At 46.9% G+C, this 138,931-nt stretch overlaps 7 protein-coding genes across 27 annotated transcripts; 3 read left to right on the top strand and 4 right to left on the bottom strand.

Moving 5' to 3' along the window:
* The first annotated feature begins 1,074 nt into the window (after positions 1-1,074).
* Positions 1,075-7,760, top strand: VAMP1 (vesicle associated membrane protein 1). The gene is made up of 5 exons (XM_081059670.1): positions 1,075-1,225; positions 3,949-4,075; positions 4,259-4,417; positions 5,127-5,178; positions 5,584-7,760. Coding segments are annotated over exons 1-5 (357 nt in total). The 5' UTR covers positions 1,075-1,223; the 3' UTR covers positions 5,601-7,760.
* On the bottom strand, positions 7,747-15,069 carry TAPBPL (TAP binding protein like). 4 transcript variants are annotated; one of them, XM_081059640.1, is made up of 7 exons: positions 14,580-15,069; positions 13,587-13,802; positions 13,181-13,453; positions 11,064-11,402; positions 10,172-10,474; positions 8,965-9,051; positions 7,747-8,772 (listed from the first exon to the last, which is right to left on the bottom strand). In XM_081059640.1, the coding sequence occupies exons 1-7, from the start codon at positions 14,641-14,643 to the stop codon at positions 8,693-8,695; spliced, it is 1,362 nt and encodes a 453-aa protein (XP_080915766.1). In that variant the 5' UTR covers positions 14,644-15,069; the 3' UTR covers positions 7,747-8,692. The 4 variants fall into 4 exon arrangements, with proteins under 4 accessions (XP_080915766.1, XP_080915768.1, XP_080915767.1 ...); XM_081059642.1 differs by having other exon boundaries at positions 13,587-13,799; positions 14,670-14,845; XM_081059641.1 differs by having other exon boundaries at positions 13,587-13,799; positions 14,580-14,815.
* A 131-nt stretch (positions 15,070-15,200) lies between these two features.
* Positions 15,201-19,729, bottom strand: CD27 (CD27 molecule). Of its 2 annotated transcripts, XM_081059668.1 has the most exons (6): positions 19,467-19,729; positions 19,149-19,280; positions 16,572-16,751; positions 16,285-16,374; positions 15,922-16,038; positions 15,201-15,663 (listed from the first exon to the last, which is right to left on the bottom strand). In XM_081059668.1, exons 1-6 carry the CDS (start codon positions 19,600-19,602, stop codon positions 15,542-15,544), a joined length of 777 nt encoding a protein of 258 aa, XP_080915794.1. In that variant the 5' UTR covers positions 19,603-19,729; the 3' UTR covers positions 15,201-15,541. The 2 variants fall into 2 exon arrangements, with proteins under 2 accessions (XP_080915794.1, XP_080915793.1); XM_081059667.1 differs by lacking the exon at positions 15,922-16,038 and having other exon boundaries at positions 15,534-15,663.
* Positions 19,730-60,886: 41,157 nt separating this feature from the next.
* Positions 60,887-75,418, bottom strand: LTBR (lymphotoxin beta receptor). 10 transcript variants are annotated; one of them, XM_081059649.1, is made up of 14 exons: positions 74,782-75,418; positions 69,061-69,180; positions 68,110-68,848; positions 67,904-67,999; positions 66,882-67,014; positions 66,649-66,745; positions 66,267-66,392; positions 66,035-66,187; positions 65,557-65,653; positions 65,327-65,418; positions 63,379-63,486; positions 63,049-63,074; positions 62,240-62,468; positions 60,887-61,879 (listed from the first exon to the last, which is right to left on the bottom strand). In XM_081059649.1, the coding sequence occupies exons 5-14, from the start codon at positions 66,975-66,977 to the stop codon at positions 61,638-61,640; spliced, it is 1,266 nt and encodes a 421-aa protein (XP_080915775.1). In that variant the 5' UTR covers positions 66,978-67,014; positions 67,904-67,999; positions 68,110-68,848; positions 69,061-69,180; positions 74,782-75,418; the 3' UTR covers positions 60,887-61,637. The 10 variants fall into 10 exon arrangements, with proteins under 10 accessions (XP_080915775.1, XP_080915776.1, XP_080915777.1 ...); XM_081059650.1 differs by lacking the exon at positions 74,782-75,418 and adding an exon at positions 69,556-69,651 and having other exon boundaries at positions 68,110-68,335; positions 69,057-69,180; XM_081059651.1 differs by lacking the exons at positions 68,110-68,848; positions 74,782-75,418 and adding an exon at positions 69,556-69,646.
* SCNN1A (sodium channel epithelial 1 subunit alpha) lies at positions 74,009-98,793 on the top strand. 7 transcript variants are annotated; one of them, XM_081059639.1, is made up of 14 exons: positions 74,030-74,132; positions 75,336-75,400; positions 75,561-75,921; positions 85,604-85,871; positions 86,684-86,874; positions 90,409-90,512; positions 90,907-91,070; positions 91,493-91,591; positions 91,816-91,933; positions 94,635-94,713; positions 94,845-94,902; positions 95,009-95,064; positions 95,224-95,299; positions 95,661-98,793. In XM_081059639.1, exons 3-14 carry the CDS (start codon positions 75,566-75,568, stop codon positions 96,027-96,029), a joined length of 1,938 nt encoding a protein of 645 aa, XP_080915765.1. In that variant the 5' UTR covers positions 74,030-74,132; positions 75,336-75,400; positions 75,561-75,565; the 3' UTR covers positions 96,030-98,793. The 7 variants fall into 7 exon arrangements, with proteins under 7 accessions (XP_080915761.1, XP_080915765.1, XP_080915759.1 ...); XM_081059637.1 differs by lacking the exons at positions 74,030-74,132; positions 75,336-75,400 and adding exons at positions 74,160-74,256; positions 74,834-74,866; XM_081059634.1 differs by lacking the exons at positions 74,030-74,132; positions 75,336-75,400 and adding exons at positions 74,161-74,256; positions 74,834-75,120.
* A 1,823-nt stretch (positions 98,794-100,616) lies between these two features.
* Positions 100,617-112,376, top strand: TNFRSF1A (TNF receptor superfamily member 1A). Its single transcript, XM_081059644.1, has 10 exons — positions 100,617-100,879; positions 107,401-107,554; positions 107,794-107,922; positions 108,121-108,270; positions 108,510-108,588; positions 110,177-110,250; positions 110,376-110,489; positions 110,793-110,821; positions 111,011-111,263; positions 111,401-112,376. The coding sequence occupies exons 1-10, from the start codon at positions 100,841-100,843 to the stop codon at positions 111,706-111,708; spliced, it is 1,329 nt and encodes a 442-aa protein (XP_080915770.1). The 5' UTR covers positions 100,617-100,840; the 3' UTR covers positions 111,709-112,376.
* On the bottom strand, positions 112,181-128,444 carry PLEKHG6 (pleckstrin homology and RhoGEF domain containing G6). 2 transcript variants are annotated; one of them, XM_081059631.1, is made up of 17 exons: positions 128,271-128,444; positions 127,815-128,025; positions 126,893-127,098; positions 125,484-125,639; positions 124,806-124,970; positions 124,342-124,437; positions 124,026-124,076; positions 123,591-123,740; positions 122,554-122,664; positions 122,251-122,400; positions 121,904-122,041; positions 121,483-121,602; positions 121,123-121,255; positions 120,890-121,005; positions 114,354-114,505; positions 112,995-113,693; positions 112,567-112,789 (listed from the first exon to the last, which is right to left on the bottom strand). In XM_081059631.1, exons 3-17 carry the CDS (start codon positions 127,028-127,030, stop codon positions 112,780-112,782), a joined length of 2,385 nt encoding a protein of 794 aa, XP_080915757.1. In that variant the 5' UTR covers positions 127,031-127,098; positions 127,815-128,025; positions 128,271-128,444; the 3' UTR covers positions 112,567-112,779. The 2 variants fall into 2 exon arrangements, with proteins under 2 accessions (XP_080915758.1, XP_080915757.1); XM_081059632.1 differs by lacking the exons at positions 126,893-127,098; positions 127,815-128,025; positions 128,271-128,444 and adding an exon at positions 126,319-126,539 and having other exon boundaries at positions 112,181-112,789.
* Between the last annotated feature and the right edge of the window lie 10,487 nt (positions 128,445-138,931).

Here is a 138,931-nt window from a genome sequence, read left to right as displayed (position 1 = left end):
GCTCAGCTCCAAGTCCAGTTGCTGCCCTTTTCAGTCTTTAGTTGCAGGGGGCACAGCCCACCCTCCCATGCGGGAATTGAACTGGCAGCCTTGTTGAGAGTTTACGCTCTAACCAACTGAGCCATCAGGCCGACCCAGTAACGGTGAGTTTTAAAAGGGACGGCGTCCAGGCGAAGGATAATGCGTAGTCTAAAGTAGGACAGTGAGACAAGGGGAGGGAATTCTTGAAATACTAAGGAAAAATCCACTCAATTCGGTGAATTATTAGAGGAGGGGTAAAGGTGAACGGCAAGGAAGTCTAGGATGGATTCAAGGTTTCAGATTTGGGCAACTGAGCCGATGTAGTAAACGACCTGGGAGGGATAGGAGGAGCAGATTTGGCGGGAAGTTCAATTTTGGATAACATTGCGTGAGGAGCTTGTTGGCAATGTTGAAGGAAACGAATGAACGAAGACTTCGTATCTGCTTTGGTGGGACAGAATCCTGCGCCCGGTACTTGACCCGAGAGCCTGCGCATCTGCCTTGATGGATTCTGCTTCCTCGGAGCTGTTTGTCACAGGCCGGGTGGTGGCGTGGAGCGCCGATCTGGTCTGGGGGCCACGGCTAAGCCTAGACTGCCAAACCCCCGCCTCTCCTAGGACTTCAGAGTCTGGGCCACAGCGAGCCCCGAACCGCCCGCGGCTCTCGGCCGAAGGGGCGCGATTGGCTGGAGCTGCGGGAGCTGGGCCGTGGGCGGGCCCGGTCTTCAGAAACTGCTCAGCGATTGGCTAGGAGGCACCAAAAGAGGCCTCACTCAAACTGTTAAGAGTCGCCCCTCCAGGTTGCTGAGGAGTATTTTCACCTTGCCCTGACACTTAGTTAGACCATAAGCAAACTATAGTTACGTTGGTGAGTAAAGGATCCTCACAACCACACTATTCCAGAGTCGGGATGAGAGGAGAGCTGTGATTGGCCAATTTGCTTGGGCTTCGCTTCAGGACTGGCGCCTGTTCCGGGCGTGGATTGGGCCGCAGGGTTGTCAACCTTATCGGGTAGGCGTGGCCGGCACTAATAAAGACTGGTACTCGCGCGGCAGCTGCAGTAAGTTCCACCGCCGCTCTATCTGTGGTTGGTCAACTAGAGGCGGGACTGGGCAGTTCCGTCGACTTCAGCCGCAGCGTTTCCCTCACGGGTGTCTTCCCGCAGCCTCTGGAGAGAAGACGGACCCTCCCTCTGTCAGAGAAATGTGAGTTGACTCTAGTGTGGGGGGCTCGACACCTCCTTGCCAACTCTCACCCCCAGTGCTGGACTCTGCGGGACGGAAAATGGCGCATTGCAGCAGCTGCGGCGACGCGGGGAACCACCACCGCGCGCCGCCCCCAGACCTGGCCACCCTGGGGAGGAGGGAAGCACCCCACTCCTGCACCAGCCACAGCCAGCACCCCACGGGCGGAGCTGGGGCGCGGTGGTCCCACATTCATTGCACCTTCTCCTCTCGCCTGCGGTTCGCCTCATTCAGGTCTCGGTGTCGTGGAGCCTAGGAGAGGGAGAAGGTGGGGCATGGAGACAACGGGTAGGGGTCTCTTGTCGTCCGATTGAATCTGTACTTAGGGCTTCTGGAAAGACAGTCATGGATGCACCTGCCAGTAACTTGAGTTGCCCTGCAATCTCTGCATTTGTGTATGTCCCTCACTCCAGCTGTGAAATGTTACCCCCCCACCACCACCTTGGCGGTGAGCAAAACTCCAGAAACTTATCTGCCAGTTCTCTGGCGCCAGGTGAGCAGCTCAGAAAGATTCAGGAGGCAGTGCCATGTGGTTCCAAGCGGCCATTCATCTCGAGGCCACCCTTACAGGAGGTGTTTTCCCTTCATTGAGTCTTAGCCAGGTATTTGGAAGAGAAATAGAGCTGAGGATCCCCATCTTCCCCCAACACGTTCAATTTAGTCTCTGACCATCTTCAATCAACATCACCTCCATCCCAAGATCCCAAGGGAGAACTATGGCTAAACAAATGAAGTACCTCCCTGTCACGACCACAATATGTTTAACAAAGATTTTTATTTCTTATTATTGCCTGGAGTCCTGGCTTGGTCCTAGGTATATGTGTGTTGCTTCTCCAGTGACAAAAAGGGAAAAGATTTACTTATGTTACATAAAGGTTGTAACTATCCTGGATATTTTACTGCTGAGTGTTCCCAATTCTCAACCACTAGTATGTGGAATGGTTCCTTCAAATGCTTTATAACCCTTTAACTTTTTCGCTATTTGATTTCTGCAGTTTTAACTATGATGCTCCATGCATTTTGGCCAAGTCCTAGGATTCCATTTGTTTTTGGGGAGGAGGATCCTTCTCAGCTGACTGGTTCCAAGTAGCACCCATGTGGGATGAAGGGAAGGAGCTGGAGAAAGTGTGGTGACTAGCAGGGCATCATACGGTCTCTGACCTTAATCTTGTCATTGGTGCCACCATCCTGGACTGCTTCCAAGACCAAACAGTGGCTTCTACCTACTCACTGAATTTTCCATCCTTAGTCAGAGAACTAGACTGCTTAGCTCAGTAGTAACACAAGAGTCTGCTGGCTTCCATGGCTTTGTATCTTTCCTCCATTTGCCTCCTTGATGCCTTAGAGAGAAATGAGCAAGTGATTCCTTAAATTGGGATAAGTAGGTGTAGTCTGCTAGTATAGCTTCTCTGAGGTGTTATTCTCTATCTTTTTAGACTGAAAGAAATTCACTTAGGGAGGAGGAACTTCTGGGTATTAGTTCTATTTTGAGTAGTCAAAGCATTTCCCTTGTGGTGACTTTGATGGTTTAATTCCTAGATCATTTACTCTTGGACGGCTCCTCTGAGGTATGTCTTGTGAGGTTCTGCTTCTGTTTGAGGAGTTCATATTGTAATTTCTGTTCTCTATTAAATTTGAGAGATCTCCCTCCTGCTGACGGATTCTTCCTTGGAAGAGAAGTCTCATGCCTTAGGTTAGACTTTTGGAAATTCTTTAGGAGGTGAATTTAGCCTCCATGTGTTGGGACGTGGAAAGGAGTTTATTTTGAACACTCCACACTAGATTAACCCCTTCTAAAGCTAAGGGAAAGAGAACAATCACTGTGTGTAGTAGTGTAAACCAACATTTCTCTTTAGGACGTAAGGAACTAATGTAGTCTCCCGAGACTTGATGCCAAATCTAGAAAAGGAAGGGACAGAATGTCCATGATGCATGTACACAGAGGCCCATTTACCTTAGCTTGGCATTTGTTTATGCTCTTGGAACAGTTTCATAATTAACACAATTGCTTTAGGCCCCAGTTCTATCTAAGTGAAACCCTCATCTTCTCTGCCAAAACAAAGCAAGCAAACAGACCTGACTCACTCCAACTACAGAGGCTGTGCCTTTGGTGATTCTCCAAGTTTTCCTTACAGCAGCCCTGATAGACTAATCATTGCATGAAACATAACCAATAACTAGATCCCCTTAGCAGAGTTTGTCATCTTGCCCTTTCTTTTCTCATTTAGGCTTTTCAAAAAAGAGCTGTTTGGTTCATAGTCTTGTCCTGAGGGTTTAGTCCTTTTTACACATTTCTTCTAACCTGGATTGGAATTTTCCAGTTTGACTTCATGTGAAAGGTTTCTGATAGGGAAACACAATTTAGGCCAAGCCTGGCATATTTGTCCCTATAATCATTGTGCCAGGGGATGTTTAAGTTTGGGTCCGAGGGTGGCCCAAGCAAGATCTCTTGATGCCACTCTGGATGTCCCTGAGCTTCCTCTAAATGTTGTTACAAGATCTTTAATCTTTTACTGCTTGTCCCTGTGCTGCATATCCCTACTTGGTATTGCCAAGGAGCTAGAAGCCCTTCTAATTGCATATAGTAACACAATTGCCATGAATTTGGTGGTGTGGGGTGAGAATATACTTGATTCCTTTCTTGTCTTGGGTACTTTGTGTACTCTGTCTACTTCTCTCTGCAGGTCTGCTCCAGCTCAGCCACCTACCGAAGGGGCAGAAGGGACTGCCCCAGGTGGGGGTCCCCCTGGCCCTCCTCCTAATACAAGTAGTAACAGACGACTACAGCAAACCCAGGCACAAGTTGAGGAGGTAGGTGGAGAATTTTTCTCTGAGAGTTTCCAAATCATAGACGTTTAGAAACTTCTTTGTTACAGAGGTGTAGCTAAAGGCTCTGGGGCGCAAGGCATCCCTTAGAGTTAGTTACACTGGTCGCTGTTCTTTCCTCTGTCTCTAGTGGGGAGCTTATCAGCTTTGTTTCTGAACCCCCCTCAGGTGGTGGACATCATGCGTGTGAATGTAGACAAGGTCCTGAAGAGGGACGAGATACTGTCAGAGCTGGATGACCGAGCTGACGCCTTGCAGATGGGAGCATCACAATTTGAGAGCAGTGCTGCCAAGCTAAAGAGGAAGTATTGGTGGAAAAACTGCAAGGTGAATTTTCTTATCCTCTCTCCCTTTTTCTTCCTGGGCCACAACTCATAGAAGGCAAGAAAACTCTCATTCCTTCCACCGTCCCTTTAGTGGTGCAGGATCTCTGCCATGCAGAACTCTTTCTTGGGAGGAAATCTTGAAAGCCTCTTTGAGCTGTGTTACCCTGAATTGGCCACCAGGGTAGGCTATAATATTCAGAACCACTGACTGAAAGCCAGTGATAACCCTGATGCTTTGAAAATGGCCAGTCAAGCTGCTTTTCCTCAAAGGACCGCTGGAAATATTCTCACCTGGCCCTTCCTGAGATACATCCAACATTGACACAGTGACTGGGCTAGATATACATCTAAATACCTGCAGCTTTTAAGAATGAGCTGAACACTTCACAATGAGAAATGAACCAGTTGACTAACGATCCAAAGTCTGCACCTCCCTTGGAGTTCCATTCAAGGCCTTCAGGCAACAGGAACTAAGGGAAAAGGAGCAAGCTGCAGACGGTCTGATGTTTCTGAGACACTTCAGCTGTGGTCCAGGGATTTGTTGTCTGTTGAGGAGCATGAGGGTAGGATCCTCCCCAAGAGGCCTGCAGGTGTACTGGGTGATGTTTGGGTTCTTGCACCGTCCTAAGTTCTCTTCCCACATCTTTAGTCCTGACTTCTTTCCTCTTTCCCCAAGTCCAAGGGCCCATTTTTTGTCAATGTTTCCGTAGATGATGATCATGCTGGGAGCGATCTGTGCCATCATCGTGGTTGTTATTGTAAGTAAGTATCGCTGAGGTTGCTGGTGGGGTGAAGAGGTGGGAAGGTCCTGGAGTCTTCTCCCAGCCCTGCCTGCCTGCCTGCCTGCCTGCCTGGGGAGTGGGGCTTCTCTGACTGAGGTATGGAGATCGCTGTTGTGGGATCATCACCTGGTTCGGGAGGGAGAAAGGGCAAAGACAAGGGACTTCCTTGATTGGCAAGGCTTCCTCTGTAAGATATTGTGGGAAGATGGTCCCTTCTCTTCTAAGGGCTCTGCTGTTTGTCACTGGCTTGGGCAGAGGGAGGCATGGGGATGGGATACCTACAACTGAAGGACCTGAATGTCTAGTAACTTGATGTAATTTGTCCTCTTGTTTTCTCCTGTCTCTCTCTCTTTTCCCTCTGGGACTTCCTGGTTCCTGTGTCCAGTCTACTTTTTTACTTGAGAATGTGTCACCCCTTTCCTCTTCTCCGTTGCCATCCAAACTCCTGTTCCTCTCCCTCCTGTTCTCTCAACAAACTTCCCCATCTACCTTCCTCCATCCTAGCCCAGGCTTCTCCATTGCCCATTCCTCCTTTTCTGTTGCTTTGATTTGCACTATGACCCTCAACACTACAAATGCTGCTCCTGCCAGTCTTGAAGTAACTACCTAAAGAGCAACAGCTGGCACCCCTCCCTACCCCCTTCTTATGTACTCTCAAATTCCTCCAAAGCCAAGGAAGGGGATGGGACGTAGCTGGGGTAACATGCCCAGGAAAGTACCAGGACTCGGGGAGGAGAAGGGTATCAGTGCCCATGACATCACCAGGAAAAACTAGGCCACTGGCAGGAGGAAACCGTGAACACCTGGGAAAATGGTGGCTCACTCAGGGCTACCCTGGTCACGTGGAGCTCTTCTCTTGTGCCAGGCCTGAAGAGGATCCTGGGTGGCCCAAAGTCTGACTTGGTCCTGGTGCAATACCCTTTCAGGAAGTAAAAACTGTTTTTGCAGTTATTTCTCATCTGTTAGTCTAAGATTTTCTACATCTTCAGGGATCTTACAGCCTATTAATTTGTTCTCCAAAGATCTGGAGAGCACATATTAATTGAGAAAATGTCAGAACTCTCATGCCCATCCTAGAAGCAGTCCTACAAGCTCATCACTGCAAGGGGCTTTCTGTTGTCCACATTGTCTGCAGCATTCTGTACTGTTCATGAGAGCACCAAATAATTTTGTATAGCCCAAGTTTGGGACTCTCAGTCAGTTTTAATTGTTGGCCTGAAGAGAGAATGCCGGTTGGTTATAGAGAAACAGGGAGTCACGGGCCTAATTTGAAAATAAGAAGCTCAGTGGAAGCTACGCTTGCACTCTCACTAAGGAGGGTCTCGTTTCTCCCTTCATGTTGATCAAGGGGTCCTCGGACTTTCAGGGACTCCTTCCTCCACACCACCTCTGTGTACTTGCCAAAGACAGGGATGAGGCAAGAGGTTCTTCTGAGGACTGCACGGTTCTGAGTAGTACCCACCAACTCAGCCTTGGGGTGGGAGGCAGGACAGGCTGTAGACAGGTGTGCTTGTGTATTGCTGTGCTGTCATGGGGCCCTCTGGTTCTGAGCCACGTCTCTGTTCTTCCTGCAGTACACTCCCCTTCTGAATTACGTATACCCCTCTGAGTTCCACTTTGCCTCCTTTCCTTTTCTCCTCTTTGCATGGTTTGTGGGTATAGATAGTGGAAGCTGAGGATGGGAACTACTCAGCCTATCTTGGGAGCCACTGCTAGGCTTCAGGGTAGGACATTGAATGGGATAGGCCCAGGGGTTAGGGGAGGCTGGCAGGCAGGGAACAGAAAGGGGAACACCCATGACCCTTTATTCCCTTTGTCCTCCGGTTCACAAGTAGGAAGAGGCTGAGGCCACCAAGCTGGGCTGGGTCTAGATGCTCACTTTCCATGCAGCAGCACTTCATTGCGCAAAATCATCCTTCCTCTCCTTTTGCCCCTGTTTCCCACATTCCCTTCGTCCTGCCCCAGGGTGGGACTGAAGAGCTGGAAGAAAGCAGTCAGTGTACCCTCTCACCGATCCCTCTCGAAAGTTTCCACGCCCCTCTGGGCTCCTTGCCTAATGCAGGGAGTCACCGCTGGAGAAGAACCACCACTGTCCTCGATGTGTCCCAAGCCTGGATCAAATTGGCCCTCTTGGCCCACCCAGCCCTGTCACAGGAATTACTTCCTAGGTTTCTGTCTCTTTGAGGTTCACCAAACATAGCTGGCTTTTTTCTTTTGGGAATGTTAGCCCTTCTATTTTCTTTCTCACCCCACCTTAGACCCTCTTCTGTGTCTTTGCTGTCCCCCTTCCCTCCTACCACCCATGTGCATGAGCAAATATGCAACTAAACCCTGGGACTTTGCAGTCAAATGAAGCTGAGCTTCCCACATCCCTTTCTTTGGTTTGCTGTGAAAAGATGTGGGGTTTCCACTGTGTGTCTGTCATCACCTCTTTGTCTTTTTCCTAACCCCAATCTCATTCTTGTATAGAATAATAACAGCTGTACTTCACCAAAGGCATGTGACATATTTACCAATTTCTTGTATTCTGAACACAGGCAAAAAATACAAATTCCTACCACTACACTGACTTGGTTGTTACTTGGGTTAGACTATCTGGGGGGGCGGGGGGAGGAGGGGAGTGTTGTTTCTTTCTGGTAGTCTGATGTTGCTTTAGGCCAGAAGAGCTGGCTTATGTGTGCTGGATGGTCTTGAGATTAAAGATCTCTGTGTTAGCAGAGGAAGTGGTCTCCGTTTTCTGCATTCGTACCTGAGGCAGCCCAACTCTTCCAGGTGCGAGGAAGTGACAACAGGAAGTTGAGTGGGCATCTCACACTGACAAACAACTGTAGGTTTTCTTAGACATCTCCTATCTACCTCCTTCCCTTATGCTGAGTTCCACCTCGTTGATTAGGCAGATTTTAGAAATGAATAAAAGAAATTTCTCCCTTGCAGCTGAGGGAGTGAGAAGTTTGTAGGTATCCTGAAATACCCGGCGACGGTCTGAAGGAGCAGAACCTTAATTGCATCTCCAGGTTACACGGAGCAACTAAGATGGAACCTTAGGGCTGCCTTTGAGGGCCTCCGTTTCACACCTTGAACACTTTGCAGCTAGGCTTAGGGACACAGCTCAGCTGGGTCCAGAGTTAGAAAAAAACAGAAAAGTGGAAAAACTTTGCCTCTGAGGACACAAGGGGCTTTTATTTGGACAGAGTTCAATATGTGCGTTTGGTGGCCCACCCCCCCACCCCACTGCCCCTCACTTGCTCCTTTCTTAATTTCTTCCCATTTTCTTTTCCTGCCACCACGCCTCAGGTCTGTTAACCTCCACCCAAACATTCTGCCTTCCTGCTGCCCTCTCACCTCTTCACTGTTTTTGTGTTTAGCCCAGGGACACAATGAAGGTAGAGGCCTACACATGTTCAGAGCCAGAGCCAGTGCTCCCGTGATCTGTGATTTCTTCATGCCTTTCTGAGCTCCGGGCCTGGGCTTAGAGTCCTTCTGGGAGCACGTGACTACTCTTTCTTTTTACTCTGAGGCAGGATAGTGGCTGCCCAGAGGGCCTCGGAGTCTTGGCAGACTTTGGATGATGTAGCTAGGAGAGAACAAGAGGAACAAGGTTGGTTTCAGCTGGGGTAACCCCAAGAGCTGAGGGCTATGGTTGGGGGCTGGCTGGAACTCGTGATGCTTGGGCTTCACCCCTGGTCTGGGTGGAGAGGTGGTTAGAGGAGGCTGATCTACGAGTGAGATGGGTCAGGGGCAGAGCTGAGGGCAGCCAGGCTCTTACCTTGCCATCTCTGAAGCCCCAGGTACAACAGTGCAAGAAGGAAGAGACTGCTGGCAAAAAGGACTCCAAAGGCCATAGTTCTCTGCCCTGTAGGTGAGAGCAGTGTGGGCAGGAATCAGTGGGCAGGATCAGCTCTGAGCCCACACCAATAAGCGGGACAAAGGAGCATGTGTGAGTCCTGGATTGGGGAACTCATATCAAGTGTTCTCTCACCCAGGAACTGGGCACACCGTAGCATTCATGCTTGTTCAAGGTTGTTGGATGCTCGTGTATTCAGGTAGATTTCTCTACCTCGTCTCACATCGGACATTTTTTTTTTTACTGCTTTGCAAGAGAGATTTATGTTAGATTAGTTTTGACAAATTAGAATTTTGTAAATATGTGAGGAGTGATGGAAGCTGAGATAGAACCCCAGTTTGGGGGAAGCTTACTGCCCAGTGCTCCTGGATGTTTGTATTCTAGGTGCTGATTCCTTCCTCTTTAAAACCTTTCAACGACATTCTGTGGCTTGAAGGTCCATAGGGATCTGCCCACTAATAGCAGTGGAGGGTTTAAGGCTGTAGGGGAATCAGGCTGCCTGTTTTTCACATTTTCTCTTTTACCATTTACTAGGTAGGTGACCTTGGGCAAATTGCTTAACATTTGCCAGTTCAATCATCAGTATAGTGGGAGTCATGATAATACATGGGATCATACATCTAAGTGCTAGTACAGTGCTTGATTCATGTAAATGCTCAATGTAATGACCTCTCAAACTTTAGGCCACCTCCCCTTTTTCCCATACATCTTGGCTCTAGTTGTGCAGTTCCCCAAATCCTCTTTAGGCTGTTTCATATTTGGCTTTAACATGTGCCATTCTTTCTCTCTTGGTGTTCCCTTTCCCCCGAGCTAGCTAACTTGGTTCGCATGTCTCCCCCACCCTCACCCCCAGTCATCTTCCCTGACTGCCTAGTCAGTCCCACCAACTGGACTGAGTTCCTCAAGGGCAGCGTCAGGAATTATTCAGCCTTGATCTCTACCTCTCAGCACATTGCCTGGTGCCCTGGCACCTGGGGTATACCAAAGTCTTGGGATGTGTGGTGGCAGCTATGGAGGCTGCCACCTTGGGAAAGAAGAAGCTGGGAAGCAGAACAAGACAAAAGATGAGATGAAGGTAGGAGAGCTACAAGCCCAGGATGGAGGTGGGGAGAGGAGGGCACGCCAGTACCTGGTGGTGAAGCCCAGATGCTGGCCCTAAGGGGCTCATCCAGGGAAACGTGGGTGACCTGACAGGAATAAGTGGCTCCTGCAGAGCCAGGTTCCGCTGTCAGGGAGGAGGAGATGCTGTAGGTGCCTGCCAGGCTTTGCCGGAGGCTGGAGAAGGAGGCATCAGAGACAGGAACCGGGGCTCCCCCCAGCTCCTCTCGGGTCCACGTCACAGTCACATCCAGAGGGTAATAGCCAGCAACGTTGCAGATGAGCGTGGGTGGCAGAGCTTCATTTGCCAAGCTCAGTCGTACTTTAGGGGAAGCTGGAAGAAAGAATGAATAAGATTCCCGAGCCATCAACAGGAAGAGAAGCCTAAAGCATTTTCTTCTGCTGAGAGTGAGATAGGTTGTGGAGGCTGAAATTTCATCCTCAGTGGAGTGCCAAGGGATGGGTGAGGTCCACTCTGCATGCAGGCCAAAAAAGGGTACATCTTTCACAGGTAATTGAAAAACCATAGTAAAAGCAACTAAAGGTTGGCTTGCTTCTGATGTGAAGCCAGTGATTTTAAAGGGTATCAGTAATGCAGTCCTCCTGGTCAGGACCACTCCCACTGTCCCTCCTTGGTTTGCTGCTGCTCCTTTAGGATGTGGTCCAAAAGGACTGGGGAGATTGGAGACAGCTAACCAGAGCAACAGGATCCTGGGCTGGGTAGTTTTTCTATGGGCGTATCATGGAGTCTGACAGGGACAATCTGATACCATCTGTGCTTCTAGGATGGAGATGGCGTTTAGATTGTGGGAATGCTATCTGCCTCTCAGGAAATGCCCTTATGTTTGGATTCCATTCTGGAAAACACTTCCAATAGGCATATCCCTTCCCTTCTCTCCCAGATAACCAAGTCCTGCCCTCACCTTGGACGTGGAGTTGGATGATTTGTTGAGCTTGGTACAGAGAGGTGGTGATCTGGCAAATGTAGGCCCCTTCATCCTTCAGAGTGAGGCTGGACAGGGTGAGGGAGGCATTCCCCGCCATGAGTTGCTGCTCAGGCTCTAGGGTAACGCCCTCCTGCCTGACGTGTTCCTGCCCCGAGGTCCAGCTGGCCACCAGCTGGCCACTGCCCTTATACTGCAGCCGCCACACCACGCTGGTGAGGTCCAAGCCTGGTGCCATGGAGAAGCCGCAGTGCAGGGAGGCTGAGGACCCCAGCAGGACACTCAGGGATGGGGTCCGTGTTGTCACCTGGAACTCCACTGTGTTGAGAGAAAGAGGGGTGATGGCGGACTTCTTCCTCTTGAGGTTACCTGATCTCTGAGCTGTGGGCATGTTGTGAGCATACACTTCTGCCTCCTCTCCTGGACAGTAAGGCCAATTGAGCTCATTTCCCAACAGGTGGAACCACAAAGAAATGGGGCTCTGGAAAGGCAGTGCGGCATATGGGGTAATCTTAACTATTTTGGAGTCACCCCTGGACAATCTGATGAAAGGTATGGACTTCTCACCAGGACAATACACGTGCAAAAGTAGGGGTTATTGTTGACTTTCCAGTAAGAACCACTGGGATAGCAGAAAAAGGTTTGGAACCCTGGTTCTTTGGTATAACAGCTCTGTGACCTTGGATAAGTCACTTAGTATTGCCAAGCTCGTCTGCTGAAGGCAAGGCTGTTGTGAAGACTAAATAGGAGTAAGAGGGTAAAAAGCACACAGTGATAGTATTTGTGCCAGACATGCTGAACCTAAATCTATTGAGGAAAACAATCAGACAAACCCAAGTGATGGGATACGCGCCAAGACAACGGGCCTGGGCTCTTCAGACATGTCAGTGCTGTGAAACACTGTTCTGGAGTAAAGGAGGCTAAAGGCACAAGACAACCAAATGGAATGCATGATGCTGTTTGAATCCTGGACTTAACAAAACCAGAAAGCTATAAAGAACATTGTTGGGGCGAGTGGAGAATTTTGAATTTGGACTTTGACAGTATTATTGTATCAATTTTAAAATGTTAATACTTAAGTATGACTCTCAGCCGTGTAGCAAGCAGTTGGTGGGGGGAGATGGGAACGAAGTGCCCTGGCAAATATGTTCTTAAGTTATCGACATACTACACCCCCTTATTGTTTGCACCACAGTAGACCACTGCCCACCTTGGTTTGTTGAGGTGATGGTTTTGTGAGTATGAAGGAGGATTATCCTGGTCTTTGGTTATAAACTAACACGTGCTATACGTGGCAGCATTTGGGGTGAAGTGTTAAGATTCCTGCAACTTTCATTTAGTTCAAGGGGTTTATCCATTTATGGAAAGAATGTGGCAAATGGTATAACAATTGGTGGACCTAGGTGAATGATATACAGGTGTTCATTATATTATTTCACCTTTTGTAGGTTTAAAATATCCCCAAATAGAAAGGGAATATCGAGCTATGCTAGGACTATGAGACCTCTTTTCTAACGTAGCAGGATAAATTTAGGTTGAAGTACAGAAAGGTCAAGTGTTCTGGAGCTTTCTAAGGATAGGAGGGTAGCCCCCTAATCTTAATTGGACTTGGTTGTCTCTTTTTGGAAGCAAAATATTGGAATCGATGAACTCTGGAGAAACCTAGTATCATGTCATGGTCTCAATTTCCTGTGCCCTCTGGGATATGCTGGATTGGAAAGGGCAAGGACCAGGTTTTACTGATAATGAATTACTGATAATGAATAAATTCTGTATCCCTGCGCTTTGTGCTAATCATCTTGAAGCACCAGACCAGGCTGGCTTTTCACTGGGAGAAAATTGGTGCTCGGTTCAATAAGACTACCGAGAACAGCATACATGAATGGAGCATTACATGCCTTCTTTCCTCCAGCAACACAGTGAGGAGAAGATTATCCCCATTTTGGGTCTTTTGGAAGAAAGGACCAAGGCCTACTGGACACCCTGAGATCACTGATGTGGAGGGAGGTGGACTTGTTCCCTTTCTTCTCCTATCCCCCCATCTCTGACCACTTAAAAAACCAAAACTTTCTTTCTGCGCCTTTTCATTTTCTCACCTTCAGTCTGCACATTCCCCTGGAGGCCCGGGGGTACTTTCAGCGTGGGATGCAAGACAGCCCCATTGTCAGCATCCCTGAGAGTCTTCATCACCATGGAGATACTAGGTCCCCCTCCAGACACCTGCACGTTGGTGATGAACCACGCTGCTGTCTCAATAGTGGCCTCTTGTCTGGCCTGGAGATAATAACGGGAGATCTCACAGGTCACCTCCTTCCCACTGCAGTCAGCATGGAGCAAGGCCTCAGCATGGGGCACCTGTACCAGGTTCACTGTGGGAGAAAGATGGCACAGAGGTTCAGTTGGATTGAGAACATGGGAAGGAGATGTGGGTGGGGATACTGGGAACTGGGCTGTCCTAGTGGAGGGATCCCAGAAGGACTGGGCCACGGTGGACGCTCTTACCTGAGGCCTCAAAGGTAACAGGTGGGTTGTCTTTGGCCCTTGTGTCCAGTTGGAAATCGGTGAAGCCCTCCAGGGAGCCATCATCCAGCACTGGCACCTGCTTCAGCACCAGCAAGGCCTTCGCCATGTTCTCCTTGCTGACAAAACCTCCACGGTGCCCGCCTTCCTCCACCCAGAAGCAGTCCAAGAGCACGTCCACTGCCCGCCACTGCCCTGCTGCAGGGAAAAGGCTGGGCTGAAGCTTTCCCCTCCTGTCCAGAAAGTCATTTCTGTACTGCCCTGCCCCCAGCCCCCAAGTGTGGTCATCAAGGGGTAAAAGTTGTCTTCCAGGTCCTAGCTGTCACGGTCCCTCTCCTCCAGTCATCTCCCAAACCAGCTTTCTGGGAAGCACCTGCCATCCAGGTACGAACTTCTTGGTACCAATTATTTAAAGACCTGGATTTGTCTTGTTCATAGGGGTTTATGTTTTTTATTTCCAACCACCGAATAAAAAACTATCTCCTCAGTCAAAAGGAATTCTCAGCTAAAACAAATAAATAAGCAAAATTGCCATCGAGAGAGGAGATTGGATGTTTGTGCGGCTGTGGGTGTTGGCAGCCATCTTCTCAGCTTTGGAGCCCGCCCACAGGTCTGCTCTGCTTTCGGCCATTAAAGGTGTGCTTCCCTCCCCCACCCGCAGGTCGCCTCCCAAGTGATTTCTTAGCGGGGAACCCCTTCCTCTTCTGCAGGTGTCCCTTCTCCGGTAGGACAGCAGCCCCTACCACAGCCACTGCCGAGGCCCCTTTTCTTCATTTGGCCTTTTCCCCACTGTTCTCAGCCTCTCTCCCCAACACAACTGGTTCTCTACGTCGTCAGCCATAGAGCCTTTCTCCTGTTGGGCTTAGAAGGCGAGTGGAAGCCACCTGTCCCTTTTCCCCTTCTGGAATCTTGGGGAGGGCGGCTACCTGGTGCTTCCTTAGCCCAACCCTTCCCTGCAGCTTGCTCCCCACTCACCGGTGTCTGCTGCTCCCGAAAGAGCCAAGCAGAGCAGCAGGCACCACCCCTCCTCCGTGCCCATGGGGGCTGCTCTCAGGCCCTCCTCACCGGCTGCTCTCCACAGCCTCCCTGCTTGCAAGGTCCTGGCTACAGAAGAGGAGTCTCTCCAAACATTGCTTTTTCTCGTCCTCCACCTACTTCTCTTTCACTTTCACTTTGAGGAAGTGATACTGCAGCTGCCTTTGCTTCTGGGTGAAGCCGTTTGTTGCTGGTACCAGAGTCCTGTTCACTGTTCTTTCTTCACACCACACACCCCCACCGCCACAAAAATAATCCCCTGCTGATTTCAAGACCTAACTTCAGTGCAGGCATCCTTTTGCTCCCCACCAGCCCCCAAGAAATTGGAGATGTGGGGGAAAGGAGGTGGGAGGAGGAAGGGAGAGACTGAAGCCTGGAGCAGGTCCCCCCCATAGCTTGGGGACCTTTATTCATTTCCTCTTTCCCCCTTGCGGGCGGTTGGGGGGGCAACACAAGTCTGCATCCAGGAAAGCTCCTCCCTCCGATCCCTGATGGGAGAGCTGAGGTTGGGAGTGGCCTGCCTCATGAGTGGAATTTCAGAGAGAACAGGCGAGTGGCTGTGTTTGGCAGTCTGTCACTTTATTTTGCCGAGTTTCTAAATCAGTGATAGCACGCGCAGCTTTTGTATGTGTAAGTGTGCCTTACAACTGGAAACCCAGCCCTTCTGCAGCACAGGGGTGAAGCTGGCACATACTGCTTCCCACCGTCCACCTCATTCCCATGTGTCCTTGTCACTGCCAATCTCAAAAAGGCACTTTCTCAAGTCTATACAGGAAAGGGTCCTGATGAGAGCAAGGTGCTGAAATTGAGGGTTCCAGGTTTCATTGCCTCTATGTTGTCAGTGAGGTGGGATTGAGGCTAGGACCTCACTGCAGTGCTGACCCGCTCTGTGGAGTGCTGGCTCAGGAGCAGGAAGCAGGCTCTGGTTTTCGGTAATCCTCCTGGATGGGGATGGCATCGCCTTCCTCCTCCCTGGGGCAGCTGTAAGGAGAAGCCTCCGCAGGCACTCCTGGGCTTCCTTTGTCTGCAGAAAAAGTTAGATGAGTCTTGGCTGGTGGTGGTCTGGGGGGAGGGTGAAGAGAGAAGAGACAGCAAGGAAGGTACGCTTAGGGAGGACTTTCGGGAGGACCTCAGCTAAGAGGAGAGGAAGAGTAGGCAGTAACCAGGGTTGGTCAAGATGAAGCTAGGGAGGCTTCCATGAGGTTCCAGGCATGGGTGCCAGGGCTGAGAAGGTGGGGATGGGGCCGGGAACAGGTCTGGTGACCTGTATTTTGTCTCTTACTTAGTCCATGTTTTCTTTGTTGATGGAGGAACAGGGCTCCGACCATGATGAAAACAAACATTCCAGAGAGGACCACAAAGATGCGGATGCAATCGGAGCTGCACAGGGATCTCTGGGCTGTGACAGGCAGGGGCCGTGAGGGGTTTCTGGGGAGGGCCTAGCCCTTGACTCCCCTGATCCCGGCTTCCCATCACCGCTGCCTCTCTCCTTCCCCTCCTTCCTCCCCCATCCCCAGCGTTGGACCAAGTCCTTTCCTCATCCCTAGAGTTCCTCTTTTTATTCCTACTCGCAAGAGCTTTCTGGCTGTCTTTCCTCCTGGACTCTCCTGTGTGCATTCTCTCTGGGGGTGGGGAGAAAACTCACGTGGCCATTGGGTTGAAAGAGCTGGGGCAGGCAGCTTTATGAAGTCAGCCAGAGTCCGCATGTGCCGGGCTGTCCTGGCCTCTGGTAGCTCTGGAAACAGAGGGTGAGCAGCCACCCACAGGGAAAGGCTAAGCTGAAGGCCTCAGAGCCCCAAGAGGTGCTGTTTGAGATGGGAAGGCAGAGACAGGCTGACCAAACAACTTGTGGGGATGGGCATGGAAGTGGGGGTGTTGGTTAAGGGGGACCCTTACCCCAAGTGACTGGACAAAGCGTTGCCTGGGACTTACTTTCGGTGTAAGGGAAGTGGGTGGGTTGTGCATGTGTGCCCGGGCCCTGCGATGGACGCAGGGTCAGCAAGGGGTTTGGAGCAGGGTCACACTCGGTACACTCCTTGTCCCTGCACTGCCAGCCCTTGGGGCAGGCACACTTGGCATTGGCGGTGACCGTGCAGTTCCGAATGAGATGACCTGGGGACAGGAGGTCAGAGGAACATAAGACACTCAGGCGGCAGAGACATGCAGGTCCACTTGCTAACCTGTCTCCCAGCACCCCTCCCACCCCCTCCCATAAATCTGGCCCCTCCCTCACCATCACCCAGTGCCTCTGCCATCAGTATTGTTGTTAAGAGGAAAACTTGGACTTTTAGAAAATTCATGGTTCAGAAATGGACACTATGAAAGGTAGAAACAGCTTGCATGATTTTCTCTTGACTCACTGAGACTTTCATAATTATTGAACCATAATATTCCCTTCCTGTCACTCACCACTCCCCTCCCAAGAATAGCCACTCGCCTGACTTCCTAACACCATAAATTAGGGAATTGTGTGTGTACTCATTTGGGTCTGGCTGCTTTTACTCAATTCTTTGTGAGATTAATCCATATTGTTGAGTGTAATTGCAGATTATTCATTCTCATTGCTGTGTTCACGCTACCCTATTGTGTGACTATACCATGTTTATTTCTCTGTTCTACTTCTAATGTGCATTTGGGTAGTTTCCAGTATTTAGCCATTAGGAATTATGCTATCATGGTCTCTGATGTGTTTTTAACTTTACTAGAGAGTTACTTGATTACGGACATCCTTTGCTTTTAAAATAGAAATGTTATTCAAGTGTAGAGGTCGGGTGCTGGGTATCTGCCAGTCAGTTATACTGCGGGTGGAGGGCGTGAGGAGCGCTGGACTGGGTTGGTTCACAGGTGGTTGGCTTGAGAAGAGGAGGGTGATGGGGCCGGGGGACAGCAGCGTCTGGATGTGGGCCAGACTTGAGCATGAGCCTGGTGGGGCTTTAGGGCAGTGCACTCATGGAGATCCAGGGAGAGGAGCATGAAAGGAAGGTGGGAGGATGCCCGAGACTGCCTAACAACTCTACCAGTTTGCCTTAGCGTTTGCCGTTTGTCGGGCAAGGGAGAGGGACACAAATTCCTTTTTCTCATCCTTATGCGCCTCTGGCCTCTTCTTTCTGAATTCTGACTAGTCGTGCGATGAGGATTTGGATTCCTGTGGCTTGCCAGGAATGGTGAGGTCACTTGGATAAGGGTCCATAAAGGGAAGACCAGAGAGGGGAGGGGGACGGCGTGATGGAGAGGGAAAGAGGTAAGCAAAGGAGAAGACCGGGAGGGGCGATCACGTGGAAGGGAAGAGCTAGAGAAGGGACGGGGACTGGGTAAAAATGGATGAAGTGCCAGTGTTTTCAGTGATGAGCACCCAGAGACCCGAGAGTTCTCTTTACCATGTGTCATCTGTGCACAAAATTCCAGGCTGATTTCTGGCACATTCCCATCTTACAAATGGAAATACTGAGGTCCAAGAGGACGGAACTCATTCAGCCTCCCCCCAACCCCTCCCCCAGAGTAGCCAGGTGCTGCCCGAGTGCTTTGGGGAATCTATGGGCTGTGTCTCAGGGAAGGATCATGGATTGGGCTGGTCTGGAACATAGCAAAAGGAGTATGGATTGGCTCAGTACTGGGAAAAGGCCTTCTGGTGGCGCCCACAGAGTGAGTGGGGCAGGCGTAGACCTAAAAAATGTCCAACCCTGCTGGGGTTGATGCCAAGAAGAGGAAAACATCCATTAACAATCATTTTTAAGTTGAGTGGACTGAGGAATATTTTTTGTGTATTTCAAATGTTGCTGTTTGATTTGCAATGGCGAAACCGCTTATTCAGTTAATTTTTAAAGAAGAGAGCATTAAAAGGCCTAGGGAGACCAAACACATTTTACAGGCAAGTAGTGGATTAGCTTAGTGAAGTAGTCCACAAGTGTCCTGCTGGAGGACATTTGTTCATAGGGGCCACTTTAAAGTCTCTTACTCTATGTATGCTGACTGACACATGGTTTCTGAAATTCTAGCTAAAATGGAGAAATAATAAAAGAATTCATAACAGCTGCAGATGTTATAATTCTTAATTAAAAACAATGAAATTGCAAAATAAGAAAAACACAGCCACATGCATATTCATTTTCCTACATCGGCTTTTGTGCAAAGAAAGATTATTATCTACTGGCTGGTGGTGTTATGTCCTTAAAAGATGGATTCCAAGTTCCAAATAAATGTCCACTTCAAACCCAGCCAGTTCAGAAGTGGGGGGTTGCTGGGCTGTAATCTGGGATCCTGGAGCCCCTTGCCCCTTTTTATTGTCTTGATGCTGGCCATTCTGAGCAGTCCCTCAAATGTTGCTTCCCCCTTCCCTGAAACACCAGAGTTCTCCCCATCACATCAATATACCTGCTCCCAGGGTGCTCCATTCCCAGCGTTAGCTCCACTTGCTGTAGCCTTGAAGTAACTGCAGGTCCTACGCTCCCTGCTCTTTGTTCTCCACACCCAGCTCTGCCACCTGTTCCCCCAACTGCTCCCCCATCTCACCAGAGTTACAGTGCCGGCAGTTCTCACAGTGGGGCCGTTTGTTGGGGTCTGGTGAGAAGGAGATCCCTGGTGTACACGGGTCACACTGAGCAGCCTTGCTGTGCCCATCACAGTGCTTCTTTAGGAATGTTCCTGTAAGCAGAGGTCCAGGGTCAAGGCCCAAGGAAGACCGCTTCTCCGCCCTCTTCAAGGTGGTGTCTCAAATGCTACAGGATTCCTCTCCTTGCCTGAGCTCAGACTCGCTTTCTGTGGCCCTTCTCCCCAAACCCAGTTCTCTCTCTCCCGTACTCACCTGCCCCTGGCAAGGCCTCCTCTTACCTGGCTTACAAATCTGGCAGCACCATCCTCCCGGAGCCCAGTACTGCTGCTCTGAACAGATCTTGGGGGTTGGGATAGCTGAGAGGCCCACCAGCATCCCCAGAAGCCACAGCCAGCAGGAAAGTGGCCAGGCCATGGCTCCTGCTCAGGGAGCTCTTTCTGCACTTCAGTTGCTGACTGCTGGCCTCTGCGCTGGGTGCCCTTTCCTCCTCTTGGCACCTCCTGGGCAGCTGCTGCAGGTCTTCTCTGCGTTGCCCCGCTTCAGGTGGCAAGCTGACCTTTGATGGCAGTTGAAGCTCTGTTGTGGCTGTTTTTTTTCTTTCTCATAGCAGCAGCCTCCTGTCCCTGCCCCCTTTCCGCATGCTGCATGCTGGGGAGAGTAATAAAAGGGCAAACTGTCAGAAGACCTACTGCTGCTCTTCACAGGTGCCCCCACCGACCTCCAACTTCTCTGTTTCCGTCTTCTCTGTCTCTCTCTCGTTCTCATGAAGAATTTAACCCACCTATGCCTGCCTCGTTGACAAAGTGTTGGATGTGCACGGTCACCTCTCCTACTCACACGCTTGTACATAGTATGCCCACATCACCGCCTGTTCGCAGTGCACAAGCTAATCTGCATGGCTCCTCTCCCATCACCACAGAGGATCAGCTTCTTTTATCACAGAGATAAGCAGTTTAGAGAAGGAAGGGGACCCAAAACTGAATATCTGAAACTCTTGGGGTGAGATAAGTTTTAGAATTCAGAATTTTTCAGATTTGGGGAAGAAATTAACACCACAGGACACCTCACGGGGCTGGGGTAGCACTCATATTCATGCACAGCATTTCTGCAGTGAAACGATTGAATATTTAAGTGGGGTGAATAATGACTAACTGGTCTTGCATCCAATGAGATCTGGTTTTACGGCCAAAAGAGTTTGCTATGGAATTGTTCACAGTGGCGACAAGGGGTGAAACCTGTGTGCTTGGAGATGACGTATGATCTCATTTCATCTTCCTGCCACCCTGTGATACGGGTATCACCCACTGCTCATGTGGCCTTCCCTTCTCCCTCCACTACTGTCCTTATCCTCCCCTCCCACCTCGGACTGTGGGTAACTGGTGTCCTGGAGCACCTGGGGCATCTCTTCCAGCCTTGGGCACTTGGGATTAGAAGTTGATACCTGTGGGTCATCTCTTCCCTATTTCTGTGGTTCTCTTGGGAAGACAGGTTTGGGGACATTGGAAATAGGTGGACTTTCCCTTCTGGAACACATGGGTCAGACAGCCACCCCCTCCTCTTTCCTGGAGGACTGAGGCGTGTGGTGGTTCATTTCTCCAGGCCCTATTTCATTCAGGGGCTTTGCAGTTGTTTCCACACTGCTCATAAAATGTCACACCCCTGTGATCTCACTTGTTAGATCTGTTCTCTATCTCACTCTTTGGTTTCCTTTCTCTTCATTTTTTCCATCTTCCTGTCTTTCCCCGACCCCCTCTAGTCTTCAGGAGGGTCCTTTTGTGTGAGAAACCACACATGGGTGCGATTTGCCTTTTCACTATCCCTCAGGGTGCCTGAGTTTCCACCTCAGAGAGTGTTATCTTTGGGATCTGAGGATTTTGCTGTCACTAACAGCCCTGCCTCATTCCCAGATCACAGTCAGTATCGCCACTGTTCATCTTAAACCTCAAGACTGCTGTGGGGAGGTGGATGAGACCCTAGAGGAATTAGAAGGAGGTGGGGACCTTTAGAGAGAAACTTGGCCCAAGGGGGAATTGGAGGATGCTGAGAAGACTATCAACCTTGATTAGCCCCTGAGCTGCTCACCCACGTGAGGCCTGTGTTCTCTGTGCCAAGGCCCCATCTCCTCGCTTTTTTCTTTTTAATTAAAAAAAAAAATTATTGGGGAATAGTGTGTTTTTCCAGGGCCCATCAACTCCAAGTCGTTGTCCTTCAGTCTAGTTGTGGAGGGTGCAGCTCAGCTCCAAGACCAGTCGCTGTTTTCACTGTTAGTTGCAGGGAGCGCAGCCCACCATCCCATGTGGGAATTGAATGGGCAACCTTGCTGTTAAGAGCTCAAGCTCTAACCAAGTAAGCCATTGGGCCGCCCCCACCCCTCTTCTAATCACTTCTCCATGGGGGAGAAAGCAGGAGCAGGGTCTGCCTGGCTCTCTTGGAGTACCCCTGGCCGGGAGGAGAAAAACCAGGTTTCTGAACCTTACTCTTCTTTGGGCAAAAGGAATGACCTCATCTCCTGCCTTCTTGTGCTGTTTGCACAACTTCTGGTGAGCGTTGGCCTGTCCTCGGCTGGTTCCTTGGATGGTCCCTTCCTCTTGTCTACAGGCCCTGTGAGTGCAAGCTGCTGACCTCTCCCTTAGAATCTCCCACCGCTTCTTTCCCTTTTGGGGTTCAGCTGCTCCCCACACCTGGGTGGCACAGAGATATACGGTCTTTTCTGAACAACTCTCTCCTTTTTTTACGTCTCCAGAGACAGGCCCACAGAAGCTTCTCTTTTGACGACTGTCATTACTTTTGAGAGGTCCTGACCAAACCCTAAGTCTGGAGCACTGACTGTATCCTGGATATCAGCGGCAGGGGTCACCTGCTCCTTAATATCTAGATAAGATATTCCTCACCTTCCAATCAGGCAGGTGTTGGGCAGAGTGGGGAGGAGGTGGGGCTGTTGACTGTCAGAAATCCCAGTGGGTTGGGCATTATGGTCACCTCTCATTCTGATTCTTCTTTCAGCTGAAGTCTGTTCTTTCCTCTCTGCTCCTGGCTGTTCCCTTACCTTTGCCCTGCCATAGGCCCCAAATTTGGGACACAGGGCTTTCTTGAATTTTCCTTCAAACTAACTGTAAACAGAAGGCTGTTAGGTGTGGCAAAACTCTGAAGCTCTCTATATCATAAGGATACAACTACAACTTGCATTTTGGATTTTCTTGTTCTCAGTGGTCTTTCCACCCCAGAGATTGATCACTGGCCTAGCTATCCTACAGGGCAGTAAGGGCACGGACCATCTTGCTGACACCTCTCTCCCCTCCCTCCTTTTTCTGTCACCGGCTGACTTTCAGAAATCTTCTGTCAGACAGCATACCTCATCTCTCTTCAGCCCCGAATCCCAAAATCAGTCTTGGCCCTTTATAAATCTATAACCAGTCAAAGTACTCGGCAGAACTAAACTCTCTCCAACACCTTTCCTTGGAAGGGAGTTCTGTTATGTCACATAGGTGTGTCAGAAATCACTGTTCGTGATTCTTATTAACCAAACCCCTTAGTTTTCCTGGCCTCCTTTGTCTCCCAATCCATTCCTTCTTCCTCCACTCCTATCTCCTGTGATGACCCTGACCCACCCTGGCCCCCACTGCTTTATGTCCTCCTTCCCAGTGAGCCTTTAGAGACCAGCTGGGCAGGGTAGTAGGGTGGGCTGGGCTGGTTAAGGAGGGTCTGGGGACTCACATCCCAATTCTGTAATTTGCATTCCTGGGACTCCCAGTCTGGGTCTCCTGGGAAAAAAGACTGTGGGCATTTTTCCCCATCTCTGATCACTTTTCAGTATCTCAGCCACAGCTCCTAGTGTCTCCTAGCATGTAAGGCACTCTCTAAATATTAGATGGTCCAGCCTCAGCCTTATTCCTTAACAGTTCTATCCACAATTATAAAATTGAAATTTCAGGGGTGTCCAAGGCCACTTTGATCTGCTAAATTCCACTCTTCATTCATTTGACAAGTATGTATTGCATATCCATTCTGTATCAGGTACCAGCTAAGTAATGGGACACAAAGATGAAAAAAAAACCCAAAAAAGCCTGTGGTTTCTGCCCTCAGAGTTGATGCACCAGTGAGAGTCACTCATTGATCAAATAAAATAACGTCAAAGACAAATGTCAAGTTATTAGTAATGGCCATTATTGCAGCACCATGACAGGGAGAGTCAGAGTACAATACACCGCGTTTCCCCGAAAATACGACCTACCCAGACAATCAGCTCCAATGCGTCTTTTGGAACAAAAATTAATATAAGACCTGGCACATTATATTGATTGTATTGTATTGTATTATATTATATCATATTAAAGACCTGGTCTTATAATAAACTAAGATTGGGTCTTGTATTAATTTTTGCTCCAAAAGACGCATTAGAGCTGATTATCTGGCCAGGTCTTATTTTCAGGGAAACACAGCAGGTGCCTGTCCGCTGATAGGGAGAGTTGAGGTCAAGGGAGTGCTTCAACCAGAAAGCAAAGTTTAACTGAGTTATTTGGGGTCTGACCGCTGTCACCTGGAGAGTGGTTTCTTCCTTTGTTTCTAGACACCACTCTATTCTTCCTTTGACCACTTCTCTTCTTTGATCAATGATAGTTTTTCTTATATACAGATTACATAAAATAGGGAGGATCTGTTCCTTGAAGACTTGGTAGAATTTGTGTGTGTGTGTGTGTGTGTGTGTGTGTGTGTGTAGAGTGTAGCTTTTTTGATCTGATTTAATTCAGGTTTTCAGTTTCTTCTAGAGTCAGTTTTGGTAGGTTATATTTTTCTGGTAGATTGTCTATTGAATCTGTTTCAGATTTATGGGCATAAATGTTTAAAATCACGATAGGTCTGTAGTTATATTCCCCTTTTCACTCCCAATATTGTTTATTTATCATTTCCTTTTATTTCCTCGATATGCTTTGCCAGAAATATGTCTAACTTATTAATTGTTTCAATGAACCACATTTTGTTGTGTTTTCCTATTATTTCCTTGTTTGCTGTTATATTTTACACTATGGTTTGATTTTTAAATTATTTTCTTCCTTTTACTTTCCTTGGGTTTATTCTGCCATTTTTTTTCTAACTTCTTGAAGTGGATGCTTGATTCATTAATTAAAAATTTCATTTTCTAATATATGCATTTAAGGTCATAAACTTCCTTCTGAGAACTATACTATGTCTCATAAGTTTTGCTATATTGTATTTTCATTCTTTCAGTTTATTTTTTTCATTATTATTTATTTTTGACCTGCATATTTTTATAAGTATATTAAAAATTTATGATCTATGAGGGTTAACATTTTTCCTTTTTATTAATTTTAATTTTATGTAATTGTGGGCCAGAGAATGTTATCTGTATGTGTAATATGGCAGGCAGAATATTGGCCCCCCAATGATATGTACATCCCTGGAACTGAATATTATGTTACATGGCAAAGAGGAATTAAAGTTGCAGACAGAGGGGCTGGCCGGGTGGCTCAGGCTGTTGGAGCTCCGTGCTCCTAACCCCAAAGGCTGCCAGTTCGAGTCCCACAAGGGCCAGTGGGCTCTCAACCACAAGGTTGCCAGCTTGATTCCTAGACTCCTGCAAGGGATGGTGGGCAGCGCCCCCTGCAACTAACAACTGGCAACTGGATCTGGAGCTGAGCTAAGCCCTGCACAACTAAGATTGAAAGGACAACAACTTGATTTGGAAAAAGTCCTGGAAGTACACACTGTTCCCCAATAAAGTCCTGTTCCTCTTACCCAATAAAATCTTTAAAAAAAAAAAAAGAAGTTGCAGACAGAATCAAGGTTGCTCATCAGTTGACCTTGAAAAGGGGAGATTACCCTGTATTATCTAGGTGGACCCACTATAATAGCAAGAGTCCTTATAAGTGGACGAGAGAGACAGATGAGAGAGACCTAGAGAGGTGGCAGCATGAGAAGGGTTCAGCCTGCTGTTGCAGACTTTAAAGATGGAAGAAGAGATCTAGGAGCTAGGAATTATGGGAGCCTCCTCAGGAAGCTAGAAAGCAAGGAGCCTGATTCTCCCCTGAAGTCTTTAGGAAGTGATGCCGCCTGCCCACACTTTGGTTTTAGCCTAGTGAGACCCATTTCAGACTTCTGATGTATAGAACTCTGGTAGTCAGTTTGGGTTCTTTGGCAATTTGCTACAGCAGCCGTAGAAAACTAATACATATACATCCTCTGGCATTTTTTTTGAGATTTACTGTGGCCTAGTAGGTGGCTGTAAATGTTCCATGTGTGCTTGAAAAAATGTATATTTCTGATTCAGCGGTCTCCAAACTTTTGATTTTATACTTCGTTGAGAAAATGATTTTGAGCATGTATCCCCAAATACGTATATATGATATTTTATTTTATTTATTTATTTTTCAGTATACAAACAGGGTTTATTAGTGATACTTTCTCGGGGAAGAGAACAGACTTAGTCAAGGTGGGAGAGAGAGGCCTAGCTAGCTGAGGTGAAGGGGAGGGAAGGGGAAAGAGAGAGAGAGAGAGAGAGAGAGAGAGAGAGAGAGAGAGAGAGAATGAGAGACAGCGAGACAGAGAACAAGAGCAATGTACAAGATTTTAAAATAAATTATATTTATAGATTATATATTCAAATATAAATTCTATATATGTGTATATAGACATTTAAAAGGATAAGATAAAATTACACAGTCACATAAAAATATAAAAAGGATTAAAGCTGGGGAAAACAATATTTAAAGATAATATTTTTACTTATTTACAATATAAAAGATCATTTTGCTCTCATTAAAATAATATATAACATTTTGTACAATAAAATATATTAATAATATATTTATTAAGAGCAATGAACAATATGATTTAACGTGTTTCATTATTTTTACAAAATCTTGCTTCAATACTTTAAGTATATGTAGTGACTAGTAGAGTTAGGTAAATTCAACTATTTGGTTTTAACGACTGACTTAGATGAAAAAGGTACTCTAGGTCAAACTGTTTCAGGTTTGTTTTTTAATTTTTAATTGTGAGCCCATCTTCAACAAGTCTTTCCTGTTGGGATCTGCAGTGGCCCAAATTAAGGGTATGTACCTTTAAAAATGGTTTTGTAGTTGATTTTATCAGACATTCTAGGGATATTACTGACTTGAGACCAATTTCTTTGCTATTTTCTTGAGGGCAGACGAGGTTTCCCAGCCATGATAATATAAATTTGAACCCTAAACCTGGATGAGCATAGGCGTTAGTTACACATTTTCAAGATAATTGTTTTCTCTGTCCAGAAGGCAGACAGAGACAGATAAGCTTCCTTTTTGAAATGGCAATATGTTGGTCAGCGGATATTTCTCGATTTCCTTTACAGGTTTCCAGCTTATGTGAGAGGGTGTCTTTTCCAATTTCCTGTCTGGTGGGGCCCAAGGTCTTCTCAGGGGAATCCTGTGGGGTTAAAACCTCAGCGCCTAGGTAACCAGAGCCCTTCATTGGCTGCTCATGCACTCGCCCCAGTAACTTCCAGTTCTGCCTGCTTCTCTGGCACCCGGGATTCTCCTTTCTTAGTTGAGAGCTTAACTCTTCATGTAGAAGAATGTCATGTAGCACTTCAAGGTGTTTGTTGCAGGGGTTGGAAATCCCATTTCACAGGGCGCTGTGTGGCCTTCTCCTTCCTGAGCACTCTTTCTTTCTCTTTCTTTTTTAGGGCTTGTTGACTCGTGATTTTATGTGATAGGTGGTTTAAAGAATTAATTCTGGTTTGAGATAAAGCTAATTTCTGAAATCAGACATTATGTAAATTGACATGTGTATGGTTTGAATGCTGACTATTGAGGTTTTCTGACAGTCACATAGCCAGCAAAGGGTAAAGTAAAACCAGTGAAGGGAAATTCTCAAAAAGACACCAGGGGCAGAGAGATACAATGAGGATCTTGGGCCCCAAGCCCACTGAGATATGAGGATCCTGGGGTAGGTGGAGAGAGCGTGGCTTTTAAAAACACCCAGATTGGTGATCCAAAAGCATCCCTGCCAGTTATTGCCTGGATCGTCTCAGGTGAGTCCCAGAACCTCTCTGAATTGAGCCTGTGTCTACTTGGGGATAGTGTCACATGCTATGTAGCAGGTTGGGAGAATTAACTATAACAATATAAATGAAATGCCTTGCGTCCTTTGGGTACTCAATAAATGTTCATTTCTGCCCTCCTTTTCTTGATGTTTGAGGATGCAAGTTCCAAGAAATGGGGTTGAAGGAGCAGCCAGTTCACCTGGGCACTAAACCAAAGGAGCATGAAAGAGGCAGAACAACTCGCTAACCTGAACAAGCTGTGCATAGGCATTATGTCTGCTCCATGTGTTGTTCATACTCAGAGTGTTCTTCATAATATAGAAAAGAGATTTTGCAAGGGATGGGGGATGTTTCCCCTCGTGGTGGGCTCCTGGACCCTTCCTACTTACTCTTTTCCTGAGTGATTTCTCTTGTCCACCCAGATGAGTGAAGACTGTGCACACTACCAGTCTAGGTCTATTTTATGGTCTTCCCTGCAGGGAGAGGCAACTCTGATTTCCCCAAACTTACACCGAGTGTAAAGTACTATGAGTCCTATGAATAACTTGCCTTCATTTTCCCTCTGGCCTATGGTAGTGTCCTCTGAGCCCTACCTCTTAGGGCCGGTTTACTTCCCAGGGGTGTGCTGGAGCCAGCTAGTACTGTGTAGCCAAAGCCTGATTGTTAAATTGTCAAGAACTTTGTCTGCTGGTTACACATTGGTAGCTTGGAATTGGCTGTGGTGGGAGTATTTACAACCACGTAAATCAGGAAGTGCTACAAATCAAGGGGTCCCCACGCCAGAGAGCTGGCTGTATGTTTACCACCACATCACTTCTACTTACTTACTAGGGCTGGGCCCAATGATTGTCTTTAGTCCTTTTATGGTTCTTGGGGAAGCGGTGTTCTTTCTTATCTGGGCCCCAGGCCCTCTCTGGCTTCTAGATAGAACTACTTGTGGTGAGCCCCTGTCTTAACTATTGCAACCAGCTTAGGATCCCAGATTAGCAGAGCTAGAAGAAAGTTTTCTGATCCTGTGGGTTTATCCCCTCATTTTCCAGATGTCAGAACTGCCGGCCGAGCAGGTGAGATGACTTGCTCCTTGTGGCAGAGTTGGGAGAGAAGCCAGGTCTCCTGAATCTCAGTCCAGTGCTGACTATAGCACTTCCAGAGCCAGACACATATTGGGTGCTCAGTACATGTGTTGGACTGAGGTTATACTTGACAGTACCTTCTGAGCTCAGCCTGTAGACTTGTCTCCTCTGCGCTTCCTGTATCTTTTTGCTGCCTATCTCAAGGAGACTATTCCCTGCCCTTTTGCTCTATGAAACTGTCTCAGTTTCTTTCTTTTTTTTCTAAATTGAAATTTAATTATACAATATCTTCATATCATCTCTTTATAGAAAATTAAACCAGTAAAATCCATTAATTCCACCAGTAGTTACATACACGAAGAATTCTTACACATGTGCTCCAGGAGACACATGCAAGAATGTTCACACACTGCTATTTGTAAAAGCAAAAGAAAAAGAAAAAAAAAGAAAAGAACCTATAGGTCCATAAATAGTAGAGAGAATAATAAATGTTGTATATTCACCCAAAGGAATAGTTTAGAGGAATGATAATGATTGACCTATATGTAATCACATACACTACTATACATGGGCCTCAAAAACATAATTTTGTACAACAATGTGAATGTAATTAATGCACTGAATTGTATGCTTAAAAATAATCAACATGGTAAATATTATGTATATTTTACTATAATAAAAACAAACAAATAAATAAAACCATAATATTGAATGGTACTGAGTGAAAGAAGCAAGCCACAGAAAAGTACATGAGTAAGATTCTATATATATCAAGTACAAAAGCAGGCAAAACTAAACAATTTGTAGTTCAGAGAAACACATAGGTAGATGTTAAGGGCTAGAAAGAAAAGTTAAGGGAGTGATAGACTCAACCCAGATTCGCGCCCCCTGTTGGGGAAGGAAAGGAAGGTATGATCAGGAAGCGTCTAAGGTTCTGCTGACTTATGACTTGAGCATGGGTTTTCATACTGTTATTTCAATATACTACTTTGTTTATTTGATATAGTTCACAATAAAAAGTTTTTAAATATAATGTTAATATATTTATTTACATAAATATATAAATAAAATGTCTGATAAATTCAACTGCAAAACCACTTTGAAGGAACATGCCATCACGTGGGCCACCAAGTACTCAAACAGAAAAGCCTTGGTAAAAATGGACTCATGATTCAAAATTAGAAACACATCTGAAACAGTTTGACCTAGAGCAACTTTTCTTCTAAGTCAGTTGTTAATAGTAGTCACTGTATATAACGTATTGAAGCAAGGTTTAAAAAAACATAATGAAATACATTAAATCACATTGCTCTACCTAAATATATTAGTACCAAATACTGTTATATTGTATAAAATGTTATATATTAATATTTTATTGAGAGAAAAATAATCTTTTATATTATAAATGAGTAAAAATAATATTATCTTTAAATATTGTTTTTCTCAACTTTATTTCATCCTTTTTTATTTAAAAAATTAGAAGTGAAAATGGGAAAAAAAATTGAACAGTCGTAGATAAGAGTCAAATTCCCTCTGGTTTATCTCTTCTCCCCAGCCTTAGTCCTCTCCCTGCTTCCTCAGAGGTAATCACTGTTTTAGATTAGCAAATATTCCTCCAGAACTTTTTCTAAACAAACAAATTATATGTGTATATTTTATTATTTAAGTGACGTTCATGGCCAAAATAAGTGAATATCTCCTCTCCTTGTTAGGCTGTATGTAATAAGTAGTTTTATGCATATATATATGCATACATATTTTGCATATATATATATACACACACATATATGCATATCACACACACATATATCAGGAAGTGAAAGTTTAGAACTCCCAGAAACAGACAATGATCAGCAAAAAATCAGATGGATTTTCCCAGCAAACTCCCTTTTATTTTCTACTTAAAATATTATTAAGTAATAATCAAACATTTCTCACTCTGATCTCAGCCCCTCTTCTACTGAGGACCCTCGACTTGATTTTCTCAGAGCTGGGAGACCCCCTGTCTCCAGAGGTGGCGAAAAACCTCATGTACAGCATGTACTACTTTTCCCTGACAAGGGGCGTACCCCCTCTCTTTTATACCTGAGATGATTGACAGAGAGGACATTTAATTTTGACTTCCCTTTTCTTTTTTGGGACATGGTAGGTTACCTCTATTTTCTAAAGGAAGTATTACACATGCCTGAAGTAATTCTTCTAACACAGAGCAAGAAATAAAGCCTGAGGGACAAATCATGCGTTGGTTCTCTCCACTTGTTAAAAAATGATCTCTTGGAAATGAAATAGTCTAAGCCTGGCAATTCTTGTTCTTAGGTGCTTTTTTAAAGTCTGTCTTCTTCTAGATAAATAAAGGATTGTTAATAGGCCTAGCATCTCAGCCTGCCAAGAAGAATTCTCTAAGAACCCCAGCACAGTTGTGTTTGGGGTTTTGTTTTATTTTTTTATAAATGATATAAAGCATTATATGTGTGTGTGTGTGTATACATATATATATATATATATATATACATACATATATATATATGAGAGGATATATATATATCCTTCTAGAATTTGCTTTTTATGTCTTGGAGTCATTTTATATTATGTATATAGAACTACTCGTTCTGTTAAATAGAGAATAGATGTATGTAGGCTTTTTAGCTATTCTACTATTCACGAATACTTAGGTTTTCCCAACATTTCACTATTACAAATGGTGTCACATAAACATTTTATACTTCCCTGTGCATGTGGGGTTGTCTCTTTAGAATAAATACTGGGCATTGGACTCACTGAGTCATAGGGCATGCACATTTTTCATTTTAATAGATGCTGGCAAGTTGCCCTCTAAAGGGGCTCTACCAATTCACACACCCACCAGCAGTGGAATGAGAGCACATATTTCCTCACATCCTGCCAACCTCTCATATTAGCTAACCATTTTTGATAATCTAATTGAGGGAAAATGCTGTCTCGTTGTTGTGTCAGTGTACTCCCTTTGATGACAAGCATCTCTGCATGATCATTGGCTGTTTATATTTCCTCCTTTGTGACGAATGACTTTTTATCCTTGTATCCCTACCCGTCTTCTAAAGTCCACTCTCGGCTCTTCCCTACAAAAATACTCTCGTGACCCAACCTGCAGAGCCTCTGCCAATCCTGTGGATCCCTTCAGATGTTTGTCGTCTGCTCTAGGGGCTGAGAAAAGCTTCTTTGTGGCAGCGGAGGTCATTCTGTCCCCCTTTTACAAACCTCAAGAGACTTCAGACCTGCAAGGAAGTGGTACCCCTTACCTCATTTTTAAGATGGCAGTTGGGACTTGAGTAGCCCCTAGACCCCTCTGCTTCGGCACTAGACGCTTCCCTGAGATTACTCTGACCTCCAGCCCAGACTGAAGGGCTCGTTGATACATGTTGGCTCTTTTTAATCGAGATAAAATTCAACGTTTTAACCATTTTAAAATGTACAATTTAGTGGTTTTTAGTATTTTCACAAAGTTGTGCATATATCAACCACTAATCTAATCCAGAACATTCTGTTCTCCCCTAAAAGAAACCTCATCCCTGTTAGCAGTCAGTCACTTCCCCTCCTCCCCATCTCCACTAATTTATTTTCTGTCTCTATTGATATTCTTATTCTCAGCATTTCATATAAATGGAGTCATATAATATGTGGCCATTTGTGTCTGGCTTCTTTCACTTTAACATAATATCTTCAAGGTTTGTCCATGTTGCAACATGTATTAACAGTACTTCCGTCCTTTATATGGCTAAATAATATTCCATTGTATGAATATACCACATTTTGTTTATTCATTTATCAGTTTATGGAAGTTTGGGTTGTTTCCACTTTTTGGCTCTTATGACTAATGCTGCTTTTAACATTCATGTACAAGTTTTGTGTGAACATATGTTTTTAATTCTCTTTGGTTTATATAGTAACTCTATGTTTAACTTCTCCCCCACCCCCCTTTTCTACCTCCCCCCCCCCCCCCCCCGCCCAGGTTCAAGCCATTGTTTTCAGTCTAGTTGTGTAGGACACAGCTCCCTGGTCCACGCTGGTATTATGAGCCTTGTGCTCCCCCGGCTGAGGCAGTTGATCTCTGGTCATCGGTCGGCCACTCACAGCAGCTCTCGGCAGCTCTCACTGGCTGCTGGCCGCTCATGATGTCTGCCAGCCACTCACGCTGGTCACTGGCCACTCATGGCAGCACACAGTGGTAGCCCATGGCAGTACACAGCAGCCCATGGCAGCCCACACTGACCTCTGGCTGCTCACGGCAGCCCAGCTCCAGGGAGAGCCGTTGTTCAAACTCTTAGCTATAGAGGGCGCAGCTCACTGGCTCATGTGGGAATCGAACCGGTGACCTCAGCATTAGGAGCACAGCAGGCATTCCAACCACCTGAGCCACCAGGCTGCCCCCCCCTTTTTTAAATTTTTATTGGGGAATATTAGGGAATAGTGTGTTTTTCCAGGACCATCAGCTTCATGTCCAAGTCGTTGTTTTGTCAATCTAGTTGTGGAGGATTCAGCTCACTGGCCTATGTGGGAATCAAACCAGTGACATTGGTGTTATGAGCACTGAGCTCCAACCACTGACCCAACTGGCCGCTCACCCGTGGCTCAGCTCCAATCTCAAGCCATTGTTTTTCACTAGCCCATGTGGGAATCGAAACAGTGACCCTGATGTTATGAGCACTATGCTCCAACCACTGAGACAACTGGCTGCCCCTATGTTTAGCTTCTTGAGGAACTGAAAAATTGTTTTCCACAACTGAACCATTTTGCATTCCCACAAGTGGTACATGAAAGTTCCAGTTTCTTTACATACTTACCAACACATGTTAATTTCCATTAAAAATTATAGCCACTGTAGTTGGTATGAAGTGGTATTTCATTGTGGTTTTGATTTGCATTTCTCTAAGACTAGTGATGTTGAGCATCTTTTCATGTGCTTACTGACCATTTATATATCTTCTTTGAGAAATGTCTGTTGAAATCTTTCTCCCATATTTAAATTAGATTATTTGTCTTTTTTGTTGAGTAATAAGAGTTTTTTTAAATAAATTCTGGAAAATAGACCCTTGTCAGATATATGATTTCCAAATATCTCCCCATCCTATGGGTTGTTTTTTCACTTTCTTGATAGTGTTCTTTGATACACAAAATTTTAAAATTGATAAAGTCCAATTTTTCTGTTTTTCTTTTGCTGCTTGAGATTTTTGTTATCATGTTTAAGAAATTGTTGCCTAATCCCAGGTCACACCTGTTTTTTCTAACAATTTAATAGTTTTAGCTCTTACATTTATTTATTTGCTCTATTTCGAGTTGATTTTTGTATATGATTTGAGGTAGGAGACCGATATCATTATGCCAGTACCATACTGTTTTGATTACTGTAGCTTTGTAGTAAGTTTTGAAGTCAGGAAGTGTGAGTCCCCCTACTGTCTTCTTTTTCAAGATAATTTTAGCTATTCTGTGTCCCTGGCATTTTCATATGAATTTTAGCTTTATTTCTGCAAAACAAGGCAGTTGGAATTTTGATAGGGATTGCATTGGCTCTGTAGATGAATTTGTGGAGTGTTATCATCTTATCAATAGTAAGTCTTCCAATCCATGAACACAGGGTATTTTTACTTATTTAGGTCTTCTTTAACATCTTTCAATATTGTTTTATAGTTTTCAGCATACCAACCTTGCACTTTCTTCATTAAATTTAATCCTAAGCATTTTATTCTTTTTGATGCTAATTATAAACAGAATTATTTTCTTAATTTCATTTTCGAAGGAGGCAATTGTTTCCTCCACAGAGTTGGAAGGTGATGCCATGGGGTGTAGGTGTATTCATATTACATCCTGTGGACCATTGCATGGGTTACCAGTGACTTATCTGAAGTCACAGATGTAGAGTTAAATGCTGTGACGCAAAAGGAAACATATCTGATTCATCTTTCGTACACTTCCTTTGCTTCTGACAGCTCCCTTGACTGAGAGAGGAAGAGAGTGTGTTGGTGGCAGGGACCTCCGTCTCTCTCACAGCTGCTTCCCCTGACCCTTCTCACTTTCATGGTTTTGGAAGCACCTCTGAAGGCATTCCTGAGGACAGAGGCTGTGGCAACCTTCTCTGTTAACTGCAAGATGGGCTGGAATCCTTCCTCCTTTGATGGGCATCATGCCCATAGAGGAATGTTGACAGTGACAGGTACAGGCAGGGTCTTGGAGGCTGGTGGGGCAAGAGGAGTCTGGGGAGGGAGTATGAGGATCAACCATATGGTGAAAATCGAAGTGGAGCACCATTCAAGGTAAATCTGTACGGCCTGGACCATGTCCAAGACCGTCTCTCCGCCCGATCACTTGTTAGCAGGGCCGGTGGCTCAAGCTGTTAGTCTTCTTTCCACTGTACCATGGGGATGCTGAAACTTATCTCACAGGGTGGATGTGAGCAGTCATGTGGTAATGTGGGGGAACACCCTGCACAGAGCTTAATGCAGAAGGTGCCAGTAAATGTTCCTGGGACTATGAGTTGATCATCAAGCCCCTTTTTATTCTTGGGGTTGGGGCAGTGTGAGAGCTCAGGATTCCTGAAGTGACAGGGTTCATAATAAAGGGAACGAGTGGGAAAATCCAACAGGAGGAGGTATACGGGAGACATATGGGACAAATCTCACCTTTACAAGAGCTCATAGTTAGCAATAGGAACTTTAGAATGGGCAATGTGGGAGCTTCTGGGCTGAAGAGACCCTATTACATCTTTATGCCAAAGGAATGGGGCAGTCTGGTTAGGGATAGTGGTAAGAAGCAGGCTATTACAAGTTTATGTGTTTTGATATTTAAGGGCAGAGAAAAGAAGTCTATGCATAGTTACTGAAATTTTAAACAAATGTTAGCTTATTAAAATAATCAATTTCAAAATCCAGTTTTCCTTGTTTTTTAAGTTCAAATTATAAATTGTTCTATTCTGAATCTAATAAAAATTTGAAAATATTACTTGTTTTTCTTTAATTTCAACCTATAGATTTTATTTGACTATTTATTATATAATATAGTAACAGAAAGACAATGATCTTCACTTTTGGGCAGCATTTCTTTTATTGTGGTAAAGTACACATAAAATTTATTATCGTAACCATTAAGTGTTTCGTTCAGTGGTGTTAAATACACTTACATTGTTGCGCAACCATCACCACCATCCATATCCGTGACTCTATTCATCTTGTAAAACTGAAACTCTATACCCATTAAACAAAAGCTCTCCATTTCCCCCTCTCCCCGGCCTCTGGCAAGTACCAGTCTACTTTCTGTCTTTATGATTTTGACTATTCTAAGTACTTCATGTAAGGGGAATCATGCAGTATTTGTCTTGCTGTGACTGGATTACTTCACTTAGCATAATGTTCTCAAGGATCATCCGTTGTAGCATATTGCAGAGTTTTCTTCCTTTTTAAGGGTGAATAATATTCTACGATATGTATACACCACATTTTGCTTAACCATTCATCTGTCAATAGACACTTGGGTTGCTTCCACGTTTTAGCTATTGTGAATAATGCTGATATGAACACTGTTGTGCAAATATCTCTTTGAGACCCTGCTTTCAATTCTTTTAGATAAATATCCAGAAGTGAAATTGCCAGATCATATGGTAACTCTATTTTTAATTTTGAGGAACCATACTATTTTCCATAGTGGCTGCACCATTTTACATTCCCACCAACAGTGCACAAGCGTTCTAATTTCTCCATGTCCTCGCCAACACTTGTTTTCTGGTTTTTTCTTTTTTTTTGGATAGTAGCCAAAGATTTCCTTTTTGATCCACTGGTTGTTTAAAAGTGTGTTGTTTAATATCCACAATTGTGTGAATTTCCCAGTTTTCCTTTTGTTATTATTCCTAACTTCATCCTGTTGTAGTCAGACAAGGTACTTACGCATGATATCTGTCTTTTAAAATCTATTGAGACTTCATTTATGGCCTAACATATGGGCTATCCTGGAAAATGTCCCATGTGCACTTGAGAAGAATGTATATATCGGTTTTGTTGGGTAAAGTGTGTGTATATGTCTGTTAGTTGGTTTATTTTGTTAAATCCTCTATTTTCTTCTGTCTGGTTGGTCATTATTTTGAGTAGGATATTGATGTCTCCAACTATTATTGTAGAACTATTTCTCCCTTCAATTCTGTCAGTTTTTGATTCATGTATTTTGATGGTCTGTTAGTAGGAGTATAAATGTTCATAATTGTTATATCCTCTTTCTATGTTGAATTTTTTATTAATATATAACGTCGCTTGGCTCTTGTAAATTTTCTATTTGAAGTCTATTCTGTCTGATTCCAACAAGACAATTGGAATTTTGATAGGGATTGCATTAGATCTGTAGGCAAATTTACAGAGTAGTTTCATCTTATCAATAGTAAGTCTTCCAATCCATGAACACAGGGTGTCTTTTATATAGCTACCACTGCTCTCCTTTGGTTACAATTTGTATGGAACATCTTATTCCATTATTTCAAACTTTCAACCTGTTTGTGTCTTTGGATTTCTGGTAATTCTTTTATAGACAGCATATAGTTGGATCATGTGTTTTTATCCATTTTGCCAATCTCTGTATTTTGATTGGAGTTTAATCCATTTACATATAAAGTAATTATAATAAGGAGGGACTCCTGGCATTGTGGTTTTGTTTTCTTCCCTGTTTCCCTGAAAATAAGACGTAGCCAGACAATCAGCTCTAATGTGTCTTTTGGAGCAAAAATTAATATGAGACCTGGTATTATATTATTATATTATATTATGTAATTATAGTAATTATAGTAAAATAAGACCAGGTCTTATATTAATTTTTGCTCCAAAAGATGCATTAGAGCTGATTGCCCAGCTAGGTCTTATTTTTGGGGAAACACGGTATATGCCTTACAGCTTTTTGTCCCCCATTTCCTGCATTCCTGTCTTATTTTCTGTATAGTTGATTTTTGGTAGGTATTTATATCCCTAATTTTCTTTATCCATATTTTATAGCTTTTTGTGGTTAGTATGGGAATTACATTTAATTCTAAGGTTATAATACTCTAGTTTGATCTTATACCAGCTTAACTTAAATAACATATAAAAACTGCTCCTTTACAGCTCCATCTTCTCCCCTTTTCAGTTGTTGATGTCACAAAATTACATTTTATGCCCTGCGTGCCCCAAAACATAAATTAATTCTTTAAATGCATTAGTCTCTTAAATTATGTAGAAGGCAAGATTTGGAGTCACAAACTAAAGTTACAGTAATATTAGCTTTTATACTAATAATTGTTTTTTTTTCTTTAAATGTGTTGGTCTCATAAATCATGTAGAAAACAAAAACTGCAGTTACATACTACTCATACTACTACTTCTATAATTGCCCATGTATTTACCTTTATTGAGATTTGATTTCTCCCTACAGCTTTGAGTTACTGTCTAGTGTCCTTTCATTTTTCCTTGCAGGACTCTCCTGAGCATTTCTTACATGGCAGGTCTAGTAGTCACAAACTCTTTCAACTTTTGTTTATCTGGGGATATCTTAATTTCTACTTTCCTTTTGAAGGACAGTTTTGCTAGACATTGTACTCTTTGTTGATAATTATTTTTCTTTTAGCATTTTGAATGTATTGGCCTATCTTCTGGCCTTCAAAGTTTCTGATGAAGTATCTGCTGATTTACGTGTGTGCGATGATCTGCTTTTCTCTTGTTGCTTTCAACATTCTCTCTTTGTTTTTGCCCTTTGAAAGTTTGATTATAATACATCTCGGTGGGGTCTCTTTGAGTTCATCTTACTTAGAGTTCTATGAGCTTCTTGGATATTTATATTCATGTATTTCATCAAATTTGGGAGGTTTCCAGCCATTATTTCTTCAAATATTCTCTTTGCCCCTTTGTTTTCCTTTTGCTTTTCTGGGAGTCCTGTGATGTGTTTATTGATCCTTTTGATGGTGTCCCATCAGGTCCATTGGGCTCTTCAATCTTGTTTTTTCTTTTTTTTCTTTTTCTCCCCCTCTTCCTCAGACTTGATAATTTGTCCTATCTTCAAGTTTGCTGATTCTTTCTTCTGGCTGCTCAAATTTGCCTCTGAATTTCTCTAGTGAATTTTTCATTTCAGTTATGTACTTTTCAGCTCCATAATTTCGTTTTGGCTTCTTTTTAGGTTTTTTATCTCTTTGTTGATATTTCCATTTTGTTCACACATTTTCTTGACTTTCTCCACATCTTCCTTTTGTGACGGAGATGCACATATGCCTAGCTGTTGCTTCAATTTTGCCTTTCTACCTTTCAAACCTCACATACATTTTTCTTGTGGTGAACCCCAACCGGGAACCATAAAGGGAGGGATTTCCAAGAAATGTGGTTTCTTCTTAGCTAACCTGACATAGTAAAAAGTCACCATGTTAATTCCAAACATTCCTGGAGTTAAAAGAATACCTGTCCACTAAGGGAACAGTTTTACTATCTCAAGTGGACAATATATGACCGTGATCTGTGATTATTATCTCAAGAAAGCTAAAGTTGTCTATTTGCCAGAGATTTGAGGCTAGGATGCCACACGTGTGGCCCATATACATCTAGGTGAATACACTAAATTCCCTTAAATGTTTTGAACTCTATAAATGTGATGTTTTTGATTTTGTGTAAGTCTATACTCTTCTGATGGGTTTAGATTTGCATCCTGACTTCTGGATTGAAATTACACTCTTATTAGAGTACAAGGAAGTCTGGGATCCCCACCCAAGCTGTAGCTACTCTTGGTAACTCTGCCTAAGTGAATATTGGATCCTTTCCTTATTCTTCTTGTCTGAGTGGGTCACAACTCTAGTGATATTTTAGTGACATCCTCTGCATACCTCTGCGCGATCTGCTCCCAATCCTGCAATCATGCCAATGACTCTGAGCACGGAGTGAGGACCCTGCAGGGTCCCAGGAGTAACTCCTCCCAGGAGTGGAGAGCAGAAGTGTGTGTGCTACATTCACCCAGGAACAAGATCTTTACAATTCAAATGACATATGCAGGGCAAACACCAAGGAGTAATGTGGGGCTCAGAATCACCACTAGGGAGAGGACTCAAGTCAGCAAGAACCATACACACGCTTTGCATTAAAAAGAGCATTGAAGCCTCCCAGGGGAAACTGGGTGTGGGCTTTGGGGCCAATTGTATAACCGGGAGCTTCAAGCTTTGACTCAGTGGGAAAACTCTTCTTTGCTCTCCAGTCAGTGCTTGATTTGAATGGAGGCAGGATGCTTGGTGTTTCATCTGTCTGGACTTTGGGTGCCCCCTTGTGGCAGAATAGTGATTATGGTTTTCAGAGGATCCCATGCCCTCTCAGGAACCCAATATTCTGGTTCCAAGACGATTACTACTATTAAAACACAAGGACAGAGGTGCCAGGCATCTAAAATCCCTGTAAAGTTTTCCTGCGTCTGCAGAGCAGGCTGTGTTTCAGCGAGTCTTAGGGATTTGGGGAAGCCCCTCAGGGAGGGCCACTGATACAGGCAGAGGGACTCAGTCCCAGGGACTCCAGTCCATAGCTGTTGAGGAATCTGTCTTTAGTATAATGCAAAAGAATGCACCAGAGCGTTGTCTGATCTTAAAAGCGCCTGTATTTTCCAGGCTATTTTATCCCAGAGTCTAGACTAGTGGTTCCTTACTTAACTTTTTTGGGGTCAAGGGGCATCTCTGAGAATCTGAAGAAAGTTGTTGATCTTCCTTCAGAAAATACACATACACACAGTATCAGGGAGTTAGTGGACCCTGTGGGGATCCAGGGACCCACTCTGGATCTCTGCTTCTATTAGTGTCTCAGAGGCTTGATGCCCTTGAATAAATTTGCTGCCCTCCAGAGGAGATTGACAGTGTCCACTTAACGACGCGATTTCTGGAGAGGGAGGAAGAACACAGTAAAATTTCTTCTCATGACAGAAGTAACATTTGCCTCAAAGAGGCTAAAGAGCTGCCTTGTGTTGAAAACAGTTGTTCTTTTTGGGAAAATATCTGAGAAGGACAAATAGAAATAATTCACATAATGAGGTGAACGATAGGCCACTCTCTGAAAGGGTTTCCTAAAGCAATTCCTCTTAAACTCTACTTCAGATTGTCTGAAGTGTCTCTGAAAGATTTCCAGAGGCAAGGCAAAATATGTAAGAGATTCAAAAAACTCACACTGGTCTGCTTCTAGAAGAAAGTTGAACAAATTGATCCATGTCCCTTTAAGACTCATCTTTAAAAGGATTTTCTTTTGGTTGGGTGCTATTCATTTGCTCACCAAATATTTACTCAATGCATATTGGAAAAGAGAATTTTAGAATTAGCAAGAACTTCAGGCATCTCTTATTCTGATTCCTTTATTCTCAGACAAGCAACTTGAGGACCAGGGAGGTAAAATGTCACTCATTTATTCATTCAAGCTTATCAATCACTTCCTATGTGTCAGGGCTTTGTATGAGGAATAAAAGGGGAAAAACACAGAGAATAATCTAGTGGAATAGAGTGGCATGTATGTAAATAATTGTAATTCAGTAAAGATAATTGGTTTAATGGAGGCTATTCAAAAAATAGGGGATGCTTAGCAGGAAAGCCAACTACATCTGCCAGAGCAAAATGACTTCACAGAGGAGGTAGCATGTGAGCTACATAATGGATGAAAAGGGGTTTTCTAGGTGGGCTAGCTGTGTTTGTTCCAGGCTTTGGAGAGGGTATGCAGGCTGGTCAATGCAATATGGTGCCAGGCCAAGGGATGAGTGGGGCCTGAACTGCATCCTGCATTCCACTGAGAGGAAGAGGCTCCTTTTCCTAATTTACACAAAAGCACAGTCGAGGTTAACAGTCCTGAATGTGGGCAAAGATATAGAAATGTACAAGAGCAAGGTGTGTTCTGAGATCTATTAGTTCTGAGAGCCATTAGCTCAGATTGCTAGTGCGAAAGCGCAAAGTGGGAGGTGATGAGCCTGGACAGGTAAGTGAGGCCAGGTCATGAAGGGCTTTGTCTAGGACCATAACACTAGCAGTGGTGATGTTGGGAATGGAACCTCGGTGCCTTCCTTCCAGACCATTACCCTTTCTGCAGCTCCAAATTGCCTCTAACTAGATGCTGAGCTCTGTGCTGGGTGCTGGTGAGGATACAATAGGGAATACGCTCAGGCCTTGCCCTCAGGACTTACAATTAGGGAAGAGGATGCCACCTATGGGCAAAGGGCAGTAAAATGTGGTTAAGTGGTGAAGAGAGGGGGACGGGCAGCACGGGGCATGATTTGCCTCAGGCCATATCCCCTAAGCCAGGATTCAAGGTCAGGGCTGTTTGCCTTCAAAGCCTGAAAAATGGCCACATTCTTTAATTCAACAATTCCACGTCCTGGAATCTATTCTAGGAAAATAAATGAAGACGTGTGCAAAGATTTAGCTATAGGGATGGTCTGTGAAAATTTATAACAGCAAAAAAAATTTTTTTCTAGAGGAAACCTCTAAGTGGCCCAATAAGACTTTGGGTTATAAATGAGGGAATGTAAAATAGCTATTTAAATGATGTGGGGTTTTTTTTGTGTGTGTGTTTTTAAGATTTTGTTGGGGAAGGGGAACAGGACTTTATTGGGGAACAGTGTGTACTTCCAGGACTTTTTTTCCAAGTCAAGTTGTTGTCCTTTCAATCTTAGTTGTGGAGGGTACTGTTGTCCTTTCACACTTAGTTATGGAGGGCACAGCTCAGCTCCAGGTCCAGTTGCCATTGCTAGTTGCAGGGGGCACAGCCCACCATCCCTTGCGGTGGTCGAACCAGCAACCTTGTGGTTGAGAGGATGCGCTCCAACCAACTGAGCCATCTGGGAGCTCAGCAGCAGCTCAGCTCAAGGTGCCGTGTTCAATCTTAGTTGCAGGGGGCAGAGCCCACCATTCCTTGAGGGACTCGAGGAATTGAACTGGCAACCTTGTGGTTGAGAGCCCACAGGCCCATGTGGGAATCGAACTGGCAGCCTCCAGAGTTAGGAGCATGGAGCTCTAACCACCTGAGCCACTGGGCCGGCCCCTAAATAATGTTTTAAAAATATATTTATTAATAGGGAAAAAGGTTCAGTACATTATTGGATGAAATAAGCAGATTAAACCATGTACTGCACAATACTGATTTTATAAATGTATTGAAGAACTTATACCTGGTAGGGCATAGTAGTGATTAAAGAGATGTGATGATGGGTGACTTTTTATACTTTTTGCTAACCTCAATCATCTAATTTTTTCCTATAATGAATAGATCTTAGTTATGCAACAACAACAAATAAAGTTATAACAGTATTTACAAAGATGGGGATTCTGTAAGATGGGGATACTTTAGAATTAAATAAGATAAGGCCTTGAAACATTCAGCACAGGCCTGGCATATGGTTAAGCTACAGATAAATATCAGCCAGAATACAAATAAATATCTACCATAATAACTACAACATCAGCTACCACTACTCTAACGATAGTCCCGTTGCAACTATAGCTCTACTCCCACACCATGGCTGTCACTACAAAGGGACAGTCTGGGGCCTTGATTTTGGTTCCCAACAGAAGAGGCTTTGCTCCAGCAGCAACATTTGGATGGGAACAGAGTCAGAAGTCAGAAAATGAAGTAGACTCAGTTATCAGTCCAGTTCCTGGCCGTGGTGCTGGGTTGGAATTCTGAAAGTGATTCTACTTCAGGTCAGGGCAGCCTTGCACTGAAGGCCTGGGTCTGAGAGGAGGGCTGCAGAGCCCGGGGACTCCTCAGAGAGCCCCAGTAAGCGTACTGTTGCCAGGAAGGCCCAGTCACCCTTGCTTTTGTCCATACTGCAAATCTGAGCACATACCAGCCGAGAGTTCTGCTCCTCTCTTGAGTCCACCCCAGTGAAAATCGTGCCCCTCAAAAAAGATCACTCTGGTCCTTTGTACCACTTCCCTCCAAGATCTTACACAGCTATGCATTCTCCTTCCAAAGCCAGACATTGTCCATTCTCATCGTCACCTCCCAAGTCTGCAGTCCCTGGACTGTGTAGATAGATCTTCCTCTTCCGAATTGTCTCGCATGTGAGGAATTGGACAGCTTCACAGCATCTTAGCCCAAGTCAGCTAAATGCAACCACTTTGGACTGTTTAATTGATATGTTAACAGTAGGATCCCTAAATCTTAATACTCCAAAGATAAATGACTGCATTCCTTGTCTCTGATAACATTTTCTAGGAATATTTGCGATGTGGCAGGATGCCGAAGCAACTGAAAAGAGCTTGATTTTTTTTTTTTAAAGAAACTGACATTTGTTTTGAGATGTAATGTACAATAAAACGCATAGTTTTTAAGGGTACAGTTGGGTTTATTTTGACAATTATATATACCCATATAACCACCATTCCAATCAAGTTATGGAATATTTCCATTACTCCATGAAGTTCCCTTTGCAATCTACTGGTATCTCCCCCACATCACCAAATACAACCATTGTTCTAAGGATTAGTTGCAACAGGAACTCATTCCTTGCTGGTGGGAATGCAAAGAGGGATAGCTACTTTGGAAGATGGTTTGGCAATTTCTTACAAAGCTAAACACGGTCTTACCATATGTTCCAGCAATTGCATACCTTGGTATTTACACAAATGAGTTGAAAAGTTATGTCCCCATAAAAACCTGCACACTTATGTTGTAGCAGCTTTATTCATACTTGCCCCAAATTGGAAGTAACCAAGATATCCTTCTATATGTGAATGGATATATCAACTGTGGTACATCCATACAATGAAATATTGTTTTGCAATAAAAACAAGTGAGCCATGGAAAAAACATGGAGGAAACTTAAATGCATATTGTCAAGTGAAAGAATCCATTTTGAAAAGGCTACATATTGTGTGATTTAAACTATATAACATTTTGGAAAAAGAAAAAGTATAAAGACAGTAAAAAGATCAGTGGTTGCCAGGGGCTTAAGGAGAGGCAGGGATGGATAAGGGCAGTGATTTTTTTAGGGCAATGAAACTACTCTGTATGATATTATAGTGGTGGATACATGACATATATTTGTCAAAGCCCATAGACTACAACAAGAAGTGTGAACTTTAATGTAAATGATGGACTTTAGTTAGTAATAATGTATCAATATTGGTTCATGAATTGTAACACATTTACTACACTCATCCAGGATGTTAGGGAAATTGTGTGTGTGGAGGTGGATACAAAGTATATGGAAACTGTACTTTCTGTGCTGTTTTTTGTAAACTTAAGCTCCAAGAAATAAAGTCTATTAATTAAAACAAAACCAAACAACCTTTCCTGAATTTCACATCCCCCTCTACTTATTGTCATTTCTCTCCTCCTGTTATAGCTAAACTTCTTGAGTTGTCTAAGTAATACAGGAAATAATAATTTACATTTATTGAGTGCTTACTATGTGCTAAACACTTTACGTAAATTGTTGTATTTACTCCTCACAACAGTCCTGTTGCATTGGTATTATTTTTACAGATTTGGCCCCTGATGTGTTAGTAAGCAGTGGAACAAGTGTTTGAAGACAGGCTGCTGGAACTTAGAGGCAGTGCTCTTAAACCACTCTACGCAAGAGCTCCATTTTTTCACTGGGATCTCACCATTGCTCTGTGGCTACCATTATATTGTACTCTGTATAAATGGTGCCTCCTAGGGCACCATTTGGAGGATGCTTCTGGAGTTGTGCCATGTGGTAGCTCTGCTTTCCTCCCACCAAGCCTTCATACCACTCATCCCCATCTCTTCATTGGATCTACTCTTGTCAAGGTCAGTGATTACATTTTAATAATTCCAATGGACAATTTTTAGTCTTCATCTTATTTGACCTCTCTCCCACATTTGACATAGTTGACCACTCCCTTTTTCTTAACACATTTTTTTCTAGACCTCATATTTCCTTGGTTTCTTCCTATTTCTTTGACTGTTCTTTCTCAGTCTACTGTGCTAGCTTTTCTTCCTCTCCCTGACCATTAAATGTGGGAGTTTCACAGGGTCTTAGGCTTTCTTCTCTTATCACCCTCATCCACTCTACAGGTGATCTTATCTATTCTTATGCTTCACTTTTCACCATATATTGAGGAATCCCAAATTTATTTCTAATCCATTAGGTACCAGCATTTGATTGTCTCACAGGTAGTTCATATTCAAATTGCTCAAAACTGAATTCTTCAGGTCCTTCACCATACTTAATCCAAAGCTGTTCCCTGTAATTTTACTTTATGTATGAAACACACATCCTAGCTGAAAATTGCATAAGTGCATAGGTACAGTTTAGTGAATAATTATACAGTGAAATGACTATGTAATTACCACCTCGATCAAGAGATGGAGCATTATTGGATGTTCATGAGTCACCCATGTGCCCTTTGATGATCATAATCAACTTCCTCCTTTTCAGAGCAGTGACTACATTGTCTTTGGTGATAATCATTTATTTCGTTTTTGTTATATTAGTTTCAACTCTTATGTATGCATTCCTAAACAATGTTGTTTAGTTTTTTTAAACTTTATGAATCATACTGGATATCTTCTTTTCTGTCTTGCTTCTTTTTCTCAACAAAATGATTTTGAGATTCATGCATATTGCCAAGTTTCACTATAGTTCATCCATTTTCACTACTGTGTTTCCCCGAAAATAAGACCTAGCTGGACAATCAGCTTTAATGCATCTTTTGGAGCAAAAATTAATATAAGACCCAGTCTTATTTTATTATACTGAAGACCGGTCTCTATAATAATATAATATAATATAATATAATATAATATAATATAATGTAATGTAATGTAATGTAATATATAATACAATACCAGGTCTTATATTAATTTTCCAAAAGACGCATTAGAGCTGATTGTCCAGCTAGGTCTTATTTTCGAGGAAATACAGTACTATATAACATCCCATAGTGTGACTATACCATTATTTATGTTAACAAATATTGGGTTTAATTCCAGTTTTTGGAACTGGAATTATGAACACTGCTTTTATTGACCCTACTGTACATGTATCCTGGTAATTGTATGGATGCATTTTCCTGGATACATACTCAAGGGTAAACTTGCAGGGCAAGGGTAAACTTGCAAGGGTAAACTCAAGGTAAACTTGTAGAGTACAGTCAGCTTTACTGGATGATGTCAAACTGATTTCCAAAGCGATTAAACCAGTTTACACTTCTTGGACATTATCTGAGAGTCCCGGTTGCTCCACACACTTAGTAACATTTAGTATTACGTATTGTCAGAGTTTTGATTTTTTGCCAATCTGGTGGATGTGGTTTTATTTGTATTTCTCTGCTGTCTATTGAGGGTGAGCACCTTTTTATGTGTTTATTAGCCATTTGAATTTCCTTTTTGGCAAAATGAGGGTTTAAGCTTTTGCCACTTGTATGTTTGGGTTCTCATTGTCTTTTAGATTTTTTTCTGGGTAATTCCTTACTATCTATCTGGTCATTTCTGGTGCTTTTTCCATGATTAAAAAAATATATCCATGATTTTCAGTTTCTTCAGCCAGAGGTTTGGACTGAAAAACCTGCTCTGTTATTACTGGAAACTTGAAGTTCTCTACTGTTTTCTTTAAAAAAGTATTTTTAATGAACTATTTCTGGCGTATAAAAAAGTGTAGATAATATAACTAATCATACATGTAACCATGACTTAGCTTAAAAAATGAAATATTGTGTGTAAAATTGATGCCCTTTGTAAACCCCTCTCCCCTCTTTTCCCAGAAGTAGCTAATATCTTAAATTTAGAATCATCATTTTCATGTATATTTTAATCATTTTCCTGCAAATGTCTCCATTATCTACATATGATATTTCACTTTTTTCTTAATTTCATAAAAATGGTATTATACCTCACCAGTAGTCATGTAAATACATATTAAAATAGCAAGATACTATTTCATATTCTTACCAATGGGTTGTTTTTTTTGACACATCTTTCTCTCTCTCTTATACATATATATATATATATATGTATATATATATATATATATGATATGACATGTATTAACATGGGTGACTTTCAAATAAAACGTATTTTGCTGTGTTTAATGTGCAATTTTTTGCCCAAATTTGTGAGAGAAAAATAAGGATGCGGATTATACATGGGAAGTACTAATTCTGTATCTATATAAATGTTTTTAATTCTTTTATCTTTGCTTATGAGTTAAAAGTGTAACTCTAGAAATCAATAACAATATCTGTATGCAAAATAATACCCTGAAATACGATAATCAGTTTTGTCGAACTTGCAACAATGAAGACTTCTTGGCCTTCTATGATGCATAAATATTGTAAATTTGTTACCGGCACATAAAATTTCTTGTACCTTGTATCTGTTCTTGTGTTTTGTAATTATTTGTAACATAAATTTTTTTGTACCATAATATATATATGGTACAAATATATATATGTATATATATAATATACATAATATGTTAAAAAGTAAATGCTAAAATTCCTTTATAATGCAAAAAAAGTACCTAAATGTGGACAAATAAAAATTTGAATTAAAAAGTTAAAATGAAAGACTTCCCCCCCTGAAAGTTTGGGCCCAAAATGTGGGTGCACATGATATACAGCAAAATATGGTATATGTATATATATGTTATACTTATACAGTTGACCCTTGAACAACATTGTTTTGAATTCCATGGGTCCACTTATACATGGACTTTTTTTCCCCAATAAATATAGTCGGCCATTTGTACCTGCGGGTTTCAAGTCTGCAGTTGAATCTATGGATGTGAAGGGCAGACTGTAGAGTCAAAAGCTATATAAGTAGGTGGAGATTTTCTGCTTGGGGATTGGTGCCCCTATCCCCTACATTATTCAAGGGTCAAATGTGTATATATTAAATACAATACCATAGTAAAAATGAAAGATCCAAAGTTAAATGCATCAATAAGAACTAAAGTTACATGTATCAACATGGGTAAATGTAGCTTTAGGTCTTTCATTTTTACTATGGTATTGTATTTATATTACATTATATAGATATATCCCGTTATATATATCCATTCTGTTGATGGACATTTGAATGGTTTTTACTTTTTTAACTATTACAAAACATTTCCTAAAGCAATATTCTTGTATATGTTTTTTTTTGTGCATGTGAACAAGAGTTTCTCCAGATTATATATCTAGAAATGAAATATGCATCACATGTAAGGATTTGTAGCTTCTGTTTTGCAAGATATGGCCAAATTGCTCTCCAAGATGATTATATTCTCATTAGCGATGCATGAGAGCTCTGATTGCTCCAGATGCTTATCAGTTCTTGGTATTATCAGATTTGTTAATTTTTGCTGAATCTGATATGTGTGAAATAGTATCTTGTTATTTTAATATGTATTTCATGATTACTCGTGAGATTGAGCCTCTTTTCAAAAAAATTCTTTTTTTTTGGCATTGGTTTTCTTTATTGAGTTTCCAGCTCCTATTCTTTGCCTGTTTTTCTGTCAGATTGTTTTCTTTCTTTCTTTCTTTTCTTAAATTTTTTCATTGGGGAATATTGGGGAACAGTGTGTTTTTTTAGGGCCCATCAGCTCCAAGTCAAGTCATTGTTGTTTTTTTCAATCTAGTTGTGGAGGGCGCAGCTCACTGACCCATGTGGGAATCGAACTAGCGACGTTGGTGTTATGAGCATTGCGCTCTAACCACCTGAGCCAACTGGCTGCCCAGATTGTTTTCTTACTGATGTATTCTTTTTCAACATTCTAGATAGTAATTCTTTGTCAGTTATATGAATTGTAAATATCTTCTCCCGTCTGTCCTTTGTTTATAGTGTCTTTCAAAGGACAGAAGTTTTACATTTTGATATAATCAACTTTATTAATTCTTCATAATTTTCTAGTTCAGCAAATGACATCACCATCCATTCAGTTGCTCAAGCCAGAAATTTGGGTTATCCTGTCTCCTCCCCGTCTCTTACTTCCCACATGCAATCAGTTAGCAAGTGTCTTTATTCTCCCCAAATATCTGTAGAATTTATCTTCTTTTCATCCCCACTGCCACCAGCCTTACCCAGGTGACAGTTATCTCCTTCATGAATGACAGCAGCAGGCTCCTCCTTATCAGGAGCTCCACACACTTCCTCTCTTGTTACATCCTAATCCATTCTCCCCATTATAGTCAGAGTAGCATTTTAAGGTTATGTATCTGATCATTTCATTCCTCTGCTTAAAACCCTTTAGTGGAATTCTAATCCAAACTGAAATATTGTCAAGAGGGTTGCTCCCATCTGTACAACAAGAAAATAGCTGAAAAAAACTGCACATGAATGACTTTTCTGGATCTCAGGAGAGAACTGAAATCACAGGACAAAAAGTTAACTTGGGATAGATGGAGAGACAGGCGTCTACAGGGAGAAATAGGTCCTGAGCATTTGCTTACTTGAGAAAGAGGATTAAACTAGAAATTTTAAACAAATTAATAAAGGCCTATTGTGGGTTATTGAGAGAGTACGGAACCAGTGGGAGCTGAAGACATAGAGAGGTTTGCACTCTTTCAGGCTTTTCCTTCAGAAATCCCACCAACCACCCACAGGAAAATAGGGGAAATACGGGAGGATTTTGACAACGCCCCCATCCCCAACCTCTGTGGTACTGGCAGGGAATAGACAGCAGCCACTGTCAAAACTCCACCCCTCTGGGACAAAATTTCATTTGCAAGAGGAAGATCATCAAAAGCCTAAGGCCGAGGCACTGATGGAAACCCACTGATGTTGGTGGAGGGGAACAGGGCAAAAAAAGGCTCTTTCCTAGAGGGAGGACAGGAATACTTGCTAGGCCCAGAAGTACATCTGGAGAAGAGGCAGAGCACTTGGGAAAGCCACACCTTCAAGACCCAGGTTCGTAGCGCCTGCCTGAGACCGCAGCTTAATTATAACACTAGAGAACACATATCCTCTACTTTGAATATACTGCTACAAGATCCTCATACTACACATGAGTAGTATAATACTATTTGAAGGTGGACTCAAGTATTTTTTTTATTAAAGTGTAGTTGGCATACAATAGTTTATTAGTTTCAGTTGTACAAGATAGTGATTCATTTATATGACTTGTGATGTGATCATCACACTAAATCTAGTAACCATCTGTCAACATGCAAAAGTTATTACAATGTTATTAACTATATTCTCTGTGCTGTACACTACATCTCCATGGCTTGTTTATTTTAAAACTGGAAGTTTGTAGCTCTTAGTCCTCTTCAGCTTTTTCACCCATCCCCTCACCCTTCTTCCCTCTGGCAACCATGAGTTTGTTCTCTGTTTCTATGAGTCTGTTTTTGTTTTGTTTTGCTTGTTTGTTTGTTTTAGATTCCACATATGAATGAAATCATGTATTTGTCTTTCTCTTTGACTTATTTCACTTCACATAATAATCTCTAGGTCCTTTCATGTTGTTGGAAATGACAAGGTTTCATTCTTTTTTATGGCTGAGTAATATTGCAGTGTGTGTGTGTGTGTGTGTGTGTGTGTGTGTGTGTGTGTGACATCTTATTTATCCATTTATCTATTAATGAACACATAGGTTGCTTCCGTATCTTGGCTATTATAAATAATACTGTAATGAACATAGGGGTGCATATATCTTTTTGAATTAGTGTTTTTGTTTTCTTCAGATAAATACCCAGAAGTGGACTTGCTGGGTTGTATGTTAGTCCTATTTCTAATTTTTTGAGGAATCTCCATACTGTTTTCCATAGTGGCTGCACCAATTTACAGTCCCACCAATAATACACAAGGGTTCCCTTTTCTCCAAATCCTTGCCAACACTTATTATTTGTTAACTTTTTGATAATAGCCATTCTGACAATGTGAGGAAATATCTCATTGTTGTTTTAATTTACATCTCCCTGATGATTAGTGATGATTAGTGATGTTGAGCATCTTTTCATATGTCTGTTGGCCCCATATGTCTTCTTTGGAGAAATGGACTCAAGTATTAAAAATGTATGCTTTATATCCTAGCACAACCACTAAAAAGGTTTCAAAGGTATAAATAGTAAGCCAATGGAAATGTAAAGAGTAAGTCATAAAATATGCTTAATTAAACCCAGAGAATGCACAAAAGGAGGAAAAAAGAAAAAAAATAAATGGAACAAATAAAAAACAGCAAACAAGATGGCATATTTTAATCTGACACTGTGAATAATCACTTTAAATGTGAATAGTCTAAACATACTAGTTAAAAGAGAGAGGTAGCTGGATTAGATTAGAAAGCAAGACCCAGCTATATGCTGTCTACCAGAAATTTACTTTAAATGTTCAATAGGTTAAAAATAAAAGAATGGAGAAAAATTTGCCATGAAAACACTAACCAAAAGAAAGCTGAAGTCGCTATATTAATTTCAGATAAAGTAGACTTCAGAACAAGAACAGCTCAGGATCAAAGAGGGACATAATATTGATAATGGGGTCATTTCTCCCAGAAGACATACTCTTAAATGCACCTAACAATAGAGCTTCAAAATACATGAGGCAAAACTAATATATCTGTCAGAGAAATAGAAAAATTCACAATTTTAATGGCAACTTCAACATTCTTCTGTCAGTAATTGATAGAACAGGTAAGCATATCTCTAAGGATATAGGTACCTAAATAGCTCCAGCAACCAACATGACCTAATTGACATGTTTAGAACATTTCACTCCATACCAGCAGATTACACATTTTTCTCATGCACATTAACCAAGATAAAACATATTCTGGGCCACAAAGTAAACCTTAACACATTTAAAATAATATAAATCATATAAAATATCTTCTCAGATCATAATGGAATCACAGAAAAAAATATCTGGAAAGTCTCTGGATATTTGGAAGGTAAACATATACTTCTCAATCACCTATGGGTCAAAGAAATAAACCCACACAAACATTACCAACTGATTTTTTGACAAAGATGCAACGGCAATTCAATGGAGAAAGAACAATCTTTTCAACAAATGATGCTGGAACAATGGGACGTTTATATGCAAAAAACGAAACAAAAACTTCGACACATACCTCATACTTACACAAAAAAATAATAGCTCATAAGCTTAAATCTAAAAAGTAAAACTGTAAAGCATTTAGAAGAAAACACAGGAGAAAATCTGTGTGGCCTTGGATTTGGTGATGTTTTCATATACTACATAAAAAAAATTATAAAAGAAAATAATTGATGAATTGGACCTTATCAAAATTAAATACTTTTGCCCTGTGAAAGATATGTTGAAAAAAATGAAGACACACCACAGTCTAAGAGAAAATATTTGCAAATAACATATCTGATAAAGGACTTGTATCCAGAATACATAAAGACTATTAAAACTGAATAGGAAAACAAATGACCCAATTTAAAAATGGGCAAAAGATATAAAAAGACACTTCAGCAAATAAGGTATATGGGTGGCAAATAAATTTTTATATCTGCATAATAAACATAATTTGCATGGTCAACATAATTTGTCATTAGAGGAATGCAAATTAAAACCACAGTGAGCTACTACTGTTCACCTGCAAGAATTGCTCAAATAAACAAATAACACCAACAAATGCTGTGGGACAACAGGAACTTTCATGATGTTAGAAATGCAGCAATGGTTTAGTCACTATGGAAGAAAACTTGGCAGTTTTTATCATGAGAAAACATCAGATCAACCCAAATAGAGGGACGTTCTTTAAAACAACTAACTAGTACTCTCCAGAACTGCCAAGGTCATAAAAAATAAGGAGAGACAAAAATGATCACAGATCAGAGAAGACTAAAGGGTCATGTCCTCTAAATAGAATGTGGTATCCTGGCTTGAATGGTGGAACAGAAAAAGGACACGAGAGAAAAAAACTGATGACATCTGAATAGGGTCTGTAGTTTAATTAGTATTTCAACAATGTTAATTTCTTAGTTTTGACTAATGTATCATGGTTATATAAGATATTAACATTAAGGAAAGCTGGGTGAAGGATATATTCAAACTCTCTTTACTGTCTTTGCAACTTTTCTGTAATTCTCAAGTTATTCCAAAGCAAACAATTTATTGAGAAAAGAAACCCCACAGAGAAATACACTCATTAAAGTGGCTAATATTAAAATTATTGAAATAATTTTATATATAGTAAGTTTTGGTGAATATGTGAAGCAATGGAACTCTCATGCATTGCACGTTGGATTGTACATTACTTGCATCAGTTTAGAAATGTTTTAGTGGGAGGTGGGAGATAGGACAGATGCTTACGGGTACAAACTTTCAAGCAGTAATAAATAAGCTCTAGAGATTTACTGTACAGTATAGTGAATGTAAACATCAGTATTATATACATGTGTAGTCATCAAACTTGCTAAGAGACTAGAACTCAATTATTCCAACTACTAAAAAGAAAGGAAAATTATGTAACCTGGTAAAGGTGCTAATTGTTGCTACAATGGCAACATTACAATATATAAATGTATCAAATTGACATGCTGTACACTTTATATTTATTTACACAATTTATATGTCAAATATATTTCAACAAAAAATGTTTTAGTAGTATTTACTAAAACTATACTATTTCTGGCTTATGATTTAGCAATTCCATTCTAGGTGTATACTCAAGAGAAATGAGTGCAAATGTCTATAAAAAGACATGTACAAGAATTGTTTGTAGTAATTTTGTTCATAACTGCTGAAAACTTGAAACAACCCTTAAATTGGAAAGAACCAGGAGAGTGGATACATGAATTTAGGTATAGTCATACAGTGGAATACTGCATAACAAAATTAAAAAAAAGAAACCAAACTACTTATACTAGCAACAAGGATACATCTCAAAAATATGACATTGATCAAAAGAAGCTAGACACAAAAGGGCTAATATAGTATGATTCCATTTATATATAAGTCACGTATTGGCAAAACTAATTGATGGGAGTAAGTCATAAATCAAACAGTGGATACCTCTGGGATATATCATATATTTCAGATATCATATATATCTCTCAGAGTATAAATTGAGACCCAAGTAGGAAGGATTCCTGAGTGGGAAGGGGAGTGGAATCTTCCTCTGGGGTACTGAAAGCTCTCTGTAGTCTGGAATGGAAACATGGTCTATACCTATGTAGCAGCTCTTTAGGCTGTACACTTAAGGTTAGTACACTAATAAAAATTAAAATAAAAGAGAATAAAAACTACAATGGGGGGAGAACGTAAGTGGTTTTCTATTGCTCTTAGGGTAAAGTCCAAAATCCTTATTGTAGTTTATAAGTAAATGATCTACTTCTTACTTACTTCTCCAGCTTTATCTCTCTGTTCCCAAGGTCCAGCCAGACTCTTTTTCCGATCACAGGGTCTTTGCACATACCATCTATTCCACCAGGAAAGCTCATCTTTCCCTCCCCCTTCACTTACCTAACACTAATAATTATTCAGGTGGTATCTTACATTTACTCAGGGTAGCATTTCCTGATCGTCAAGCCTCGATTAAGTCTGTGATTTATGTTGTGTGTCTTTTGTAGCACTTATCTCACTGTAACTATTTTTCAAGCTTCAGGTTGGTCTTGTTTGCTGTTATATCTTCAGATGCCAGGTACATAGTAAATACTCATTTAATATTTACCGAATGTTAGTTTTGAAAGTGAGGCTCAGATTAGTTTAACAAAATAGTAGTCCAAGGCCACAGACTATGAGATGGGACCCAAACCCATCAACAAATCCTGTTCACTTTTTCCAAGGTGTATCCCCACACCATCTACCTTTCTCCATCTCCCTGTTGCAATAGCCTTCTACGTGGTCTCTCTGCTTCCATTCATTATTCATTGGATTATTACAGATAATAACCCACCATTATCTATTCTCCACATAGCAGCCAGATTCATCTTTTTTAACACGAAAAGAGGTTGTGCCTCTTCCTTGCTTAAACCTTCCAATGCCTTCACTGCACTTAGAAAATAACCGCACTCCTTACCCTGGAGCCCTATGTGATTTGACTTGCTGACTCTGTCTGGGACTACTCTCCCCACTACTCAACCAGGTTGTAGCCTTGACTTGTAGACACCTAGTTCCTCTAATGTCCCAAGCTCCTAGGGTCTTTGCACTAAGCTCTTCTCTAGGAACATTCTTCCTCTTAGTCTTCCTATGACTGGTTCCTTCTGGTTATTCAGCTCAGATGTCACCTCCTCAAGAAGGACTTCCAAGACCATTCAATCTACAGTAGCTATATACTGTGTTTCCCCCAAAATAAGACTGGATCTTATATTAATTTTTGCTCCAAAAGACACGTTAGGGCTTATGTTCAGGGGATGTCATCCTGAAAAATCATGCTAGGGCTTATTTTCCGGTCAGGTCTTATTTTCGGGGACACATGGTAGTTACTTACTTTCACTTTCCCTATTTTAGTTTTCAACATAATACTTAATATTCTTTACTTATTTTTATTATCTACCTCATGTCATGAGAACAAGAATTTTGTTTAGCTTTGTATCTTCGATACCTAGAACAGTGCCTAGCACATAATAGGTTCTCAGTAGGTAAATATTTGAGATTTATTAAATGAATAAATTTATTAACGCCTGAGTTCTGTCTGCCATCACACTTGCCTTCCCAGCTGTTGGCAACCACAGGCTCGTTGAATCAGCTTTCTCCATAGACCACTTAGAGCTGTGCTGTCCAGTACAGTAGCCACTAACCACATATAGCTATTTAAATATGAAATTAAATCAAATTAAACTAAAAATTCAGTTTCTTCATTGCACTAGTCACATTTCCAGTGTTCATTAGCCACATGTGACTGGTGGCTACCATATTGGACAGCACAGATAATAATAATTTTTATCCTTACGGGACGTTCTATTGGAACTTTTATAAATACGACTAATCCCAAACGAAAGCTTTAGGCTCAGCCCTCAAGTATGACAATAATTGCCTTTAGGGTTCTTACTCTGGAATGGCTTCTGTATAAATTTTCCCACTTGACTGAATAAGCCACTTTATGAAACAGGTGTTTTGATGTTCACGTCAGACATATACTACTGGAACAAGTAACTTTTTCATGATAAGCACATAAAAATGAACAGCTGCTTAGAAGATCTCTTAACATAGAACTATGTAACTGTGCTGAGCAGAAGTGTGGATGGAGGATGTGTTAACAACAATCTGGGGAAGAGGAGGAGTTGGCAGTCCTAGATATTAAACTAAATTAACTCTAAGGTGTGATTCCTTTAGGATGAACTGTTATATTAGACATGCCTTCAGCTATGAGGAACATAAAACAGACCAATATTATAGACCAAGCTCCCTTAGAAAATCTGAAATAAAGTATTAGCAAACAGAATCCCAGAGGTACTTTAAAAAAAGAATACTCCAAGATCAAGTGGGATTTATTCCAGGAAGGTAAGGGTAGTTTAGTATTAGGAAACTGATTTATGTAATTCATCAGATTGATAGATTTAAGGAGAAAAGTAGTGTAATAATCTCTACAGATGCTTAAAAGACATTTGTTTTCCTCTCATAAAAATTCAATATCTATTATTGATTTAAAACTCTGTGAAATAGTAAGAGGTGGATGTTTCCTTAGCATAATAAGATAAATATATCTATTTCAATTCCTGCTTAATGGGGAAATACTAAAGTATATCCATTGAAATCGGGATCAAGACATAGGAGTCCATTAATGCCATTATTGTTTAACATTGTTCTGGAGGTACTAGGCAATGCATTTAGACAAAATAAAAATATGTTAGATATATAAAAATTTGACAGACATGTTTCACATTTGTATAGGTGGTAACCTAAGAGAATCAACTGCAAATCTATTATAGATAATAAGAGAATTCAGTAGGTGGCTAGGGAAAAAAAATTAAAAGACAGAAAAGATCCCATTCTATAACATTTACAGAGGTTATAGGAATGAATGAACTTAACACAAAATATTCAATATCTATTTTTTTAAAATTAAACATTAAAATACTACTGAGGGACACAAAAGGAATCAACAAATAGAAAGGTGTGTTCTTGAAAGGAAGACTAACAGCAGGGAGATGTCAATTCTCCCTAATTAATCTAGAAATTTAATGCAATTTCACAATACAAATACCAATAGGAGTTTTCTTTCAGGGGCGGGAGAGTGCGGATACTAGATAAGCTGATCTTAAAGTTCATGTGGAATAAGAAATAAGAAAACATAGTGAGGAAAGTTTTGAAAAAGAAGATTAAAAGGAAACCTAATAGATACTAAAATGTAAAGCTAAAATAGTTGAAAGACTGTGGTGCTAGCAAATTAAGAAGACAGATAGCGGTAAGAGAATTGAAAATCCAGAAGTAGATTCGTAGTGTTTTAAATTAGTGAAAAAAAATTATTGTTCAATAGATGATTTGAGGATAACAAGATAACATTTGGAAATTGTCCAGTAGAAAAATAGTAAGAGATATGAACAATTAGTGGAAAATAAATTACAAATGACTCTTTAACCCATGGAAATGTTCAGTCACAGTGAAATAAAAAGCTTCTCTCCCAGTAAGAAATACAAATAAAAATTACACTGAGATAACATTTTTCACCTTTCATATTGGCAAAGGTCAACATATTTGATAGCACACCAATTTTGGTGTTAGTATATGGAAATGGACACTTAACAATTGCTGACATTCAATTTATAGGGAGGGCAATTTGGTAATATTTATCAAAATAAAACCTGTACATTTTTTGACCCACAGTTTTATTTCTAGCAAAATTTTTGATAGCAAACTCTCACATGTGCACATCAGCATAGGTTATTATTGTAGAATTATTTGTAATAGTTTGAAAATGAATTAAAAATCCTCAGAGGGATCTAATTAAATGATGCAGCCATATAATGGGATACTATGCGGATATAAAAATTTAGAAGGAAGTTTTTTGATACTGATACGGAATTATGGCCACGCTGTTTGGTAAATGGAAAAGGCAAGGGGAGAATGTGCTACCATTTGTGGGGGCAGAAAAGAGGAAAGACATAGATGTGTATACATTTTTCTCTGGAAAAACATCAGAAACAGTGACATTGGTTGCTTACAAGGAGAGGACCATGGTGGTTGAAGGACAGGAGTGAAAAAGAGACATTTCACCATTTACTCTTTGATACTTTTTGGATTTTGAGCCAGGTGAATAAATTACTTACCCAAAAAGAGGAAATAGATAAAATTAAAACTAAAAATGTAGAGGAAAACTTGACTTACTGTGATTTACACAAATGGGGGTTTGTTTTTCTCTCAGAAAAAGAAGCCCAACATAGGTGCTTGCTGACTGTTGGTCCAGCTGCTCAATGATGCCTCATGAATCAGATTCTTTTTTTGCTTCCAGGACCTCCATCCTCAGAGGACTGGCTTTCTAGCTCCATGGCTGTTTCCCATGATAGTAAGATGGCTGCCACAGCATAGGCATCATGTCTTCAAACAAACATCCCCCAGACAAGAAAGAAAGGACAAGGAAAACCAAAAACTTTTTCCTAATGATGCTTTTTTTGTCCTGGGAACGAGACTTCCCTGTACCTGTCACTGGCCAGAAATGGATCCCAGGCCCCATCCTAAATCAATTCCTGGCAAAGGGGAATGGGTTTATTGGCTCCCGGGACTGGAGGAAGGGCCTCCCCTCCTGATATCATGGAATCTCTGCCTTAGTACAGGAAAGGAGTTCCGTTCGTAGGACAGGTGCAGAAGCCTGCTGTGTAGGTAGCAGAAAGAGTCCATCACAGCTGTCAGTGTGAACCACTCCATCTTTTGAAAAAAGAAATTCTTAGTTACCCCAGGACCACATGCCCCCACATGTCCCACTGCTGCCACTCTATACACAGTTACGTCCGTCTCTCTCCTGGACTGCTGCCTTAGCCTCCTTGCTGGCCTCCCCACACCCATGCTGGCATTGGTTGGATTCAGTACTGGCTTTCTCCTCCATGTAGTATAGGAGTGGGGTTCTCAAAAATAATATATGAGAGACTACCTAGATTCAGACTTAATTATCCCATGATTAGCTACTATGGTGTCTGGTTCCATCTTTTGAAGGCAGCAGTCAAGAGGCTGTCTTCATTGATTTTTCTATCAGCTTTCATTCTAAACAAGAACTCTCTCAGTATAAAGTGTGCTCTGTTCATGTGTCATGGAGCCTGTATTATAATAACTCAGCACTGGCAATATAGGCACGGGCCGTGTTACAGGCTGAATTGTGTCTTCCACAGTTCACACGTTGAAGTCCTCATCCCCAGCACTTGGAACATGAGCTATATTTGGTCTTTAAAAAGATCATTAAATTAAAGTGAGGCCATTCAGGTGGGCCTGAATCTAGCATAACTGGTTTTCTTATAAGAAGAGATTAGGACACAGAGACACACAAAAAGGGAAGACCTCGTGAAGACACAGGGAGAAAACGGCCATCAGCAAGCCAAGGAGAGAGGCCATAGAAGAAACCAACTCTGCCGACACCTACCTTGATCTTGGACTTGTAGCCTCCAGAACTGTGAGAAAATAATTGTTTGGTTTTTCAGCCTCCCAATCTGTGGTACTTTGTTATGGTAACCGTAGCAAGTTAATCGAGGCAGATATAATCCTAAAGTTGAATGGTGTTACATAGCACGGTGCCTTAGCACCACTACTTTAAAAATTTTTTCCTTTTATTTTGTTGCAAATGTATAAAATTTGTTTTTTATCTAAACACATTGGAACAATGATTAAGGATTTATGTTGTCTGGCTCTAGCATACTGCGAGAGCAGGATTTAACTATCTAAAGATACAGCTCACCATTCTTTATGTCTCAACAAAGGAAGTTGGATCTAATACTTTGATGGTCAACCTTAAATAACCCCTCACTTGGATCAGACGGCTCCCGGAGTATGTGATTTATAGCCACACCATCTTGATGAGCCCCAGCAACGGAGTTCTTAACATTAGACCCAGATGTGGCCTTTTATGGAAGAGGCAGTCAGCTGGCCACCGCTCCCCTCACAATCCTTCAAGCTAAGATCGTCTCTACCAGGCAGCATGGTAGATAAATTCTGGGGGCCCAGTTACAAATCAGAGAGCTTGAGAAGATTTAAAGTTCTTTTGGGGGGAAAAAATAAGGTGAAATAAACAAAGTGAAAATCATGAGTTCTCCTTCTGAGTGAAAGAAGACCAGCCTGGATCCCTATACCAACACAAGGTGAACTTGACCTCTCACATTTTATGTCTCAAGGGCATATCCTTCCATGCAGTCAACCTTACAGAACACTTTTTCACTCTGCATTGTGGCTGTGAGTCTTAATGCCTGTGGAACATGCAGGAGGTCTGACTCTTTGAGGAAACCAGCCCATCTTACCCGTGGAGAGAAATTCTGGAAGGATGTGGTATGTGAAGTTTTTACCCAAGAGGCCTCTAAAGCCAGACTAACTGGGTGCAAATCCCAGCTTTGCTATTTGTAGCTGGATTGGGCAAGCAACTTACCCTCTCTGTGCCTCATTTTCCTTAGTTGTTAAATGGGACTAGTGATAATACCTAGCTCATGGGGGTGTTGTGAGCATTACTAAATTATTATTGTAAAGCATTTAAACACTGCCTGGCATGTGGTCAACGATACTGGCTAATACTGTTATTTCCTGAGTTACATAGACCAATTCCTCATAGAAATACCTTTGTGAGATTATATTTTCGTGTTTTGATTTTTGCCTTTGACATTGCCCTGATGGAACAGTGTTTCTGTATCAATCCCAAGAAAATAAATTATCTATGTCTCAATGTCCAATTTATTTGCATACGGTTACAATTTATAAATATACTTTCCCCCACCTTTGAAACTTTCTCTTATACCTAGTAACTAGCCAAACCCCCAGTTTTTCATGACTCTCTTTCCTCTCTAGGAGGGGAGGACAGGGCTGGTCTTCCACGTAACTCCATCTTCATATAGGATTTGCCTCAGTCCCTGTGAAGTGTGGCTCCTCAAAGGGCTCTTCATCTTGGAGATGAACGCCATGAATCCGTTAGAGGTCCCAGGGATGTGACCATGTGGCTGGCTCCCTTCTGTGCCATGCTTTGGGTGTAGAGTGCCATGGTGGGCAGCAGCAGACATCATATGTTCTGTCTGTGCCTGAAGCTGAGCTGGTGCAGCCCCAGCAGGCAGGGGGGTCTGCAATGAAGTCTCAGGCCTGCTCAGGCAGTGGTGAGAGTCCTGTGATGGGCGCTGTACCCAGCTAGTGCCCAGCCCTGCTCTCGGAGACGTGTCTGAGGCCTGGCTGCTTAGTGCCTCGCCGGGCCCTACCCAGGCCCTCTGTCAATCCTGTGTGGGTAGGGCCACTTCGGGGAGAAGGTGCTCTTGTACCTCCCTTCTCCTGCTTTTCCCAGACACTGTCAGGCTTGGGTGACAAATTGGGTCCTTGGCCCTGTTAGGGGGCATGGCAGCCCAGTGTCTCTGTCTCAGCCAGGTGCCAAGCTTTGCCATCTTCCTGGTAAGGTGTAGAGAGCCCAGGAGGCCCAGGGGCACCCTCTTCAGGAATGGGGTACGGAGGCTCCGGGGACACTGGGGGGTCTCCAGGACCCCGTGCTCCCCCCAGCACTGGTCCGTTGTAGATATAGATGTTGCCAGTGACAGTCACAGACCCGCCGGTGACATGAATGCCATTGGTACCTGTGGAAAGGGAGGCAGAGTGAGAGGGGCTTAGGGGGCACAGTTGAGGAAGGAAGGCCGGTGTGCTCCTGTATTGGACTCTTGTTGCTCGAATGCCCTCGTTCTTCTGCCTTCTCTCCTTTCCTCTCTGTTCCCACTTCCATTTGCTATTGGCTTCTTGAGCTCTGCATTCATGTCTGTGTCTGGGTTTTTCAGTCTCTTCCCTTCTCTTTAGTTGGGAAACTCTGGCTAGCTGTTGGAGTCTCTGTCTTGCCTCCATTTTAGTCTTCTCATTTCTGTCTGGCTTACACTCTCTTGCCCTGCTAACTGTCTCTCCCACTCCACCTCCCCCACCTTCTCTTCTCCCGGCAGCCTGCTCACCGTGGGCCACTTGGCCTTGCTCTGGGAGCTCGGCCTCCAGCTCCCTGGCCTGGCTCAGAGGACTCTGCTGTTGTAGCATCTCTTCCTCCAAAACTGAGGGCATTGGGGGCCAGGCCGAGGCTGGGGTCAGGTCTCCAGGGATGGGCAGAAGTGGCTTTACCAGGTCAGGAAAATGTGGGTTGATGCTTGGAGGCTCCCAGCTTCCATCAGCAGTATTTGATTCCTCTCTCTGCAGGAGGGAGGCAGAGAACCAACCAATGACGTGGGCCTCAGACAGACCTCATCTTTCTTTAATTCCTATGCCCCACTCCAGCTTAGGCAGCTCGTCGCCCTCCTCTGCTCCTCATGCTCCCTTCCTCAGGCCTTTGCACTTGATGTCCTTCCTTCCTGGAGCACTCTCCCCAGATATCCCGATGCCTGGCCCCCTCATTTCTTCAGCTCTCTGCTCAAATATCGGCTTATCAGAGAGGCTTTCTCTATCTACTGTCTGTGATAAGATACACCCACCTTCTGCCACTGTCACTTACTGCCCTCCTACCCTGCTTTCTTCCGCAGTTATCACCAACGGATACATCTTTGTTTAACTTTATTGCTCCACTGTCCTGTAACTCCAGGAGGGTAATTACTTTGTTATACTTGCTGCTATACCCACATGCCTAGGCTAGCACCTGGCACATTGCGTGCTCAAAAATTATTCGTTGAGTGAATGACTGAATGTTGAAGCCTGCACACTCTTTACCTGCCTACCCCCACCTTGTTCGCTCTCCCTCTCTGCCCCTCCTTGCTGCCTTCTCAGCCTTCCCCATTACCTCTGGACGCCTCTTGAGCAGGGATCCTGCAATGAAAATGAAATGGGTAGCAGTCTCTGCAGACTTTCACCCTCCACACCCCACCACAATGTGATGCTGCCCACCCTGGGGTCCCAGAAAGAAGAGGTTATTATTATCCTGGTCTTCAGCCTCAGGGTCGGGAGCTGGATGGAGATGATGTCTATTGGGAGGTAGGCATCGAGAGTCTTGAGTATGAAGTGGCAGATGGGCTGGCCCTGGGGAAGCTGAATATTCCTGCCAACCCCCTCCCATATCCAGGTGGGGACAGAGGCTGGACTGCATCCCTGAGTACATCTGGCCCCTTCCTACCCAGCTTTCTGCAGAGAGAGGGGTGGCTCTTCCAGGTGCAGGCGAGGACCGTGGTGAGGAACAGCAGAGAGACCAGTGGCAGCATGATGGCCAGCACCAGCATAGTTCCTGCCAGGGCAGCAAACAGGAGGGGCATGAGGACTCGGGAAGGGCAGAGGGGAAGGAAGTTAGGAACAGCTTTCCAGTTCTCTGGGCAACCCAGACAGAGAAAAGGGGGAGCGGCTTTTCCCTTCTAGCCCTACTGTAGTTCCTAAAGGCAGAAATAGAGATACTTCCCTGGGTTATGGAGAAGGGGAACTCGGTTGGCCTTAGAGGGACCTCCTGACAGCCAGGAGAAACTCTCCTGTGGGTGGAGATGTTTGGAGTGGTGCAGGTGCCCAGCTGTGTGAGGACAGGAGCTTGGGCAGTTGGTTTTTAAGGGCTAGAAGTCGGGGTGGGAGGCAGTCCAGGAGGGTGGAGCTTGGGGTTCTAAGCAAACTCAGGCCACAGGGTAGAACCATGTTTCTGTGGACTTGACCATCTTACAGAGGCCACTGTAGTAACTGAGAGTGCTCCTCTGTACCTACAGGAGTGTTCTCAGAGGGGGGCGAGGGAGTCTTGCTTCTGAACTCTGCCTGTGGCTGCTTGGGAGAGTAGGGGTTGCAAGGTCTCCACCCGCTTTCAGATTCCAGGAGGGAACAGGAATAGGAGGCTGGATTTCTCAGGACCACATGTGTGGCAGTGGATAATTTCTGTCTTTCGTGGGCCTCAGTGCTGCCATTCGTGGCATGGAGTCTGCAGTGCCCATCACCCAGAATGGGAAGCATGGGGACAAATTGGACCTGGACTCTTGAACATCTGGGTTTCTGCTCAGCTGTGTGGCTTTTTAAGTCATTTCACCTCTTTGAGCATCAGTTATTTCCATAAGTAAAATGAGGGCGTTAGACTCTAAAATGCCAGCACTAAAATTTCCATCATATTTGATACATTAGTTAAAAATTAGTAAGAGGACATGGAAAAATATTTATGATGTAGTTGAAAGAAAAAATCAGGTTACAAAATAGTCAAAATGATTCCACATTTTTTAGAAAAAAATTATAGGTATAGAGATACATAGAAGAATGGGAGGATAGATTCAAAAATGTTACGAGTAGATATGCTAGGTGATGGTTCTGTGGGTGATTTTTAATTTTATGTATCTGACTTTTCTAATTCTCTACAGTGTGCATGCATTATGGCATAGGCTTTGGAGTAAAAAGACCTGAGTACGGGTCTTCATAACACCGATTACCACATGGGTGATCTTCATGTAACCTCCCTGAGCCTCAGTTTCCTCATCCCATCAGCAAGGATAATAATAGAACTACTCCATAGGACCAGTAAGAGGATTCAATGAATTAGTGAATGTCAAGTGATTGGAGAGTGCCTGACACGCTAGCTCTCGATAAATGGAAGTTAAGACGATAAATAATTGCTAATTTTAAAAAGTTAATAAAATAAACTCCCCAGTTAATAATGATTGCAATCATTAGAAACATTCCATAATTGTCTATTAGGCTAGGAAACCAGTAACTCCACAGAAAAAAACCCAAAAAGGAGTCAAATGTGGAGTTCTCTCTCTCACAACAAAAGCGTATCATCTAATAGAGGTATTCCGTCTAGTGAATGGATTGTATGACGGTGGCATGTCTAAAACGATGCCAATGATGGCAGTTACAGTTACGGCTCAGTGTCGGAGTGTTCCTTGACATAACACTATATATATGTGTCATATATAACTTAAAAAAGTATGTGTGTGTGTATAAATTGGCTTGGGGACACTCCAATTTCTCTTTAAGAAACTTTTCATCTTTCCCCCATTCTGAGAGGGAGGGTTTCCTCTTTTCCCCATTTTCTCAGATGGGAGGAATGAAGGCATTTTCCCAGACCTCCCCCCGCAACTCCCTGCCCCTCAGCCTTGGCCCCTCACCTGCCATCTCGGGGGGCTCTGGTGGACTTTTGCAGCTGGTGTCAGACTGGCTGGTGCCTGGCTTTGCCTCTACCAGGCCCTGGTCCTCACACCTGTGGAGGAAAGGGAGGCCCGACTCAAGAGGGCACACAGCTGGAGGGGGAAAGTGGGAAGGAGGGTCTTAGAATTGAGTGCGGGGTTGTCACCAGCTGGGGCTTCTGGAAGGGTGGGAGGAGCATGGATACACTTACCTGGTATGGGGCTGGCATCTGGCAGTAGGGGAGGAGGTGTTCTGGAAGTGTCCTGCCTTACAGGGCACACAGTTGCTATCAGCCTTCCCAACTTCACCTGACAAGAGAAAAGCAAGGCCAGCCAGGGTGAGTGGGCAAAGGAAGCCTCTTGCCCCGTTCTGAGCTTTCTTTATACCCCCTGGATGGCCCTTCCCTGCCCACCCACCCCATTCATTCTGTAGCTCGCACCTTTCCTGATCTCCCCCCTGCCCAGTGCTGCGGGGACTGCCCCTCCCCGCCACTGCCCCTCTGCCTGTCCCAGTTCCATATCTCTGCAGATTCCTTCTATGAGCCTTTCACAGGGAGGGAGAAGAGGCTTTTTATGCCAAAGAGAACTACCTGCAGGCTCACCATGCACACAGAACCATGCTCCCTGCCCCCATTTAAGATCACCGGCACCCATCCTCCTCCCTACCTTCTGCCCTTAGTGACCTCTGACCTTTGAACTCAGCTTCAGTGCCTGGTGGGCAGTCCGAGAGTGGCTCGCAGTGTAGACACTCATGGTCCCAAAGGGCGCAGAACATTCCTGGCTGGCAGTGGCACTGGGTTTTCTGTTTGCTAGTGCAAGGTGCAGTCTCCTCGAAGCCCAGTACTTGTGAGGAGACAGGAGAGCTCAGTGGAGGAGCTGCGCTCCAGGGGACCCCAGCTCTCCCCAGGCACACCCTACTCACTGTGGTCACAGGGTCGGCAGATCTGGCAGGATAAGAGATGGTTCCAGTGCTCGTTGTAGGAATTTTCAGAGCACGCGGCACAAACTGTGTCCTGGCTGAGGCTGCATTCAGTTAAGACATATGTGCCTAGAATGTGAGTGGGGCAGTAGGAGTGTCAGGGGACGGGGGTCCCACCCTCACCTCTGCCACTTGCTGTGTGACCCTGGGCCTGACCCTCTTGGTGCCTGCGAATGAGGGATGGCCAGTGTTTCTCATTCTCTGTCTCTGCGAGCTGGTTTTCCTGGGAGAAGGTGTCTGCCTTTCATCTGAGGCAGGGAGGTAGACTGGAGTGCCCTGTTACCCGCCTCCCTGCCCCAGGCTTCCTCTGGCCGTTGCCTCTCACCTGGGGGACAGCGGGAGCAGCAGGCCTTGAGCTTGGACTCGTAGTACTCCTCTTCCTGGTCCCGGCAGGTTTTCTTATCCGTGTGGTACGGGGGCACCTTCCAGGGAAGATGGGGGAGGGAGGAGAATTTTTCAGGGGTTAGCTGGGGAGAGCAGAGGGACCACAGAGGGAGCTGCCCAGAGCCCTTTTCCCTACCTGCCCGCCCCCACCCACCTGCACAAACCCTCCCTCACCAGTTGGGGCTGGAACGCTGCCAGGAGATCGCAGAGGCCTAGTATGAGTGGCCCCCAGGCCAGGCTGCAGAGGGAGGCGGCCCACGGCAGGCGCATGGCGGCCAGTCGGCCAGCCGACCAGATGGTTGGAGGCCTGGGAGTAAGGTGGGAGGCCTGGATGTCTGGGGCAGTGGTGGCAGCAGCCTCCTGAGCCCAGGGGCTGGGACAGGACTCGGCCGATGTGCCCCTCGGGGCCGGAGCCGCCAGGCCTGGCCTGGCCTCGCCTCCAGGGCTCCAGGCTCAGGAAGTGGGAGTGGAGCTAGCCGGCCACGGGGCGGGGACAGGGAGCGCTGGGAGCTGAGGTCGGCTGGCTGGCTGTCGCAATCGGGAAGAGGAACAGGCTTGGCTGCCCTTGTGCTGGGCGGGAGGGGGTGGACGGGAAAGCACGTGAAGGCAACAGGGCCGGAACCAGGACTCCTCCCTTCTCCGGAAGCCTGACTGAAAGGAGGACTGCAGGGACAGGCCCAGATGGTGGGAAAGGGGCAGCAGAGCCAGTGGACAATCCTCAGATGGGCCTCGAGAGCCCAACTAGGGCAGAGCTCAGACAGAAACAGATGGAGTTCAAGATAGAGCTGTGTTCAGCCCGGGTCAGATCTGAAAAGTGGAGGGCCTGGGACTGCCAAACATGGGGAGTGCAGAGACCCAGGGAAAGCCAGCCAGATGTAACATCTGGGAGCCAGAAGTCCTGGGTGGTAGGTTGTTTGGATCCCTGCCCTGTTGAGTGACTTTTTGAGATAAGCTGCAAAGAAATAACAATCAGCCCTGCCCTCCCCTGATCCACCCAGTCCACACATCGATGGACACAGGTCACCTGCGAGGGTGCAGTCCCTGCTCCTCTGTCCCTAGAGAAGGGGGAGGATGTGGAGACCAAGTTCCCAATGAGGAGGGGCAGCCGCAGCCTTCGTCCCAGCTTCCTCACCCAGGAGCCTTTGAATCCCTTTGAACTGGGGAGAGCTGAGAGTCCACCAGTCCTGCTCCCTCACCTTAAGGATGAAAAGACTGAGGCTCAGGAGGCTCCAGGAGACCAGCATTTCAGAGGGCGTAGTCCCACTCGTGCTTCCTTTCTTCCCATCATTTCCCTGCAACCCATTGACAGTGCCCCTGGAGTGACTTGCACTTGCCCACCCTCCTCCCCCCTTATGCCAGGCTCTCTGGTTTCCAGGTTTCTGTGCTTCTGACTAAGTCTCACCTGCTCTTGAGGATCACTGGGGCTCTGGGAAGCACGTCCACTCCAGGCTGTACAGCCCCATGCAGGCTGCTCTCTGTGACCTGCTGTTTACTGCCTGCCGGCCCATCAGGCCATGAGCTCTGCAAGGGCCTGGGCTGAGTCGTTAAGTCTGGCTTCCCAGTGTTTAGCACAGAGTCTGGCACATACCATGTGTCCAATACGTATTTATGGAATTAAGGAATGATGCCTTGCCCATGTCACATAGCCAGTCCATGACAAAACTAGCCTAGAGTCCAGGGCTACTTATTTCTGGGTCCCAGCTCATTCCAGCAACCACGCTACCTCCTTTGGCTCAGGGATGCCTCCCCGGACATGAGGGGCTGACTTACTCTCTTGAGCTACGTCACCTGGGCACTGTCCCTGCCCCCCACCCTGGAGAGTCCAGTTCAGCGCTCATCCTTAACCTGGTGTGTCTGACTGGCTGGAAAGGCTCTAGGAGGAGGAGACCCCTGGTGAAGGGGTCTGCCTGAACTTTAGACATTTCCCTCTCCTCTCCTGGTGCAGGCCTAGGACCTGCCCTCTGCTGCACTTACTTAATGGTCCAAGGCTTCCTGGAAAGGGAAGAAATATCAGAACAACATGCAGTGCTCAGGGCTGTGGCTCTTTCCACGTCAAGGGAATTGGGGACTGGGACTGGACTTAGCACTGAGCTCGTAAGCTCGTAAAGGTATGTGCGTAGTGGCCTTAGATCCTTTTTTCTCTTTTTTCATTTTACGTTTTATTGTGGAAATTACACACATAACATATACATACACAAAAAGAGAGAAAATAGCATTAGTGAACTGCCAGCTTCAACTCAGGGTGTCTTATTTCTTTTATGCAACCCTCCCCCGGACTGCTAATCTCTCTTAACTATTTTGAAGTACATCCCAGACATAGCATCGTTTCTTTTGAAAATATTTCGATACTTACCCGGCTGGGGAGATACCATGATCACGAAGGTGGTTTTCCCAGGGCGAGGCTTATCCATTGCACTCCGGATGTGCTGACCCCTGCGATTTCCCCAAATGTGGAAATCGTTCACGCTCTCCCCTGGAAAAAAGAAAAGAAAAAGAAAAGTATTTCAGGATTTTACTCTAAAAGACAGCAACTCTTCTTTTAATTGAGGTGTAACACATAAACAATAGTGTGTATAAAGTACACTACACAGATCAATGATTTTCCCTTTTCTATAGCCTGTGTATTTCCGTGGAACAATTCCTGAACCCCAATATGTCCCTGAATACTCTTTCCAGTCAAAGCTCCCTGCTTCACAGTAAGCGTTCTCAGCTCCTTTTCAACCCCAGCTGCCTGAACTATTTCTTTCTGCTGCCAATCTCATGCTGTCACTTCAACCTTCAAGGACTCTCTGGGTCCTATGGAAAGAGCCCTAAGATCTAGACTTTAATCTTGGCCCCATCACTTCACCTCTCTCTGGTTTTTGTTGTTGTTGTTGTTCTAGTCAACACCTGGTTTCCCTGCAGATCTGTTCTTCACCCTTCTCCTGCTCTGATCTGCATCACTACTTGGAACTACATTTCCCAGACTCCTCTTCCCTCTTGCTGCTGTGTAGTTTCAGCCAATAGGAAGACAGGTGGGTGGAGGACTGGTAGGTGGGAAGAGGGAGGAAGCTAGGCTATTTCTATTTCTTCAACCCCACACCCCTTTTGTTTTTAGTTAGTTGTGTTTGTTCTTTCCCTCCTTCCACAATTCCATCTCCTACTAGGCAGCCCCCACTACTTAGCTCTTGCCGCATAGCTCTGGAGACTTCTGGGTCTATAATGCTTCATTAGCTTGCAGCCTTTCCAGCCCTAGAGTTGGTAACTGCTTCCTGGTCTATTTTCTGGGTTGCCTCACTGTCTCCTGTTGATTTTTCAGCTCTTCCATCACCTATGTACCAATTCTCTGTGTGAAATTTCTTCTGTTTGAAAGACTGAGAGTGTCTCCTGTTTCCTGGCTGGACCACGATTGACAAATCCTATCAATAAATGGTTATTATGCCTATCCAACCTCCAGGAGGATGAAGGGAGACTCACAGAGGTGAGGAATCCATGAATTCTTTGTGACCAGGGCATTGTCTCTGTTTCTTTCCTTTCGTGTTCTTGGCCAGCTTCCTTGAAGTGTTACTCATTTCCACTGGGCAACACCAGACACAGACTAAGCATCCATCAACCCCCAAGTCTTCTTTACAGGGGATTGCTCACTGACCCTTCTTCTACAGGCCCAAGAAGAATCCAAAAAGGGAGTTGGTGGGAATGAATTCTTCTAAATACTTTTTTTCCCTCTCCTCTTCCCCACACTACTCTTAGCCAACTGCCTACCCCTTGTAAGCGTGTGGTAAAGACTGAGAAATGTGTAACTGATGACGGTCGTCCTTCTCCACAGTGTTTCCATTATCACTGGGGACAATCTCTTACCCCAGTTGTCTCAAATGGGGTGATTGTGCTCCCCAAAAGACATTTGGCAATATCTGGAGGGGTTCTTGATTGTCACGATGAAGGGGGTATTATTAGCCTCTAGTAGGTAGAGGCCAGGGACGCTGCTAAACATCCTATAGCTCACAGGACAGCACCTCCCACAACAAAGAATTGTCCACATGTCAGTAGTGCCAAGGTTGAGAATTCCTGCCTTCACCCAAACGAATAAACTAATGGTGAACTTCTAAGCATCTTGCCAGGTGGCTAGACTAGGAGTGGCTGGGAGGAATTTTCTGGGACATTATTTTATTTTATTATATTTTAAATTTTTATATATATTTTTTGTTTTTGTTCTTTTAAATTGAGGAATTTTGGGGAATAGTGTGTTTTTCCAGGGCCCATCAGCTCCAAGTCAAGTTGTTGTCTTTAATCTAGTTGTGGAGGGCGCAGCTCACTGGCCCATGTGGGAATCGAACCGGCAACCCTATTGTTTAGAGCTCCCGCTCTAACCAACTGAGCCACCTGGCTGCCCTGGGACATCATTTTAGATTAAAGAGAAATTCATACTATGTAAATTCCGATAAGAGGACCACTGCTTTCCACAGTGGGCAGCTTAGTGTGGAGCTTTACTACTGGCAGCTTTACTACTTATCTCTAAGTAGTAAAAATAAAGAGTTGCATTTAATTGAGTGACTCATTTTTACCCTAGAAAGGATGGAGGCTGAAATGAAAAAAGTGAATAAAATTTAGATAAATTAATATACCACAAATTAATGTGTTACCAGAGGAAATTAAGATATTTGATGTGTTGGGGATGCTTTCTCATAGTACATCACTCTCCATCAAAGAACCTTGGGTCTTACCCCAGATGCTAATTTTGCTGTCTTTTGCAAAGTGGGTCAGCAAATAGTGACAGCTCTACAATGGGGCCGCCAAAGATGAAGCCTGGTGCCTGTTCTCAGAGAACTCATAATATGACCCATGCATACGTAAACACATAAATACACACACACACACATCAGGATAATAATAGTATACAGATGTAAGTGCTGTAATAGTATTCTAAACAGTTCTCACTCTGGAAGCGTGGTGGAAAAAGTGATTGCTTCCATATCCCCTCTTCTCCAGTGAGCAAGAGGCAGGAAGTCCCTTCAAACTCATAACCCTCATCCCACTGAAGACCTTCTAGTTTCACTTCTCGCCCTATAGGCTTTGCACATGTTATGCCACTCCATAGGGTTAGAGGATGGTTGGTGTTGGGAGGGGGAAAGCAGCCCTGCAGACAAGGAATAGCTGGGGCTCTGAGAGAGACTGGGGGAACTTCCAAGACAAGGTCTGCAAGGCCCCAGATCCTCCACAGGACAAGGCTCCACTTCTGAAGCTAGGGGAGCGGCACTGAGCTTGGAAAAGGGAGGCTAAGCTCTCAAACTGACCCCACCCCTAACTCCTGGATGACTGTGAGGCCAGTCACTTTGCTTCTCAGGGCCTCAGTTCCCTCATGTGTTAAGCAAGGACTAGGTGTGACCATCTGGGCTGGCTTATCCACTCCCTCCTGCCATTTTGTTTTTCAGATGAGAGCGCTAGGACCCAGACAGGTAATGGGCCATTTTCAAAGTCACATACATAGTTTAAAGGCAAAAATGGAACTCATAGAATAATACCTATAACATCCCATTTATGAAAAAAAACCCTATTTTGTTTTTTCAAAAATACATGTAAGTCTATACAAGCACACAAAAAGATATTATACATGAATACACAAATTGCAGTGGCTGTCCTTGGGCCTAGGTGTGGGAAAGGAATGGGACAAAGAAAGGCTTTTATTGTTTTGTATACTTCTGTACTATTGGAAAATTGTACTGCAACAAAAATGTATTTGGGTGTTATTTCTGCACTTTAAAAGATAACATTTAAAATGGAGCTACGACAAAAGCGCAGGTTTCAGATTTCTGTTTTTCCCACAGCAGCAAGCTTCCTCTGGCCTATTCCAGATCTAGACCGCTCGGTCTCTAAGCACATGTTGCCACTGTGTATCCTGGCATGCGGTGACAGGGTCACCACACTCCTGGCTCAGTCCCGTCCAGGCTGTGCAATTCTTCCCCCAGAGCCTTTGAGATGAAAACCTCCGCCTGGGCCGCCTTCAGCCAGCAGCTGGCTTTCAGGCACCAGGTAGCAAGTCGAAAAGGCAGGGGGGGCCTCTGAGAACCTTTGAGATCACACAGTCTCGGCCTTGCATATCCCCTTTGTAGTTAGGACCAGCCCTAGTTTAAGGGCCTGGCTCAAGGGAGAATGGAGCTTCTAGGGGTGTCTGGGTCCCGGGGGGACAGTGTAGAGAGCTTTTCACAGAGCCGGGGAGATACTCCAGGAACCAGATTGCTGATCCATGGACTCTGTATGAGTATATGTACCTTCCTGGCTTTTGAAACCAGGTACGGGGGAGCTTGGATTCCCTGAGTCTGTGGCTGGTCTGTGTCGGGAAGTAAATGGCAAAAGCCCTAAGAAGACAATCCCAGAGGAGAAGAAGAATTCTTACTTTGTTTTCACTTGGCTGCTGTTTTGTTTTGTGTCCTTAAAAAACTGGCTTATCTTTGTGGAGGGTCAGTTTCTTCATCTGGAAAATGAAGAAAAAGCCAGCCTTTCCTTTCTAAGGGGGTGTCCCCAGCAGGTGTCAAACAAAGGGAGCACTGGGGCCAGGTTTGGAACCCTGGTTGACCACAGTTCTCACTTTAACAGGCGACAAGAGACTACCCAGAAAGGAAGCGAGCTGGTTGTACCTTGAGCCTGGAGTACCCCACTTCCCTCTTCTTTGCCTGCTAGAGTCCTTATTATTTCTGAAGACCCAGCTAAGATACCACCTTCTCCAGGAAGTCTTCTGGAGTTGCTCGGTTAGTGCTTTTCCCTCTCTCCCTCCCTCCCCAGGCCCACTCAGCACTGAGTTCTTAGCTCTGCAACCAGGATCCTTATCTCACTATATTGCAGGCCCGTCTTCCACCAGCCTACATTGGGCTGTGTCTGCACATTGTAGGGGCCTCATGCCTGTTCCTGGGAGGAGGCAAAGAGGAGGGAGGAGCCAGTGCATGAACTGCCCAGTGTCCACACCTTTCGCTGTTACATGGGGCCTGGGCTGCGTGGATGGGTGTCCTGTACCTGTTTGAAACCTCCTTTGGGGCCTGATTCTCTGACCCTTCCCTCTCTGCTCACTGCTTGGCACTTCACTCGTTATCCTTTTGCTGGATTAAGTTTGGGGAAGAGGTGTGGGGGGAAAAGCCCCTAAGCATGAGCTTTTCCTTCCATCCAGGGCTAGTGTAGTCTTGGAATATGCCTATCCTCTTCACCAGGACACCCACCGCTGTTCACATCGCTCCCTGCCCCCTCAGTGCCTGCTGTCCCTCGGCTCCAGGTCTGTGCCCAAGTGCCCTGCCTGGCCCCTGCCTGCCTCTTGGTGCCCACATTCCTGCAACCCCGTGACCACAATAGGGGACATTACACATTCCTGACCTGGCAGCCAATGGTGTAAAAAAGAACAGAATGTCCCAGTGCCCCGCCCAGCCCCCTGCTTCACCTGGGCCCCTCCCAGGTCTGGACAAGGTAGGTAGAGGGTGGTGGTGAGGCGTCGGGGGGAAAAGGATGGATTAGGAGGGAGAGGAAGAGGGGTGCTTCATGTTGAGAGCCAGGAGACGCACCCGCTGAAATCCTCTCCACGATCTGGGGGGTGAGGCTGACCTGTGGGGGCCTAGGGAGGACTCCCCAGGGAGGGGCCCTCGCTCCTGGAGGCCCACTTGGGGCTCCCTTCCCTTGCTCTCCTGCTGGGGAGGGGAGAGTCCCTTTGGGGCTGGCTCGCTCCCCTTCACTTTCCTCTTTCTGCCTCTCTTCCATGTCTCCCTCCCAGTCCTTCATCCTGTCCTCCCCCACATAGCTCCCTTCTTCTGCCTTCCCCATCCTTCTGGTCTCCCCACTTCGGTCTCGCTTGTCCTGGCTTCTCCTTTTTTCTTGTTTTGCCCACTTGGCTTTGTGTTCAGGATCCTTCTCCGTGGTCAAGATCTCTCACTGCCATTCTGTCTCCCAGCCTCCCTGCCTGGCAGCTTCCCATTACTCCCAGGGCCCTGACTCTTCTTCAGGCCCTCTCCTCATCTTCTCCAGTGCCAGGCTCCATGGTCACCTGCCCGCAGGAATCCTCCTCCCTTTGGAGAACTCTCACCTCAGGCTCCTCCTCTGTCCCTCCCCCTGCCCTGCTCACCTTTAATTGAGATGCTAATGAGGCTTCTGTTGCTTCCATCCCTGGCCGGCAGGCGGGCTCCCTGGCCAGCCTCTGCACCTGTCAGGTGAGGGGGAGGAGAGGCTCGGCTGCCAGATCCAACTGGAAAGGAACCAGTCCCAGTCCAGCCACAACCTGGGAGAGGGGAGCAGGCGGCAGCCAGTCCTCCTGGAGCTCTGCCGTGACTGCGCCCGAGAGGGAGTCCGGGCACAGCCCAGGACCAGGGTCTGATCGGAGGAGAGAGCTCGAACTGAGAGGGGAAAGGCAGGGAGGAAGAGGAAGAGAGGCAGGATCAGAAAGCCTGACACACAGAGGAGTCAGGTGAGGAAGAAGAGATCCAAGAGAAGCAAAAGGCAGAGAGAGAGAGAGAGAGAGAGAGAGAGAGAGAGAGAGAGAGAGAGAGAGAGAGGCTAAGGCAGAGAGAAGCTGAGACTCAGAGATCTCAAGAAAGAGACTGACTAAGCAGAGCAGAGACTGATGGCTGTGGAGACAAAAAGGGAGGTGCTGGGACTGAAACCAAAAGGTGACCTTATCAGGGAAGCAGAAGAGAGGCCACTCCAGGGGAGCCCAGATCCAGCTCTCCTGGCCCTGGCTCCAGCAGGTCAGCTGGCTCCTGGGCAGGAGGAGGGAGGGAGGAGTGGGAGAAAATGGGCTCAGGGCGGGATGTGGGCATGGCCAGGTGCAGCCTCTCTCTGGGGAGGGCACCTGGAGCCCAGAACCATGCCCTGGCCGTGACCGTCACCCTCCACAACCCACCCAAGGGCTCATGAAGGGAGACAAGTGTGAAGAGCAGGGGCCGGACCCCAAACCCGCGGCCCCGCATCAGCCCACGGAGGAGGAGGAGGCCCTGATTGAGTTCCACCGCTCCTACCGAGACCTCTTCCAGTTCTTCTGCAACAATACCACCATCCACGGCGCCATCCGCCTGGTGTGCTCCCAGCACAACCGCATGAAGACGGCCTTCTGGGCCGTGCTCTGGCTCTGCACCTTCGGCATGATGTACTGGCAGTTTGGCCTGCTGTTTGAAGAGTACTTCAGCTACCCCGTCAGCCTTAACATCAACCTAAACTCCGAGAAGCTTGTTTTCCCCGCTGTTACCATCTGTACCCTCAATCCCTACAGGTCAGTCGGGCCCTACATCCCTTCTCGTGCACCTGGAAGGGGAGTGAAGAGGGTACAGAGGTGCCCACTTGGCAAGCAGAGCCTCAGACCCAGGGGTAAGAGGCCATACTCCTGTCCCCAGGCAGACCTCCTCGGGCAAGATAGGAAGCTTCCAACTTGATGGGCTGGCAGCTCAGCCCAGTGGAGCCTTCCGAGTGCCCAGGGCTTATCCAGAGTGTGGTTGTTGGACCAGTAGTGCCCTCATCCTCCCTTTCTCCTGCCAAGTGGGAGGGGATGCTCATGAGGTCACGATGCTGGTAACTTCCAAAAGGGCAGGGTAAAGATTATCCCTCGCCTTTCCTTGGAGAGAAGGACCCATTGAGGTGCTGTGGAGGTGGGTGATGGGAACTGGCAGGGGCTGCACCCCGCTGTGTCAGTCTTGGTTTAGAAGGGGAGTTTGTTTTGGAGAAAGCAAAGTGGGGTGGTGACAAAGCAATCATCAGCTTTGAGGCTGGGGGGAGAGTTATAGAGCTGGAAAGAGACTGGGACAGGATAGGAGACTGGGAACTGGGAACAGTTCCCCTGTTCCCCTCGTCCAGGTGAAAATGGGGAGGAGACCCCTGCTGGGCTGCACCTTTCACCTGCCCAGGAGCCTGACCTAAGTGCCTGGGTGTGTCCTCAAGTTTTGGGTTTCATCAGTCCTCCTTGCCAATTTTCAGTCCGGAAGCCAGAGGGGGTGGTAAACCATGGAGAAGAAAGGAAGGTGGGGCTGGATGTTTGTATATACCTTATATTTGTATTCACTCAGTCACGCAACACCTTGGGAACACCTGCCACAAGCCAGACGCAGTGCTAGGCACCTGGCAAAGGGGTTCCTTAATAATTCATACCGTCTTTCACTGAAGGCCAGGTACTTTGCCAGGTATTGGGGACAGAAAGAAAAAAATAAGATGGAAGAGCCAGAAATGCAAACAAATGACTGCATCACACTGTGAGAAGTATAATAAAAATTGTGTGAGGTGTAGTCTCTGCCTTCAAGGAGTGTAAGGTTTATGAGGGCATGTGTGTCTGATTGCATGAGTGTGTGTGTGGGTGAGCAAACATGTTGGTTATGCATGTGATTATGGAGGATTGATATTGGTTACATATTGGGGGTGGAGGTCCCCCATATATTCTGTTACGTGCAAAGGTGTGTCGTGGACTAAGGGTTGGGACATCCTGTCCTGCAGAGAAAAAAAACTGCCGGGCCATTTCATTGATTAGCTTCCAGATAGCGTCCAGGATAAGGGGCCATTTACTAAAAAGATGCGCCAGACACTAAGTACTCTACAGGCCTCTCCTTTATTTTTCCCAACAATCCTCCAAGGCAGGTACTGTGAATATCCCATTTTATACTTGAGGAAACTGAAGCAAAAATAGACAAGTTACAAGGTCACAGAGATAGTGACTGACATGTAACTTACCCTCTGTTTGCCTGATCACAAACCCCTGCCTCTTCTTAATACCCAAGATGTGGTACATGGAATAAATGAAGTTTCCTATGAGATATTTACATCTCATTTCCTGGTTCTCTTTCATTCCTCCCCTCAGCCTTCCCTGGTGGCCGCTGTCTTTGCTCCTCTTCTTTCTCACGCCCTGCAGGTCCCCTGCCCTGATCTTCCCCCCATTTTCCACACCCCTCGTCCCCTCTTGCCTTGGTGGATGGGAGGGACACTGGGCAGCCCTGAGCCAGCAGGGAGGGGAGGACTGGCAGGCGGGAGGTACAACAGGTAGAGAGAGTATTGAGTGCTCAGTAAATATTGTGGTTGAAAGATATGGGCGAGATTGCTTGACCAGGGACAGGAATGGGTTCTTGTCGTCTGCTGCAGCATGGATGGACCTGGAGGGCACTGTGCTGAATGGAGCATGTCAGACAGAGAAAGACAGATGCAATGGGATTTCACTTATATGTGGAATCTAAAGAACAAAATAAATAAACAAAACAGAAACAAACTCATAGATACAGACAACATTTTGATGGTGCCAGGTGGGAGGGCGTTGGGAATGTGGGTGTAAAAGGGGAAGGGATTAAGAAGTACAACTTGGTTGTTACATAGTAGTCATGGGGATGTAGGGTACAGCATAAGGAATATAGTCAATAATATCGTAATAACTATGTATGGTATCAGATGGGTACTAGATTTATTGGGCTGATAGATGGGAAGGGGGTAGGGGGAATGGAAAAAGGTGAAGGAATTAGGAAGTACAAATTGGTAGGTACAGAATAATCATGGGGACGTAAAGTAAAACACAGGGAATATAGTTAATAATATGGTAATAACTATGTATAATGCCAGGTGGGTACTAGACTAGTCAAGGGGATCACTTCTTAAATTATGTAAAGGTCTAACCATATGCTGTATACCTGAAATTAATGTAAAATAATATTGAATGTCAGTAATTGAAAAATTTAAAAGGAGGGATAGGTGAAGGGGAATAAGAGGTTCAAATTTCCATGTAAAAAACAAATAAGTCATGGGAATGTAATATACAACATAGGGAATATAGTCAATAGTACTGTGATAGCGTGGTTGAGTATCAGAGGGTTGCTGGCCTTGTCATGGTGGTCACTTCTTTAGGTATACAAATGTTGAATAACTATTTTGTACACTTGAAACTAATATAGTATTGTATGTTAGCTATAGTTTAATAAAAATCTAAAAAAAAAGAAGAGGGAAAGTGCCAATGAAATTATCATTTGCATTAAAAAAAAAGGAAGAAAGATGTGGGTGAGAAATGGGGGGAACAGGGGTGAATCTGTTGAGACCCTGCGTATTTTCTAAGGTTCTGCTGGGTGTATGTAGGGCCCTGGCTAGTCCAGGACAAAGCCCCTGGTCCTGGGGCTTTGGAAGCCAGAGCCTCTGCCCCCAGGAGCCTGCAGGCTGGGAGACAGGCATCCACACAGAAAGAAATGAAAGAATCCCTCGTGTGTGACAGGCTGCCCCAGGACTGAGTGGGGAGAGCACCCAGGAAGAGGGGGAGTAAGGGATGGCTCCTCAGCGTAGGCAACAAGTTATTGAACACTTACCATGTGCCTGACTATCTCATTTAATCCTGACAAGTCCATGGAAGTGGGCATTATTATAACATATCCATTTTGCAGATGGGGAAATAGAAGTGAAATAATTGAGCAAGGTCACATAGCAAATAATAAAACAACAATAGCTAACACTTATATCGTACTTAATATGTACCAGACAAAAATTAATTTTTACATTAATTAAATTATTTAATCCTCATAACAGGCCTCTGAGTAGGTAACAGCATTACTCCCATTCTATAGATGAGGAAACTGAGGCCCAGTGAGGTTAAGTAACTTGCCCAAGTTCACACAGGTAGCAAGTGGCAAACCTGGGATTCAAAAATCACACATTTCCCCACCACCACCACCGCCACACCACCACCACCTAGAAGTCAGTGCCTCCCAGGTTAGCTGTTGGGTCACAAACCAAGTGTGTTTGATTTGAAAGTTCTTTCTCTCACTGCACTTTGAGGGGCCAGGCATCCAGGGTTGAGGCGGGGGCTGGTGGGAGTCCCTGGGGAAGAGCAGCAGTAAGAGGAGGGAGTACTTGTCAGGAGTGCAGGAGGGCGGGGTCTTCTGTTCAAGGAGAGAGGCAGGGGTGGCTGGACAGGTTAACTTGGCCCGGTGAGTGGTGACCCATGTGTGAATCATGCTGGTAGTGAGTGCAGGAGGCAGAGGTGAGATGAGTGACTTCTACAGGGAAAGCAGGGAGGAAGTGGAAATCCGTGGACTGGAGAGCTGGAATGAGGCAAAGACAGACCAGGGTGCCCACCTGTTGGCCGCTGTGCAGGGCCAGCAGAGGCGGAGGAAGAAGAAGGAGGTACAGGGTTCCGGGCTACTTTGACACTTCCAGGAAAAGGGACAAGGGCTAAAAACCTTCCACACTAAGCAAGGAAGTTCTAAGAAGCTAATGTGAAGGGTCAGCCACTGTGGTCCCTTTCTTTCTGGCCAACAGAGGGCTTTGTTCACCCAAGGGAGAGGGCCAGTCATATTCATATCCATGGAAAACAGAGCCCAAGAACATATTTTTCACCCAGTTCTGGGAAAGATTTAGTTTGACTTGTGGAAAAACTTGGGGGCATGGAATTTTCCTTCCCAGAGATGGCAGAGAAGGAGGCATGGCAGCAGGAGTGGGGTGAGGAGAGAGGCCATTCTCCAGAGAGAGAAGCTGCAGGGAAGAAGGGAAGTGCTCTGAGCTAGGTCTTCCTGTCCCTAACCCTGGTGGGGAGGCCCTGCACTTTCTGCAGGATCTGAAAACCAGGCTCTGTGGTGGCAGGCCTGGTGGGGACAGAAAACCCAGACCCTTAGAGCTGACCCCCCACAGTGTAGACTCCTTCTCCCCACCTCTCAACCTCTGAGGCACCTGGTGTTAGAAAGTTCTTACTTAGGTACAGCTGCAGTTGACCTCACGATGAGGTTGATTCTCTGGTCCTGGTTCAGTCTCTTTGAAGCCATCCCGAAGATGTCGCCTCATCCTTTACCCAACAACCATCAGTTCAGTTCAGGTCAGCAGTACCTGTGTTACAGCTTGCATAGTACACTATTGCATGCTGCTGTTCCCAACAAGCTTGTAGGTAAGGAGGGAACGAGCACCCCAGAGTCGGATGAGAAAACGGAGACTCCGAAATCCTAAAGGCTTTGCAAAAGTCACCCAGCCACGGAGTGGAGGCGTCAGAGTTGGGATTTGGTCTTAGGCTCCACTTTTGTTAAGACCACAGTCACACAGTAGATTAGTGGCAGGCAGTGCTCCTTAGCTTTTTCTTCTCCAATAATAGTAATGATAACAGTGATGGTAATGAAAATAACAGCAGCAGTTGTACAGTACCTACTGTGCCAGGTATTTTTCTCAGTACTTGTCCTGTATTATTAACTCATTTCATCTTCATGACAACTTGATACAGCAGATACTGTTAATCATTCCGTTTTACAGATGGTGAAACAGACGCACGGAGGGTAACTCCTCCAAGGCTAACCATCTAAAAAGTGGCAAAGCCATGAGCCGGGGGAGCTGCTTAGACCTTAGTTCCTGTGGCTTTTCCTTGGATGAAATGGTCTCTAGCATTCTTCACCACCATGGCTGTCCATCCTCTGAATAATCATTGCTTTGTGAACATCTATTGCTCTTAAAATGTCACAGCCATGGCTGAATTCCACCTGTGACCTGAGAGCTCAGAACCAACTCTAGAGGGGCTGACCGTCCCCAGGGAGACTCACAGGTGAGGGGCTGCTGGCAGGGCACCTGCCTGGCAATGGAGTGTGGTACAGGCTGAGCTCATAGGGGCCTTTGTGGAAGGAGCATGTCTAGGAGATGGGTTGGAGATGCTCAGATGTGGAGGAGAATGGAACTGGGGAAGGGGCCAAAGAAAGGGGAATCAAGGCTTCTAGGTGGGCCCTGGAAGTAGAGGGAGTGGGCTAGGGCCTCAGATGCACACTGGCAGGAGAGGGGCCTGCTGGTGTGTGTGTGGGTGGGGCAGGGGTCGGAGGAGGGCCTGGGCTCTTCTGTGAGAGGAGGCCCCCAGGGAAAAGAGGGAGGGAGAATGAGGAGCAGACCTAAACAGGAAGAGAACATGGTATCAGCCCTTAAATCTCCCCAGGTTCCTGCTCCTGCCAGTCTGTCCTAGGCCAGCTGTGGGGAAGGATTTTGCTGCCCAATCTCAAGTATTTCTGAACACGGAGGCAGAAGTAGTGGAAAAAACTGGAGCCATGAAGTCGAAAAAGCCTGGGTTCTAATCTTGGTGCCTGTACTAAATGAGTGACCTAGGTGGAAGTTGCCTAGTTGATGGGCCTCAGTTTCCTCAACTGTAAAATGGAGATAGTAATGCCTGTCTGATTGAATTGTGCAAGGGTTCACCCATCCTCCAATGTAGGGCTGTCTGCGAGAGCAGACGGAAGTGAGGGTAATGACCGTGACCTGGGTAGGAGGTCAAGGGGTAAAGGTTAGAAGGGTTGGACTGTCCTGATGAAGACCCCTTGTTGGCATTCTATCCCTCTTAGCCCTTGTCTCCTCTTGCCAGGGTCTTCCTGCTTGCAGGACAAGATCTAATGTCATCAGTGGGTTTTACTCAGTGGGCAGTTCTCTTTGTTCTAGGGGTCAACTTAAAGGCAAGAAGAGGTTTCTTTATTGAAGTGGTGTTATGGGAATCCTTCCTGCTTTAAGCCAAAAAAAGGAGAGAGAAGTAGACATTGGGGAGCGATGGCGTTCTGTGTGGAGCCTGGCCTCTTCTGGGGATCTTGTCACAGGTGGGAATGGAGGGGGTAGTCACCAAAGGCCTCTGTGGAAGAGGCAAGAGGGAGCTGAATATGAGAAGGGCCACTGAGGGGAGAGCCTGGCATAGGGACAGTGTGGGGCTCGATGGGGAAGAAAGGGGGCTAGAGAAGTGATACAGTTTGGAGTTGGTGATGAGAATGAGGGAGGTGTAGGAGGCAGAAGAGGGGCACAGAGGGACTTGGACAGCTTAGGGAGGGTGGAAAGGGAAGCCCAGTCAGAGATGTGATGGCTCATGTTGTGGAAATAACTTGATCCAAGTTGGTGCACCTGGATTCTTGCAATGTGACCATGAGAAAAATACCTTAGTTTCCTGGCTTCAGGCTCCTGTCTGTGTCTTCCTGATATCTGATGGCCTCTTCACTTTGTGTCATTATTTTCTCATTTAACCCTCGAAGAGCTTCATGTATGGGCAGATCTAGTGTTAGGCCCATTTTACAGATGAGGAAATAGGTGGGATTCAGAAAGGTTGAGTTACTTACCAACATCACACAGCCAGAAAGTGCAGCCGGAACTTCACAACCTACATCCAGCTGACTGACTCTGGTGCTCTTTCTGGGGTACCTCACCAACTTCCTAAAATAGCTGGAGCTAGCAGGGACAGAATGGAGGGCAGTGTGACGGCTAGGGTGCTTTCTAACCCATTTCCTGACTCTGTGGCCTTGAACAAATCACCTGCCTTAGGTTTTTCATCTGCAAAATGACAATAGTATTAGTAGCTAACAGTGGCTAATAGTATGCTGAATTACACTGAAGATTAAATAATGTACATTCTAATACCACAGTACCTGGCTATAGTAAGGGCTCAATAAATGCTAGCTAACTGCCATTCTTTTAATTACCAGTAACAAATCTCTCAGAATATCAAACACACACGTTGCACCTGAGCCACATTTTCTCCTACGATGAGGGCAGCTGGCGCTGATACCTACGACCCAGCCAGCTAGATTTCTATGAGGGAGAAAGAAACGGAGCTGAGGGGAGGATTGTAGGGTGTGGACTAGACAGATAGTGGTGAATGTAGGACCCCCAGGGGCTCTTGTAAAAACAACCTTGTTTGGGTCCCACCCCTTCCCATTAAACCGAATCTTTGGCAAGTAGAGCCCTGCACTGGTATTTGACTTTTTTTAAAAAAATTGAAATATAATCTGCATACAATAAAAATGCACAAATCTTAAGTGCTCATTGAGCTTTGATAATCAAGATATTGAACATTTCCATTACCTGGTGTCCCTTTGCCATCAATTTCTGTCTCTCTGACCATTTTCTGACTTCTATCACCACCAGTTAGTTTGATCTTTTCTTAGAGTTCATATAAATGGAATCACAATATGAATTTTCTTGTTTGTGTGTCTGGCTTATTTTGCTCAACTTAATGTTTCTGAAGTTCTTCCATGTTTTTTGCCTGTATCAGTCCCTCTTCATTGCTGAGTGGTATTGATGGACATTCGGGTTGCTTCAAGCATTTTGGCTATTATGAACTGCTGTGAACATTCATGTGCAAATGTTTATATTTTCATTGCTCTTGGGTAAATAGCTAGGAGTGAAACTGGGTAAAATATCCAGAAGTAAAATTGCTAGGTTGTAAGGTAGATACATGTCTAACTGTATAAGTACCAAATGGTTCTCCAAATCAGTTGTACCATTTTAAAGTTCCATCAGCAGCAATTTCAGCCGCTCCACATTCTCACCAATATTTGGTGTTGTCAGTCTTTTAGTTTTAGCCTTTCTAATGGATGTTAAGTGGTATCTCAGTATGATTTCAATTTGCATTTCCCTGGGGACTAATTATGTTGCACACCTCTTCATGTAATTAGTGACCATTTATATATTTTTTGGTTCATTTTAAAAACAATTTGTCTTTTTTGTTGTTGATTTGTAAGAGGTCTTTATATTTCAGGAGTTCTTCCTTAGATATTTTTTTATTCTTTTGCTTACTTCATGAAGATATCTTCTAAGTTTTCTTCTAGAGTCTCTATAATTCTGACTTTTATGTTTAGGTCTATGACCCACCTTGACTTAATTTTTGTGTATGGGCTGAGGTAGAGGTTGAAGTTCATTTTTTTCCCAGTACAGTATACAGTTGTTCCAGCACCATTTGTTTAAAAAAAATACTTTCCTCATTGAATGGAATTGGTGCTTTAATTTAGTCAAAAGTCAGTGAGTTTATTTCTAGACTTTATTCTGTTCCATTGATCTATTTTCTATCCTTACATAGGCCCTACACTGTTTTCATTACTGTGGCTTTATAGTAAGTCTTAAAGTCAGGTAGCATAAGTACTCCAACTTGGCTCTTCTTTTCCAAAATTATTTTGGCCTTTCAAGATTCTTTCCATTTCCATATAAATCTTAGAATTAACCTGTCAATTTCTTCGAAAACGTCTGCTGAAATTTTGATGGGGATTGTGTTGAATCGAAAGATCGATTTGGGAGACATCTTAATTACATGAAGTTTCTGATCCATGAATGTATGTAACTCTCCATTTATTTTGGTTTTTCATTTCACTCAGCAGGATTTTCATTGTGGAAGTCTTGCACATCTTTCATTAGATTTATTCCTAGCATTCGATGTTTATACTATTTAATATGGTGTTTTGTGATTTCGTTTTCCAATTTTTTTGTTGATATCGTGTAGAAATACAATTAATTTTTGTATAGGTGTTTGTATGTCCTGCAACCTTGTTTATTAGTTCTAGGTGTGTGTATTTTGTTTTGGTAGAGTCTATCCCTAAAGCCCTGCTACTCTGGACTTGAATGATGGAAATGGAAAGAGGGCCTATATTGATAAGAAGGAATGTGACGATTTATGCTGGACAGTGTTTAACTTATGGCATTTGGGCTCCACCCAAAACTCATTAAAATGGAATCCTGGCAGTGGGAATGGTGGGGGTAGCATTGGTATTTTAAAAGTTCCTCAGGAGATTCTATATGTTGAGAACCCCTGATTTAGAAGGTGCCAGGTGGCAGGCAGGCTCAAGGGCCACCGTCGCTTGGAGGGGCTCAGGAAGGGATGAGCTGCGCACCACCGGTCCATGGAAGTGTATGGGCCCAGGTCGATGCCACCTCCTCTGCTGTCTTAGCAAAAGGGCAAATTCCGGGTTCCCTTCCAGGCCAGGGTGAGTGGGAGGCGTGCGCCTCACTGACAGGCCCCTTCCGCCTCTCCCTTTCGACAAACAGGTGGTAATAAACGCCGTCACCGTCGTCACCATCCTCACTCCCTGTCGCCTCCACTAACCGCGCCTCCCCCCTCGCGAACACACTTATGTACCCCCCACCCCCGCCACCAGTTTCAGGCAAGGAAACTGAGATCCACAGGGGCCATGCATTCGAGCACGGCCGCCCCCTCAGTCCAGCCCTTTTCGCCCTGCCCATTCCAGGTACACCCAAATTAAAGGGGAGCTGGAGGAGCTGGACCGCATCACGGAGCAGACGCTCTTCGACCTGTACAAATACAACTCCTCCCGCACCCTCGTGGCCCATGCCCGCGGCCGGCGCGACCTCCAGGAGACCCTGCTGCATCCCCTGCAGCGCCTGCGGGACCCGGCGCTCCCTCTGGCAGCCCGCAGAGCCCGCAGCGCGGCCTCCAGCTTGCAGGACAACAACCCCCAAGTGAACTGGAAAGACTGGAAGATCGGCTTCAAGCTGGTGAGGCCCCCTGGCGGCCCCGCCCCCCGGCCCAGGGGCCCGGCCCTTCCGGTTCCGCCCCCGCCCTGGACCCCAATCCCTTTTCGGACCCCAACCCCCCTTGCTTGCTGATGAGGCAGGACGTCGTCCACTTGCTGGCAAAATTAAGCAATTAATTAATTATGAAAAATAAAATGAAATAACATCGCTTTCTACGTCAGCTTGCGGGGTCTCTGATCTCTGGGGATCTCTGCGGAAGCATTTAAGTGGCTGGAAGTCAAATCTGTGGAAAATGCACCTTTCTGAACTGCAGTCCCCACTGGTGGGACTCATTTGGGACCCTCCAGTGTGATGGGGAACTGTGGTTCTTTGGGCCTAAGACAGAATAAGGAGACAGTGGAAAGGGAGACTTAAAATTTGTTTAATAAAAAGAAGAGAGTGAGAAGAAGGGCCCGACTGCCAGGAGACCGGAGTTCTCGTCCTAGCTCTTGCTGGGACAAACTGCTTGATCTCTCAGTCTTCCCATCAGTGAAATGGGGAGAAGAATCCTTGCTCTATCTACCTTCTGGCAGAGGCTGCATAAATAAATGACCTGTAGGCATGTACAGCTCCTGGTCTCCTCCTTGGCCTCCCACCCCCATAATCCCATGCCCTCCTGATCCATTGTTCTCGGGGCTTGTGCTTCTTTCTGCCTTCTGTTCGTGTCCACTCCTGGCTTCCCAACCCTGTCTGTCAGTCCTCAGGATCCCAGACCACTCATTCCTTGACCTTGTCCCCACCCTGCTGCCTGACCCCTGCTGTCGTCCCCCTGACACTGTGGTTTCTGTTTCCAGTGCAATCAGAACAAATCCGACTGCTTCTACCAGACATACTCCTCAGGGGTGGACGCAGTGAGGGAGTGGTACCGCTTCCACTACATCAACATCCTGTCGCGGCTGCCAGATACCTTTACTTCCTTGGAGGAAGACAAACTGGGCAACTTCATCTTCAACTGCCGCTTCAACCAGGTCTCCTGCAACCAGGCGTGAGTCTCCTGCCTGGTTCTGTGCTCCCCACGGTGTCTCCTACGTGGAGCCAGCCTAAGGCCGGCATGGGTGGCATCCAGGAAATGCTTGTTGACTAAATAAATGTCTGCACCGAGGAGGGGAACACAATGACCTCAGGTCCAAACCTCTGCTCCACGGATCATCCTGCAGGACTTCTGCCGCTCCCTGCAGGGCTAGGTCTGAGTAAGGTAGCCTCATATGGCTGCCCTGGGGAGGTTGGAGATGAGGTCCAGCTTTGAGAAACCAAGGGCTGGAAGCATGGTTCCCTGTCTATCTAGGCCTCTTTCTCACTCGCACCAAACTCAGAAGTGCCTGCAAGGTCATCTGGTTCCATCCTCCACTTTTTCAGATGAGATGGGCAAGTGGTTTGGTAGAAATAGCGTGGATTGAGTGAGGGACTACACCTGAGTTCCTGCTCTGGCTCTGTTACTTCATGACCAGGTGGTTCTGGGCATTTCACATCACTCTTTAGAGCCTGCTTCTTTGTTTGTAAAATGGGTGAAAAATGAGATTTATCCAATGTTCATTCAAACAAGTATTTTTGACTGTCTGGGCTATATGCCAGTCAGTGGTCTAGGTATTTGGGATACATCAAAGAAGAAAATATATATAATCCTTGCCCTTTTGGCACTTTTACTCCAGTGATGAAGATAGTGATAACATTCATCTCCAAGTGCACGAGATGACAAATTCCAGGGCACTTTGTAAACTGCAGTGAATAACGGGTCTTATTACTTTGTACTCAAGCAGGTGAAGTGACGTGTCCTAGGCCAACAGGCCAGCCCTAGCTTGAGAATTATTCTTGCCAGGCATTCTTTCCATTATGATTCCTGTCATAATGTCCTTACAAAGAGGTCATGGCAGCTGCCAGCTTTCTGAGGGCTGGGAGAGGCTAGGAGTAAGGGAGGTTTCCTTCTATAGCCTCTGGCCTCTGCTACCCCTGCCTTCTCCGTGCTTCTGCTCCTTGATTTTCAGGTGCCGTCTACCTGCTTCTGCCTGGCTGAGGAAGGGTGTTTAGGCAGCATCTCCACTCTACAGGGAACTCTTCCCTCCCATGTCGCTGCAGAATCACAGCAGGGCCAGATGTCACCTGCTTCTGCCCCCCACCCCTCACCTGGTACACACACTCTACCAGCAACAGTTTTGTTCCTGTCTCTAGTCTCTGTGTTTGTTTGAGGACAGGAGCTGCCAGCTGGGAAGTGAGACGGTAGCAGCACCAGAGCCTGGGTCAGCTTACACCTGCCACTGAGTCTGTGTCACCTTCCCACTTATCCTCTAACTCTGCCTGGCCCGTGCCTCTACGTCCCTATCAATGGAAAGACCATAGTTCATCTCAAGTCTTGACGCTTAGGTCCCTTCCTTAGCTCCGGGCCTCATTATTTCTCACCTGAGTTCCTATTACAACCCCTGTTCCTTCCCCACCCCAATTTGTCTTTCTGCCTCTAAATCCTCCCTTCATTCTATAACCACAGGAAGCTTTATACTTCGGTGTCCATACCTCAGTTAACTGTACTCGAACTATTCAAGTCAGTCCTGTTTAATGTCCTTCAGTGTCTTTCATGGCCTGCAGAATCCAGCTGAAGCTCTTTATCATGGCTTTCTCACCCTTTTCTCCCCTATATCAACACCCTTTCCCCTTCTCTCCATAATCTTTTCTTTAATAACAAGTTTATTGAGATATAATTCACATACCATAAAATTCATCCTTTTAATGTATATTATTCAGTGGTTTTTCGTATATTCACCAAATTGTACAATCGTTACCACTGTCTAATTTGAGAACATTTTCCTCAGATGATGTGTTCTTTTGCATGTAGCTTCTTTCACTTAGCTTAATGTGTTCAAGGGTCATCGATGCTGTAGCGAGTATCAGAACTTCGTTTCTCTGTAGGCTGAATAAGATTCCATCGCATAGATGTACCACACTTAGTTTATCCCTCAGTTGAGGGACTTTTGGGTTCTTTCCACTTTTTGGCTATTATGAATAATGCTGCTATGAACATTCCTGTACAAGTGTTTTTATGGATGTATATTTTCATTTCTCTTAGGTATATACCTAGGAGTAGAATTGCTTGGTTATATCGTAGTTATATGTTTAACCTTTTGAGGAACTGCCCGACTGTTTTCCAAATGGCTGTGCCATTTTATATTCCCACCAGCAGTGTGTGAAGGTTCTAAATTCTCCACATCCTCCACTTATTATTGTCTGTCTTTTGTACTTTAGCCATCCTGATGAATCCCTATAACCTTCGTAGTCAACTTGTATAGCCCTCACTAAGTGCTAAGTACTGTTCTAAGTGTAATTTAATCCTCGTCATACCCCTATGGAGTATTGTTAGTATTCCCGTTTTACCCATCAGGAAACTGCAGTATAGAGAGATTAAGTGACTTGGTCCCACGGTTAATACTTGTTAGAGCTAGGATTCAAATACAGGTAGTTAGTTTTGGAGTTTGTGTTCTTCACCATCGTATTATACTGCTTCTCATATATTCTCATAATGTGTTTAATGTGTATCTGTCTGTATGTGTTTTTGCAAATGAGTGTGGAATATAAATGGTGTTGTGTTATGTATCTCATTTCACCTCTTACTGTTCTTCTACTAAGCTCTCTTTTTAAGATCTATCCATGTTCTCCATCTGCTCCGTTGGTTCCACCTGCTGCAGAGCTCCTGCTGTGCACCCATCACATTTACCCCTCTCCTCTCCCACCGAGAAGGGCTTGCGGGCGCTCCAGGACCGGCCTCTTCTCACTTCCATAGCCTCTTCTCCCATCCCTCCCTGAATCCAACCTTTGCTCCGGAAATGCTGGCTTTCTAGCACTTCCCAGGATGTGCACCAGTGTCTCCCACCTCTGCGCCTTTGCTTTTCAAGCAACGGAATATTGCAGATCATCTATTTCCAATTTCCTCATTTTATAAAGGAGAATAAGCTTAGAAAAAATGACTTGCTCAAGGCCATATAACCAGAACCCCACTCATTTCTGTGCTGGGATCTGATCTTCCTTCTCTCAGCAACACGCTCACCACTGGTCTCACTCTTTCCTCCAACCTTGTTCCCTTCCATTTCATTCTTTCATTGGCTTGACAACTATTTATTAACTGTCTCCTGTATGCTAAGAACAATGCAGTTAACCCAGAGATGATACAGAGATGAATGCGATGTGGCTCCTGTCACGGTCCAAATGGGGAACTAAGATTTAGACATGTGAGAAGCTAGGGACACTGCACGAGTCTTCATAATACAACGCAGTGACACAAGAGAGGTCACAGGCCAGTGAGGTCAGGTGGTCTGGTGGGAGGAACCTGGGCTAGAAGGTAGATGCCTTGCGTTTGAACCCAGAGTTTATCGTCACTGTTTGTGCCCTAGCTTCCTCTCTTGTGATGTGGGGATGATGCCCTCACAGGCTGTTGGTTGGCACATAGCAGGTGATCAGAAACAGAGGGCGCTGAAAGGCCCTCTCTCCTTGAGCCCCCTACAGTTTCCTCTGTGACCCTACTCTCTCTCCTAAACAGGAATTACTCTCACTTCCACCACCCGATGTATGGGAACTGCTACACCTTCAACGGCGAGAACAACTCCAACCTCTGGATGTCTTCTATGCCTGGGATTGACAATGGTGAGCAAGTCACTGTTCCCTCCATCCCCGACCGCTGCCTCAGCCCTGCCTACTGCCTTGCCCACCCACATTTACCCACCTTGAACTCATGTCCTAGAGATGCGGTGCGCCTCTGGGCCTCACCACAACATGCCTATATCTATCCTGGAAGGTCCTCACTGTTCTTTCTCCTCTATGGGCACTGCGTAGTCCATTCCAGGTGTGATGGGAATCCTGTCCTAGTCCTTCCAGCCTGCCCCCAGAATCCAGCTCAGGGATTGCCAAATCCATTTGTAGGTCTTCCTGCTTTACTCTCCTTGAAACGTTAGGGACTGGGTAGGGTGAGAGGGTGCATTTCCATTCCCTAATGCTTCTCCAAGACCTACCCCCTCCTCTGCTCTTTCTCCACTGCCAGGTCTGACCCTGACACTGCGCACAGAGCAGAACGACTTCATCCCGCTGCTGTCCACAGTGACTGGGGCCAGAGTAACTGTGCATGGGCAGGATGAGCCTCCCTTTATGGATGACGGTGGCTTTAACTTGCGCCCTGGTGTGGAGACCTCCATCAGCATGCGGAAGGCAAGGATGCCGCCTGGGAGGCCTGGGAGGAGAGGCCCAGATCGGCAGTGGCAGGGAGAGGGCGTGGGCGGCGGACTTGGCTGCCAGAGGCTGTGCAGGGAAGATGGTGCAGCCGGAGTCCTGAGCATGCGGAAGTCTACCGGAGCAGAAGTCGGGTGGGGGGCTGGCCGAGTGGGCACCAGGAAGAAGGGACCTGACAGCTAGACCTAGAATGAGAGTGCTGAGGAGGGGTCAGGACACGTGTGGGGTTCCGGGGATGCTCTGGCCCAGTGTCCTTGATGAGGGGGTCTACGGGGGCATGTTTTAGAACGGGGAGGCAGTTGGGAGAGGCTGGTGGGGTAGGAGATGTGACCTGGGACTGAGGGAAGAGGCCTGGGCTGTGTGCTCTAACCTCGGACCTCCTGGCATGTGTGGGTTCACAGGAAGCCCTGGATAGACTTGGGGGCAACTATGGCGACTGTACCAATAACGGCAGCGACATCCCTGTTAAGAATCTTTACCCTTCCAAGTACACGCAGCAGGTGAGGCCAGCCTATTTCTGTTGGTCAAAGTTGGAGGGTGTGTGTGTGTGTGTGTGTGTGTGTGTGTGTGTGTGCGTGCACGCGTGCGCACACGCGCCAGTGGAAAGAAGGATAGAGATGCAGTCGGGAGAATTGTTTGTCCTTCCCTTCTGTGCTTCTTCTGGGCTGTGTGAGGGGGAGGGCAGGCCTGAACCCCCTTTCTGCTTCCCTCTCCTCTCCTCCAGGTGTGTATTCACTCCTGCTTCCAGGAGAGCATGGTCAAGGAGTGTGGCTGTGCCTACATCTTCTATCCACGGCCCAAGCATGTGGAGTACTGTGACTACAAGAAGCACGATTCCTGGGGTGAGTGTCCAGGAGGGAGCCCCTGAGCTGCCTCATCTGACCAAGGACTTCCCTGGAGCCCTTCCCTGTCAACGCCCTCTGTCTTGGGGTGGCTGCTGACTCTCACTGGCCCTGACTAATTTCCCCTGTTTCTCATTTTCCAGTCCTTAGATTCACCTCTCTCAGCTTTCCTCTCACTATCTGTTTCTCCCTCTTTGTTGCGGCTTCTGTGTGTTTATAAAGGAATGGCCCCATTTAAAAATAACTTGCAGCATAAGGAAGGAAGAGCATGTGAGGAAAATCTCCCCACTCCCACTCAGCCTGCTGAGGTCTCTGTGCACACGAGCCTGTAGCTTCCTCGTCTCAGCCCTCAGGCTCTGGGCCAGGCATGGGATAACTCACTGGGCGCAGGGAGAAAATACTAGAAGTTAAATGTATCTAGATCATTCCCTTACGTCTTCTGTTTTATGTATATCTTATAACGTAGCTGGTGTGTAATTTATAAACCCAATACATATATCGGAATTGCTTATTTCAGGAGTTTTTACTTACAGGAGGGCACAATCAAAGTTTGTGTACTGGAGAGAATACTGGAGTCTCCTCCTTATCCTGGTTTAGAAGTAGACAAATCCCTTTTTCTTTTTACTACAGCCGAGTTATTCAGCAGGGAAGCTGTGTAGTAGGAAGCTGGGGGGGCGGAGGATGGGTGGGGGGGGGGGAGAGAGAGAGAGAGAGAGAGAGAATACCCTAAACAAGAAAGTATAGAAAACAGAGGGTTGGCATTCCTGGTGCACATGCTCTTATCTGGAGCACCTGCCTAGTCCTTCCTAGGGTCCTCTTTCCTGGGCTCCCCCTGGGACCTGCGTTCCCCCAGGAGGTGGGTGGCTGGCCATTGCTAGAGGATACAAGCCTTCACACCCCTCAGAGGATGTGGCAGGGGCACTGCAGACCCCACAGTTTAGCGTCTGCCTCTGTCTTGGCTCTGTGTGTGTTGCTCTTTGCCTCTTTCCTTCCCTGCATCTGCTCCACGCAGCTCTCCCCCCTGCCTGTACTTTGCAGTTGTGGCCTCCCTTCCTGTTTCTCTGACCTTTGAAGATCACAGGGCGTCAGAGCTGGAGGGAAATGCAGAGGCTTTCTGGCCTCACCTTCTCCTTTCTTAGATGGGCAAGCTGAGGCCCAGAGGGAAGGTGTGACGTCCCAGGAAGTCCAGATGTAACTCTCTGCCCAGCGCACCCGCCTGCCCCCGAACAATGAGTTCTAACTGGTTGTGAATTTGAAGAAGATCTGTGAGAAAGAAAATAACAATACTGATTGCTGAGAAGCTGTGAGGATGAAAGAGAGGAACTAGGCTGAAAACTCAGTCTGTTGAGCTTCCTAAGGACTGCTTACTCCCCAGAGAAAAGGGCTCAGCTCCTTTCCAGTCTTCCTAATTAAAGAACCCCAGCCCTGGTAGATGGAAGAATTTGGGTCAGAAATGAAGGAGGACTGGGTGACTAAAAGTACCAAGAATGACCAAATAACCTTCCTTAGACCTTGGCAAATAGGGGAGAAAAGGAAACCATAGACCCATTCTTCTTTTATTTTTTGGTAACAGCTGTATTGAGATAATTCAACCCATGTAAAGTGTCCAATTCAATTTTAGTATAGTTTAGTTTTTAGTGTAGTCATAGAGTGAGTTGTGCAACAATGACCAAAATCAATTTTAGAACATTTATCACTCCAAGAAGAAACTTTGGCGGTGGCTGGTTAGCTCAGTAACTGAGAGCGTGGTGCTAATAACACCAAGGTTGCTGGTTCGATCCCCACGTGACCCAGTGTGAGCTGCGTCCTACTTAAAAAATAAAGAAAAAGAAAAAGAAACTTTGTACCCATTAGCTCTCTCCAAGCTCCCCATTCCCGGCACCCACAGGGCCCTTGTTCCTCTCCCCTTGACAAGTACTAATTGGACGCTTCATATAAATGGAATCATGTAACATGGTCCTTTGTGACTGGCTTCTTGTACTTAGCATACTATTTTCTAGGTTCATCCATCTTGTAGTATGTGTCAGGACTTCTTTCCTCTTTATGACTGACATGACTATACGGACATACCAAATTTGTTTGTCCATCAGTTGATGGACATTTGGGTTATTTCCACTTTTTGGCTATTGTGAATAATGCTGCTATGAACATTCCTGTACAAGTTTTTGTTTAAATATATGTTTTGAGTTCTCTTGGGTATATACCTAGGAGTGGAATTGCTTGGTCATATCGTACCTCAATGTTTAACATTTTGAGGAACTGCCAGACTGTTTTCCAAAGTGGTCACACCATTTTACACTCCCAGCAGCAATGTTGGAGGTTCCAGTTTCTCTCTATCCTCACCAACACTTGATATTGTCTTTTTTCAGTTATAGCCATCCAACTTAGTACGGCGTGTTATCTCATTATTTTTAGTATGGCGTGGTTTAATCTCATTATTTTTATACAGTTGGTATCATTTTCATTTTTGACTTTTTAATTTTTGTCCATATCCTACATCTTTACATAGGTGTAACCTGTTTTTTTATTTTATTTTATTTTTATTCCTGATTTAGCTTAATTTCTTAAATATTTTTTGGTGCGTCCACTCAGGAAGCATCACTATAATCTATATAATGCTCCTATGAAGGGGGTGCTCAGGGATCTTGGGTGTGGGGTGCTGAGGTGCCCTAGGAAAACGGGCACCTCTCTGCACCCACAGGCTACTGCTACTATAAGCTCCAGGATGCCTTCTCCTCAGATCGCCTAGGCTGTTTCACCAAGTGCCGGAAGCCATGCAGGTGAGTGTCCTTTCCCCCTGGGGCACAGGTTGGGCAGTTAGCTGCTTGACTGGGTAGAATATGGCTACTCAGCTAAGCCTTTGAGTGGGAGAGCCCCACCCCCATCACTGAGTACCTTTCTCCATCCCCAGTGTGACCAGCTACCAGCTCTCTGCAGGCTACTCACGATGGCCCTCAGTGACATCCCAGGTAAAGTGGGGAGGGTGAAGGACAGGGGACGTGTATGTGTGACACTGGTCTTCTCTGGGTATATGTGTATGGTGTATTTGACCTTGACACCTCACATGTTTCCCAGGACTGGGTCTTCCAGATGCTATCCCTACAGAACAACTATACCATCAAAAACAAGAGGTCAGTCCTATGCTGGTCCCAGCCCCAGGAAAGGAATCCTTGGGAGGGAAAACAGATCTGGGAAGAAGAATTGATACAGTAGATTGGAGGAAGGTGTTTGTGAGGGTCTGAGAAATTAATCCTCTGCCATTTCTTCCCACTCTCTCCCCCACTCCAAAGAAATGGAGTTGCCAAACTCAACATCTTCTTCAAGGAGCTGAACTACAAAACCAATTCTGAGTCTCCCTCAGTCACAGTACGTCCTGCCTCACTGAGCCTGTGATTGTATAATGGGGTCTATGTGGGTAGCTGTCAGGGAAAACAAAGGGTTGCCTCTGTGGGGCCAGAAGTGTCTGGGCCTTGAAGGTAAGGGACTAAGGGAAGGGGTGAGGGTGAGAGGGTTGGAAGAAGGGGAATTTGGCTGGGGGATGAAGTCTCACGTTAGTGGGCGGGAAGGGTGGACCAGATGGGTATGACTTAGAAAGAAGGGGCCCCGAGGGCCACAGAGAGGCTGAGAGGAGTGGCTGAGGGCCTAGGGTAAGGAGGGACGGGGCTCCTCTGCCAGAGCCACCCAGGACCCTATGCCCCAGTGGTCAATGTGCCTTTTTCCCCCACAGATGGTCACTCTCCTGTCCAACCTGGGCAGCCAGTGGAGCCTGTGGTTTGGCTCCTCGGTGCTGTCTGTGGTGGAAATGGCCGAGTTCATCTTTGACCTCATGGTCATCACATTCCTCATGCTGCTCCGGAGGTTCCGAAGCCGATACTGGTCTCCAGGCCGAGGGGGCAGAGGTGCCCAAGAAGTGGCCTCCACTCCAGCTTCGTCCCTCCCCTCCCGCGTCTGCCCCCAACCCTCCTCCCCCACGTCATCCCCGCCAAGCCCTGATACTTCCCAGGCCTTGACTGCCCCCCCACCCGCCTATGCCACCCTGGCTCCATCCAGCTTGGCAGGGACCAGCTCCTCTGCCTTCACTCCAGGGGAGCCCTGAGAGGGAAAGTGTCAGCCCAGGAACCAGCCTTGGTAGGATTAAAGAATGTTTGGGCTTTCTCTCAGAGCTGCCCAACTGCCTTTGGTGTGGGGGAGGGAAGCAGGTTGGATAAGGAGCTAAAGAAATTGCCCAGAGAACAGGGATCAAGGAAACTACCCAGAATTATCCTGGCTCCTGCACGGTACCCCCCGATCCTGCCTGTAGAACAATCTGGTTTTCTCACCTATGCAGACTAGTCGCCTTTTCTTTTGGATCAGCCAAGTCAAACTTGGAGCTTTGACAAGGAACTTTCCCAGGAAACAACTGATGACTAGAACAAAACAAACCAGGGCACACAAGGGCATGCTCAGGTTTCCTGCACAAAGATGGCCTTACCAGACTGGCCTTACCACACTGCTTTGCAGTGACACAGACGTTTGCTCCTCTTCTTGAACTTGGGTGGGGAACCCCACCCAAAAGCCCCCTTCATTAGTTCTTGGGCAGTTCCCTTCTCTGACTTCCCAGGGCAGGGGCTGGAGCAGACCACTGTAGTAAAGGCCATTGCCAGTAGGCCCCAGGACTCTTCCAGCCTCATCTACACCACGCGCCCACAGAACCACACCCAGCACGTCCGCCCTATGTGCTCCATACCTCTATATTGGCTCAAACGATTCTCTGCGCCTGGAAGCTTTCCCCCCATCTGCTGCAGAACTGTGCATACCTTAGAAGCCTGCTCAGGTATCGCTACTTCTGTGAAGTCTCCTGTGCCACCGTGTCTTCTCCAGAATTGATCACGCCCCTCTCCCCTGGACTCCCATAGCACCCCGTAACATCTATTGGAGTGCCTATATGGCATTTTTCTGTCTTGTTCATTTGTGTCTGCCTCCCCTACTAGACTGTGAGCTCCTTGTGCTCAGGGACTGGTGTTCAGGTATGTGTCCTCAGGGTCTAGCCCAGTGTTCCTCTTGGAGCAAGTAGGCAGGTACTCAATAAATATTTGCTCCAAAAAGAATGTCTGGAGAGATGGATGGGGCACCCGGAAGGGGTCAGGGCATGGATGTGAGTTCCTGGGACTCTGCTCAAGCTCCCAGGAGGTCCTGGGGTGGGGGGCAGACTCCTATACCCCTTGCCTTCGCTATGTAAGTGACCATTCTTCAGGGACCTTAGGAGAGACAAACTGTCCTGCTAGTTTCTCTATGGATGTTAGGGAGGACACAAACATGGGTGCTCCCCTCAGGAGACCTACTAGGCAGTGTTTGGGATAATTCGCCCCTGTCCTTTGTCTGAACTTCCTTTTCCTTCCTAACTTTAGTTACCATCATCGGTAATCCTCCACTCCATTTGCTGAGCACCCACGACTCACCACCCAGCTGCAACATAACATCCTCATTTGCTCCAGCTCCCCACTAACTGTTCGGTAGTACTGGAGAAGGATGAGACTCAAGCCAGAGTCTTCTGGACCCTCAAAGCTTTGTGTATTCTCATTCTTGTATCATTATAGAGAGAGCAGCAGTTGGAATCCTCCCAGCTCTTAATTGAGGGATGTTGGAATGGGACCCCGATTTTTGGACCCCTGGTTCCTTCCCCCATTCCAGCGTCAGACCTGCAACCCAGAAATTACCCTTCCTCGTCATCTTTGGGGTCATGTCCCTTGCTGCCCTGGTATTGCTCCCCTCAATTACCGTCTCCCTGTCCTGAGGAACCAAGTGAACTTTGGAGAAAGAGGAAGAGATGGTGAAGGGAGTGGAGAGAGAGAAAAGGTTGTGACCAGGAACTGATGTGCTTTCTGACTTCCCTTTCCTAGACTCAAGTTGATGAGGGGAAAATGGTGGTGTTACAACCACCATTTGTCAGCGCCCTCAAGTTCAGCCGGCGCTTGTGTGCTGCCTGTCACAGCCCAGCCTCAGCCCTGTCCCACCTGTGCCCCGCTCCCTCTCCTCTGGCTCAGGTGGGCAGGACCTGCTGGACAAAGCTGGGTATGCTATGATGGCAGCGATCAGCTCCCGCCCCCCTTCCCACCTGGAATTCTCTTGGCCTGCTGCACCTCCACCCTGTGGTGTTTCCTTCTCTCCTTCCCTTATCTATACGCTACCCCTAGACCTTATGGTTAAGAGTTAGAATCAGAGTGTTAGACAAGAAAGGGTTTAAGTTGCCTCCTTCTCCTTATTGAGCAGGTGAAGTGACCTGTCCAAGTTCATGATTCTTACAGAACCAGCCTGGGACTGGGTCACCTTCTATGAGCCACCCTGTCTCCTGTGACGCATGGAAGCAGACTGGCAGGGCTGGGGCTGGAATCCACATCACCCTGACTCGGAGTGCAGTGCCCTTATGATCCCTCTGTACTGCTGTGGTGTGTGTGTGACACGCCCCCACACACACATGATGGGGGAGGGGAGGCTGCTATCTGAACCTCTTTTCTGTCCATCCTTAGCTCCATAGACCCTAACAACAAATTCTGTCATCCCCAGTTTGCTCCTATCCAAGTTCTCCATCTCTCCCATTCTCTCTCTCACCATTATTTCCTCTTCCCCTGGAGGGATTATGGCCATATTCTTACCTCCTCTGTGAGACTAGTTAGCTTTGCATATTCCTAGATTTACCCATCTCTCATCATATTTTTAAAACAGAATTTCATTGAACAATTTATTGCCACATTTCTCACAACTTTAAACTTATGGAGTAAATAAGCATTTATCCTGAATAATGAGAGATTCTCCTTTTGTGCCAGGCTATGTGTAATGGCTTAGACAGTTGGCATAGACTATTAAAAATTCCTTGTAACATTAAAAATAGGACATTGAAGTTGTTATTCATTATTAATACAAACTACTAATATTGCTACCACTTATTGAATGCTTGATATATGGCAAGCACTTGCTAAACACATGCATTTAATCATCAATGCATACGATGTGAGGGGTACTGGTGTGTTCCCCATTTTGTAGATAAGGAGCCTATGGCCCTCCTTGCTTCTTCACGTTGGGAACTGGGCATTCTGACTCTTGCACTTTATTCCAGTGATTCTGTTTCTTCAAGAGCTCTGCTTTGGGTCCATTGTACTGCACTTGCAGGCTCCCTGTGCGTTGGTACAGGTGAGCTCCTTCCTCTGTGAGTCGAGCTTCAACCCTCCAGTTCTTTAGAAGCTGGAGGATGAAGTAGAGTGAAGTCAGTCCAAGGTCAGGACATTCAAACTCCACTCTCATCTGTAGATGCTCTGCTCTTGGGACCAGAGAGGGATGGCCAGGAAGAGCCAGGTAGGGTAGACTTTGGGGTGTGGGGTCAGCTGGATGGATCAAGGGGAGAAGGGACCAGGATCTCTGAATCCAAGTCACAAAGCCCTTGGACCTCATTCCTCTCTGGTCTCCCTGCATTTCTAGCAACCTCAGCAGCTGGAGGACCCTGGGTATGGGCTGGATATAGGGAAGGTCATTGTGCCCAGATAATATTTGGGTGAATATTGTACCCTTGTTATGGGATTCATTTGGGAGATGTCCTGCACAAATGGGGGTGGCATAAAATACCAAAGAGTCAAGGTGTGGGGTCTGACTCAAAGGGACAGATAAAAAAAAGTGGCATTGTGTCTATTGTAGCAAAACGAGCCCCTGGATTGAAATCTGGAGTCTGGGGTTTCTGCGGGGAACATGCCATGTGTGTCTCTGGGCCTCAGTTTTTTCATCTATAAAACAAGAGTGGTGCAGTAGATTATCTGGAAGGTCAGTTTAGGTTGATGTACAGAATATCTGGAGAAAAGGTATTGGGAATGTATTAGTAATATCTGATTGAGATATCTGTAATTCTGAAAGAGTTTTCATAGATAGGATCTCATTAATCCCCATGGCATCACTTTCCCATATCAGTGGGCTAGGTAGGCATTGTTTCTCATTTAATAATGAGCTGAAGTGCAGTGGAGGTGTCCAGCCTGAGGTCCCACCATTGTTTGTTGGCAGAGCCAGAATCATCAGCTGGGGGACCCAGCCAAGCACAGACTGGATAAAAACCAGGTTGGGGGGAACTGGGTATGAAGGCCCCAGAAAGGGCAGAAAACTAGGGTAAGGAATTACTCTGAGGTTTGGGTTGGAAGGGTAAATTCCCAAGAAAGTAAGAGATAGTCAGTGGAGAACTCGCGAAAAGGGAAGAGTTACTAAGAACACTGAGTACTTGTCATCTATCAGACATTTATCTGTCCTGTTTCAAAAAATCCTTACAGCAACCACCTGAGATAGGCTTTCTCCATTTTACAAACAGGAAAGACCACCCAGTTGAAAAGTAGAGGATCCTGAACTGGAACCCAGTGAATTTGACTCCAGAGCCCTAGGTCTTTCTATTGCAATTCATTTGGGAGCGGCCAGGTGACGGGAATGAGGAAGAAGGGGGCTTATTGTACCTTGGTGTTCGGTTGGGAGTGGTAAGATTGGTGGTGTTTCCTGAGCATGCAGCAGGTGGATCTAGGACTCTGGCCTCTGAAGCTCTACAAAGGGTTAAGGAACCATCGCCTCCTCCCGCCTCGTCCCGCCTCCTCCCCCAAGCTCTTCCTGTCCCGCGGTTGCAACACACATCTGCCACTCTCCCCAGCCCTCCCACCTCCTCTTGCCTCCTCTTAATTTCCTCGGAGTTCTCCGGACTCAGGCTCTGGTTCTGGCCTTCGGGGTTTGGGGCCTCTGGGACCAGGCCGTGATTTACATCCCAGTCTCAACTCTTAATGCCCCTACACAAGGCTTAGGCTCTACTTGGGACCTCCTGACCTGCTCATCCCGGGACTCTGTCGCTGCCACTGTGCCAGCCGCCACTGCCTGAGTCCTGATGGGGGAGTGAGAGGTCACAGCGGGCCGGACATGGGCCTCCCCACCGTGCCTGGCTTGCTGCTGCCACTGGTAAGACCAGGGACAAGGGCCGAGTGGGCTGGTGGGCAAAGGGCACCACGGGCCGAATGGGCCTTTGTCGGGAGAGGGCCGTGACCTGACAGAAGCCCAGTTTTCCCTCTTCATTCACCTGCCCTGAGTCAGGGGCAAGGGAGAAGTTTGAAAGGCATGGACTAAGAGGGAGCCCTGGCCCCTCACAGTCTAGGAAGTGTGCTGGGGGGCCTACGGGGAATCTGGAAATGTGGGAGCAGGTGATGGCCGAGGGTGGGGCAGATTTGGTCGGGAAAGTAGAGAAGTGGAAGAAGGACGGTTAGTCCTCTCAGAGTCCAGATGATTCAGAACTCTCTCTGTCCCTCTGGTCAGTGGGCTGGCCCCGGAGTGGGTTGGGCTGTGGGGAGGTGAGGCTTACAGTGGGCCCTGGCTCAGCAAACTCCTGCTGGAGGGCAGGAGCTGGATGATAGTGAGGTGGGAAAACTGAGTCTGGGAGAGGAGGTGGGTTTGGGGGGTAAGCGTTGGGGGCTGTGTGGTGGGGGCTATTTGAGAGTCCAGTGGGAAATGAGCTAGGGGCAGGGCAGCCCAGTGGAGAGCGTCTCAGTGCTCTCCTCAGGTCCAGGTCTCTCACTTGGGGGCATTCTGCAACCTCTGCTTGTGACAGCGTCTAGGCGAGTGGCCTGTGTTGGACCCACCCTCTCTAGGTAGCTAACACCACCTCCACCTGGACAGGGACCCTGTGCCTGCCCTCCAGCCCTTCCCCAAAGCCCTACACAACAATCCCTTGGTTTCTTCCACAGCTCAATTTGGGGAAGTTGGTAGAAAGTTGTTTCGTCACTGGAAAATGTCCCTTTCTCTTGCCTCAGACGTGGCAAGGTATCCTTGATCTCCCTCGTGTCCCGGCATGATCCTGGCAGATCCCTGAGCTCCCTCCCCTACCTAGCTGGGTGGATTTCCCAGCCTGTGTTGGCCAGTTTCTTCTGATTGCCTGGCCCACCTGTGGCTCCCCGACCTTTCCTCTCCTCAGGGTGTTATACGTTCTCTCCCAGAAGTCTCCTCAGATACTTTTCAGACTCTGCTTTTTAAAACCCTTTCTCTCTAGTTCCCTCTCTTTGCTCTACTCCACATTTCTAGACCTTAATTCCTCACGCAGCACCTCTCTGTATCATGTCTCACTGTTCTTCTGGTTCTCCCACCTCATCTTTTCTCCCCAGCCCCATCTTTTTCCTTCTCTCAAGGGTGTCCTTCTCCCAGCCCTGCCCCCATCCAGTTGCCCTGCCATCTTATTTCTCTTCTCTCTTTCTTTGGAAGTAGATCACCTGGATTGAAATCCTGGCCCTTTCACATACTAGCTGCCTAAACTTGAGCAGGTTATATAACCCCTCCCTGCCTTACGTTCCTTATCTGTAAAGTGAACATAATTGTCATTACCTCATAGTGTTGGGTGTTTTTCCTCCTAATGTTGTTTTAAAGAGTAAATCGATTGATATATATTAAGTGTTCAATGTATTAGTGCCTGCTCTGTGCTAGACATAGGAGCTGGGATTACAGCACTGAGCAAAATCGCTGCCCTCAGGGCGTCTACATTCAAGTATAGGAATAGGGTATAGCAAATAGAAAGCACTCAATAGAGGTATCTTTTATAGTTAGGGTTAGTTTATTAGTAATTATGTGGTGTTTGGCAAACAGAAGGTATGGTAGCCTGAACAGATACAGCGAAGTGCCTGTGGACTGGGGCTCGTCCAGGCCAGATTGGGGTATGACTGTTAAGGGAGACACCTCAGCCTGGAGCTGGAGGTGTGCAAGGTCTGGGTAAGGCTCACCACTCAACGGACAATTCAGAGCACACACTGTGTATGTGGCGGGGGTGGGAGGGGTGGTGGTAGTGAGGAAGAATACAGGAGAGAAAGGGACAAAGCAAACAGGACTTTGCTGCTCTCCAGGAGCTTACCGTATAGGAGGCAAGACGACATCCAGAAAAAAATGATTTCAGAGAATAGTCTGGAGGAAAATCCCCACAAAAGCATTGTGATGTGGTGCCTTGGAACACCGATGGGAGGCAGAGCCAAGGAGGAGAGAGCACCGTGTGCGGCTGCCTTTTCTTGCTTAGCAGATCTCAGCTCCAGTGTCCGTGCTCCTGGAGTGCTCCCTGCACAGATCGCAGAGCCTACAGTTGATTGTCTCCGACCCAGCAGAGAACTCATGAGAGCATGGGTGGTGTATTTTATCTCTGCCTCCCTGGCAGCCAGACTGCTCCTTAACTATTTGTTGAATGAATAAAGGAACAAAGGATTGTTCAGATGGGATGAAAGAGGGAAAGCCTCGTAGAAAAGTGGATTTGGAGCTGAGATTTCAAGGCACTGACTGGCAGGGTGGCTAGAAAAAGGGAGACTGGTTTGAGGGAGAGCAGAGGAATAGAGAGATGGGTTTTGTGTTGGATGAGTGGTGGTAAGAAGCTGAACACTTTTGCTGGAATGGAAGGACCATGTTTAGGAACAAGAAGAAATGAGAATGAGAAAATTGGAGAAAGTGGGGGAAGGGATGAAGAGAAGATCTTGAACATGGTTCCAAGTAGAGGACTTCATTCATTCATTCATTCATTCATTCATTCATTCATTCATTCATTCATAAACGATGCTCTGAGGGTCCACTGCATTTGGGAGAATGTGTTCAGAACAGCAGTGAACAGCAAGAGAACTCATTCAGAAAAGCAGTGACCTGTGGAAATGATGTCGAGGTCAGATCCTAAGAGCAAGAGTCCCACAATTGCAGTTGCAAGTTGAAGCCTGAACACAGATAAGAAAGTCTGTAGGATGTGTTGGAGCAGGAAACAATTGGCTGGAAGACAGTTGGCACTATTCCAGGTATGTGGCATGCACAGAGGGAAGACTGGGAGATCACAGAGGAAGGACTGGCAAGAAGAACTGACAGACTGTATGGCAGCAGGGATGGGGGTGGGGCCCTGAGGAAAGAAAGGTGGCAAACGTCTTGACACTGGTGTTGGGAAGTTGGTGGTGTGACATTTGTCTAGGCCAAGCGATTGATGCATTTAGTTTGGGGCATGTTAAGGGTCCAGGGAATAACCAAGCGAAGTACGCATCTAACACGCTAGAGCAGAGATTCAAAACTCTTATCTTTCGTAGGTGCTGCTTTTACTTACTAGTGACTCTCAAAGGGAGAGAAACACTTGTCACCATCTCCAGTGAGGGTGTTCATGTGTGTGGGATGGAGGGGACGGGGGTTACTTGGAGAGCTCTCCCCTGGAGATAAGTATATTCCTACCATGGTGGGACACTGACTCCCTACTTCCCTCTTTAGAAATCATTGGCTTCACCTGGAGTGGAAGACACATCAGCCATTAAATTAACCCATGAATCCATGTTTATTTTGCTCCCCCAGTTCTGGATGCTGAGAAGATACCCAGGAAGATAGATACCCAGGAAGATTATCTCTGACCAAAACACTCTTTCTGATCTCTTAGAGAGTTTGTGGTCTGTTGGGGAGATCATATCTCCTCACCCAAGATAATTATATTCAGAGCCAAGAGTAGATATAGTTAATTCATGTTATTAAAGTTCACAGGGGGCTGAGTGTCCAATAAGCTTGGGTGGGGGAAACGTCATTAATGGAGGAGAAGCTGTCATGAGCTCCCCAAAGATTTTCACATTAAATGAGCAGACATATTTTAATCTAATGGACAAATTTATGCGGGGGAAGGGAACAGCTAAGCCGTCCTATGAGGTGGCTGGATCAGAGTTAGACCACAGGGTCGCTTTCCACCCCTACCCTGCTTTCCACCCCTACCCTACGTTGCAGGCCCAGCACGGGAAATCACACTTTAAAGCCTCCCCAGGCGGAAGTTGTGGGGGAGTTGGAGGGGTGCTGGGCTACCCCCTCAACTGTCTCTCCACAGGCACCCCCAGCTTCCTGCCTTTCCCCTGCTCCAGGTGACAGGCAATCAGCCTGGGGTGCTCCGAGCTCACCTCTTGTTTCTGCTGTTTTGCTGCAAGATACAGCTGCTAAGGAGGTGCTCACCAGAGCCAACCAGAGCCAACAAATGGTGCCCACTGCTGGGGGCCGTGAGACACCTGGGCAATAGTGCTGATTGTCTCACATCCCTTCTGCTTGTTCCCTTCCTTTTGGAAGTGGGTATTCAGGGCTCTGGAGTTTTTCCTGTGCTGCTGATGGGCCTGGGGGAAGGGTTAAGGAGACTCAGAACTGGCCTTATTTCCTAAGGATTGTCTGGGACTCCAGGGAGGTCCCTAAAGCCAGTCCAACTGGCCAGAACCAGCCAGGCTGTGGGAATGCAGTGAACCCGGGTGGGAGGAGGGCAGCCTTGGTTGGCTTCCTTCTTGAATTGGGGAGTGTCAGGGGGCTGGGTGAGAAAACAGGGACCCAGTTTATCTGTGGGGACTGGTTGAACAGGGAGGAGGAGCCAGGGCGGGGCCTAGTCTAAAGGAAGGATGCTGAGGGGCGGGAAGGAACTGAGTAGCTTCAGGGAGGGGTGGGTAGTGACTCGGTGGGAGGAAGTCAGGGGGCGAGGGAGACTTCCCTTTGGGATGGAATGGGAGAGGGGGCCGTTTCCCAAAATATGTGGGCCCAGTGGGACAGGGGTCCATTGCCTGGATCTTTTGAGGAGGAGAGGAGGAAAGAGAGCTCTAAAGGGGGCTCTACGTGGGGATTGGAGGGATAGACTGGGCCACAGGAGGAAGAGATCCCAACTGCTGGCTGGTCCCTTCAGTGTTTATGCTGACTCATGACCCTTAAAGAGCTGGGGAAGCTGCTGGTTCCCTCTCCCCTCCCCCAGATCTTCTCCCTCCCCCTGGCCTGAGTCACTGGGCGGAGCTGCTGGGAAAAGATTTCCCTTTCCCGGATCTGACTTAACCCCCAAAGTGCTGTTAGAGGGAGCGGACACGTGGCCTGAGAAAGCCTCTTTCCCTCCCTCCTGGGAAGTTTATTTCTGATAGGCCATAGGTCCATGAAGAGCTCTCCCCTGACAGGCAGTCCCGGAACTAGAGCCCCCCACTTCTTCCCGACTCTGTCTCTGCCGGTTGGCTTTGCTCCCAGCCCCCCTGGATGGAATTCCAAGTGCCCATGACCTTAGGTGCTATGGGCTCTTCTCTTCGGGGAAAGCTGTTCTTTCAGGATGGGGAAGTTCTTCCCATAACCACCCCAAACTCTTCCTGTTGCCCTGGAAGCCCGGTCCTGTTCTCAGGAGAGATGGCACAGTGCCAGAGTGGGCCAGGGCAGACTGCTGCCCTCTGAGTAGGGGGTGCACCCCTGCGGGGATTGCTGCTGTGTTTCTGAGTGTGGCTTCCCGTTTGTGGCTGAGGCTCGGCCTTCGAGGCTGCTGCTGCATCTCCCAGCGGGTGACTCAGGGTGTGACCTGCCTGTCTGCTGAGATGTGGAGCCATTGCGGCTGCTGGGCTGTTGCTGGGTGGCTGCAGGCTGCTACACCCTCCTGTCTCAGGCTGGGGTTTCTGTGATCTGTTGCTCCCCAACGTTTAAAATACTTTGATGACATCCTATTATCTTTACGTAAAGCGGCTTTTCTAGCAGAGAAAAATAATCAAGGCCCAGGGAAAGCCAGCAAGATGCTGGTCAAAAAGCAAAGAGCAAAGTCTCAACTCTGGTTGGTGCTCAGCTCGGACTCCTGGCTCTGCTGTCCAGGCACCTAAACTAGAACTGGGCAAGTGATTCAGCTGCTGTGGGCTTGGCCTGAGGCTGTAAAACATGCCTTCCAGAATGCCCCAGTGTGCGAAGAGCTTCAGGACTTCTTGGCACAGCCTCAGCTCTCGACTTGATGGTCACTTGAGCTGGGTCACCAGCCTCTGGCCAGCTCTAGTGTCACATAACCCACATGTTTTGCCCACTCTTGCCCCCACTGAAACTGTCAACTGCCGACCCCATCCCTGACCCTGAGCTTCCCCTTTTACTCCCCTCCCCATTTGCCCTGGCCACCCTGGGGTATTTGTGCAGATTTAGTGGTGGAAAGGGATGCAGAATGGAATCTGAGGGTGGGATCCTGGGTGAGGTTTTTATACAAATTAATAAACAGATTTTTCCTTTGGCTTCTGGGCACTGTCCAGGAACGCTGCCCACAGGGACATCACTCCTCTCCGCTCAAATCTGATTTCATAAAGAACTTTTTATTGGCATAACATAATACAGGAAAGCACAGATCCCACCTTCGTGAGTGTTCACAAAGTGAACACATTGGGAACGCAGCACTCAGATGGAGAAGCACCACCCCAATATTTAGGGCTGATTGTTGGGAAGGGCTAGAATTGAAGTAACCTATCAGTTCCCAATAATAAAAACAAAAACCTTTCCTTGAATATCTGCCTCGTGTCCAACACTATTAGCTGCCATGGGGAAATCAGGGTAAAATACAGCCGGGCCTGGAGTCTACCAGCCTTGAGTTGAGGGACATAGAACAATTAGCACACAGGACAAATAGAGAACAATTAAGTATAGCTTGCACGGTGCCACCTGTCCAAGCTTACATCCTGCTGAGACCTCCTTTACTGATTCTTTCCCAGGTGCTCCTGGCTCTGTTGGTGGAAATATTCCCTTCCGGGGTTATTGGACTGGTCCCTGACCTCAGGGACCAGGAGAAAAGAGACAGTATGTGTCCCCAGGGAAAATACAGCCACCCTCAAAATAATTCCATTTGCTGTACGAAGTGTCACAAAGGTAGGAGGAAGTGGTAACAGTGATCTCCTCAGGTATGGGGCCCTGCTACTTCCTTTGCTTTTTCCAAATGTTCTAGAACTTGGGGTCCTTGTCCCCAAGTCTGCTTCTCCTCGGCTGGGATTTTCGTCCTGCTTTCCTGTCCTAGAGATTTCAGAAAGGTAGACCAGGCTGTTCTGCCTAGCATGGGGCTCCTTCCTTGAGCTCTTGGCTGCAGCCTGACCCAGACACTCCAATCACAGGGACCTACCTATACAATGACTGTCCAGGCCCAGGGCTGGACACAGACTGCAGAGAGTGTGAAAACGGCACCTTTACTGGTGTTGAGAACAACTTCAGACAATGCTTCAGCTGCTCGAAGTGCCGAAAAGGTGAGTCTCAGGAGAGGGCAAGGGCTCTAAACAGGATGTATCAAGTGGGCATTGAGAGGGGTGAGCGTGCCTGTCCACCTGTGCGGGCATGCAGATCTGTGCTGCTGGGTGTGGGCAGGAAAGCATGTGCCTATGTGATAGAGTGCCTGGGTGTGAGTGTGTGTTATAGAGGTTAATACTCCACCTCCCCCTCACCAGAAATGAACCAGGTGGAGATTTCTCCTTGCACAGTGTACCAGAACACCAAGTGTGGCTGTACGAAGAACCAGTACCGGAAATATTGGGATGACAATCTTTTCCAGTGCCAGAACTGCAGCCTCTGCGTCAATGGCATGAAGCAAATCGACTGTGAGCACCGCTCTCCCGACCCCAGCCCCCTCCTCACTGCAGGGGCAGGCTCTGTCTCAGGAGCAAGGTCTCTACCTTTATGCACCCCTGCTCCATGAGGCAGCACTTCCTATCCTCCCCACTCCCGCAGTCTGCGGGAGTGCCTCCAGTCTGGCCATCTATTCCAGCCCCTCCTGGCTCTCCTTCTCGTCCTCAGGATGCAGGACAGTCCTCAAGCTGTGCTGCCTCTCTCCCCACAGGCAAGGAGACACAGAACACCGTATGCACCTGCCACGTGGGGTTCTTTCTCAGAGGGAGTGAATGTGTGTCCTGTGATAAGTGAGTATCTCTGCAAGCTGCTGAGCACTGGGTCAGGGAGCATGGGGTGTGATGGGGTGGCTGTGGTGAGTCACCAGCAGGACAAGGGGGACACCCAGGGTGCTCTGGCTCCTACTGGGTGTCTGATTGGCAGACACTTCATATCACGATACCAGATAGTCTGTCTCTTTTTCCCCCAACTTGTTCGTCAAATGTTAAATATTAAGAAGCCTTTGGGGATAGAGGCTTATAACTCAGGGACTTGTGGTTCTTCTAACTGAAACATTCAGATTATTATTGTTTTTGCATTAAGATTCTTGGGTGACAGGGTCTACTACTGATTCTAGAACACACTTCTACATCTATGAAATCAGACTGCGTCTTACAACAATTGATGATGTATCATGGTTTAATTGGCAGGTGTGTGTGTGTGTGTGTGTGTGTGTGGGGTATGCAAATAATGGTGCCTCATTAGTGATGGCATCTTAGGTTTGATGAAATGTGCTATGTCCTCGCAGGTCCCTTTGACCAAGCCTCCTCACTCCTGGCTCCATGGAGGCGGTGCTTGCATTCTCGCTTGCAAGAAAGAAACTCTGTGGGCCCTAAAGTTGAACTGATCTCTGCTTAGCCACTTACTGGCTGTGCAACTTTGGGCAAGTGACTTAATGTCTCAGAGCCTTAGTTTTCTTACCTATAAGCATAATGACATGCACTTAGAAGTTGTAAGAACCACAAAAAATAGCTACAAAGTGTCTGACAAGACACTACTTCCTTCTTCCTACTAAGTTTTGTTTCTTCTCCTTGAAAGAGCTTTTATACCCATCCCATGTAATTCTCATCATGAGCTTATGAGGTGGGGAAAAGTACCTCTTCCTGCTTTCAGATTCCTGCTGATAATGCACCTTCTCCAGTTCCTGCCAGGCCTCCCATGTAGTTCTCATCGCTCCACTCTGCCCAGTGACAGCTCCCAACATGGAACGATGTGCTTATGATAGAGTGCTCTCTGGTGTCCCCCGGCAATATGTATTTTTAAATTTTTCACATGCATGCTTGACCCCTATCTCAAAGTCATGTATTGTCAGCAGCACTGTCATCTTAAGAAAAAGCTTTTTAACTTCTCTTTGCCATAAGATTCTCATCAGTAGAACAATGATAAAATAACAATTCAATGACAACTACTATTTACCGAGCACTTACTATATGTCAGGCATCATTCTCTCACTTAATCCTCAATCCTGACAGGTGGGTAGGGTCCCTGTTTTCCTGATGAAGAAATTGAGGCATACAGGTTAAATGACTTGGCTTGGAATTACGCTGCTAGCCAATGACTGGGCTGGAATTTATACCCTGACCCTGACTGCTTTTAAGTCTTTCTACACAGTCTCTTCAAGATCAATTCTGGGTCTAAACTAACTGATTCTGTGATTAACTTATGTTTCATTCCTTTGCATCAATTCCCAAGATAGGTTTAATTTCCATTATATATCAAGAGATACCTAAAATATTTATAAAGCAAAGAATTTCCAACAATGTCTTCTTTTTCTTTTTTTTGAACTCGTGTTCCTCCTATGGGAGGGCCCCTATTCACTATTGCTCTCTGTTCTTTTAGTTGTAAGTCAAACATGGAGTGCGAGAAGCTGTGCCCACCCCCATCTAAAACTTTTAAGCCCTTTCAGGACTCAGGTGAGGAGAACTAACCCAGTGCCCACGCTCACCTGCCCTCTGCTAATCTTGCCCCTGCCCCCACCCAGCCAGCCCTGCTACCTCCTGCAGCTCTCTCCTCTGACCACACTCTGCTTTGTCTCCAGACACCACAGTGCTGTTGCCCCTGGTGATCTTCTTGGGTCTCTGCCTTTTATCCCTCCTGTTCATGGGTTTAATATGCCGCTTTCAACGGTGGAAGCTCAAGCTCCACTCCATTGGTGAGTGGGGCCTTTGGAAGGAGGAAAGGGTGCTGGTGGGAATGTGGGAGGCGGCTGGGTGGTAAGACGCACCAGCCTGGAGGGAAACGAGGAGCAGCCCGTAGTTCGCGGCAGCAACTTGGTTGGCAGGAGGTGGTCCTGGATGGCTGGTGAGAGGTCATACTGTATCAGTAATTCTCTTGTCCTTGGGGCCACATAGGCCCTGAAGCATGTCACCACAAGTCCCCGGGGCCAGCCCCAGCCACAGGCACCAAGACTGAGAGAGGAAGTGAAATTTGTGACGTTTTGTTTCTTTTTTCTCAGTTTGTGGGGAATCAACACCTACAGAAGAGGTAAGATGAAACCGGGGACCTACCCCCAATCTTCCTTCTGACTGTCCATTACAATCTTGTAAGACCCAAATCACCTGGAATCACGCGTGACCCTCCAGCTCCGCTAATTACCTCTAGTTCCAATTCCATCCAGAATAAAGAGGGCGGGATGTTTTGCCTCTCCCCACTAATGCTGTCTTCTTTTTTTAGGGGGACCCTGAGCACCCGGCCTCAGCTCCAAGTTTCAGCCCCACCACCGGCTTCAGTCCCATCCCCAGTCCCACCTTCAACCCTAGTGACTGGTCCAACTTCACGCCTGCATTACCCCTGAGAGAGAAGGACCCGTCCCACCAGGGGGCGGGCCCCCTCCTCACAGTGGCTCCAGCCTCCACCTCCATCCCCACGGCTCTTCAGAAGTGGGAGGACAAGAGGGAGGTCGGCGCCCGCACACAGCGCACTGACAGTGAGCAGCTGGCGGGGAATCCGGGCTGGGGACACAGGCGGCCGGGGCTCCTCGAGGGCGCGCGCGTGGGCAGCAGGGGGCAGGGCGGTCGGGGGCATGGAGCCGCACCTCCAGGCTGTCTGCCTGCTTCCCCGCAGCCGACCCGGCAACGCTGTATGCGGTGGTGGACGGCGTGCCTCCGTCGCGCTGGAAGGAGTTCATGCGGCGGCTGGGGCTGAGCGAGTACGAGATTGAGAGGCTGGAGCTGCAGAACGGGCGCTGCCTGCGCGAAGCACAGTACAGCATGCTGGCGGCCTGGCGGCAGCGCACGCCACGACAAGAAGCCACGCTGGAGCTGCTGGGCCTTGTGCTCCGCGACATGGACCTGCTCGGCTGCCTGGAGAGCATCCAGGAAGAACTGTGTGGCCCCACCTCCCTCTCAGCCTCCTCCCGCCTGCCTACATGAGGCTGGCCCCCCCACCACCACCACCACCAGGGGCCTACCCTGAGGACAGCTGCTGTCTGCCCCAGGGCACCCCAAGGACCTTGCAAGATGCTCTCTAGAGCCCCCTTTTTTATGGAGAGGAAGGGTCTTGGAGGGGCAGGCATGAGCTAGCCGCCACTTGGTGCTACTCCCTCCGTGTACATAGCTCTTCTCAGCTGTCTGAGCACTGCAGAGGGTCAGCTGTGTGTGTGTGTGTGTGTGTGTGTGTGTCCGCGCGTGTGCAAGAGAGAGACAGAGAGCCAGAGAGCCAGAAATAGACAGATGTGATGTGTGTGAATGTGAGAGAGGCTGAGTGTACCAGGAGCCCAGGAGGGTACTTGTGGAGATAAGAGGCGCCATACCTCATTGCCTATTTTGGGCCTGGAGGATCCAACAGGGCTGTTAGAGGCCCCTGACTGATCCCTGAGCCTTTTTTTTTTTTTTTTTTTTTTTACAGTTGATAAGCAATCTTTGTATCAATTATGTTACACTAATAGAAACTTGGCACCCTTTGGTCCCCTGCCTGGACAAGCACAGAGTAAGCTGAACTGTCCCAAGGCAGGGACAGCACAGAACAATGGGGCCTCCAGCTGGAACTGTGGACTTTTGTAAATACACTAAAACTGGGGAATTAAAACTCTGTTTCTGGAGAGAGTGGTCTTTGTGAGTGGTGGGTGGAAGCCTGGGGCAGAGCGCTGGATCCTGATGGGTGGGATAGGAAAAGCCCTGAGCTAGGGTCAAATACCCCATCACCATGATGCCAAATGACAGCAGTAGTCTGTGCTCACTGTTACCCCCAGCCCCAGGTTCTTCTCCGCCTCATTGAGCACTAACTGGACAGTCCTTTGTATGCACAACTTTATGTGGGGCTCAGGTAAATGTACAGCTCTCGATCCCCAGAGTTTTTAGAGCAGGAAGCACAGGGTGTCTAGACCAGGCTTCTTAGTGGGGAGTGTGGACCTTGAGGTAGAGTCCGGGGGTGGGGGTGGTGACCAGCACTTTTGGGAGAGATTTCCTCAGGGAGCAATGCCAAAAGTCCTGAGTGAGTGTTCCTCATGCTTCTCTGAAAAGAAAGGAGGTGGGTATTAGGTAAAGGCAGATGGGGGTGAAGAGTGAAGGCTAAGGGGCCCTTCCCTGTCATGGCCCCCCTGCTCTGGTACTTCCCCCCTATACTGACCCGCTCCCCACTGACTCTGACCCCCCCCCCCACTGCATGCTGGCCCTTCCCCTCTGCTTCCCCGCATGCCACCTTTCCCCTCAGCACTTACGATGTGGACACGGGGGTGTCCAGCTGTATACTGTGGAGCCCACGCATTCTCTGCAGTTGGACCCGAGTCAGCTTCCGAGGCCTGCTGTCCCCAGGCTCAGGGATAGCCTCAATCCTTTGGCTGGCCAGATCTACCCGGATGTCTCTGAGCATGTCCTCAGTCTGGTGGGGGTGGGGGGCAGGGGTGCGATGGGGTGTCAGGAAGACGGACTTCTCCTCTTCCTCTTCCTCTGAGGATGCCCAAGAGCTTTCCCCTGCAGAGTCAGTGTGGGTAGCGGAGTAGTGAAGCTGCCCCCGAAGTCGGGCCCTGTGCAAGGTTTCCACTACCAAGTTCCCTCCCATTGAGGTCCCATCTTCTTCCTCAGACCAGGTAGGTGGTTCTCCCCTGGGAAGACTGCGTCCTCTTTGCATAGCTTCCCCTGGCAGGTCAGGGGCACTTCGGCGTTGGGGAGCTTGGGGGTCAGGAAGCTGCTGGTGCAAAGTAACATCTCGGAGGTCCAGGGTGGAGAAGGTGAAGTGGGGGTCCCGCAAATGGGCCCATGGGCGTAGATGGCTCTGTGGGGAGTGGAGCTCCTTTTTGGAGACTGCGATCAGAGTGCCATAGCCAGAGTCGGAGGTATCGTCTGCTACTGAGGGAGTGTCATCATCCGTGTCTCCTGTCACCACCAGATGGGGGATGACGGTGGAGAACTCAGGAGTCCTACAAATATATAGTGAATGGCCAGAGTCAGATGCTAAGGGTTCAAGTCAAGTCTAAGAAGTGTCCCTTGATCACTCCATTCAGAAATGGCCCCTCCAAACTTATTTCAGTATCACCTTTACATTGCACTGACTGTTTTTCTCATGTGTCTGCTTGGACTGTAAGCTCCTCGAAGACATTCTAACCACAGCACTTGTTCCAGGACCTTTATCAAGCAGGTACTCGTCATTTCTGCAGGGTTCCTGAACTCCCATGAGGTGACCTCCAAGATGGATCTTTTTTTCTCCTTAACCATGCTGCTGAACCTGAAACTGTCATGCTGTCTGGGGATTTGGACTGGTCCCTGCAGCTCTGATATTCTGCAGATCCATACTGGCCTTCACCCTCTATCCTTAGCCTGGGGAGCCTGCTCCTCTCAGGGAGTTAATGCCTCTTGTGTCTGTTTCCTTCAGCCTGTGCTGACCCTAGGCTGGCTAACCCCCTAGGCTGTCCCAGGAGGCCTTTTGCACAGCTGGTGCCAACTTGTAGCCTGGGCTGTTCAATCTATTCCCAATTTCCCTGGATGCTGTCATGCTATATCTCAGCCTGGTGGGTTCTTCTCTCTCTCCCTTCCTGTAGCCCCCTTCCTATGGGACAGCTTGTGGTCCCTATGGGTCTTACCTCCCCTTCGTGCTGCTCTGAGAGCCCTCCTGGGAAAGCGTGGAGGGCCTGGTGCCTTGGGACTCCCAGTCCTGATCCTGGTCCCTGTAGAGGGCCAGGAGCTCCTTCTTCTGTTGGATGTACTCCTTGTCCTTCAGGTTTTGCAGGGTGACCTGGGGTGGGGATACTTTCATTAAGACCCTCAATTATTGAGCACCTGCTACATACCAGGTGGTGGGCTAAGCGCCTTACATATACTGTCTCCTTTAATCTTCACAACAACCCCATGAGGCACATATTATTTTTTGTTCCTACATTACCACTGAGAAATGGAGACTCTGAGGTTAGTAACTGCCAAGGTCATGCAGTAAGAAAGTGAGACAGAACCAGCATTTGAACTCTTGAGCTGGCCCTGGGGATGGGTGGGCTGAGCACAAGGCCCCTTTTCCTACCTTCCTGCCCCCTGGAAAGCCCTTTATTCAGGCTGTTGCCTCCTTGAGGAGGCAGTCCCTGATTGGTGGTCCTGGTGGTATAAGTGCTGGGCCTGGCAGATGAACCTTCCTTCTGCTACCAGGGTGGGCAGGGACAGGCTTTGTCCTGGGCTGAGGACTCTGCTGTCCTTCAGAGCTGAAAGCAAGACTGTCTCATGAGGGTTGGAGAGAGGATCCATTACATTTTCTGTCTTTGTCCCTCAATATTTTCCTACAGGTGACATCAGAATAAAACAGTGATCCAAGAAATGGTTTACAGAGCACCTCCACATGTACATGGTGATTGGAGACACACCATCATCCAGCAGGGTGGAAGCCATGGATATTAGCCCATTTTACAGACGAGAAAAGGACTTCGAAAGACGAAAGGACTTGCTGAAGGTAACACGGGTAGAGAGAAGCAGGACTGAGCCTGGGTCTTTCCCAGTGAACTCTAACGCAGTAACTGCATTGTTTTCAAGGGCAGCCTGAAAGGGTATAGAGTTACTAGAGGATAACACTTGCTGGGGAGGGGAAGGGAAGTCAGAAGAACCACTGAGAGGCTGAAGGCAGAGGCTTTGCAAGAGGGATGGTGGCTGCTATGGATGGTGGTGATGATATCAGTACTCACTGGATGGCCCTATTGTTCTTAAAATACTGAAGTACTTCCATGCTAGTAAGCAAAGGGCTGCTGTCTGAGCTTTCCACCTCAGTTCCCCAGGACTATCGTGTCCTCTAAGAGCCAGCAGTTGGAGGGATAGCAACTGGCACAGCAGGGGACTTCTAGGTCGCCCCACCACCATCACCAGTACTCTACTCTAGTTTGGTTGATGCCCATGCCATACTGGTTGTTAAATATTTTGAATATCTCCTTGCTTGAGGTCTATGACCCAGCAACTCTTGGGTATCTGGAACTCTCTAAAAGCTTCTCCAGAAAACAGGGAGTCGTCGGGTCAGCACAAGAGACACGTTAGAGAAATGGTGAACAGGGATAGAAAAATGACCTCAACGACACATATTTCCAATTTTCCTTGGCCTGGCTTCCCAGCCACTTGATCTCATGGGGGACAAAGCATTGCAAGGATTCTTAGCAGTCTCCTAAGACTTGGTCTGTTGGCCAGAGCAAGGGACAATGGTGCCTGGGGGCCGGAAACCAGCACAGCAGGGCAGGGCCTGTGACCTCTCCCAGTCCCCAACCTCATCTCCCAGCTGTGTGGAGTGTGGGGAGGACCTAGGAGAAAGGAGGGTGACAGGAGCCATTCTCGGGGCCCGGACGAGGCTGGGGCAGCCTGCTTGTGCAGTGAGAGGCAGGGTCCTCTTGCCCCACATTTTCCAAGTTCAATTTTGTGTTTGGGATGTCCAGGATAAGAATGGTTTGTGGAAGAAAATAACTGGACGGAAGGGGTGTGTGTGTGTGTGTGTGTGTGTGTGTGTGTGTGTGTAAGGGACATCCAACACCAGCATCTCCTTGGCCCTGGAAAAAGCAGGGATGTGGGGACCTCAGGTACCAGGGCTGAGGGCTGTTTGTAGAGCCTGCAGCCATCGCAAAGCCTCTCTAGCTACCCGGGAGCGTTTTCTCAGTTTGGGCAAGAGGAGAGACAAGGTAGGCAGGGTGGGAAAGGAAGAGGAAATTGGTGCCTGAGCCAGAATGTGACACCCCCACAAAGCTGGGGAAAAGGAAGGGAGGGCTCCCTCAGCGCAACTCCTCTTCCTTTGCCCTGGTGGAGAACTGAAGCCTTGAGAGGAAATGCCTCCTCTCCCTGCTACTTCTGGGGCAGCTCCCAGATTTACCGGCTCTCCTTCCGAAGTCCCCTAGATGGTGAGGCATTTACCCGTCAGCCTTAGGCCTGCCCAGGCACTATGGACCACCCTTTTCATGATGACAACAACAAGCATTTATGGAGCACCCATTAAGTGCTGGGCCTCAAGCCAAACAATTTACAAACATAATCTTCCGTCTATCATGCATGGTAGTTCCCATGATCAGTCCCAGCACTTGGGGACTGGGTTTAGAGAAATGAAGTAATGCCTGGAAGAACACAGATAATGAGAGCTGGGCTGGCTCTCCCCGCCTTTCATTTCTCAGCCTTCTTTGTCTCTGACCACTCTTTCTGTTGCCATCACTGGTGTCCTTTCCTCTTCCCAGCCTCTAAATATGGCTGTTTCCCAAGATTCACTCCTTCCCTTGAGAAGATCCTTTTCAATAAAAACGTAAGCCACCTAGGGTAGACCCGCTAGGAGAAAATCTCCATCTACATTTCTGTAAGGGGGAGAAAAAATCGCCTGACCCCTGGGGGTTGCTCTCTCCAGGGCTCAGTAGATAGACATTCTACTGCCCTCTTCAGTTTACAAAGACTAATGGTGATAGAGAGCGGGATTCCCAAAGAATTTGGTGTGAGATAATAGCAGAAAAAAATAATTTCAAAGCTTCAAATCTTTGTTTTGCCAGGGGAGGCTGGGAGCCCGAGCACTGCTTGGTTAGGTATCAGAAGGGACCTCCTTTCCTTTATTAGCCAAGAATAGGACTAAATTACTTGCATAATAGAATACCATCAATTTTCAGTAGTCCCCTGCGGGTCCTAAAAGGAGAAGGTGGGAGGGGAGATGTCAACATGGGACTGGGAACCAAAGGAAAAGGAGAAAGTTCTGCTGGTGGCAGTGGTAAAGATAAGAGGCTGCCTGACAATAAGAGCTCCCCAACTGCTGTCCTGGGGAAGCTGGGGCTTGTTTCCAGTTTTGTCCCCTGCTCCCCTCATACCCAGCCTTCAGTACAACTCAACTAATCACGAGAGCCATGTGAGTTGCCAGCCAATCTGGCCTTATGGACACTGTAGGCTGGGGAGAGTGGTGTGGAGAGAAGGTCGCTGCCACTTAGAGAGAGGGGACTATGAGCAGGGCTGAAGCAGGGTCCGGGAAGATGGGAGACTACTCTCACCACAAAACCCACCACCACCCTCTACCCCTGTCTCCTGCCTCTTGCCTCTTGGGGACTGTCACTAGCCTGTTTAGTATTCAAGGAAGTGGCAGCCTCAGCGGGTTGGAGGACACAAGATCTTCAGGTTTAGTCTTTCATCCTTATTTCATTTTTCTTCTTTTTTTAATGGCAAAAACCTTGTATTTGTTTTTTACTCTCCTAATTCAGAACTTTTAATCCAGTATTTAGACAGAGACTAAGCTCTGGTTTTCCTTTTCTCAGATAAGCTCTCCACATTATGATATGATACCACAGATAAGACTGTGGGAAGAATGCTTAAAATTATTGAAAGAACAACACTGCTTTCATACATTCACAAAAGTTTCAGAAACCCTAATTGAAAGCCCTATGTGAACTACTAATTTGATTTAAACTCTAAAAATAATGAAGTTGCATTCTTTAGAAATAGTCTATACTAAGATTTCATTCCTCGTTCAAAATGCCTTTTTTTTAAACAAAATTGAGGTATAAATGACATATAACATGTTAGTTTCAGGCGTATAAGGTAATGACTTCTCTCTCTCTCTGTCTCTCTCTCTCTCTCTCTGTCTCTCTCTCTCTCTCTCTCTCTCTCTCTATATATATATATATATATATACTGTGAGAATCACCATAATAAATCTAGTTAACATCTGTCACCATACATTGTTACCAAATTTTTTCCCCCCTGTGATAAGAACTTTTAAGATCTACTCTCTTAAAAACTTTCATAGTTCATCCTTATTTCTCAACTGAACTCCACGGTCTGTGTTTCCATAGTTTCACTTCGCTATCTCCTACTGAAGCATTTCCAAAGTACTTCTGTTTAAAACTAAATATTGCTACCCTAGGAAACAATCCCTCTCAGGAAACAACAATTAAACAAACAGGTTTTCATTTCTAATGATTTCATTTCTGTCAGGAGCACCACTGCCAAAGCAGTCTTTCAAATGGGACCCTCAGGAAGCAAATCATCCTTTGTCCTTGTGGACGTGACACAGAGCATTTACCTAGAGCTGGCACCATGTTTTGTGCCTAATCTGAATGATCTTTGAATCTTCCCTATGAGACAAGGACTGTTACTATTTATATCCATTTGCAGGTGAAGAAATGGAAACTTGGGAGGCCACATAACTCACTCGAGATCACCTAGGAAGTAAGAGGCAGGACTGGTATCTGAGCCTAGATTTTCATGCATTCAGTGTTAGGTTTTTAACCAGTCTCCCTAAGGCTCAACTGTCTCTTCCTTTGGTTTCCTTCTTCCCCTCTCTTTTTCTTTCTTTCCTTCCCTCCCTCCCTCCCTCCCTCCCTCCCTCCCTCCCTCCCTCCCTCCCTCCCTCCCTCCTTCCCTCCCTTTCTCCATCCCTCCCTCCTTTCCTTCCTTCCTTCCTTCCTTCCTTTTTTTTGCAACACGGTCCCTAAGGCCATGACACTAAACCTCAATGTTTCACACCCAAACTAGTAGAGTGAATCTCCTGTCACCAATCTCCGCCTCTCCTAGCCCACCTACCACCGCCACCTGACAATTCAAGACAAAACATTGATTTCTCCATGGCATTCCCTTGCTCAAGAATCTATGGTGGTTCTCTTTCCACCCAATTCAGTTCAGTCTCCTCTGCAGCTCTCGGGGACCTGTAGAGCCTGGCCTCTCATCACTAGCTCACACAGACCCTTTGTTCCGACTCAGACAGATGTGGTCACTGTCCCAGAACAAATCCAGCCCAAGTGCTTCCTGGATTTTACTGCTCATGGTCTTCCCAATCCTTAGAAGTCCAACTCAAATCCTCATTCTTCTTTGGTTATTCTGCTTCTGCAGTGGGTTGAACAGTGGCCCCATAAAGATATGCCTGCGTCCTAACTCCCAGGACCTGTGAATGTGATCTTATTTGGAAAAAGGGTCTTTGCAGCGGTGCAAAGATCCTAAGTTAAGGATCTCAAGATGAGATGATCCTGGATTTAGGGTGGGCTCTAAATCTAATGACTGGTATCTTTATAAGAGACAGGAGAGGGAGATTTGGACGCAGAGACAGAGAGGAGGATGACGGTGTGAGGACAGAGGCAGAGAGTGAGTGGGGTCCTGTACCACAGCCCAGGAACACCTGGGAGATGGAAGAGGTGAGGAAGGGTTTGCTCCTAGAGCCTTGGTGAGAGAGCCCTGCCGACACCTTGATTTCCAAATTCTGGCCTCCACAACTGGGAGAGAATAAGTTTCTGTTGTTTTAAGCCGCCCAGTGTATTGTGATGACAGTACGGCTCCATTTGGATCTCTCTTCTAAACTCCTCTAGCTTTAATCACATAAATCTGCCCACTCACTCCCCGGCTTAACACCTTCACTGGTTCCCCTCATCTGAAGGACAAACTTCAAGTTCCTTACGTGGCATCCAGAGATGGACACGCTGGTGGTGCCTGCCTCCCAACCTCTGTCGCCGGGGCTGCCCTGAGCTTTATGTCCTAGTCATATGAACGACGAGGCCGGTCTTCTCTCAAAACACACAGCTGTTTCCTATCTCCGACCTTTGCACAGTCTGCTTCTCCACTGGAAATGCCTTTCCCTCCCAGCCTTGTCTCCCTGATGTACTCCTAGACATTGCTTCAAACAGTGCTCAGACGAGATCTCTTCTGGGAAGGAGACTCAGCTTAGTCTCCCTGTGCGCGGTCCCTTTCCCAACCAACCCACCACACAGAATGAACTACTCCCTCCTGGTCCCAGTTCCATGTCACACACATTTCTCTAGTTGTACAATGACTTGTTAGGGACCAGCTGGGCTGCAGTGCACATTCCTGGAGAGCAGGAATGGCATTTTCCTCCTGTCTGATTCCCCAGCACCTAGCTGGTGCCTATAGCCAGCAAGGACCCATTCAAACCTACTGAATGGAGGATGAAGTTCAGAAGGGAATTGCTTCAGGGTGTAGAAACCTTTAGGGGATGCTGTCTTGGGTTTTCCCAGTGACTGGTACAGCGGCTGGCTCAATGCTGTCTTCCCTGCTCTTAGGGATGGTCAGGCTGCATCTCCCTCCTGAAGGCAGTCTGAACCTGCAGCCACTCCAGTCTCTCTCTCCTCCTCCCCTCCGTGCTCCCCGTTTCTGAGCTCCAGGGCCCCTGCCATCCCTCCCCCGGCCTGTTCTCACATACCTGGGCCTTCTGGGTCTTCTCCAGCCACCGGGTACAGTCTGTAGCAGTGGGACAGTACACAATGAGGGCACTGGAGACGCACTTGAATTCAGTGAGGTGGATCACCAGAAAGCTGTCTGGGTGGAGGAGAAGGTCTGCTTCAAGGGCCAGACCTTTATGAACCCCATCCCAACTCCTCTTTCCCCTTGCCAAGAGGAAAGGAGAAGGAAAAGATCCCCGCAGGAAAGACATACTAGGGTCTCGGAATGGTTGGCACACAAGCTTCTCCAGCATGAAGGGGGGCCGGATAACCTTGGCTTTGTCTGCCTTGCGTTGGTGCTTTGTCACCAGGAGCACGTCAGAGAAGAGGAACAGGTACACGTCCAGCTGGAGGCATGCAGAGGAGAGAGGGGCAGGGTCAGCTGGAGCAGGGGGAATGGCAGGATAGGAATTGGGGTTCATGGGGCTCACACACACACACACACACACACACACACACACACACACACATCCCTTTCTCCCATTTCCAGCTTTTCTGATTTAGCTTGTCTCCCATCATCTCTCCTTTCTCTTCCATCCATCTTTCATCTCCGCTCATGCCCACAGCTCCTCACCTTCCCTTCTCGCCCCTCTTTTACTCGCACAGGTCCCTCCAGCAGCAGCTGCCTGGTGTGCTCAGGAGCCACCCCCAGCATGGGGGACATCAGGTCCAGGCTGGAGAATGGACGCAGCTTCTGAGGGCCACAGAGAGGAGAGGGTCAGCGGACTGGGCAGGGCTTATGTCTATCTACCTACCAGTCACATCCTTTGTTCTGTCACCAGCACTGTCTCTTTCCAGCCTTCCTCCGCTTGGAGGGAGAGGAAGTATTTCTGGGTCCTCTTTCTACTCTTGAACTCTGCCCCTGAGACCCTTATCACTGAGAAGGAATGATGGGCACACCCTGCTGTGGCACCTCTGCCCCCTCCCCTCCAGGCCTCTGCTATGTCCATTTTCCTGAGGACCTTGCCTTTTCTGAGCCCCCTTCCCTCTCTCACCTTTTCCATCTCCTCGCTGGATGGCTCCAGCACCTCATAGGGCCCAATGCGCTGGACTACAGCCACCAAGTTATCCTGCTCTTCGCCTTGGCGGACCTGCTTATTGATGTGTTGCAGGAATGACTCCACAGCTGCAATCTAGGCGAGAGCAGGGTGTGGAAGGAGGAGCAGCTCAGGTCCACACCTTGGACTTCCCACCCAATCAATGACAATCACTGCGTTCTAACACAGGCTGGCCAGTCAGTGCCATGCTGTCACGTACACATGAGAGGACACCCTCAAGAGTTCCTGGAGAGCAATTTCCACATACCAGCCCCCAATCCCAAGGGTCCTGCCAGGCCACCTACCATGGAGGTCAGGGCCTGGTGGGCTCGTTTCTCAGGGCTCCTCTTGAGCACAGCCCGCAGCAGCAGTGGGTACTTGGTGATGCGCTGCTGCGGCTTGATGAGTAAGTCCCCCAGCATCTGCCTCCCAGAGCGCTTGTGCTTCTCACACCACTGCCATGGAAGGTGGGCATGGGCTCAGCAGTCTGCAAGGTCCCTCCTGCCCCACCCTAGTGGTAGACTCAGCCTTGGGCTAAGCTAGAGTTAGGGAGAGACCTAGTTGTCTCGGGTCTGCCCCATCCCCCTTCCCCAGCACCCCTCTCCCACCTGCACGAAGGTACGGAAGAAAGGGTTATTGTCTTGCTGCTCCCGGGCATAAGCCATGGTCTGCTTCACTCTCAGGCAATACCGGACATAGGGCTGGAACCGCTGGCTGAACTGGAGGGACAGATGGGAGGGGGGTTGGGGAACAGGCAGGGGAAGAAGGTCATGAGATACAGGCTTCACCCTGTAGAACACGGGGAGTGAGGGTGGGGGTGGGGTTGGAGACAGCCTCTCATAGAGCCTTAGTCCATCTCCTTCCAATCCCTACCTCCCATGACTGCCAGCCCCTCTCTCTAGATTCCAAGGAGGAGTTGAGGTCCTGAGAGGTCCACCCACTTCTGCTCTCTGAGCTCCTGTCCACAGCCCCTGCTGTACCCTGCTGCTCTAAATTTACTCCCTCCATCAATAATTCAGCCGGAATGTTTTTTAGGACACTGCAGATCCCATTTCACCCGGCAGAGGGGTGGTGACATGAGGCTTGCACAGAAGCCCTGTCCTATGGAAGGGGCCCACCTCAGGCTCCCAGGAGACTGTCTCACTGCCTCTCTACCCCGTTCCAACTCTGCAAGGCCCATGTCTTCCTGGCTGGGTCACGTGGATAAGAAAGTCTGATCCTGGGCCTCTCGCCTTCTCTTGTCTCACTTTTCCATGCTCCAGGTGTCCCTGTGGCCTTTTATACCTCCTCTCTCAGTGCCCTGGGGGGCACCTCACACAGGCCCCATTCTTGTTCCCAGCTGTTTGTCAATGGATCTCTGTCCAAGAAGTAAGATTTTATAGCTGATAAGAGCTTAGGTGCAACCTTTCCCTGAGACAGCTGCGTTTTCATGTCATAAGGGTCTCCAGAAGCCCAAAGAATCTTTGGGACAGAGGTCATACTTGTGGAATGAAGGGCAGGAGGTGAGGTGACATTTTGGTGTAGAGGCTATGCCCTTGGACCCCCTCAAGTCATGGAAGGATTCTAGTTGCATAGGCACGCCCTGCAGACAGGACCCCTCTGGACTTTCTTAGTCCCGCCTTATTTGCCCTTCACCATGCCTCACCGCCAGGAAGCCATCTCGCAGGCTGACAGGGTCCAGAGGTTGTCCCGAGGCTCGAGTCTCCCGTAGGGCAGGCCCCAGCACCTCTTCCCAAAAGCTCCGGTGAGTTCGAATCAGGCTGGGGACATTTCCAAACAGGGTCTCAGCTGATACCTGGAGGGAGAACTTAGTGATATGTCTTGGCAGGTCACTGTCGGGCAGCATTGGCCATGGACAGAGAACACCGCTCAGTTAGGATGGCGGGGGTCGGGGGTAGAGTAGAACCTGTGGTCTGTTTGAGGTATAGAGCAAGAAGGAGAGTAGGGAGGGCACGGGGCAGTGGACATTCAGACTGTGCAGCCTGGGGGGCTCTCTGGGACCCTACCCCACCCCACCCCCTCCACTCCCTGGACTCCGAGTTTGGGGTGTACCAGGCTCCCCTCCTGAGGTCCCACTCACTTCTGTCAGCAGTCCCACTCGCTGCAAGTTCAGCAAACCCGCGGCTAGGAGCTGGATGCAGGGAGAGATGAGGGTCTCACCACTTGACCTTGTCCTGTCGGATGGGACCCCAGCCTAACCCTTCAATGCATCTTTAGTACTGCTAACCTCTCGCCCAAGATCCCGTGAAGGTCTCAAATCAGGGGATCTCTTGGTATGCTGTCCCTCCCTCTCCCAGCAACCCTGCCCCTTCTGATCTGGGAGCACTGGGAGAGATACAAACGAGATGAGTATATGGCTGAGGATGGGGCCAGGGCTGGGGTTGAGGGAGGCTCACGTCTGTCATGATCTTGAGCTTCCGCATGTAGATGAGCTCTGTGGTCAGTAGCTCCCACAGCACTTCCTGTTGGTGGCAAAGCTCCCGGCTCATCTCCTGGGGTGGGAGTACGGCTGGTTCAGTTGGGGAACGATGACAAGAACAGTAGCTACCATTTGTTAAATGCTACTGGATCTACTTCACAGATGACCTTTTAATCCTCAAATCAATCTTCCAGTGTGTAGGTGGTGTCACCCCCCACTTTACAGATGCGGTGACTGAGGCTCTGAGAGGTTTGCTGTCTTGACCAAGGTCTCGCTAGTAAGTGATAAGAGTTGGGATTTGAACTTAGAGCAAGATGTCTCCAAATGCTTTCCCCACATGACCCCATGTCCTGAGGCCTTTTCCTTGGGAAGAAGCAGAGGTGAGATGTGTGTATGTGTGTCTGTGAACCCCTGGGGACAGACACTGTGTTACAGGCCCACCTTGTGCCCAGGCACCAGCTCCTTCCAGGACATCTCAATGGTCAGGACACTGTCACTGCTCTTTCCTATTTCCCAGTGCTGCCGGTCCTCAGGGGGCAGGCGGGGTATCCCATACATGCTGAATGTATGCAGCCTCTTCTCCAGCTCGTGGGCCGTGGTGACTTCCTGGTGGGACTGAGAGTGAGATCACTCCTGGCCACAGCCTGGGCACCCAGCCCAGTTGGTTCAGGGAGGGCTGTGTGCGTGTGTGCGTGTGTGTATAGGGGAGCACTGACACGAACGCCTGGACGACAGGGGATGACAGGGGAAAGGGCATTGCTGGGACGTGGGCAGTAGGCGCTTTGGTCTGCAGAAAGGTCCCTGGACAATGGGGTCTGACGTGGGATCCCTGACCAGAAAGGTGCCTTCCAGGGGTCTCCTGAGACACAACCCTTCAGTGGGACCTTCAGGTGGAGACAAGAACAGGATTTAGGGAACTAGTGGTCTCGGGCAGCATTTTGACATTTGTCCCAAATGCGCACATTTATGCGGTAGTAAGGCTTAGTATCCCTGAGAGGGCCTCCAGACAGAGCTGAATCCGGCTTCTTGGAGGGGCTGCCTGTGTTCTCAGCTCTGATCCTCTGTGGGCATCACAGCTCACTCTGGGAGCATGCGGGTAGGAGGAGAGAGACCCCTTACCTTTTGTTTGGGGGCGTGAGGTGGGCCAGCCCCCAGATGGACTCCATGCCTCTTCTCAGGCTCTGATTCTCGGAACCGTATGGGCGACCGGCGTCGGGCCTGGCCAGAACTCTTGGTAAAAGGGACGGAGACCTGGAGACGCAGGCGACTAGGGTCCTGGGGAAGGAGCAGGGGAAGTTCTGTGGGGGGTGCCTTCCTTCCCCCAGGAGACCTAAGGAGGTAGTGGGGGCCAGGATTCACCCCAGATGGCATCCCACACCCCTGCAAGTTGAGCTGACTCATTTCTCCCCTCAAACCAGTTTGGTGTGAGCTGCTCCTGTTCTGACTCACAGTGGCTTCTGCCACGGCGGCCAAGTGAGTTGGGCAGGGACATGCCAAGCTGGCTCCCTGAGTGGGCCTGGGGGCAGAAGCAGGGCCTCCTGAAGAGACGGCGCACAGGTACGCACACGCCTGGGCTCTGGTGTGTGTCCCCCATCATGTCTGCCCGCTCACGTGTGTGCCTCTGGGTCACAGGCTTGCACACACAAGCCATAGTGTACACTATATCTGGGTCCCTCACAGCTCCCCCGGTTTGTGAACAGCCCCCCTTGCACATGGGGATGAGGGCACATACATGCGCGGCTCCTCCCTACAGGCATGCAGCCTGCGTCCCGTCCGGTGGGGAGCAGCTGCCCTGCCGTGGGAGAGGACACATCCTCCTCCGGGACAGGCCTGGTCACATTCCTTGATCTGCCTGTGGACTGATTTGCTCCATAGACTTCCTAGTCTCCCTCCCACCCAACCCCCCTCAGCCTGGGAGTTCCCAGGCTGTCCTCCCTGTCTCCCAGGGCCAAACCTTCCTCCAGTAGGGCTGGGGATACCCCAAACCAGATGCAGAACTGTTCTCAAGGTAGAGGAAAGCCTGGAAGCTGAGAGAAAGACGCTGGCCTCCACACCCCTTTCCTTGGTCAGCATTGGAGGCAGGCCAGGAGGGTGGAGCTGGGGTGGAGCCCCCCACCCCTTCTCACTTGCAGAGAAGGGATACTCTGAACCTTTGCTCTTCCTCAGCCCTGACTCAGAGGGAGCCCACAGGCTCCTCCCAACTAGAGGCGGGAGTCTGGGAGGTGCCATCCCCAGGGCTTGGCGAAGTTCCCCAGATCCCTGCCTCTGACCTGTCGAACAGCACCTCCTCTTAGGGCCTGGCTTGTCCTGGCTCTCTGCCTTGCATGCCCCATCTGTCTGGGATGGGTGTGGAGTCCTGGGAACCTGGCCCAGCACTGCCTTTCTCTCTCTCCCAACCGGGGAAAAAAGGTAGGGTGAGGGATAGGAATAGAGCTGCCCATGATTCTGTAAAAGGCAGAGACTTGAAAGCCTGGGTGTCCTCCCTCCTGCCCCACCCAGGTCACCTTTGGGACACAGCCTGGACTCACCGGCACAGGGCTTTCTCGGGGATAGAGACTGACAGCTGTACTCTGGGCAGAGGCCTGATGCTGGCCCCTATAATTCTCAATGTGGGAGTCCGCGAGTCCTTGGAGGGGACCCTCATCTGGAGGACCAAAGGCCTGCATTCCTTCTTTCCTGGGTCACCTCTGAAGGGTCATAGCTCCAAGGTCCAGGAGAAAGGGGTCCCCTAAGGCTGCAAAGAGAAAATGAAGGAATGAAAGGGCCAGCCTTGACCAATGGGTAGCACTAGGCCTGAGACCAAGGTGGTAGGGGTGCGGAAGGAAGAAAGGTGAAGAGTCAAGGGCTTGGTCACTTGTTTGGGAAGTATGGCTGCCCCATCTATGGCCTGCTGGGGGTGGGGAGTGCCCCCACATGCTGGGTAGAAAGCCTGCTGGAGCTATACCTCCTCCCTCACATATGTGCACATTTAGGGTACAAGCTCCCACACTGGTCTCAAATGACGCCGTAGCCCTAAGAGCAGCTGGGAACAAGGGTGACAGACACGTCCCAGCTTCCTGGATGCCCTCAGGTGGGGCCAGGGGGCTGGTGGTGTGGGGATTCCCCGCACCCCTACTCATTCCCTCGCCTTCCTCACACACAGCCATGGAGAGCGAAGGCATAAGACTGCCTGGACTTGCCACCTGTTTTTGTACAGTCTGCAAGCTAAGCATGCTTTCTACATGTTTAAATAGTTGAAAAAAATTAAAAATAAGACTTCTCATTACACATGAAATTTATATAAAATTCACATTTCACTGTCCATAAAGTTTAATTGGAACACACCCATATTTACTGTTTGCCGATGGTCTATGACTACTTTCCAGCTAGTTCTGACAGAGACGGAATAGGCTTCAAAGTGTAAAATATTTGCTATCTGGCCCTTTACTGAAAAGTTTGTCCGCCCCTTACCTGGAGCCTTCTGGCCACAAAGAGGTGAGGGAGGGACAGCTATTAGGCGGTTGGCCTTAGAGATGAGCAGGGTGGAAGCCATGTCTCTGGTCTTGGGCTGCGTTTGGCCTTCCCCAGCCTCTGGGGACACCGCCATGGAACTGGGAGCAAGGTGTGGAGCTCCATCATCCCTTCCATCAGGTAGAGGACCCACCTTCTGAGTGGGGAGGGCCTGGAGAGGAGAGGCCTCTTAAGCAGGTGCTGGTCGCCCTCTAGGTGGGCCTGATGCCCCTGATCCGCCCCTCCCCCTTTTATTTTTTCTCTAATTTGCGAGCAGGGGAGGAAAGAGGTCATTGTCTCCTAGGCCCCCTCTCAATGCTCCCCCCCCCCTTCCTACCCACGGTCCTTTTTGAGTTTGGGTCTGGCTTCTCTCGGTTGTCGCCCCCGCGCCCCCCGCCCCGCCCCCGGTCTGCTCACCGGCCCGCAGGGATCCCGGCGTTGCCGGCCCCAGCCCGCCGGGCTCTCGCTCGCCGACGGCTGCCGCCGCGATGCCAGCCCGGCTGCTCAGCCTGGGTCTGGGACCGAGCGGCCCGCAGGACCGGGGCAGCACAGAGCGGGGCCGGGCACTAGGGAAGGTGGCGGGAGAGGGGCGGGGACGCGGGCAGGTACCGCCCTCTCACCGCGGGCACCAGACCTGCCGCGCAGTGCGGGCGCCGCTGGGGCCTGGGGAACTGAGGGGCCTCTGTCCCGGACGCAGACACCACCCTCGCCGGCAAGGAGCGCTCGCTTTGCACGGCCCCTGTTCTTCTCTTTCCCGTGGACTTGAGCTCACCACCCACCCGGCCCGGGCGGAAGGGCTGCAGCCGCGCGCCCCCCCAGCGCGCTCCCATCTCAGCCAGACCCCCGCGAGGTGCCCGAGTAATGAGGCACAAAGGCGAGGCTGGGCGCGCTGCGGGTGGCGGCGAGAGGAACGACTGAGTGATCTTCGGCAGCTGTCACCTTGCTTTCTGGGTGCAGTGAGTGGCTAGCCATCCCCTTCTCCCCCTGCCTCGTCTTTCTCCTTTAACCAGGCAGGGGAGCAGGACTGCCCGCAGAGGGGCGTATGGGCCCAGGGATCCTGGGGCCCTCGCAGGGTTCTCTGGCTTGGAGTCCAAAGTGTGACCCTTATCTCACCTGCCCTGGCGATCTGTGGAAGGCTGAACTTTGCCTGTGCTCCAGGGATGGCCTCTGATGCCAGGCCCTTGACCCAACAGTTCTCACATTACCTGAGACAGGTGGGAGGACAGGAGCGTCAGATGGGGGCAGTCTCACACTTCATGGCAAACAGGCATACTCCAGGCTTCACAAGGACTGTCCCAGCACCCACAGGGGCTGCTGAAACTCGCTGGGCATGACACGAAAAGACCACATTTTCACATCCCTAAATCATGACACATTGTCTGACAGAAGTACTGGATATTGGGCATCATTTGATAGTTTCTAATTTCATCTGCCCTCCTATATGTTTTTCCCCCCTGAATTTCCTGTTATGTGATTGCTCTGTTGGTTCAGAAGAGTTCTTTGTACCTTTAGCCCCTGCATCCTAGGGTTTTAGGGCAGGAACTGCAGTGGAGAGAAGCTCTTTTATCTTCCCATTCACAGACAGAATGGGGGGGGGGGGAGAGAGAGAGAGAGAGAGAGAGAGAGAGAGAGAGAGAGAGAGAGAGAGAGAGAGAGAGAGAGAGAGATCCAGGGATGACAAGAGTAGGTATGAGGGAAAGAGAGCTAATAATAAACCAGGAGATGGTGATTACTGGCAGTATTAAATGACACCCCAGAGAGAGCTGGTGCCAAGGGCCCCTAGCTTCTTCTCTTAATGTCTCCCAGAAGGAGGAGTAAGAGGGAAATTGAAATTGAGAGAACACCAGTGACAAGCCTGGATTCACTGTGCTCAGGGGTGAGCAGGTAGAGTGACCCAGCGGATACTGGGAAAGTTAACCCTTTAACTTCCCTCCAGGCTGGGCTCTAATCTCCACCTGCCACTGCCCCAGGGTCTGTCTTCAGCCTCTCTGGGAGGGGAGGTTCCCAGGAAAACCAGAGTCTAAAGCGGGAGGCATGGCAGGGCACTCCTGTGGGTGGGAGGTGGGACTCCTGTGTCCTATTTGTCCTATTCTGGCCTTCTTGTCACATTCTTACTCTCACGACCTCCATTTTCCCTGGCCCCTTCTGTGCTGTGAAGAGAAGACACACAAGGCAGGCTGAGGGGAACACAACTTAGAGGGATGAATGAATGAAGCCTAAAGAGTTGGGAGGTTGGAGGGCTGCCCCTGCTGGATGGCTCTGGGGAGCACCTGGCCCTTGGCCCAGAGATGGGACCTGGATACTTGTCTTTCTTCCTGACTGGCCCCAGACTTTCCTCACACTTCTAGCTAGAGTTGTACCCTTCCTTCATGCCTCAGTTTCTCATCTAGTGCAGATATCTCTCAGCAGGTCCCCAGCTAACCCCACAGCGGATGAGAAGGTGTCTGATCAAGATCAGAGCTCTGGGGATCAAAAGCCTCTATCTGATACATCATGAGGGTCACTTTCTGGGGCTGGCCTCTGGGGCCCAAGTCTCTTCTTCCTTCCGTCACAGGCAGGAAAGTCACAGAGACTCACTTGAGCCCTGAGCTCAGCCTATTCCACACCTTGCAGGGCAGAGCTGAGCCATCTAGGTTAATGAGGTGCTAGCAGGTGCTAACAGAAGGGGCTGATGGGAGAGGGGTGTCTTCCTTGGTGCAGAGTGAGGTAGAGGAGGGGAAGCTGAGGACTCAGTCTGGGAGGTACCAGGTCATGTGAGGCAGATAAAACCAGAAGTCCTGGCCCCTGGCACAGCTGCCAGTGCCTTATACCAGAACTGATGCCCTCTCTTCCTTCCCTACTCTCCTCCTCTCTTCCCGCTTCCTTCCACACTGATTGGCAGTGTTCATCTGTGCAAGGTACTAGGAGTACTTGTATATAGAATATATATTCCCAGGATGAGAAATAGTTCTATTTCTAGAATAAGACAGTCCCTGATCTCCAGGAGATTACAGACTAATGGGGAGACAGACAAATGGGGAACAGAACATAGATACATGTTAAGTTATACATATAAGGAATGAACCAAGAGCTATAGGAACACTTTGGAGGATTAATCACTACATAAAGAAGCCAGGAAGTCTTCATAGAAGAGGTGAACTTTGTGTTAGGACTTTAAGGATAAATAGGAATTTGCTGGGCAAAGCAGGAGGGAAGGGCATTTCTGGAGTCGGGAACAGCATGAGTGTGGGGACAGAGCCCCAGAGAGCAGTTTCCAGGCTCTCGGCCTCATGTGGAGAGGTGCTGGCTCAGATAGTGGATGGCTGTCAGCTGTGGCTGGTTGGCCATCAGCTGTAGCCATTGAGCCATTGGCCACTGATATAACTGCCGCGGCTACGGAGGGGAGCCGAGGAGAGTGAAGGAGGAGACTGAAGGAGAGTAAGGAGAGTCGAGGAGAGTTGGTTGGTTGGCAGCAAAGCAGACAGCAGGTCGCACGTCGTCGTGTAAACCCAGCCTCCAGTGAGACCATAGTGGTATGACTTCCCTACCTATGGCTCCGTGGGTGTTCCTTTTTGGCCTAGCCATATCCTGCGTTCTTATGTGGGGAGCGGGAGCAGAGACCCCGCAGGCCGACCGGCAGGACAATGACCAAAGACAAAGCTGTGGAGGAGCACTGTTAAAAAGAAAAGGGGAAAGGGCAGGCTTTCTCAAAGGTTTCCTGAGGACATCCACCCTCCAAGCAGCTGATCTCTGGGTGTTGGCTTAGGAGGACAAATCCTCTTCCTAGCATTCAAAGACCTTCACAATATGATCCCAATTATACTTCCTGCCTTTAATCTGTTACTCTGCTCCTCCACCCCTGGACATGTCCCCATTCTCTGAATTTGTCCAGCTTCTCTAATTCTATGTCTATGCTCAAGTACTTCCCCTCACCTGGCATGACATTCTTCATACCTTGCCCCCCATCTCCACTTCCTCCTCTTTCAAGGTCCTTCCCAAGGACTGCTTCCTTTAGGAAACTTTTCCTGATGATACCCCAACCAGAGAGATCACTTTCCTCCCTGTTTTCAACGCCTGGGTTTCTTTAAAAGACACCACTTTTATTCTGCTCAGTACGGTTGCTATTTGCACATATATCCATGTCCCTCAATACGCTCCAAGCTCCTTGAGGGCAGGGAGCAGCCCCTGTATGGCCTGGCACAGGACTGGCATCCAGTGTTTGTAGAATTGAGCTGCATTGACTTGCTAGAATCAGATAGAATCAACATTTAGGTAGACTTGCCTACTCTGTCATCTCTCTACCCTGCCTTTGTTTTTTAGATATCTGGAATTCTTCCATAACTTCACTTTGGCATTCCTGGTTCATTATTGTAGCTTCAGCATTTTCTCAGCGCTCCTGCTAAAGGTTCCTGACCCTTTAGGACAAACGTGCCATGTAAGTTTTACCTTCCATGTGAATTCTGATGGATTAGTAGTGGTTTCCCTAGAATATTATGTTAAGAAGGATTCTGTGGATTATTGAAGAAGGAGCTCAGAAGAAATAGCGCTAAGATGGTGTGGGGACAGAGTCCCAGAGAGCAGATTCCAGGCTCTTGGCCTCACGTGGAAAGGTGAGGGCTCGGGTAATATATGGCCATCAGCTGTAATGAGATGACCATCAGCTGTTACGGTTAACCATTAGCCACTAATATAACTGCTGTGGCTAAGCTAGCAAACACCGATTGCGGTTAGCAAGGGGTTGGTGGTTGGTTGGCAGAGAAGCATGGATGGTGGATTATGGCTCGTGTGGATCCTACTTCCTGTGTCTTGCCTAGCCACCAGCGAGACTGGGGTGCAAGAAGACCCCTCATTGGGGTACTGGCGGATGTTTGCTTTTGTGTCTTGACCAGCTGCCATCGAGAATATATTGGTATGACTCCCCTATCTATGGCTGTTGTTCCTTTTTGGCCTCACCACGTCCTGCGTTCTTATGCGGGGAGCGGGAGCTGAGACTTTGCATGACAGATGGCTTAGTGACTCCTGCCTTGGAGGGAGGAGGGCTCCCTCTGCCTTAGTGTGAAGAGGTTAGTTTATCAGATACTTTTCTTACCTTAAGCCAAGACTGGGGCACTATGAGAGCATGAGACCTTTGCTTCTGGTGGAAGCGTAGGGGGAAAAGTGAGTGGAAGAGGAGGTGAGGGCTCCAAAGATAGATTTCTTTTTTTGGGATTTCCTGGGACAGAGCTTGGAGTCAGTGTGTGAATGTTCAGGTCTGAGCTCTGATATGATCAGTCCTCAAGGCGGTGTGATATCTTAGGCCAATAAGGCCTTTGTAGCTTGGGATCCCTGATAAGTTCCTTAGCAGGTGAGGTGTGGGGACAGAGACAGGAGTGCAGTTCCAGGCTCTCGCCCTCATGTGGAAAGGTGCTGGCTCGGGTAGTAAATGGCCATCAACTGTGATTGGCCATCAGCCGTGGCTAGTTTGCCGTCAGCTGTAACCAGTGAGCCATTGGCCACTAATATAACTGCCATGGCTAAGCTAGCAAGAAGATGGTGGTGTAGTGGCGTGGCATGGTGGAGTGTGGATTACGGATTGCAGAGAGGTGGATTGCAGCTAGCAAGTGAGGTTGGTTGGCAGAAACAAGTGGACGGCAGGTTGCAGATCGTGTGGCTCCTGCTTCCTGTGTCTCCAACCCAGCCGCCCCGCATGGCATGAGGCTAAGGCGATGACAGGGAGTCCCCCACCTGTGGGAATGTTCCCCATTCCTCTCTCCTCTCATGTAGCTCAGGCCTTCAAGAATGGTAAGAATGTAACAAAAGTGAATCATCTCCAGAGGCGTTTTATTTCATGGCTGGCTCTCTACCTTTGCCCCATTGCACCTAGGAACCATGGTCTCCCCTAGTGGCAGCCCCTGGAAATGCAACTTGGTTTCTGGAGGCTGGAGTGGACAGGCCCCCAAGCCCTGGCCTTTCCCAGTTGAATAGGACATGTATGGTATGGTCTTACAATTCAACATTCCTTCCCATGCAGAAATGCTGGTTGATATCCTTGGCAGATGACCCCTGCCTCTGCCTGATAACCTCCAGCAATTCTCCCAGAGTCTGGGCTTTTGTTCAAGTGGCTCTGATCAGTGAAAGTTTGGTCACTTCCTTCAAGCCCCCTTAGCTACAAACAGTCATTTTCTCTCTCAGGTTTGTGCTGACACTGCGTCTCTACCTCCTCTGCCTGAGGGTGGCCAAAAGTACATGTGATTAAGAAGTTTAAGGCTCTGGGTCAGTTTTCAAATTTAGAATAGCCTCACTCCCCACCATGGTCAACTAACGGCTACTAGGTCTGTAATCCTTGTCACTTAGTCCAAGGTCACAGCCAGCCCTTGCTCATGGCATGTGTATTTTGTGGTTGTTTCAGCCCATCTCATTATGACACATCTTGCCCAGCCCAGGAACATGGGTAGCTATTTTATTCTTAGAGTAGATGCTCTAAACAGTCCTAGATCATTATTTCTAATTTAATTTGACAACCCTGATTTTCAGGAAGTTCTTTCTCATGTCTGACCCAAATACCTCCAGCTCAAGCTTCAAGTAATTTCCTCAAGCTTTGGGGAATATCTTTCTCTGTATCATGATCCCCTTTTTAGATAACTGAACCCCAATTTGGGTCATTTTAGCAGGATCCAGAAGCCCTGGATCCTTTCCCTGTCCTTCAGAGCCCCAGGTTCTCAGTTTGGGTCCATGTGGGCAGGCACCTATGTCTCAGGACCCATCCTGTGTGCCAGGCACGGTGCCTGATTCTCAGCATACACTAATCAACCTTTTCTGTGCTACAACCCAATGAAACGGGTACTCTTGGTATTAGTCCATCTGTAGATGCAAGACTGAGTCTCTGAGGTAAGGTAACTTGGCTAAGGTCACCAATGCAGCATGAGGAGCAGCTGGGATCTAATCCTTACATCTAACAAGGCTTTAGGGTGGGCATTGGTCTAACCACTTGTCCCCAAACAGGAGACCTCTGTGAGCATTTAGGCCTGATGCTTTCCCTCTGCCCTTGCTCCCATTTTACATTGGTCTCCATCCTAATTTTGCATGAATCCTTCCCTTCTTCCTAAATGACCTTCAGTTATGGCCTATGCATTCTCACAGCTCTTTGTTCTATGTCAGTGTCTTTGTTTGAAGGGTTCTGGGGGCAGACAAAACTTGACTTCTCTAAGTCTCCAGGCTTATGTAAAATGAGGATAATAATATTAAATTTTAGGATTATTATAATAATGCCAGCTACCTTTTTAAAAAGCAATTACTTGTGTAGACAAAATTAAGCAGTTGACATGTTTCATTTCATTAACCCTCACAAAATCCTCTGAGTTAGATATTATCCATAACGGATGAGGAAATGGGTTCAGAGAGATTACATTACACATTCCAGATGACGAAGTTAGCCTGAAGAAAAGCCAGGATTTGAACTCAAATTGTCTCACTCCAAAGCCTGAACCTTTTACCACTCTTACAGGAAAATAAATCTGTTGCTGTGTGTAAGCCTGCCATATGGCAAGAAAACCAAGGAAAACCAACTGCCTTATTTCAATCCTAAAGGACGTTTCAGCATTCAAAGAAACAGAAATGTAACTCCTAAAGCCTTGAGAAGAGCACAGGGTACTGAGGCTCACCACAGCAACATTTCCTAAAGGAAGCATCTTTCCACATCACTCTGCCAAATATCACTCCTCACAGAATCTGTACACACCTCTGACACTCTCTCCTGTCTCCTTCCAACCCTAATTGGTCCCCTCCCATAGATCTAGCTCCATTCCCTTTCCATTATAGAGTCTACTCTTTTCCCCCCTTTGGGAGTGCTGTCTACCCTTCTGTTCAGTAAAACAAAGATCTTCTGGGAACCCACCATGCTCCAAAGGGGGAATAGTAAACTTACATAAAAACTGAATGATTGTCCTTGGCATGCTGGGTGCACAATGCATTTCCAAGGCAGATAGCAGGAAATCCTAAAGGGGCTAAGGAGACAACTGAGAGGGAATTTAGAAAACCACTTTCCTCCTGGGTTCCCATTCTCTCTCTCCCTCCCTTTCCTCCTCCATCAGTACCTGGGGAGGGAGGAAGAAGTGGAGTTATCTGTCCCTCCTTAGCATCTGGCTCAATTCTGCACATTCTGCGAGGCCAGATCACTTCCTGTCAGACCCTCCCGACCCTCCAGTCCACAGTACTGTTTTCTACCTTTGCTTCCTGTGGCTTTTGCCACCTCTACCATTTGTCTTGCCTTTATCATTACCAAACTTTCCATGATGGGTGTCCTGTCTCCTTAGCGACGCTGTAAGCTCCTTAAAAGTAGGACATTGTTCCTTCACAGTGCCCATCAAGGTGCTGGGCACAGGAATGGATGGAACTTGAAATAGATACTAATGACAGGTTTGATAGGGAGGTGGCTGTGAATTAATGGTTAAGAGTGAGGTCTCTGGGGTTTACATCCTGGCTTCGTCTCTGTGGTAGATCGCCCCAGGTGTCCCTGCTGCTGTGGATCTGTGCCACCTGGGAGCCTCCTCCCACACTCACTCTGGGCTCGACCTGGTGTTGCTCTGACCAACAGAGAGGGAGAAGTGATGATGTACTGGTTCCAATCTTGGGCCCCAAAAGTTTTGGGTGCTTTCATTCCCTCTCGGAACCTTCCCACCATCCTGGGAACAGGCCCAGGATAGACTTCTGGTGGATGAGAGGCCATGTGGAGAAAAGCCACGCCATCCCAGCTGAGGCCATGCTAGGCCAGGCAGAGGAAAGCTGACCCATGGCCGCAAATGCATGAGTGAGCCCAGCTGAAATTGGCCTAGCCTGGCCCAAATCAGCAGAACCTCCTAGCAGACCTATAGGCTCACACACTATAGTAAATAATTATTATTAGCCTGTTATTAGAGGTTTTGTGGACGTTTGTTATGCAGCATTTATGTGGCGATAGATAATTGATAAAACCATATACCAGCTCTATGACCTTGCCTTGGGCAAGCTATTTAATTTCTATGTATCTCAAGTTCCTTGTCTGTAAAATGGGAACGTAGTGGACATTGCTGACAGCTCGCAGCTGAGTCTTCCCATCCAGCGACGGCTTCAGCTGAAGAGCTTCCTCACCCAAGGTTCTCTGCCCTTTCCTGGGGCAGCATGCATGCAGTGACCATCTGATGTGGAAGTATAGACTTTGGGACCCCTTGTTCTAATTTGGGACAATTCTGCAGGGACATCCTAATTCTAGAGCTGCCTTTGGGATTGGCTAAGGCCTTTGTTGTGACTGCATCATCTCCCTACTTCTCCTTCCGCCCAGTTCTGCTTTGTTTCTTCTCCTTAGGGGTTGAATACAAGAGTGCTTCCAATAAACCTCTTGTCTCCATCTTAGTCTGATTTCTTGACACTCATCTGTGAGAGGGGATGCAAGTGAGCACTTGGCAAGTTTTGGCCAGTGGGGTGGAAGCAAGAGTCACAAGGCTGTTTCCTAAATGTTCCTTGAAACTGTTGTCTCCTAACTTTGCCACTCTCAAAAGAAACTTGGAAAACTGTATACATCCTTGTATATATTTTAGATCTAAATTTTTTCTTTAGAGTTTTAAGTGTAACTTTTAGCATGTTATCAATATTAACATTTAAAATAAAACTATTCACTTTTATGTTAACTTTTTATTAAAAATGAAAATTTATTAAAAATTTACAAAACAATAGACTTCTTGTATATCCCTTGTCTAGATTCATCCATTAACATTTTGCCCCATTCTCTCTTTCCCACACTCTCTCTACATAGCCTTAGAATTATTAGTAGTACAAAATTAATCAAAACAGAAATATATTTTAAATTCATATTAAATTAAAAAGAAAAATGTTATTGGGGATTGCACTTCCCCAATGAGATGAACAGAACATCCCCTTGACTTCCCTAAATTATTTCAGAGAGGCAGCATAGAGCAGTCATTTAGCTTATGTATGGAGTCAGGCAGCCTTGATGTGAACCCTGGTCCTGCCACTTATAAGCTGTGTGGTCTTGGGCAAGTTATTTAATCTCTCTGCACTTCAAACACTTCCTAATAGTAGTATCTATCTCAGATGGTCATGGAGAAGACCAAATAAGTTAATATTATAAAGTGCTTAGAGCATTACCCGATGTATTATAAGCACAATTTATTTTTATGATATAAAGAGAATACATCAATGGCCAAATAATTATTTAGTTAGAATAATTAAGGTTCAGAACAAATTAACAAGAAGAGATTAAATTACTAGTAAGTTGGTGGCTTACAAAAGATGTATTAATGATTATTGTTAAATGCATTCTTTTCAGGAGAATAATATGGATGAAAAAAAGGGGCCACATGCTAAACCTGACAAGCTCAGGGAGGCCAGCATGGCAGGTCCTACAAACTCAGAGACTGAAATTAACCACATAGAATGGTCTGAACATAAAAATCCCTAACTAAAAGCGGGTCCTGGTTGGTAGTCAGATCCTTGGCTTGTAGCTTCCTTGACAAAGGTCAGTCTTTACCTTAAGTGAGCCTGTCTATTGCCTTTTTTGCATCTAAAATAACTTACCCTGAAATGTCAGAAAAAATGTGTTTTACACACCCCTCAGGGCACAACCCCTCCACACCAGAGTAGGAAACTACAGAATCCCTCATTGCTGTTCTTGTCCCCTGATAACCATCTCTATATACTGCAAAATGCTAACTATTGACTATTCTGTACCCACCAATGTAAAAGAAGTACTGTCTCTCCAATTTACTTTTTATCCAATCCCAGAGATTTCCCCATTTTGCATTCTCCCACTCCATTAATCTACCACCAATGGATTTCATGTAACCTTCTTCCTTTGATTCTGATGTATAAAATAAATTGCAAAACCGCCATTTTCTGAGCATTTTCTCAGTCTGTTGAGATTTTGCTTCCTGGCAATTGTCATCAGTTTAGCTCAAATAAATGCTTATAAGTTTTCTCTTAGGCTGGATGGTTTTTATGTTGACAGTTACATCACAGTATTGTTAAATTACCTAATAAGAACATCTCGGAATGGTAGGAATAAACAAATGAGGAACAAACAAACGAACCCAGAAGCGATCGATGATTGACAGCAAGCAGGAGACATG

The sequence above is a fragment of the Rhinolophus hipposideros genome, assembly GCF_964194185.1.
Source record: "Rhinolophus hipposideros genome assembly, chromosome: 9".
In the NCBI taxonomy this organism is placed as follows: domain Eukaryota; kingdom Metazoa; phylum Chordata; class Mammalia; order Chiroptera; family Rhinolophidae; genus Rhinolophus; species Rhinolophus hipposideros.
This window is presented reverse-complemented; position numbering and strand designations above follow the sequence as displayed.

What these genes read in the sequence shown, in the direction of transcription:
- CD27 (XM_081059668.1), bottom strand. Translation starts at nt 19,602, where the DNA reads ATGGCCTGGCCACTTTCCTGCTGGCTGTGGCTTCTGGGGATGCTGGTG. An exon ending in CTGCCGGCACTGTAACTCTG is followed by an intron (nt 16,752 to 19,148) that starts GTGAGATGGGGG and finishes TCCTGTCCCCAG; the next exon opens with GTCATCTCATTCGGAACTGC. An exon ending in ACAAAGAAAACATGGACTAA is followed by an intron (nt 15,664 to 15,921) that starts GTAAGAGACAAA and finishes CTTTTTCTGCAG; the next exon opens with ACAAAGGAAGCCCAGGAGTG.
- PLEKHG6 (XM_081059631.1), bottom strand. Translation starts at nt 127,030, where the DNA reads ATGCAGGCCTTTGGTCCTCCAGATGAGGGTCCCCTCCAAGGACTCGCG. An exon ending in AGCTCAAGATCATGACAGAC is followed by an intron (nt 124,077 to 124,341) that starts GTGAGCCTCCCT and finishes CCCTGCATCCAG; the next exon opens with CTCCTAGCCGCGGGTTTGCT. An exon ending in TCTTCCGTACCTTCGTGCAG is followed by an intron (nt 122,401 to 122,553) that starts GTGGGAGAGGGG and finishes CTTCCATGGCAG; the next exon opens with TGGTGTGAGAAGCACAAGCG.
- VAMP1 (XM_081059670.1), top strand. An exon ending in CCCAGGCACAAGTTGAGGAG is followed by an intron (nt 4,076 to 4,258) that starts GTAGGTGGAGAA and finishes AACCCCCCTCAG; the next exon opens with GTGGTGGACATCATGCGTGT. An exon ending in ATTGGTGGAAAAACTGCAAG is followed by an intron (nt 4,418 to 5,126) that starts GTGAATTTTCTT and finishes ATGTTTCCGTAG; the next exon opens with ATGATGATCATGCTGGGAGC.
- TAPBPL (XM_081059640.1), bottom strand. Translation starts at nt 14,643, where the DNA reads ATGGGCACGGAGGAGGGGTGGTGCCTGCTGCTCTGCTTGGCTCTTTCG. An exon ending in TTCGGGAGCAGCAGACACCG is followed by an intron (nt 13,803 to 14,579) that starts GTGAGTGGGGAG and finishes TTTTCCCTGCAG; the next exon opens with CAGGGCAGTGGCGGGCAGTG. An exon ending in GGGGCTTCAGAGATGGCAAG is followed by an intron (nt 8,773 to 8,964) that starts GTAAGAGCCTGG and finishes GTTCTCTCCTAG; the next exon opens with CTACATCATCCAAAGTCTGC.
- LTBR (XM_081059647.1), bottom strand. Translation starts at nt 66,977, where the DNA reads ATGCGCCTGCCGTGGGCCGCCTCCCTCTGCAGCCTGGCCTGGGGGCCA. An exon ending in CTGCTCCCGCTGTCCCCCAG is followed by an intron (nt 66,393 to 66,648) that starts GTGAGAGGCAAC and finishes CTCACATTCTAG; the next exon opens with GCACATATGTCTTAACTGAA. An exon ending in CTCTCTCTGCAGAAAGCTGG is followed by an intron (nt 63,075 to 63,378) that starts GTAGGAAGGGGC and finishes TTTTCATTGCAG; the next exon opens with GATCCCTGCTCAAGAGGCGT.
- TNFRSF1A (XM_081059644.1), top strand. Translation starts at nt 100,841, where the DNA reads ATGGGCCTCCCCACCGTGCCTGGCTTGCTGCTGCCACTG. An exon ending in CTGGCTTGCTGCTGCCACTG is followed by an intron (nt 100,880 to 107,400) that starts GTAAGACCAGGG and finishes ATTCTTTCCCAG; the next exon opens with GTGCTCCTGGCTCTGTTGGT. An exon ending in GCTCAAGCTCCACTCCATTG is followed by an intron (nt 110,490 to 110,792) that starts GTGAGTGGGGCC and finishes CTTTTTTCTCAG; the next exon opens with TTTGTGGGGAATCAACACCT.
- SCNN1A (XM_081059633.1), top strand. Translation starts at nt 75,277, where the DNA reads ATGGCTGTGGAGACAAAAAGGGAGGTGCTGGGACTGAAACCAAAAGGT. An exon ending in TGTACCCTCAATCCCTACAG is followed by an intron (nt 75,922 to 85,603) that starts GTCAGTCGGGCC and finishes TGCCCATTCCAG; the next exon opens with GTACACCCAAATTAAAGGGG. An exon ending in TATGCCTGGGATTGACAATG is followed by an intron (nt 90,513 to 90,906) that starts GTGAGCAAGTCA and finishes CTCCACTGCCAG; the next exon opens with GTCTGACCCTGACACTGCGC.